Source organism: Embiotoca jacksoni, unplaced genomic scaffold (genome assembly GCF_022577435.1).
Source record: "Embiotoca jacksoni isolate LCO1_2020_lvr unplaced genomic scaffold, fEmbJac1.0.p SCAF_14, whole genome shotgun sequence".
Classification (NCBI taxonomy): domain Eukaryota; kingdom Metazoa; phylum Chordata; class Actinopteri; family Embiotocidae; genus Embiotoca; species Embiotoca jacksoni.
In genome coordinates this window covers 15,881,901-15,998,719 of record NW_027185274.1, presented here as the reverse complement: position 1 = coordinate 15,998,719, position 116,819 = coordinate 15,881,901, and the positions used below count along the sequence as shown (strand labels likewise).

Genomic DNA, 116,819 nt, shown 5'->3' with positions numbered 1-116,819 from the left:
GAGCTCATCTTGATGTTTTGTTTCTGAGACACAAAGAGTTATGTGGAATGGAATAAAGGATGAATCGTGTTTTTACCTCGATACCACTTCAAGAGGAAAACCTTTGATGATGAAAGCCACCAAGAGAAAAACATCACAAAAAAGATGAGAACATATGTCAACACAGGGAACACATTTTGTAAAGGTCAATTCCTCAATTGGTACAATAATGTTACTTTTACACATTTGTTTTAACCATCGAAATCTACACCAACTAAAAAAAAAAAAAAAGAAGTGTGGGGCTCCATCTACCCTTGGTGGTGAAGCAATTACTTGGCAAACACCTCTGCGATCCACCCTCAGCTTGGCTTCAGGTCAAATGACATTTCACTGCACCCATTTCCTACGGTTGTTGTTGTAAATTATGACTATGTTTCCTGGATACAATGTGCAAAACTGATTTGTGTATCAAGAGATATTAACTTTGACTGTTCTGTTACAGATGAGTTGGTGCATTAGAAGTCTTGTGGGTGTTTTTCTAAAGGAGTTCTGTAGTTTGTCACACGAAGTCAGTTAGAAGAAGTCAGTAACAGGAAGTCATTAACAGGAAGTCAGTAACAGGAAATCAGTAACAGGAAGTCAGTAACAGAAAATCAGTAACAGGAAGTCAGCAACACAAAATTAGTAACAGGTAATCAGTAATGAGGAAGTGGGGAAGCATGTCACTGAGTGGTCATATTTTTGGCATCTGAGTTAAACCAGCGCCATCTGTATGCATCATACACCTTATGGTGGCGTCGTAGGTGTGTATTGTGTTGTTTGTCCCTATCTACAGTTTAAGAGCATTATTTTGGACTGTATTGCGTTTGTGGTGGAGGTTTGGTGAATTGCAGTTGCTGATGATCGCACTGGTTTAAATACATATTAAAGTTTGATGTAATAAATTATGTTTAAAGTTAAAATCACAATGAATACTTGAACCTGTAAAATTTTAATTTATGTCAGAGATTGAGTTGATGTGTTTACATTGTGTGGATCTGTATGTGTGAAAGAAATCAGAGAATTGATTATATTTTTTGTATGTTTCACCCTTTAATTTCAATAAACCTGTGGACGAGAAGCCGACGATCTTCAGATTATTGATGTTTGGAAGGAGTTTATCTGTCTGTCAAGTCATATTCAGGACATAACGAGGACAGCACATTGAAGAAACTCAAATACTGATAGTTAAACCCGCTGAGGCGGGCCTGTTAATAGTGCACACAGCTTCCCATGTCGTAACTGCGAACTCAGGAGTTCCATTTGAACTCATGATTTCCCAGCTTTAGCTGCACAAAGTGTGTTGCTCCCCCTTGTGGTAATAACACAAGAATACTAGTCTCTACTATTCTACTAATCTACTGAATTACTTGTACTCGTAAACTACTCGTTGACGAGTGGGGTTTTAGTAGCCCCATATCCTAGACTTTTTCATGTGGGTTTAAACAGAATATTGTAGTGGAACAATAAATCTCGTGATTTACTAGTCATATTAACAACCAATTAAAGGTGAATTTGTAAGACTTAAGTATAAAATGTGATAAATCAAGCAAAGGTGGAAGCGTATGGAAATATTTATTGTTTATAGTGGTAAATTCACAAGAGGAGAAAGGAGACAGGGACATATAGTTCTAATTGCATTGTACAAACATGTCATCAAAGACCTGGCTGGGTATGGGCATCAACTCTCTGATGTATATAGTATGCTGACGTGCAGTAGACAGTTTTGTGTTGACCTTTATAAACCAGGTAAAACACACATACGCCCACATACAGGCGGTTGAGGGATGGAGATCTCAGCTCTCCTGTTTGGCCTGAGATTGGCTCTGTGTTTGTTTGAGCTGAACTCAGCTGTTGAATTGGGTGGGTCTCTGGATGGTCTGAAACAAGAGACTGCTGGGGTCAGTACTGAAGCTTCATCTGTGAAATGCAAATTGCAGAGTTCCACTCGACGACCTGCGTTTTCAATGGATGGTGACTACATTATTGGTGGTGTTTTCTCTATACACTACTACATGCACACAGTGAAGCATAACTATACCACCATGCCTGAGCCACTAAGGTGCACAGGGAGGTCAGTAAGAGAGAGATCTGGGGGGATAAAAGGATGTAAGATTGTTGGAATACAAATGTTTTGATTTGTGCAGTTTACCATGTTGGAAAACATTTGTGTAGTATATTATATTATATTATATTATGTTATGTTATGTTAGGTTATGTTATGTTATGTAGGCTGTATATGAAAAAAAAAAGGAACTTTTGTGTATTTTAACTTGAAATATAACTTATTCAGAAATTTATTTATAAACATTAAACAGGACAACAAATGCAGACATTAGATTGAACATACTACTGCTAATCTATTTATCACATTTGTGTAAATTTGGACTGACATTTAAATTAATTGGTGAAGCAGCCCTTTATTTTCTGGAGTGCATTGTCCACTTTCTATAATTGTGGATTTCCCTTACAGTGTGTTTTTTGTTATTGTATGTAAATGTCAACGGTGATACGAGTGTCTGTGCGCAGCATTGACTCCCGTGAACTGCGCTTCTCACGCGCAATGGTCTTTGCCATCGACGAGATTAACAGCAGTACGGAGCTACTGCCGGGTATCAGACTCGGGTATCAGATCCACGACTCGTGCGCCGCAGTGCCCGTGGCGGTGCACGTGGCGTTTCAGCTTTCAAACGGCCTGGACCCCGTGTTCCACCCCGGCGACGAGTGCTCCCAATCCGGTACGGTGATGGCTATCGTCGGGGAGTCCGGGTCCTCGCCATCCATCAGCATGTCACGCGTCATCGGGTCCTTTAACATTCCTCAAGTAAATACTTTTAATTTCTGGCATTCTGCGTGTTAAAAATGTGACTGTGGTAATATTTTTTTAATTCTTGCTCTCAAAGACTTATACAGTCATGTTTTGCTTTAGGTGAGCCACTTTGCCACTTGTGCATGCTTGTCCGATAAGCAGCAGTACCCGAGTTTCTTCAGAACAATCCCCAGCGACCAGTTCCAAGCGGACGCGCTCGCCAGGCTGCTGAAACACTTCGGCTGGTCGTGGATAGGTGCTGTCCGCTCAGATTCGGACTATGGGAACAATGGCATGAAGTCTTTTCTGGACGCAGCGCACCAAGAGGGGATCTGTGTGGAGTACTCTGAATCTTTCTACCGGACCCACCCTCGGAGCAGGATCCAGAGAGTAGCTGATGTCATCCGCAGGTTCCTACATCACTCAGTTTGTTTGTGTGGAAATGATTTTATTCGTTATTTTGACACACACATACATCTCATAGTTGTTTTGATATTGCAGAAAGTTTGATGTGTATGTCAGCATCCTAAAATGCAATATAATGTCTCTCCAGGTCAACAGCTGTGGTTGTTGTTGCATTTGTTGCTTCAGGAGACATGAGGATCCTGCTGGAGGAGCTGTCACGAGAGCCTTTTCCACCTCGCCAGTGGATAGGCAGCGAGTCCTGGGTGACCGACCCGGACATGCTGAGGTTCGGTTTCTGTGCCGGGGCAGTCGGATTTGGCATTCAGCAATCTGTCATCCCAGGTCTGAGGGACTTCCTGCTGGATCTGTCCCCCTCTGAAGTGGCTGCTTCGCCAGTGCTCACTGAGTTTTGGGAGGATGCATTCAACTGCAGACTGGGAGAAAGTGAGAGTTGTCTTGAGTTTGTGATGAAAAGTAACCACTCACAATAGGCTCCTGTTTATTTCGTTGTTGTTTGAAAGGAGAGGTGGATGTAAGGTGCATCTCTGCAAATATTCTCATTCAATAGGAGGATATTTCAGGTAGAATTAATAAGATTTAGTTTGAACTTAACTGCAGCAGTCTCACAATGTCAACACTGTGTATAGGCAGTCACCTATTCACCAAATGAATTCTTAAAACTGTACTTACGAGCATGTATCAGTTACAGGAAATGTACATCTGATCAGGCTATGAACATATGGTATGAATATAAATCAATACAGTACAATCAGTGATTTCTTTTAGTTATTTTTAAAACAAGGAAAGTCAGTTGGTGATTGAAGTTGTGGAAATGTTTTTTTGCACCCACTTATAAATATGAGTAATTGTTTTATAAGTGATTTGTGTTATCCTGAGATAATGGTAGAAAAAAGGACAGTGTAATCAACTTTCATGGATTAAAACATCTCCGTCTCTGTGTGTTTTTTTAGGTAATGCTGCAGACAAGCGTGTGTGTGACGGAAGTGAAGACATGCAGAAGCTTCAGAGCCCGTACACGGACACATCTCAGCTCAGAATTACTAACATGGTGTACAAGGCTGTTTACGCAATAGCACATGCCATTCATAATGCCGTGTGTCAGGAAACCAATTTCACAACTCACTGTGACAAACTCAGCGGGTTAGAGTCCAAGCAGGTCAGTCGAAGTAAATAAGTATGTCCCAGTGTCTTTAATGTACTGTCAATGAAACAAAACATTCATTTGATTTTACATTACATCCTTTGTCTCCCTTCCCTTTCTGTCTACTTTACTTCATCCTCACAGGTTTTCACTCAGCTAAAGAAAGTCAATTTCTCTCAGAATAGTTATGATGTCTCATTTGATGCTAACGGGGATCCTGTGGCTGTTTACGAGCTCGTTAACTGGCAGAAAAGTGAGACGGGCATCATTGAGTTGGTAACCGTGGGGTACTACGATGCATCTCTGCCGGTGGGTCAGGAGTTCCGTATCAACAGGAACCTAACCTGGCTGGAGGGTGGCACGCAAGTAATGAGCCAAATGACAACAGGTGAACTTAATCATAACAACCGGGTTGCAAGAATATACGATGATCTTTCCTGTATCTCTTTGACAGGTGCCGGTGTCAATGTGCACGAACAGTTGTCCCCCAGGATCTCGTAAAGTGCTGCAGAAAGGAAAACCTATCTGCTGCTATGACTGTGTGCCATGTCCTGAGGGAGAGATTAGTAATGATACAGGTAAAATAAAATGCTTTTCCACGCAAATGAAATCTTTTCCTGTACATATCTGCAACATTGAACATATGACAACCTTAAAATGTATTGAAAAGGCCGCAGCCAGACCTATAGATAGAAAGATAGATAGATAGATAGATAGATAGATAGATAGATAGATAGATAGATAGATAGATAGATAGATAGATAGATAGATAGATAGATAGACAGACATACTATCTATACAGATGTAGAATGACCTACCAAAGGACATTAGGGAAGCTAACACGCTGTCTTCTATTAAGTCACTCAAAAACTCACCATTTTAGACATGCTTTTTATTGAAAGCGCTTTATCAGCACTATATGAATAAAGATATTAGTATCAAAGATATTATTATGACTGCTGAAAGCCCTTTCTGATTCCTTTTTCCAGACTCCCCTGATTGTTTCCCTTGCCGTGAGGAATTCTGGCCTAATGCCAAGAGAGATGCTTGTTTCCCCAAGCCTGTAGAGTTTCTTTCCTTTGACGACGTCCTAGGAATAATTCTTAGTGCATTCTCCGTTGGCGGTGCCCTTCTGGCCATCACAACAGCGTCTGTCTTCTTTCATCACAGGACATCTCCGATCGTCAGGGCCAACAACTCCGAGCTGAGCTTCCTCCTGCTCCTCTCCCTCACTCTCTGTTTCTTATGTTCATTAACCTTCATCGGTCGGCCCTCTGAGTGGTCCTGCATGCTGCGACACACAGCGTTCGGCATCACCTTTGTTCTCTGTATCTCTTGTGTTCTGGGGAAAACGATGGTGGTTTTAATGGCCTTCAAAGCTACGCTTCCGGGTAGTAACGTCATGAAATGGTTTGGTCCCCCACAGCAAAGAATGACCGTAGTGTCTTTCACGTTTATTCAAGTATTAATATGTACTATTTGGTTGGTACTCAGCCCCCCTTTCCCAATGAAAAATCTAACCGTGTACAAGGATAAAATCATCCTGGAGTGTGCATTAGGCTCTGCTGTCGGTTTCTGGGCTGTGCTCGGGTACATAGGCCTCTTGGCTGTCTTTTGTTTTGTGTTAGCTGTCCTAGCTAGGAAACTACCTGACAGTTTTAACGAAGCCAAGCTCATCACCTTCAGCATGCTGATATTCTGTGCAGTCTGGATCACCTTTATCCCAGCGTATGTCAGCTCTCCCGGGAAGTTCACTGTAGCTGTGGAGATATTTGCTATTCTGGCCTCCAGTTTTGGACTAATTCTGTGTATATTTGCACCAAAGTGTTTTATCATATTGTTTAAGCCAGAGAAGAACACCAAGAAATATATGATGAGCAAAAATCAATACTAGTACATTAAAGATTTTGAACTAGTTGAGAAGGAAGCAGCAACTATGCAAATTTAATGCAGTCAGCAACGTTATTCATTTATAACTCTTAATTTAATGTTGAATATTTTCTTATTTACATGTCAATTTATGAACAGATTTGAATGTTTTTGCCTTATTTTATTTTATTTGCTGAACAGATAGAATGAATTAAAAAAACTCAAAATTGATAACAACAATGTTTATCTGTTCTTTTTCAACATTTGAATACCACTGTTGAAGATACTGTTTATTTATATACTCTTTTATAATTTTTTTTTACCAGCTATCAATGGATTGATTTGTAATGGTATGAAATCAATAAAAATACTTCCTTCATCCTCTTGTTCACATTTCAAATGGGTCAAGCACATTGACTTTACAAGTTTAGTTAAGATGAAATTGATGACTATTTCATATTTGCAGAACAACCAAAACATCAACAATGCACAACTGTCAATCAGTAGATGTAAAGTATGCAACTTTATATAATGTATTACACTACATGATATCCAGAAGGTGGCAGCAACCAATTTTTTTCTTTGTTTTTTAGAAACCGTATTCACTGTAAGAATAATTTTTCAGCACCACTTCATGCAAATTGTTCATTAGATTATTGTATTTGTATAATCCAACAATCTCAAACTTAGAACCAACCAAATGAAACCCTGCGCATTATATTTCTTGTTATTTCTTAAAATATCGTTTTTTTAAAAAAAATCTTTAATTTCTGTCATGTCTAGTAAGACAAAAAAGTCCATCAAACTTTTTTCAGTTTTATTACTCCTAGTTCATGTGTAATGTCGTGTCCTCTCTCCTGTGCTTCTCACTGATTGGTTGATCTGATGATGACGCGTATGACCGATGAAATGAGCATCACAGTTTTTAACCGTCCACCTCATTAATCTGGAGAACCCCATCTTCAGCCCACACACAGTCTTTATGGGGTCAGTATCGACAATGCAGCCAACCCTTGTTGGGACTGGTCTTTGTGTCTTCTTCAGCTTTTTTTCTCTAGTTTTCTCTGGTTTTCTCTATGCTGTAGATGAAAGAAAAGCCCTCAGTGTGGAGGGAGGTGTTGTGGAAAAAGAAGAGACTCCAGACAGAGTGAACGATGGGGGGACAGAGGGAGTGAGTGGTTTTGATTCTAGTTTGTCTCAGTGTGGGCAACTGGGAGACAGTGAGCCTTTAGCCCTGCAGGCGGAAGGAGATGTTGTGATCGGAGGGTTTTTTCCTCTGCATTATGTGGCCTCCGAACCACAGCACATCTACCACAGCAAACCCCAAATCACACCTTGCAGCGGGTGAGTGTGAGGATACTGTTAATATCTGCGATGTATTCATTTTAGTTTGTTTTTCTTCACCCCACATTCAAAAATCTCCTCTTTTTTTTGAGATAATATGAAGTAGCTCTTACTCAACATGTCCTGATTTATATTTCTGTGATACTGTGATGTTTGTCTCTTTAAGACTTACAAAAACTGCACTCAACCTAATTTTCTGCAGCTTTGACCACAGAGCCTTCCGCTGGATGATGACAATGGTGTTTGCAGTGGAAGAAATTAACCGTAATTCAAGCCTGTTACCAGGTGTTAAACTAGGCTACCGGATCATGGACAGCTGTGACCACGTCCACACCAGCCTGCAAGCTCTGTTTCCTTTAGTCAGTCAATCCAAAGTTGTGACGAGTGAGGTCGAACAAACAGAAATGATGATGAAGGTAGATATGACAAAGGATGTCGGTGTTGGAATCAAGACTGTAGAAATAAAAAGAAAGCAAAGGATACTAAATGATACCAATGTCGAAAATACTGGAAATTACATAAAGGAAAATGCAACAAAGGAGATGAGGTCAACACAGTCTGATGCATCCACTTGTCTGTCTGGTTCCCCTGTGCCTGCTGTGATTGGTCTGGCATCCTCTTCCCCTACAAGAGCTGTCGCTCAAACTCTCGGCTCTCTCAACATCCCACTGGTAAGAAAGGAAGAAAAAGGCACGATCATGTACAATACTTCATGTTCACACAGTGTTTAAAAATGTTCAATGATGTTTTATTTACAGCTTTTGTTTTATCCCAGTAGAGGTAAAAATGAAGTTTATCTCTTTCTAGGTGAGTTATTTTGCCACTTGTACCTGTCTTAGTGACAAGAAAATGTACCCATCATTCTTACGAACGGTGCCGAGTGATCTCTTTCAAGTCAGAGGTCTCGTGCAGCTGGTCACTTTCTCAGGTTGGCTCTGGGTGGGAACAATAGGTACCATGGTAAGATAATGACCCTTTTTTTTTATTCCGTAATTAGTCAGTAAAACATAACGACATGATTAACACGACTTTTCTGTGTATATTTCAGGATGACTACAGTCACTATGGCATCCAAGCATTCTCTAATCGGTTTAGACAACAAGGTGGATGTGTAGCATTTCATCTCACTATCACCAAATCACCCACAGTGGCTGAGATACAAGGAATGGCAGACAGGCTGCAGAGTTCAACTGCACAGGTCGTGGTGGTCTTTGCCACAGAGGGACAACTGCTGGATCTGCTCTTCGAAGTAAACCCCTTAGTTGATGTACAGGCCTATTATATTACATGATGTCTATATTTATAATAACAATATGTGAAGTAGTAAATTGGTGTTCATGGTTATTATCTAATTTCTTCATGTCTGCTCTTCAGCTTGCTCAGAGAAATGTGACGGGGATACAGTGGGTAGCCAGTGAGGCCTGGGTGACCGCTACCCTGCTGACCACGCCCCACTTCCACCCTCTCCTGGAGGGAACACTGGGCTTCTCCTTTCCCGGAGTCAGGATCCCTGGCTTGAAAGAGTTCCTTTTCAATGTCCGTCCCTCTCCCGAACCAGGGATGGAGTTTATCAACATGTTCTGGGAAGAGCAGTTTGGTTGCAAGTTTGGAGGAGACAAATCCAAAGAAAATGAAGCATATACTGTGAATAACTTTACAGGCTTGGATGCTTTTGGTTACAAAGCAGACGCTCAAAACAATTCTGGGTCGTTCGCCGGGCCTATTGTAGGACAAAAAAGCTTATCTAAGGTGTCAGTTGATGGAAATGATAAAGGTGCTTTTGAAAAGCCTGTATGCACAGGTTCAGAGGATCTGAGGTACACTGACAGCAGCTATGCTGATGTTTCTCAGGTCAGAATATCCTATAATGTGTATAAAGCTGTGCACGCCATCGCCCATGCTCTGCACACTTTACTGAACTGTGATCTTTCAGGACCTAACAAGGGAATATGTGAGAAACACAAATCATTTACTTCTCAGCAGGTGGTTTAAACAATTACAAAATATCTAAATCAATCTGAATGTGATTTCTTCCATTTTCCTTTTTTTCCCCTCATTCTGTTCTGTTTTTTGTCTTCTTTTAATATAGTTGCTGCATCATCTAAAGACTGTGAATTTCACCAACCAGTTTGATGAGAAAGTATATTTTGACTCCAGCGGAGAGCCGGTCCCTCTCTATGACATCATCAACTGGCAGAAGGACAGCAAGGGTGAAATCAGGTGGAAAATTGTCCTTCAAGATGCAGCAGTTCAACTATCTGTTAAAATAATCATCATCAAGAATTGTTCTTTATATTTGTTGTGGCAATCTGAGCATCCAGTTGAGCCATGGTGCAACACTGTCCCATGTATTGAGGATTTTTATGCTGTGTTTAGATTTATTAAAGTGGGAAGTTATGATGGATCAGCTCCACTGGGACAACAGCTGCAGATAAAGCAGAGCACCATTGTATGGACAAAAGGACAGTCACAGGTGGGTCATTTCACATCCCCTTAAAAATGATTTATTTAGGGAATATATAATATTTTAACCGATTTACCTATTTAACCTGTAAAAACTCTTTGTTGTACTCTGTCAAGTCTGCAGAAAGAAAATCTTGTTCCTAAATAATTGCCAGCTCCTCTCTGATCATTGTTCAGGTGCCTGTGTCTCAGTGCAGCGCTGCATGTCCTCCTGGCAGTAGGCAGGCCAGACGTCCAGGAGAGCCCCGCTGCTGCTTTGATTGTTTGCCCTGTGCAGATGGAGAGATCAGCAATCAGACTGGTAGGCTATACGTGTTTAATTTAGTCATATCCTTTCTACCTTCAAGTAGAAGTAGGTCATTAAAGGCCAATAAAGCCACAGAAATGTTGCACAACTTGAGTCATCAATGTGGATGTGCGTAGAGAAAAGTTTCAGTGTTTTCACAACGCTGATCTACTTTGTTTTTCTCCCAAAGGCTCCACTGAGTGCACGAAATGTCCTGACTACTACTGGTCAGACAAAGAAAAGGTGAAATGTGTCGCAGGGGTGGAAGAATTCCTGTCTTTCTACGACACCATGGGCATCATCCTGGTAGCACTCACCCTGCTGGGCGTCATTCTGACAACCATCATCACCATCGTCTTTCACCATTTTCGCTCTACACCCATTGTCAAGGCCAACAACTCAGAAATAAGCTTCTTGCTTCTCTTCTCACTCAAGCTCTGCTTCTTGTGTTCCCTGGTGTTCGTTGGCCAGCCGTCTGTGTGGACATGTAGGCTCCGCCAGCCAGCTTTTGGGATCAGCTTTGTCCTTTGTCTGTCTTGCCTCCTCGTTAAGACCATTGTGGTCCTCTTGGCATTTCGTGCCAATGTACCTAGCTCCAGGGGTCTGAAGCTGTTTGGTCCATCCCAACAGAGGATGCTGATCCTCTGTACCACAGCTCCTCAGGTGGGGGACCATAGAACTGTTTATAATTTTAATATGAATATGTCACTGTATTTGTTTAGTTTTTTTTTAAAGAACTTTCTATCTTCCTTTCTTGCCCTCAGATTTTTCTCTGTGCTGGCTGTATATTGGGTGCACATCCCTTCCCATTCAGGAACCCAACCTACCAAGCCTCAACTGGAAAAGTAAGAACCATGTTTTGATATGTTGTTTTTTTAACATTGAAATCAGCAGCCGCCAAAGTCAGAAATGCTTCCATTCAACACACAGGGGCTTTAATGTTGGTCTTTGAGATCAGAATGACTCGATATATAATCATACTAAATTGATTTTCTCTGTGTATTATGCTAATTGATCTGCATTATTGTGTTTTTGGACATAACTAGATTGTTGTGGAGTGTAAGGAGCCGTGGCCTCCAGGATTCTACCTGATCCTCGGTTACATTGGCCTGCTGGCCTTCGTCTGCCTCCTGCTGGCGTTCCTCGGACGGAAGCTCCCCGACACATTCAATGAAGCCAAGCTCATCACCTTCAGCATGCTGATTTTCTGGGCCGTCTGGATCTCTTTCATCCCAGCTCATGTCAGCTCTCCTGGGAAATTCACTGTGGCTGTAGAAATATTTGCTATATTAGCATCTAGTTTTGGGCTGTTACTGTGTGTTTTTGTGCCCAAATGTTACATAATATTACTGCAGCCTGAAAAAAATATTAAGAAAGGCATTACTGGAGTATATCCCAGATGAGCTTAATATTTGTAGTTTATGTGTCCAAACACAAAAATGAGCTGTTTGATTTGAAATCATCAATCAATTATTTTTTTATAGGTAAAAGTTGTAAAAGGTTTGTATATTTGAATATTAGAAAAAATTAAATGCAATATGAAACATGCCGTCATGTTTTTGATTCTTAAAGAGAGGACCTGACTGAAAGTTTGCCCAATTACTGATATGACTGGAACGTGTGGACACCATTTCTATTACTTCTTTTATCTTATGAATGTAATTATAATATATATATAATATATATCTATATATTGCAGCCTAATGGCTGTCTGCCTCGGTCAACCAGTGAAGTTGTAGTTTACATTCACATCTGTCCAGCCTAATGTAATTTTTATAGTGAAGACTTTGAAGGAATCTTTACTGTATATGCGTTCACATGCTTAGTCAATAAAAACTTATTCTGATGACCTTTGACCTTTTCGATAAAAAGTGTCATAATTTTATCCTGTTTAGTCCTTTGTGTGAAATTTTGTTATAGTTAGCATATAAATTATTTAATTATTGTCACCAATGCGTGACCATCGTGACCTTTGACCTTGAACACCAAAATCTTACCAGTTCATGGTCTAAAAGCCTTGTTTTTATATTCATGTCAATCCATATTTTTTAAGAAACAATAACTGAAAATCATTACGCAAGAGTGTAACTGTATAACAGTGTACTTCACAATACAAACATACAGTATTATGGGACCAGTTAATCAATAATTGGTTAATGATGATTATCTTGTCCTGCGTGCGCAGTTCTAAACCCTCTGACCTTGGATCAGTCCTCAACTAAAGTTTATCGTGAAGCAAACTGAGCATCAGAAACTTCAAACAACAGTCACAGATTAATTAAATTTATTTCTTAAAGATATACATTAAATAATAAGCTTGCTGCATACATATTTAACATAATATACATAACATCTAACAGTTGCAGTGCTATGATTTTGGTTCCAAGCATATCTACCAAGGCAATACAAATGTGAAATAAGTTATAATATGTGAAGAAATAACATTAAACATTGAATAGAAAGCTGAGATATTTTCTCAAAAAGTTAAACTTATGCCATGTTACTTCTTTTCTTTTCCCATTAGGTGCTGTTTTGTATTTTTTTCTGGCTTCAGTAAAATAATGTAACACTTTGGAGCAAACAGGCAGAACAACAAGCCAAAGCTGGAGGCCAGAATGGCAAATGACTCCACTGCATCCGCATAGTTTCCAGGGGAGCTGATGTAAGCAGGGATGAATGCCAGCCACACAGCGCAGAAGATCAGCATGCTAAAAGTGATGAACTTGGCCTCGTTGAAGTTTCCCGGCAACTTACGTGCCAGGAAGGCCAGTACAAAGCAGAGACAAGCTTGAAGACCTATATATCCTAAGACGCACCAGAATGCGAAGCTAGATCCCACACTACACTCCAGTATGATCTTTGAGCGTTCATATTGAGTATTTCGGGATGGATAAGGAGGAGCATCAATCAGCCAAGCTGCACAGATAACTACCTGAACCAGAGTGCAGCTGAAAATAATGGCCCTCTGCTGCTTGGGCCCCAACCACTTCATCAGGTTGTTCCCGGGCCTGGTGGCAGTGAAAGCAGCCAACACCACCAGAGTCTTTCCCAGGATGCAGGAGATGCAAAGTGAAAACGTGATGCTAAAGGCAGTGTGGCGGAGCATGCAGGACCAAAATGTTGGCTCCCCAATGAAAACCAGAGAACAAAGAAAACACAACGTCAGTGCGAACAGGATGAAGAAGCTGAGCTCTGAGTTGTTTACACGGACGATGGCTGAGTTTCTGTGGTAAAAGAACACTGAAAACACAGCTGTCGTGAGGAAGGCACCCACCACAGAGATTACTGTCAAGACTATGCCCACAGAATCGTAGGCCAAGAACTCCACCTTCTTGGGGATGCAGTCTGTTCTGTCCTTGTTTGACCAGAAGTCCTCGGGACAAAATGTGCACTCTATTGAGTCTACAGAGAAGAGGGTCCAAAACAGAGCAGCTCATTTTAGTATTCAAATATTACCTGATTGTGAAATAAGTTTAAATTGGAGTGATTTTTACTCCTTAGTTTTAAGCTTACTTGTCTGATTGCTAATTTTGCCACTGTCACATGGTACACAGTCAAAGCAGCAGACAGGCTGCCCACGACGGACAGCCTTCCGGGACCCTGGAAGGCAGCTGGCACTGCATACAGACACCGGCACCTAATGTGACAGAAACAATAATGGTCTCAAGCTCCACTGTGTCAAAAGAAAGTCCTGAAATTATTAAGCAATTATTGGAGTAGTCCACTGACAAAAAATACCATTTACATAAGTGGTTATGCAGTTTATTAAGAAAATAATACACTGTGCTGTTTCAGCTCCTCAAATGTGAGGATTTTCAGAATATTTCTGTTTAACATAATTGAAAATCATTTCATTACATTTTGTGATGCTGGTGAGACGTAATAAGCAATTTGCAGGCATCACTTTACACTCCAGAGGACTTTAAATACTTTTCTGCTTGCAAACATATTACGGTATCTAATCCTTTTTTAAAATTTTTTTATCGTTAAGTACAAAACGGGATGCATTAAATCACCAAATATGTCACAATGTATGTTTAGCTTTGAATTGACTGTTTACTGTATGAATGCAAAGGGACTCACATCAGATCCAACCTGTCCTGCCCACCTGACTTACCTCCACCTCAACCTACAGAGCTTCAACAGTTGGCATCTGATGAAGCTAAAAACACAGTGGGAGCAGCTTGCCTCACTCTGATGCCCTGCCCACATTATCCTGTCCTCCCGGATCACCAGCTCCTCTCCAGCACGCTTGGTTCCATCAAACAACCCCACGTTGACAAATTCAATGTTCCCACTTGTGCCTCTCTGCCAGTTGATGATATCATAATAGGGAATGGAGTCACCCTTCAGGTCAAAGTTCACCTCCTCCCCGGCTATGTTGAATGTCACTTCCTGGAGGTAGTACTGGAGCTTCAGAAAAAGTGTATAACATGAAATACTCTGAAAAAACAGATTCTAACTGCAGCACCGTAACAGTAAGAATGCTGGATTTTACCTGCCAGGGGAATATGTTGTTGCTTTGAGCACATGAGTTGCTTGGAAAAGGCCCACTGCCTGGTTGACAGAGAAGAAGGTTGTGCAGGGAATGAGCGATTGCATATACAGCCTTATAGACATTATAGGCCACTCTGGGGCTGGATGTGTTCATGTAGGCTGAATGCTGCTCCAACAGTGACTCCTTCCCTGAGCAGAGCGGCAGCTGGGAGGCAGAGGATAGAGAGGACCTGCAGCCATACAGAGCCTCCCACAGCTCCTGCACCAGGAGATCATTGGGATACCTCTGAGGGTTTACTGTCTGCAGGTAGTCGCTGAGTCTGGAGATGTGACCTTTTCTGATGCCAAACCCAATGGTGCCCCCTAGGTAGGGGTAATACTCGCTCCCTGTAAAGACAGATGCTGTGACCCAGGCTTCACTAGCCACCCACTGGATTCCAGTGACGTTCTGCATCATGTAGTCTCTCAAGAATGGTGTCATTTCCCCCTCAGCTGAAAATACCACCACCACTTTTGCCCCAGATCTACGCATCACCTTCACAGAGAAGCACATGATAGACAAGGGGAAAGTTTACAGGACAAAGTGAAATAAAAAACAGCAGATTAAAAGAAAGAGCTCACAGAAACAGCACATAATGTGAAACAGCCCTTAAATTTAGGATATGGTCATTTCCTTATCTGGTGACCACTTGTGTTAACATCAAAAAGGAGGCTGCAGGTGCATATCAATACACCCCTCCTTCCCTTTGTGGATCCAACCAAGCAACCACCAGCATAAATGGGCTAGAAGTCTCTTATACCAGGGAAACAATTTTCACCAGGATTGTCAAATTTTATGACAAAACAAGATAGAAATTTCACACATACATTAAACGCTTTAGTATCACTGATATGTAATCAGCACCTTCTATAAAAGGGAAATGAGGTGAAAGAAAACTCAATGAAATCATCTGTGCTTATTTGTATTACCTGCATGATCTCCAGTGCCCTCTGACGATTATAGAGCAGAGGGATCATTTCTTGGTATGCCACACACACTTTAGTACCCTGTAATTCCCTCAGTAAACCTTGCACAGCAAAGCGGCCATATTCGTGGTCCCCTCGCACCAGCCCCACCCAAGTCCAGTTGAAGCGTACCAGCAGCTGAGCAATGGCCTTCACCTGGGTTCAACAGAAAAAAGAGCCAACTTGCTTGGTCTCAAAACACTGACATAAAAAACAGTTCACTGACATCATTTGAACGTTGTGTGGTAATAACTTCTTTGCTCTTGATTTTGTATAGCACTGCAAAGTAATATGAAAAGATAATATAAGTTTTAGTAAGAAGATTGTACAAATAAGATATGCTGATTACTTGTGTTCAACTCAAAATTACCATATAAACTAGATGAACCGTCTTGGTAAATTGTTTGGTCTCAGAAGGTTTTTACATAAATATGTGACATATTTAAACTTGTGATTTTTGTTCTACAGCACTGAAAAATCCTCAATCATCAAACCCATTCAATTCTGATTTCAAACTCTTACCTGATAATCATCATTAGGGATCACTCTGAAGAAGGTAGGATATTTTCTTCTGTCAGTCAAACATGCACACGAAGAAAAGTAGCTGATCTGTGCAAAGAAGGAAAATAAGAGTACAGTTCAGTGAATTACGTTAATTTTTGAGGGTACAGAGACAAAAAGAACCTCTATTACCATTGAGATCCTGAATGGCTGCAGGATTCTTGACACTACGATGGACTGAGCAGAACCAGATTCCCCAACCACAGCGAGAAGTGGAGACGCACCGCCACACGTTGGAGAGTCGTCCTCACTCATCCCATTCAACACAGACAGAGCAGCCCTCTGGCCAGTCAGTGGATATGCACATGAATCGAAGATTTTGTACCCCAGGGTGTGATTAGGCAGCAGTTCCGGACTCTGGTTTATCTCCTCCACTGCCAGCCTCATGGTCTGAGCCCAGCGGAAAGCCCTGGGATCAAATCTGTAGCTCAGCATACACAAATGCACAGACCACACACACAGTGAGCTCAGTGGAGAGGAGAACATTTTTGATTAGAGACAGAGGTGTTCTTCTGATCTGAAGTACGAAATGCATTTGTATCTATCTTGTGTGATTAAAAAACGGAATAATTCCTTTTGTCCATGTTTTCTCATTCTCTTTTTCTTATACGTAGCAAGTTATACTGTACTATATGTCTGTGGCAGTACTTTTTTCAAATAATATTTGAGATGTTACCTCGAAAGATTCATGTAAGTTGTTTTAGAGAAAATAGACCCATTGTTCAAGCGCTAACTTGCAAGTTATTACTAGTAATTTCAATTGTGTAACAAGGAGAAAATTTCCATTTTTTAAATCAGTACTACCAAATTAAATAGTTCTTTTCTGATAACTTCGTCAGAAATATTTTTAAATTACTGGAGAATTGCAAACATCTAAGATACCAGTCCAGTCTTTTTGTGTCTCTTATTGGAACCTTTTTTTCAAACCTAAATATAAAAGTCACTGTCTAGACATATTCTGAACAAGTGCAGGAAATTATACTGAATTTTAAAAACTACCTGCTATAAATATATGCAGCATAATCGAGTCAATAATTAAACTCACCCATTGCACCTCACTGGTGGTGGCCTGTAGGTGCAGTTTAGGTCCGGCATTTCCTGGTTATAATGAAGGGGAAAGATCCCTCCGATAACATAGTCACCCTCGGCCACAAAACTGGGCTGAAAGTTGTTTTGAAGAGTGCACACTTCAGCAGCAGAGGTAGAACTGGAGATTGGGATGTAAATTAAAGTGAGGACAATGTAAAGCAACGTATTTAAAGTCATATTGTTCCACATCCCCATAAACAGTGAGAGAGTGAAGAATTAGGAAAGTTATATACAGAGTATGATCTTCTCATTATTAATGACAGAGTGCCTCTGGATTGGACATCCATAGCCCCGCCTAATTCACGAAAGCAGGTTAATGCAGACAGAATGACAAAAAATAGATTATGTAAAAGAACAATTCTATTGGAGGTAGAATTTCCTAATAAAATACATCAATTATAACCAAATCTGCACAAATTTCCTCAAGGTGTTCCTGAGATGTCACATTTACGAGAATGGGATGGCCGGATGGGATGAACATGAGGTCACAGTGACCTTGACTTATCAGTTCATCCCTGAGTCCAAGTAAACATATTTGACAAATATGAAGAAGTTCGCTCAAGGTGTTCCTGAGATATCATGTACAAAAGACAGACCTTGGGATGCAGTGACCTTGACCTTTGACCTGCAACATCTAAGCACGTCATCCTTGACTCCAAGAGAACGGTTCCAAATTTGAAGAAATCCTCTTATCTCTTATCTGGAGATAACGTGTTCCCCAGAATAGGACAGATGGATAGGAGGGATGTGAGATCGTAATGACCTTTAATCTTGGACCATCAAAATCTGATAAATTCATTGTTGAGTCCAACTTTACTGTAACCTCGCAATGTTCTGCCAAAACAATCTTCTGTTCATTATTCGACATCATAACTAAGGAACAGAAGTGGAGATCATATTTCACATTTGGTCGGATATTGACTTGGTGACACTGATCTTAGATGTCCACCTTGAAACTGTGATGATTGAAGCATCCACGTTTTTAGAGTTTGTTGCTTCTTTGCAGCAACATTAATATTTGAAGCATTGTTCATCGTCATTGCTTTACGTTTTAGTAACAATGAAGGATAATGATTTAATAATAAACATGTGGAGACAGTGACAGATGTTATTGTAATATTTTTATTTTGGTTATGATGATAAAAAAAATCTAATAGCAAGTACAGTGAATGTACTTAAAACAAGATAATGCCATATTTGTACTATAATAATGTTCAATGGTGGATTATTAATATTTTGCATGTATGTTAAATCCATATGTACATTTATTTATAAAGTGTGTCCCCAAATTCAGTTTAAATGAAATATTTATTTTTTCTGAGTTATTTAATTTTACAGCACTCATACAAAGTCAAAATTTGTACAAATGTCCCTTTACTATTACAGTGCACTACTACAGCATATAAATAAGTATTTTCAAAAGTAGATCAAACAAAGAAATTATATTTTTTTGTTAACATTAATTCCCATTACATGTTTCTTGGTATTTTTCTCTGGCTTCAAAAATATGATATAACATTTAGGTGCAAAAATGCAAATTAACAAGCCAAACGCTGAGGACAATATTGCAAATATTTCCACAGCTACCGTGAACTTTCCAGGAGAGCTGACGTATGCTGGGATGAAGGTGATCCAGACAGCACAGAATATCAGCATGCTGAATGTGATGAATTTGGCTTCATTAAAGTTATCAGGCAACTTTCTTGTTAGAAATGCCAGGACCAAGCACATGATTGCAAGGATCCCTATGTACCCCAGCACCGTGTAGAAGGCAGCCTCAGATCCAGTGTTACATTCTAAAACAATCTTCTTATTGCTGTATCTAAACACCATATCTGGGAAAGGTGGGTTTAACTTCAGCCACAATAAACATATCACTATTTGAATCAAAGTGCAGGAACAAACGATGATCCTTTGCTGTGCAGGACCAAACTTTCCTGCAAATTTGTTGCCAGGAAATGTGGCTCTAAAAGCTGTAACAACAACAATAGTTTTTCCTAAGATACAGGAAATACAAAGTGCAAATGTCACACCAAAAGCTGTGTGGCGCAGCATGCATGTCCAAACTGTTGGTCTGCCAATGAAAGTGAGAGGACAGAGAAAACACAGTAAAAGAGAAAACAACAGACAACAGCTCAGCTCCGAGTTGCTGGCCTTTATTACAGGAGTTTCTCTGTAGTGGATGAAAACCATCATCGTGGCCAGCGACAGGGAGGCCCCTACCAGGGATACAACTGTGATCGCTATTCCCATCGGCTCATGATATGTCAGGAACTCAACTGTTTTAGGAATGCACTCATCTTTCCCTTCATTGGACCAGTATTCCTGTGCACAGGATGTGCAGTCTGCTGCACCTGTTGAGGATAAACAGAAAGTGTGAGTTGGACGTCCTGTTTGCAGAAATTTGATTCAGAGGAAAAAAGTGAAATTAATTTTAACACAATTAAAATCAATGCGGTGCAGTAATATTCTCTAAATATGAAATACTGTATATGCAAACGCTGAATAAATGTCTCTGGATCGTGTATGTTTAGTTCAATGTGGCATCTATGCTTTCAATACATGTCTGTTTACCTGTTGAGTTGGCAATAGTTCCATCAGCACACGGGATACAGTCAAAACAACATGTGGGTTTTCCCTTAATTTGTGCTTTCCTGGTTCCCACTGGACAAACATTTGAGCACACTGATGTGGGGACCTGAGGGGGAAAAAGTACGTAACAATAGTGAAGCCATATTCAGTTGATATTAACAATTTTATTCAGCAAGCCACAGAGCTGAGAAACTACTGTATATGACATTATAATTACCCTTTTTCCTGTCCTCCACACTATCTTTTCCCCCTGGATGCTGATCTTATAATCACCGTTTGCATCAGATGCAAAATAACCCAGTGTCACATGTTGCACCTGCCCGTTTTTCAGCTGCCAGTTAATAATATCATAAGAAGCAGGAGGGTCACCATTCTCATCAAAAAACACATTATCCCCAAACTGATTCCTGAAATGGACTCTTTGCAGGTGATAAGTGACCTGAGAAAAGGATCAGATTACATGCTCATGTAAACAAGGAAAGTTCAGTTTAAATGAATTGTTTATTTACTGATAGTCAGACTATGTGGACTATATTTGCACTGTTTCTCACCTCTTTGGGCTGAATTTTTGATACATTCAAACACGGCTTCACAGGTTTTTCTCCAGCTGGTTGGCAGAATATCAGCTGATGAAGAGCGTGTGCAATAGCATAAACTGCTTTATACACATTATAGGACACTCTGAGCTGTGTGACATTAAAAAACACATCCTGGGAATCCATTAGAGTCTCATTGCCAGTGCATATTTCATTTGGTGCCTCAGTACCTGCCAGTACCCCAGGTAGAAACGGCCTACAGCCTACCATAATCTCCCAGAAATCCCTCACAAATGCTGCACCTGGATCTGTGTAAGGACTAATACCTGTAAGAAATGGGTTTAGATTTGGGATAGGCATCTTCTGCACCACAAATCCCAGGGCTCCACCAAAGGCTTGGTAGATTTCAGGTGTGGAGGGACGAGGTGCTGTTATCCAGGCCTCACTGGCAATCCACTGAATTCCTGTGATGTTCTGTTTCACTACTTCTTTCATCAAAGGATAAAAGTCACCCTCAGGAACAAAAGCCAGAATGACCTTGACAGATGACTGCTTGATAATTTCCACAACATCCAGAATTTTATGCATCGAGTATGTACGCAGAATAGTTCCAACAAAAGCGATACAAATCCCGAGTTTTTTAACCTCTTCAGTAAAAGCCAAGATTCCATTCCGTCCGTAATCGTTGTCGGACTGTATGGCCCCAATCCACTGCCATCCAAAATGTTTGACCAGGGCTGCCAAAGCTTTAGCCTGGAAGTAGTCGCTGGGGATTGTCCGAAAAAAGGTAGGATATTTCGCTCTGTCGCTCAGGCAGGCACATGTTGAGAAGTAGCTTACCTAGAAAAGAGGAAAGGACACTAAAGAAGTTTGAAAAAAAAAAAGAAAAAGAAGCACCTAAACAGTCACTACACAAAGCATCAAATATTTTTTTCTCTTACTATTGGCACTTGAAATGGTCCAAGAGTTCCAGCCACAGCTAAGGACTGAGATGATCCTGACTCTGCTATGAGAGCAGATATAGCTGGAGTACAAGGAGAAGTCATCTCTGTCTCCGCTGGTCCACTGGCCAGTGTTAGTGCAGCACGTAAAGTATTTGTAGGAGATGCACAGGAGTTAAGGATCCTATAGCCAAGAGATATGTTTGGCAGGAGAGTAGGATCTTTGTTGATCTCTTCTATTGCAAATATCATCACTTGAGTCCATCGAAAAGCTCGCAGGTCAAATCTAAAAAAGGTTTGGTGATTGAAATAAATTATATAATGACACAGTTGCAGTTGTGCATGTACATACAATGGCAGGTTTACAAGATAAGAATGAACAGGCATGTATGAAGTGTGGAAATCATACCCGGCACACTTTACTCTGGGCGGCTCCCTCTCAAACGTAGAAGTGCTGCTCATCTCTTTGTTAAAAACCGGGAAAATGCCCCCGATCATTATGCTCCCCTCCTTAAATAAGCTTGGCATGTCAAACCTGCCATACAGTTCACAGCCAGAAACTGTGTACGTGTACAAAACACACAGGAAAACGAGAATGGCTCTCTGCATGTTTGTGCTGCAACATCAAATGCAGATGAGATTACAACTCTTATATCTGTGTTGGATGGAGGCAGACTTGATTTCATCATGAAGGGCTGATTCATTTCCCACAGGGCACAGCTATTTTAGATAAGTAAATTTAGCACAACAGGGATTCCCATATTCAAAGTGCACTTGTCCAAAACATTGATGTGCACATACATACACACAATCCCTTACATAATGCATAATTTAGTCAACAAACTGACTCATTAACAAAGTGTCAATCTATTGATTACAGTAAAGCATCCAAAGCTACGTAGGTGATTCACCATCAATCTGCCTAAATGTAAAACTTGAACATTAGATTATATCATTCATTTGGCAGAAATTTGTTTTAGGCCATTGAACTTTAAAAAAATAAATAAAAATGATGTAGCCCATAGCCATATAATCTGACCTCATAGCCTTATTTTCATATTAGTTATGCTCAGAATAAAGGTATTCAGTTCAATATAAGCATTTTCACTTTAAATGGATTGTTTGCAGTGTACGTCGTGAGCTTCTGGCGTAAACAGAGTACAACCTACCCTGTTTAGTTTTGTCGTATATAATTGGCTGTTCATGAGTTATGTCCCTCTTTCTGAATTGTGATTGGCTGTGGGGAGGGGCGCGAGGAGGGCGCTTGTTTCGGTCAAGCGAAGAAGAGTAAGGGAGCGGCTAGCAGGAAAGCAAATGATAGGCAAAAGCTGAGAAACATATTTCAAATAAATACATATTTCCTCTCTGTATACATTGCAAATTAATACACTGTATAAACTAGGCTGTGTTGAGACTGAGGACCAGTGAACGCCGGGTGTGTGCGGACTGTGAAGAGTTGAACTGCCCAGAAAGCGCTCCGGGTGACCAGAAGAAAGCCTGGCAGCGCCTCTGGCAACGAGGCACACCTGGGATTAACCAGAAAGCGCTCCAGGTGAGCAGGATTAAACCTGGTAGCTCCTCTGGCAACGAGGGAGATAGACTCGCTCCAGCTCGGCCTGTTTATTCCGCCCCGCTCAAAGGCAGCACCCTCCTGACGTCCATCTCTATTACTGAGTATTCAACTTTTATTCGTGTGTATTGTGGATTTGATAATGTGTTTTTAACCAAACATTTTTCTGAATTGGATGTACTGGACCTTTGCTGACCTAGCCAGATTGTTTCTTGTCAGACTTTTATGTATTGTTGCTGGACTATGAGACTTTATTGGTGAGTTATGTTCATACTGTGGTCTTTTGCTTGTTTGGCGGTGGTCTGACATGACTGTTTACTGTGCCCGCTGTGGTGATTGTGTTTTGAATTGTTTTATAACCGTGCATTACTTTAGGAGAAGGCTGCCATGCATATGGTTTTGTGTGTATTGGCAACAAACAAATGTTCAATTATTATTTTGTGGGACTTTATTTTTCATTCATTTTTATTTTCTCTTTTGGACTTTGGAGTGTGTGACTGGATCCATTAAAAAAAAAAAAATAATAATAATAATGAGTGAGGAAATAATCCTTGGCTCACATTCTTAACCAAATCAGGGAATTTAGTTCACAAACTCAGGGTTACCTAAAGGAAAGGATATAAAAGCACCAAATTTATTTTATAACATTTTTCTTTTTTACGACACACAAAACCTCCACAAACAAATAAACATGACAAAATGTGAACTCCGAGAACTTGGGACAGTATCACGCATGTCTGTCCATACAATGACAGATATGTCCACAAGTGGATTGAGTGTCAATGCAATCAAGACCAAGTGAGGTTGAGAAAGGCCTGAAAACCTGAAGTCATGGTGGATCAATACTGTACAATACTGAACAGTGCAATACAGTGTGAAATCATTAGCTCCCAGGTGTGACACCTTCCTTAATATAGTCAATGAAGGGGCTCCAAAGCTTAACAAACTTACAGCTGGCATTGGTCAAAGTATGTCAAACTTTTATTGGCAAGACCATACAAAAAAAAACAGCAATGTAAAAATCATGTTGTGGACAATTGTGGAAGTATGCAGTTACCAAAAGTTACTATTGTAAATCATTATTTCGATTTTGAGTGCAGTGCCTTGTAGACCAAGTTACATCTTTTTGCAGTCATTTTTACATTTGTTGTTCTTGTACATTTTCATGAGCTGATTGGTTAAATTAAAAAGAACAATAGTTACTACTTTCCTAATGGACACTGATGGCAAGCGAGAATGTTTTGTGTTTATCTTTAATCACTTTTATAGTATTTCAATTTGGTTGAATGACTGTTTTCAGTTTATTCAACATTTTACAAGTTAAAGGTTACAAATTACAGCAATGGCTTGTACAGCTACAATAACTGTCAGACTAATAATTTGTTCTCACACCAGGACTGTTTTTTAGAGGTCCTATTTGAACTACAGATTAAAGAGTCCTTGGTGGTATTTTTCCCATCAAATGCTTTTTTGAGTTTTGTTCTGGCCTGAATATAATGATATAGCACTTTGGAACAAAAATACATATCAACAAACCAAAACTGGAGGCCAGAATAGCAAATATCTCCACAGCTACAGTGAACTTCCCAGGAGAGCTGACATACGCTGGGATAAAGGTGATCCAGACTGCACAGAATATCAGCATGCTGAAGGTGATCAGTTTGGCCTCATTAAAACTGTCTGGCAGCTTTCTAGCAAGAAAAGCAAGTATAAAACACAAGAGAGCAAGAATTCCAATGTAACCCAGGACAGCCCAGAAACCAACAGCTGAACCCAGGGCACACTCTAGGATGATCTTTTCTTTATAGTACTTCATGTTCATCTTTGGGAATGGGGGGTTTATTGTAAGCCACAGTATACAAATCACAACCTGAATGAGGGTGAAAGAGAGAATGCTGAGTCTCTGCTGCGTAGGCCCGAACCATTTCATGACATTACTACCTGGAAGTGAAGCCCTGAAGGCCATTAAAACCACCATGGTTTTCCCCAGAACACAAGAGATACAGAGGACAAAGGTGATGCCGAACGCTGTGTGTCGCAGCATGCAGGACCACTCAGAGGGCCGACCGATGAAGGTCAGAGAACACAGGAAGCACAGAGTCAAGGAGAAGAGCAGCAGGAAGCTCAGCTCACAGTTGTTAGCTCTGACAATAGGAGTATCCTTATGAGTCAAAAATAGTATTGATATCAGAAGAGATAAAAATACACCCATTAAAACAAATCCAGTTAAAAGTGCCCCCATGATCTCTTCGTAGGAGAGATACTCAGTAGGTTTCGGAAGACACTGGTCTCTCTTTTCATTTGGCCAAAATTCAGGTGGACAGATAAAACAGTCTGGAGCATCTGTGAAAGATATGACACGAATTTATTATACAAAATAACACCCCAATTTTATCATTCTGTCATGCTTTTCATATATTTTTTTGAAATCCCTACTCACTTGTCTGATTACTAATTGTTCCCTCTGGACACTCGAAGCAGTCAAAGCAGCACACGGGCTTATTCTTGTTTATGGCCTTTCGAGTCCCCGGTGGACACGGTTCTCTGCAGACAGACCTTGGCGCCTGATTAGACAAACGACGGCACGTAAAAACTCAGAAATGAAACAAAAAACACGGCATGTCACGGACATTGAAAAGTTGCTGTAAGTGGCATTAAGTTATGAAAGTTAAACAAAATTACCTCATTGCTCTTTCCTCCCCAAACTATTTTGGTTTCTTTTTTTAGTTTGAATTTTTCACCCTCTGGAAAAGAGGTATCGTATTGACCAATATTTACAATTTCAACAGAGCCGTCCTCTTTCATCTGCCAGTTAACTAAGTCATATTGGGCAAACGAGTCACCATTTTCATCAAAGAAAACCTTGGCCCCGTTTTTTGTCGTAAAGTTCACATGCTTAATGTGTTCCAACACCTAGAGAAGGATAATCAGCACATTTTAGCATATATACAAACGTGAAAGTATAAAAAACACATCAAAACAGTTATGAAAGAAGTGGTACTGTCAAATGAATACCTACAGAGAATAGAATCACCACTTGTAAACCGGTATAAATATATCAGAACTTACTAATTTAGGCTGAACTTCACTCTTGTTCACACAGGCCTTTCCTGTGGTAGGATTGGAGCCATTTTGACATTGCAGTAGTGCATTTAGGGCATATGCTAAAGAGTACACAGATTTGTATACATTCATCTCTGGCCTGAAATATGCCACATCTGTGTAGTCATTGGAAACTGTCCGTAGATCCTCTTCCCCAGTACACATAGTAGAAGTATTTGATGGAGAAAAGCTGCAGTCAAAGAACTTCTCCCAGAATTCTTTAATTATTGAACTCTGTGGTTCATCAGAAGGTTTCAAGCTGAGTAAGAAATCACCAAGACCTGGTATCGATGCCTGAGGGAGGGCGAAGCCCAATGCTCCCTGTAAAATGGCCTTTTTGTCAACAGAAGCCAGGTCTCCCTGTGTGATCCAAGCTTCACTGCCAACCCACTGCTTTCCAGTTATGTTATATGCCTCCACTTCGGACAGGAACGATTTGGTTGAAAAAAAGGCCATAAAGAGCAGAACCACCTTTGACGAGGATTCTCTCAGAGCTTTTACAATAGCTTTCAATTGTTTGTCAGATGTATTTGAGTAACTCAGCCTGTATTCAACACATATGCCTTCTTTCTGTCCTTCCTTCACAAAGTCAGCTGTACCCGCATCTGAGTACAGGCCTGCAGTATAAATAATCCCCACCCAGCGCCAGTCAAAGTATTTCATGAGATGCACCAGACCAGTGATTTGGAAGCGGTCACTTGGCACAGTTCTGAAGAACGTGGGGTAAATTCTTTTGTCACTTAAACAAGCACAGGTGGAGAGGTGGCTCACCTTCAAAGACAAGAACAAAAAAACATATTAAACACAACAAGGCCATGAATGTTTTAAAAATGTAAATGTAAGTAAACGACGTAGGACTGTCTGCAGTTAGCTTCCAGTCATTTTCTTCTCACCTGTGGGATTAACAGCGGGCTAAGCATGAGGTTTATGTCTTCACTAACCCCAGAGGATGAATGGCCTAAGAGAGCCTGGATCTGCCCACTGCAGCCATCTGAGTCCTCTCCATTCACAGCTTCTACAGCTGCTCGTATCAGGTTTTCACTCCCACAGCCGTTGTACAGCCTGTAGCCCAGACTCACTCCGGGAAGGAGCACAGCATCCCTGTTGATCTCCTCCACCGTGAAAATCATTGTCCTGGCAAACTTTAGTTCCCTGTCATTCAAGCTGCAAACATGGTGTTAGTATTGACGCATTCCTAATAAACGCATTATTACAGACCCATCATTTTGCAACACATCCCACTGGGACATTAAGCATTTCCCTTATATAACATACATATATTATTATTTTAAATTTTTTTTTTTTTTTTTAACCTTTACCTTTTGCAGTATGTAGATGGCAATGCCTGGTAGCCTTTATCTATCAGTTTCCGTCGACTACTCATAGAGAAAACTCCTCCGATAATAAGATCACCGTCTTTAGAAGACTCCATGAACCCAGTCTGCCCGATCACTTTGCATGTTTGGTTCTCTGACTTTGTCCTTGCCAGCAAGGTGAAGAAGATAACAGTGATCCAACCCATCATGAGCCACCCTCCCCTTCCCTGAAGCAGCTGTGACCTGACCTTTATAGTATCGTCTACCGCGAGAGAAATATCACCTGCCAATATGAGCACATTCTCAATTCTCCAAAGATGATTGTGTTGTTTACGCATCACTGAAACCGACCCTGCAGATTGACATGTAGAGGACAGACATCTGATTTACATTTTTTTTTGGAGAATTTACACAAGTCCTTTTAGGATAATGAAGTATTAAACATGTGGAGATATGCTGTATTAGACAGTAATAGTTAGATTTCACAGTCAAGGATTTAATGAACGTTCCCTGTCTGTATTTTACTCAAGCAGTCATGAGAGCAGAGCTTCAGAGTAGTAATTCACAGTTACTGTGTAAATAACCAGTATAATTTTGCTATAAGATGATAAGCTGTGCCATAAAATCATGCATTACATTTTTAAACAACCATTATTGAACATCATAAAAAGAACCCGTTGTTACCAGGCTCTGGAGCTCTTTAGGTAAAACTGTGTGACGCTATGAGATTAGATGTCACGGTGCAAACAGGAGAAACATGTGAAGACAACTACATCCCTCAGAAAGTTCTGCGAGTGTAATGTCGGATGTGCTGCGCAAACAACGTCCCTCATCTCAGAGATGAAGCTGAAGACAAATTTCTTGAACAAGGTGAAGATTTTAGAAGTTGGATGCCATTTGTTAACAAATTAACAAGTTAACAGTGCAAGTGAGTCTCTTTCTCTTGTGTGTGTGTGTGTGTGTGTGTGTGTGTGTGTGTGTGTTGCCTTTAGCACAGAGATAAGACAATAATATTTTTGGGGTCAAGGTTATTGCCTTGTACCTCAAAAAATGTGGTTGTGGCTCAAGACTAGGCTAATTATGACAACATTTCGAAATGATGAAGTAGTGACATTTTATATCCAAAAGGTCAACTTCCCAGTGACATCAATATATTCTGCATAAACACTTTTCTGGCCATTATTCAACACTATAATTCAAGAACAGATGAGAATATTGTGACTGTATTTCACATAATTGTTAAATATTGGATTGGTGACACTAATCTTGGGTGGTCCACCTTGAACCTGTGGCGACTGTATGGATCTGTGTTGTCGGGTTGAAGATGTGCGAGGCATCGACAGTTTAGAAAATGTAGCATCTTCCCAACAACATCCATATTTAAAGTGTTGTCTGCTGTCATGGCTGCAACTTTGTGTCGTCAGAATCAGATTAATTGGCCAAACTGAAGCACATGAATAATACGAGGTGACTGAACTATTAACCTTGTGTACAGTGCTTTTATAGTCTTGTTTTATGCTGAACCAAACATCACAGCTCAACGTGTTCATTCACTTAATGCATGTGAAGGAGTGCATCTAAACATGGATGTGACTGTTTAGTGAATAAAAGCCAACAAAAAAAAGTCAATGCAATGTTTTAATATCAGAAAAAAATCTAAATGAGGGGGAAATTGATGCTTACGGGTTAAATTTTATATTTTTAATCAACATTTTTTAGAATTCTCGTACTTTGTTTTCATTTGCATATAATATGGCAGCTTTAATGGTACAGAAGGATGCTCGAAAAGGAACTTTAAATCAAGCTGCTGATCTTTATAACCAGTACATACTTTGCTGGCATCCTTGAACTCTGTAGGCAGGTAACCAGTTGCACATGAAAGAGGACAGTCAAAAAATTCAGTTTAGTCAGGATAGATTGTAGCAAGCAGGGAAGTGAGACAAACACACTGTACAAAGTAGCCAGTAGCTCCATCTGCCCTAACACAGCCCAGGGTCTTAATGCTGATCCCACACTACCCTCAACAAGTACGTCTTGAGACCAGTGTTTCATGCTCTTATCTGGGAAAGGAGCACTTAACGTCAGCCAGAGGAAAAACACGGTAAATGGTAGAGCCCTAAATTGCCGTTTCATGACGGTATGAGCAGCCCTGAAGCCAATTAACACGTGTAGAGTTCTTCCCAGAGCAAAGGAGAGGTACATGGCTGTCACGGACCACTCGGACGGCCGGCGGATGGTGACCGATGGTGAACAGCAGCGCAGTGCTACGGTAAACAGCGTCACCATTGTGGAGTTGTGGTCATGAGCGCGACTGACTCGGTTGAATGTTTTTTTTCTTGTTGTGTAGGTTGTAAGCAGTAACACAGCTGCCAGAAAAATTCTTCCAACCCATCTGCTGGAGTCTGTAGGTCGCACACTCTCCACCCGGCCTGTACAAACAGGGACTTTGATGCCATCTGAGGGGGGTAGGGGGGAACACGATTAAATAAATGGTTAAAACAAATAACAAATAAGCGGGCTCTCCTTGTAATAAATGACACACTTCACTCTTTGCTTTTTTATAACATTACCTGCTGCTGTTAGAAATGCCTTTTTTGGACAATTGAACGTGGATTGCATCTGTTGATGGAGGATATTAAAATTAGTTCATGCACACATCATTAAATTAATGCGCTTAAAGGTGGTTAATATGAGAATGTATGACAACCATTTTTACTCATGGTCATACTGAATTTAAAGAATAATGCTTATAGATTGATATATCAATAGGGTGCATAAATACCACACACACGCATATCACCACTGAAGTAACACGTGAAATGTATTACCTTCTTTTCTAAACTTAATTACAACTAATACAAAGTGTGCGTGGTTGATATATATTTGCTTGGACAGTTCACTGTCCGGCCTTGGCAGGGGGGAGCACTGATGACACAGAGAAACTGCTGCTCTTCATAGAACAAGGCTGCACACACACCTTAACACAGCAAATCCAAATATAAGCTCTCTTTGATCCTTCAGAGGATTTATGGCTCACTTGGGTGTCAGACAGTATGAAGATGAAGTGTTCTGAAAATTCAAGGCTAAAAACTTGCAGGATTTTGTCGTCAAGGTTGCACACCTTCCAGATGCAGATACAATCCATTCTTTTCCCGTTGTACATTAGAACAAGGGTGGGGATGTGGTGGGCCACACATGTCAGGAGGATATTTCTGTAAGTCACGTGTGTGCTGTGGTAATCGGATGTTTTCTGTGTCAAGGAAAATTACAGACATGAGATCAGGAATAAATGTCACAATAACCGTCATGATGGAATATTATAAATTCAGTAGTCATTTCACATGCAGGGAGATTAATTTGGGGCGCTTACCTCTATCATAAGTAGGTGACAACTGGTCTTGGACAGGGAATGTACAAAAATGTGCATAATTTTACACCTGCAGACACGCCTGTTTTCCTTCTCACCATCCTTGGCTCTTTTCAACAGGTTCACACAACCATTACAGAGCATGCCGTCATAACATACACCAGGAAAGACAGTAAAGTCTTTTGTGACCATATCTTGTGTGAAAGTCCTCCCAAAGGCAACAGTAGAGCTAAACAGGCATGGGGAAAAAAATACAAACATAAGTTTGTTACTTTGCATTATATAGTAGATTATCACATATTCATAACACTTACCTAATGCCATACATTGCATTAACTACTGCTCATCATTTCTGGCACAAACTAACACTTAAAAAAGCAGAAAATGCAGAATCCTGGTAAAACACCTTCTCATGTGAGTGGATAAAGAGAAAACCATGGTGACACATATAATTAGAGTGAAATGATTTCAGATTGTAATTGACTCAAAAACTTCTCCTGAGATTATCTAATTGCCTTTTGAGGGGTCTCTCAATATGGTGTTTAGGCCCTGATAATTCAAGCTGGTTCCCTTCTGAGAAAAATCATTAAATTACAAGCTAATTGTTGATGAATCTGTGGGAAACCACTCTGGGGTATCCAGGTCCTTGACAAGAAAAAAGCATGTTAATGAGCAAGATACAAGTGAAAAAAAATGGAGAAAACAGACATCAATACTTAGGAGTGCTTTACTCACCTCTCGTATATCGGTGTTAGTTTAGTTTTGTCATTGAGTTGAATGACAACATTTTTACGTGGTGCACTTAAGGCCTTTGTTTCTTCATAATGCCCATGCTGACTCAGCTCACACTGGTCCAGGCTGAGCCAAGTGCCAGATGACACCATCCAAAGGAGTAGTGTTAAGACAACAAATGGGACTGGTGTCATCTCAAAGCCTTGCCTGTGGCACACGTGTTTCTTGGAAGGATGTGTTTTATAGCTTCCTCTCTGCTACTCAAGTGTAGGAGGCAACGTAATGGGCCATTCGGAGTGGTACATGCAAATTATCATTGCGAAAGACTTGAAGAATCTCGGGCATGAAGACTAAATCTGACAGGAATACACATGAGCCCTGTTTCTCAACAACAATCGATCTTAGAGTGTTTACTGAGACCTTAAAGTTAAACAGTTAAGTTAAGCGCAAACAGTTAGTACATTTGAAAGAAATAATGTATTTAATTGTCATTTAAGCCACAACGTGAATTACATAAATTACAGAATATATGTGCATGTTACAACTCAAGAGAGTACTTTAACCAAGGACGTTGGTTACCTGGTTGTGATTACATGTATGAAAAGGACAAAGTGAAAAAGGACTTTGCACTCTTGGTTTGTGTTTGTTGATTAGATATTATTTTTCTATGAGAAATAACAGTGCAGATTCTACTTGTGCTCTTTTTCCACTGCAGGTACCAGCTCTGCTCTTCTCGACTGGCTTTTGGTACCAGGTACTTTTCTGGAATATATTTTCCACTGGAGACAGCACCCCCACTATGTGCTGCGGAAAGTCTGCACCTCCTAGATTGATAAAGGCATGATTTTATGGGTTGCCATTATTGCCACTTAGTAATGGTGGGTTGGTGCAGGATGTTACGTAACATATTACACAAGTTTACTGCAGCTACCGATTGTGACGATTTTCTTACAAATGGTTTGCAATATTTTCATGTCAACTTTTAGTATTGGTAGTACCAGATGCGATACACAGCTTTTTCCCAATGGCAACTAAAAAAAAAGCGTGTAGAGTCGAGCTGGTGCAGCCAGTGGAAAAAGGGCTTTAGCCCAGTTTATAGCCAAGTACCTCGCTAGCTGTTTGGAGAGGTTCCAGATTTTTCAATTTCTGCTCATTCTGTGTGAAATGTGAATAATACAAAAAGAAACTGCTTGTGTCACCATCTACACTCCATGTCTGCAGGGCAGCCCTCCACAGTGCAAAGGGCTTTTTTCATTTTGGCTGTCACAGTAGGAAAAGGATGGGTGTAAATGTTAAGAATAATCAATATTGTTGTTAGCTACACTTGTGGTTTGACCATTTGCATATGATTTGAAGGGCCAGATATACAGTGAAGCATGAAGGCAGAGACGTGCAGTAACGCCACATGGTCCATGCAATAAAAGATGCATCCATGGCAACACGTTGGTCTGTCTGAAAGCCTTGAGTGCACAGGTGGACGACGGGGCGTTGCGCAGGCTTCTTTAAGTGAGAACTCCATAACCTTTAAAAAATGTACATTTATAGAATACCTAATCTAATATAAATATGCACTAACAAGTGAAGATAAGCCAGCAATCTCCACATTTCTGCAACAAACTGGTCTAGGAAGGATGGCAAACAAAATTACCCAATGTAAGTCAGTCAAAAGATACAGAATGAATGGTCAGATTTGAGTAAATGTCAAAAATGCAATCAAAGATTTCATTAATAACCAACAATTATGTTAAAATTTGATTAATTTAGGAATTTATTATATATAGAAATGAGAAAGGTATTTTGGAAAGCAGATACTGATTAAATGATTTCACATACAAACTTTTTTTTAGTGTTTGTATAGTATGTCAGTAACAACAGTGGGTTTGTTTACACAATGGAAAAATGCAGGATTTTAAACATTAATAGACACTGGGAAATTCATTAACCATTAAAAATAATTTTTAAAACTCAAAAGACAGGCGTTACAATGATGTCAAATTATCATGGATAATGTTTAGTTTTTCCCATTATGTGTTTCTTAGTATTCTGTTGTGGCTTAAACAAAATGATGTAACATTTTGGCAGAAAAATGCAGAAAAGAAGTCCATAACTGGAGGCCAGAATAGCAAATATCTCCACAGCTACAGTGAACTTCCCAGGAGAGCTGACATACGCTGGGATAAAGGTGATCCAGACTGCACAGAATATCAGCATGCTGAAGGTGATGAATTTAGCTTCGTTGAAATTATCAGGCAGCTTTCGGGCCAGAAAAGCGAGTACAAAACACAACATAGCTAAGAGCCCTATGTATCCTAACACAGCCCAGAAGCCTACAGTTGAGCCCAGAGCACACTCAAGTATAATCTTCTCATTGTAATGGTTCATATTTTTATAGGGGAATGGAGGGTTGATTGTTAACCATAGTATGCAAATTACAACTTGTATGAGAGTGAAAGCCAGAACGCTGAGTCTCTGCTGCGTAGGCCCGAACCATTTCATGACATTACTACCTGGAAGTGAAGCCCTGAAGGCCATTAAAACCACTATAGTTTTCCCCAGAACACAAGAGATACAGAGGACAAAGGTGATGCCGAACGCTGTGTATCGCAGCATGCAGGACCACTCAGAGGGCCGACCGATGAAGGTCAGAGAACACAGGAAGCACAGAGTCAAGGAGAAGAGCAGCAGGAAGCTCAGCTCACAGTTGTTGGCTCTGACTATAGGAGTTTCATGGAAGTGAAAGAACACTAATGCTATAATAGTGCTCAAAATCCCCCCCATCAAACAAAAGAATGTTAAAATGATCCCCATGACCTCCGTATAGGACAAAAAATCAATTCCCTTCAAGATGCATGTGTCTCCTCTGGTGTTTGGCCAGAAATCAATGGGACATTTGAAGCACTCTGTAGAGTCTGTTTCAGAAAGAGACACAATGGTGTTTAGGCTAATGAGGAAGAAGGAAAAGCACACTACATGCAGCATATTCCATTTGTGAAATTTATTTTTGTGTAAGTCTGACCTGTGACGTTGCTTATTTCTCCTTCTGCACACAGAATACAGTCATAACAGCAAACAGGTTTTCTTTTGTGCAGGACTTTGCGTTTTCCAGGCGGGCAGCTCTCACTGCACACCGACACAGGCACCTGGTGGAGTTGTAGGTGACCCACAGTATATTCAATTTGATTCATCAACATTCATCAAAGCTATGAACATTTTTATTTGCTCCATGCTATTCTACTGGGTTATAACATATTATGCAGTATGACGTTGTGACTGACAAGCCAGAAATGTAAAAACAAAGCAATATGAATGTGTACCGTATCACTTCCTCCTCCCCAAACAATATCCATGCCATTCATAATAAACTGATGCTCACTGGGCAGAGTGGCATCAAAAATACCAACTGTGGCAACATGCATGGTCCCTGAGGTTACGTGTTGCAAATTTACGAGTTCATATCTCGCATATGAATCTCCATTTTGGTCAAACGTCACTCTCTCCCCCTCACTTGTTGTGAAGTTGACATTCTGTAAATAATGTAGCACCTGTAAAGAAGAGGAAGGACCTTTATGCGTTTTATTGGAAATCTAAACGTTTCAGAATTTCTAAAGATCACTAACCTTGGTCTCCTTCCTCACCTGCCATGGTGGAACGTTTTTAATATCAGCACAGCTCCCATTGTAGAAGGGGCCATTCCCCTCTTTACATGTGACCAGGTTGTGGAGAGCGTTGGCCATGGCGTAAGCTGACTTGTAAACATTATTAGTGAATCTCAGCTCAGAAACATCTGTAAAGTATGATTGAACACCCTTTAAGCTCTCAGAGCCGCTGCATGGCTTCCTTTGACTGTTTACGCTGTTGTTCAGAGAGCAGTCAAACATGTCTTCCCAGAAATCTCGGACAAACTGACTGCCAGGAAACTGGGAAGGTTGGAGCCGCCTCAGGTGCTCCTCCAACCCGGGGATCTGAGCTCGGCCGGTAACAAAGCCCAGCGAGCCCACCAGCACGCCGTGTCCCTCGCTGTCAGTCAGGGAGTGATCTGTGATCCAGGCGTCACTGCCGATCCACTGCAGTCCCGTAATGTTCTGTTTGTACAACTCACCCGCCAGCACTTTAATCTCTCTGTGAGACATGAAAGCCACAATGACTTTAGAGGTGGAGTACTTCACAGTTTCTAGTATTTGATCTAACTCACAAGGAGGACCTGTTTGCTCAAACGTCCGGTAGTACTCTATGTACACCCCTTCTTCCTGTGCCACTTGTATGAATGAGGCGATCCCGTTGATGCCGTACTCATTTTTGTTACTTATCGCCCCGACCCATGTCCAGCCGAAGTGCTTGACCAGCTTTGCCAGGGCTCTGCTCTGATGGAGGTCACTGGGAATTGTTCGGAAGAACGATGGAAACTCCTCTCTGTCGCTCAGACATGTGCAGGTTGCAAAGTGACTGAGCTGTGCAAAGGAAATTTGGAAGAGTGGGAAATTTGTTACTAACAAATCAGTCATCTAGGAAACTCTCATATACAACTAAATATCTAAACTATTAGAGAAAGTGATCATGAAAGGTTTTGAAATTCACAACTCAAATGGCAGGCAACTGAGATAAATGCGTTTGTATAGGATTTTTCGTCGTTATTTATGCATACACACAGAATAGAAGTAAGATATTTACCACTGGTACGTAGAATCTTCCAATAATCCGAGCAAATCCGACTGTTGGTGCTGAACCGGAGTGGCCTAGTACAGCCTGAGCTGCGTCAGCCTTTGTACAGTTCCTCTCATCTATGATCTCTCTCTGCCCGTTGGCTAAATCTAGAGCAGACTTCATAATGTTTGTCATTCCACATGAATTGTATATCCTGTAGCCCAGTGTGTGGTTCGGCAGAATAGCAGGGTTTTTATTGATTTCCTCTATTGCAAAGATCATGGTCTGGGCAAATTTGAATTCTCTTACGTTGATGCTAGAAAAAAAAACAAAAAACATACATGTTTTAAAAACAATTTTTGATGTGCACAAAATGTATTGAAAGCACATTATAGAACTAAATCTAAATTGCATTTTGTATGACTTATACATAAAAGCGTGAAATTAAATGATACAATTTTTTTTTTTTTAAACACACTTACTTGAGGCATGTTGGAGGACTGGGCCGGGTTTGAAACGTCGGCACGCTGCCCGTGTACTCAGTACGAAAGGTGAAGATGCCCCCTAAGATGAAGTCTCCGGCCTTGGTCAGCTCTGGTGGTTGCGTCCTCCCCTGCAACCGGCACACAGGTGTCCCTCCCCTGATCAGATGAACTAAGAGGACCAGCTTCAGCAGTGGCATTGCTCCGCTTTGCAGACTGGCCTCTTTACCTCTGCTTGCCCATGACGCCCTTTATGCCCTCAGTATGAATGTTCAGCCTAGTTTCTGCCCATGCTCATGTCCGTGGAGCTACTGCTTTGATTTAGGTGCCCGAGGGAAAAGGGGAAAAAAAAAAAGGGGGTGTGGTGTATAACAATCGGAGAGTTCGCAGTAAATACACTCAGAATATATCTTGTTTATGTTTTAGTTCTTCTTTTTTAGCGCGTGAAGCTGAATACTCTCGGGGGGTGTTAGAGGTAGAGTGCAAAAAAAGAGGTTTCACATACACAGTTACACATTAAAGCTGTATCGTAAATTTCAGTGAGCAACTTCTGTGTAAAATTCTTCAGTTCTTAAGTCATTCAGTGAATCTCAACCATACGTTGATGTCACCATGATGCCAATGTCTTTATTAACCAGCTGAAGTCATTTTTTTAATCAAATTTTTATAAATCTGATGTCTCTGTTCGCAGAAAATATGAGTAGTTTTCTCATGTATTGTGTACATTTTTTTGAAAATTTAGCTAGCTACCAACACCAACCTTGACAGTTATTTGAAAAATATTTATTTAGTCGTTTTTAAAAAAACAGCTTTTTTTGTTAATTTTGATAAGAGGCTTATGTTTTCAGCCTTTCACGTTGTCCACATGTTTCTTTGCAGGACATCTCACTTTTGGCATTTAGGCCATGAGTAAACAGCTGAAACCAGGAAAATATCTGGGGATTTTTAATGGATGTCTAAATATTGCATGAAGAGATTTCTGAAAGTTTTGGCCTGCTGTACTGCACAATGAATGCAAACAGGACACGCAATGGAAAGCGTTGGTTGAACTATGAAATTTCAAATGTAATGTTTGAAGCTAAGCTCTTACAGACGGTAGCTGGACGTTGACATATCGAGACATGGGCAAAATTTAGGCCTTCTGTTTATCAGGACTCTCTAACTAAAGAGGGAGTAGCAGACAATAGCTACCAGGATCTTAATGTTTTTTTTCTTTTCTGTTTTAAAAAAATATATTATATATTGTATATTATATTTTTTTTTATATTATATCGTGTCAAACAAATGACACTTTATTTAGATTGCTTACAGGGTAAACAAGACCTGAAATCTCAACAAATACAAAGACATTTTTTTTTTCTGAAAGTAAGCCAGGGGGAGAGTGATCAAAACAAGTCTTAATTAAATTACGTGTAGTCGTTACTTGTTGTGACAAAGGTGTTGGTTAATTGTAGAGCCTCTTTTGTTCTGCTTGAAGAGACTTGCCACCTGTTGTTCCTGTTGTTGTGTAAAAGGATGAAGCAATCTGTTGCAATGTTGAATCTCTTGTGTGTGTTATTTGGTGCCCTGCTGCAGCTGTGCCACTGGAGTCAGGCCACTGGGTAATTAAAGTCATGCATGCAACAGATGGTGACTTATTTACCTGACATTGTTTTTCTTCTGTGTTGTTTTCGTGCATATACACGTCACCTTTTTTGGTTTTCTGTTGCATCATTGTATGTTTGAACTTGAGAGTGTCAGGTGATTTTTTTTATTTTTTTTTATTTTAAGTTTTTTCTCATTAAATGTCAGGGGAATTTATGGGCTTAGTTGCAGGCGACAGGCGCTACTGAGTCCTTCATGCTATCATAAAGTTTCACAGTTACACAGTTTTTCATAAACATTTGTTGGTCAGTTTATGCTTTGTAGCAGTTTTAGATTCAGATAAGGGCTGTATTATACTTTTACAAACCTAATATTGTCTGCATACTCCATACCTGACTTCATCTTAACCCGAGCTTGGCCCCAGATGTTTGTGTAAGAAAGTTGAGGACTCCAGTTATAGTTTATGCGTAAACACTTACTATGTGGAAGGAGCCTAACAAGTGGAAGAACCCACAAAATGATTTAGACAGAAATATCAGTGGTATTTTGGTTAATTCTGTAATATTCACTGTAATATTAAGCTGTAGTGTTATATCTACATTTCTCTCATTGAAAATACTTGAACTAAAAGATTATATTAAACATGCAAACTCTTGGGAATATACAACTATGCTATTTTTTGCTCATTGAAGTCCTACTAACTGCTGTTATATAGTGTTTTCAAAATTGTGGCAGCTAATCTAATATTGAGGACTTATTTCTTATTGCTGTATTCTACTTATGGACAATACTCTCTTCTGCTCTTTTTTTGGACTTCTTGTAGTTGAATATTTGCATGAGGGTGAATAAATACACGTGTGGAACAACATGACAACAATCGAGATTTATTCACTGCAACAAAATCAGGCACTAAAAATACAAATAAGTAGGAGCACAGATTACAGCTTCATCACAGTAGAAGCACTGCACCAAATAACAAAAATACTTGAAAGTTAAGTGTTTGAAAACTGATAAAAGAAAATTAATAATGTATATCAGTATGAGATGTCTTTCCCATTATGTGTTTCTTAGTATTCTGTTGTGGCTTAAACAAAATGATGTAACATTTTGGCAGAAAAATGCAGAAAAGAAGTCCATAACTGGAGGCCAGAATAGCAAATATCTCCACAGCTACAGTGAACTTCCCAGGAGAGCTGACATACGCTGGGATAAAGGTGATCCAAACTGCACAGAATATCAGCATGCTGAAGGTGATGAATTTAGCTTCATTGAAATTATCAGGCAGCTTTCGGGCCAGAAAAGCGAGTACAAAACACAACATAGCTAAGAGCCCTATGTATCCTAACACAGCCCAGAAGCCTACAGTTGAGCCCAGAGCACACTCAAGTATAATCTTCTCATTGTAATGGTTCATATTTTTATAGGGGAATGGAGGATTGATTGTTAACCATAGTATGCAAATTACAACTTGTATGAGAGTGAAAGCCAGAACGCTGAGTCTCTGCTGCGTAGGCCCGAACCATTTCATGACATTGCTACCTGGAAGTGAAGCCCTGAAAGCCATTAAAACCACTACAGTTTTCCCCAGAACACAAGCGATACAGAGGACAAAGGTGATGCCGAACGCTGTGTATCGCAGCATGCAGGACCACTCAGAGGGCCGACCGATGAAGGTCAGAGAACACAGGAAGCACAGAGTCAAGGAGAAGAGCAGCAGGAAGCTCAGCTCACAGTTGTTAGCTCTGACCAGTGGAGTTTCTTTGTGGCAGTAGAAGACTAGTGTTGCGATCAGAGTTAGAAAGACTCCCAGCAGTGAAGATAATGCTATCAGGGTTCCCAGAATTTCATCACAGGCCAGGAATTCAATTGATTTGGGGACGCAGGCATCTCTTTGTTGATTGGACCAGTACTCCGATGGGCATTTCATGCAGTGTATTGAATCTGCGAAATGAAAAACAAGACAAGGAGTTATGGAGTGAAAGTAGATGGTAAAGTTTCAGAGGTCCACTCTGAGTCATTAGAACTGCTTTTCTTTCAGGTCATTAGTAAACAGTTACGTTGTTTATTTACCGGTTAAGTTACTGATCTCCCCTGCTGGACAGGGGATGCAGTCATAACAGCAGACTGGCTTTCCTTTCTGGAGGACCTTATGAGTTCCCGGGACACATGTCTCACTGCAGACTGACACAGGCACCTCCTGCGCACAGAAGGATTTATTCTATATAGCTTGTACAGCACAGTTAAATACACATAAAATCAAGATGTTTAGAACAGTTTTCATTAAATTTGAGTCCAATTCTTGCTTTACCTCAGTCAAACCTTTACCCCAGATTAGTGAGATGTTGTTCATAATGAGCTGGTGACGGTCTGGAAGAGAAGCATCATAAATGCCAACGGTTGCTCCTTCCGTTGTTCCTTTGTTAGTAATTTGTAAATTGACAAGTTCATATCTTGCCGGTGAGTCGCCATTACTGTTAAAATAAACTCTTTCCCCTTCCTCAGTGGTGAAGTTTACTGTGTCGAGATATTGCAAGACCTAGATAGAAAATACACGGTGGTTAAAGGACAGATTCCTGCTGTTCTCACTGTGTTACCATTACCTGGCAGATTCTCACCTGCCATGGTTGAATCTGTTTGGGGTCAATACAGCTCTGATTAGAAAAGGGCCGTGTACCGTCATGGCATTTGATCAGGTTGTCGAGAGCATGAGCCACGGCATAAACCGACTTGTAGACGTTATTGGTGAATCTGAGCTCAGACACGTCAGTGAACTGTGATTGAACATTTTGCAAGCTCTCAAAGCCAGAACATGGCTGTCTGTGCGTGTTTGTAGTTTCACCCAGAGAGCAGTGGAACACGTCTTCCCAGAAATCTCGGACAAACTGGCTGTCGGGGAGCTGTGAGGGGTGGAGCTGCCTCAGATACGCCTCCAGCCCCGGGATCTTAGCTTTGGTGACTGAGAAGCCCAGCGAGCCCACCAGCACGCCGTGTCCCTCGCTGTCAGTCAGGGAGTGATCTGTGATCCAGGCGTCACTGCCGATCCACTGCAGTCCCGTAATGTTCTGTTTGTACAACTCACCCGCCAGCAACTTCATTTCTCTGTGAGACATAAACGCTGTAATCACTTTGGAAGTGGATTGCTTAATGATCCCAATTATTCTCTGTAGTCTATCAGGTGGATCTGATGATGAAAAAGCTTCAGAATACTCGATGCACACGCCATATTCTTGAGCAGCTTGGATAAATTCTGCAATGCCATTGAAGCCATATTCATTGTCCACAGCGATAGCCCCAACCCAGGTCCAACCAAAGTGCTTGACCAGCTTTGCCAGGGCTCTGCTTTGGTAGTAGTCACTAGGAATAGTTCTGAAAAAAGTGGGATACTCTCTCCTGTTGCTCAGACAGGCACAGGTGGCGAAATGGCTGATCTGCAATCAAACATACAAAACCTGACTGGCAGTGACAGCTGTTCTTCATTCTTGCATCATAATAATTTAAGCTCATGCACTACTGTAGTTACAATTTTGCACAGCAGAGTACTAAACTGTAGGAATATAACAGCATACTTCACACAAAGTTAAATGACACTTCTTGACCTTTGTTCTTTGACTCACCACAGAAACTCGAAACCTTCCAACAACCCGTGCAAATGAGATAGTTGGACTTGATCCTGAATGTCCCAAGATAGCTTGCACTGTTTCAGTTTTTGTGCAGTTGTCATCACTTACTTCTCCCTGTAGTCCGCTCATCAGAGCCAGTGCAGCTCTCAGTATGTCCATGGTTCCACAGTTATCATAAATCCTGTAGCCCAGTTTAACATTAGACAGCATTGCAGGGTTTTCGTTGATTTCATTTATAGCAAAGATCATTGCTTGAGCAAATTTGAATTCTCTAAAATTCAAGCTGTGATAGTGAAAGACAGAATTAAATATGTTAATGGTTACAGAGCAAAATACAAACAGCCGCATAAACATTTGAAAATATAATCATATGATGAACATACAATAAATAAATGCAAAATTTGATGCCCAACAATACATACTTTTTGCATTTTCTGAATTCTGGAACTGTCTGAAACGTGTTAATTACATAATCCTGCCCTGTGTGAAATGAAAAAATGCCTCCAATAACAAGGTCACCATCCTGGGCTAGTTCAGGAGGTTGTACTGAGCCTTGCAGTCGGCACACAGAATGGCCATTCCTCGTTAGTAGAACCACGACGAGGAGGCGAAATAACGGCATATCTCTACTCTGCTCTGACGGCCGGGCCAGTCAGCTGTGCACCTCGTGATAGAGCTTTATAGACATTCACAGCAGGTTGTTGTCATGGGTGAACTCAGCCTCAGGAGACCAAACCAAATGAGTTCAGCCAGATGTTTTTAAAAGGAAAAATGTTTTTTGTTTTTTTATTGTTTGTAATACAATTTTATTAACTGCATTATACAATGTAACATTCATAAAAATTTGGTAGTAGGCTTTTATAATATAATTATAAGAAATGCTGCATTTTCCATCTGCTATGTCACAAATGAGAAGATGTCCAGCCAGAATACAATATTGTTGGAGAACACAGATGTTCAAAGTAACTGAAGATATGTGTCTGGTTAACAAAATATTATGTACATTTTGTTGCCCCCTTTTCCATCATATTTTTTTTTGTGTTCTTCTCTGGTTTCATTAAGATGATATAGCATTTAGGGATGAAAATGCAAATCAGTAGTCCAAAAGTGGAGGCAAGAATAGCAAATATTTCCACAGCCACACTGAACTTTCCAGGAGAGCTGACATATGCTGGGATAAAAGTGATCCACACTGCACAGAATATCAGCATGCTGAAGGTGATGAATTTAGCTTCGTTGAAATTATCAGGCAGCTTTCGGGCCAGAAAAGCTAAAATAAAACATAACAATGCCAGAAGTCCGATGTACCCAAGCACAGCCCAAAAGCCCGCCGCTGAGCCCAGAGCACACTCGAAGATGATTTTGTCCTTGAATTCCTTGAAGTTCTTAAATGGAAATGGAGGAGAAATTGTTAACCAGAGGATACAGATGACGACTTGAATAAGAGTGAAAGCCAGAACGCTGAGTCTCTGCTGCGTAGGCCCGAACCATTTCATGACATTACTACCTGGAAGTGAAGCCCTGAAGGCCATTAAAACCACCATCGTTTTCCCCAGAACACAAGAGAGACAGAGGACAAAGGTGATGCCGAACGCTGTGTGTCGCAGCATGCAGGACCACTCAGAGGGCCGACCGATGAAGGTCAGAGAACACAGGAAGCACAGAGTCAAGGAGAAGAGCAGCAGGAAGCTCAGCTCACAGTTGTTGGCTCTGACTATAGGAGTCTTCCTGTATCTGAAGAAAATGAATGCCACAACCACAGTCATGCATGTTCCAAATAGAGATGCTGCAGTGAGCAGGGCTCCCATAATTTCTTCGTATGACAGAAACACGGCCTCCTTCTTTATACAGGCATCTCTCCTCTTATTGGACCAGAATTCAGGAAGGCATCTCACACAGGTGATAGAATCTGCAAAATGGAAGGAGATGTTAGACTTGCTGAGGACATTTCTCACATGATTGTTTCTTCTTTGCATCAGTACTATTTATATGATGATAGATGGATAATAGAATTACACGTATCTACAATGATTGGAAATGATTCCGTTATGAAACGGAGCTGAAACGTGGAAAAACAGAAATGACACCAACATTCCCAAGGATATTTTCGTATTTGTACAGACACCTAGAAGCAAATACAATTTTCAAGTGATAACCTTGTTTTGTAGTTTACTGAGTGTGAATCATTGATTAAGGTGATTTCTGGAACTTGATTAATATTACAAATCATTATCCTCTGAGAGATTCCCTCAACGCTTTGAAAATTGCAAGACAAAAAGAAGTTACTTTGACCAAAATTTGTCAAATCATCATTGCAATTGTATTTTATTACACGTAGCCCAACATCTTAAATGAAACATTACTGGACCTGTAGTGTTGCTTATTTCTCCCTCAGCACATGGTATACAGTCATAGCAGCAGACAGGCTTTCCTTTCTGGAGAACCTTGCGCGTTCCTGGGGGACACTTCTCGCTGCAAACTGACACAGGCACCTACATCAACAACAACAACAACAACACAACGTGAAAAGTCCATAGAAGTACATATCTTTACTAGCATCTATTATTAACTTTTTTATACAAATTGAAAGCAAACAATAGGATAGAGAATAACATTTCTGTAATAACTTTTCAATGTACAGTTATTAAGAATCACGTTGGTGTTACCTGCTGTGATTTCTGGGCCCAAATTAAAGACTTATTTTGCAGATTCAGCTGTTTGTCTGCAGGTAACGATGCATCATGGAGACCAACTGTGACAAAGTCCACAAGTTCGTTTGTTCCTGGCTGCCAGTTTATAATTTCATACTTTGCTGCTGGATCTCCGTTCTCATTAAAGTAGACCTCATCTCCTTCCTTTGTTTGGAAGTGAATACTTTTGATGTGCTGCAAAATCTGTGGCAGTGTGTGTAATTTGAGTTAGTTACCTGACAAACATATTGAAGCCCTGTTGACTGAAAAACAGACAATTCTAACAATTTTCCTTAAGTAGGACTTAGTGTAAATGCTGTAATTTAAGTCTGTGATGTTAAGCTCACCGTGAATGGATCAAGTTGCACCCTGTTGTTACATGTTTTATTACAGCTGAGAATGCTGTGAAGTGCGTGGGCCACTGCATACACTCCTTTATAGACATTGTTAAAGATAGGCATGAGGGACATATCAGTGAAGCTGTTTTGCACTCCAGTCAGATCTTCATGTCCAGTACAGTCTGTCTGCTTGTCTGCTGGCGACTTTGACTGCTTGAACTTACAGTTGAATAAAGTCTCCCAGAACTCTGTAAACATTTCATTATTAGATGAATTGAGCGGCTTTACGTTCATCATGAACGCTCTCAGGCCGCTGACATGTGCTTTGGGAATAGAGAGGCCTATGGCTCCGTCCAGGATGTGATGCCTGTCCATTGCTGCAGTTTGGGAATCAAATATCCACCCCTCGCTGCCTACCCACTGGTAACCAGTCAGGTTGTGGTGGGAAAACTCATGTATTAGGACATCCATGTCCATATGGGAAAGAAAGGCGACAATGACCTTAGATGTTGAAGCCTTGATAATATCAATTATCTTTTTGATTTTGTCAGATGGATCTGTTCTGAAGAAAGATACAGAATACTCCAGACAGATGCCCAGCTGCTCTGCAGTTTCTGTGAATGTAACCATGCCATTATTGCCATAATCATCATTGGTTCTAATAGCTCCAACCCAAGTCCAGCCAAAGTGCTTGACCAACTGGGCAAGGGCTCTGCTCTGGTAATAATCACTGGGTATCGTTCTGAGGAAGGACGGGTACTTGGTTTTGTCACTGAGACAAGCACAAGTGGCAAAGTGGCTGATCTAAAAGAAAAAAAGAAACAACGAGCCGAGATTAAAGGATGAAATAAAACATTTGCTGTGAGATCCTTGAATAGATCCTGTTTTTAAAGAATACAGTTACATTTTTACTAATCCTTACCCACCAGTGGCATCTGAAACGGTCCGATAACCGTAGCTATGGCCATGCAAGGAGAGGAAGAGGTCTCTCCTATTATGGTCTGCACTTGTGCAGGTCTGGTACACGTTGCCTCAGAGGGTGCAGACACAATTTCATTCCCATTAGCCAAAACTAGTGCCACTCGTACGCTTCTGGCAATAGAGCCACAAGAGTCATAGATCTTGTAGCCCAGAGAGATGCCTGGCAGTAGGTCTGTGCTGTTATTTATTTCCTCAATGGTAAAAAGCATAGCCTGGGCATACTGGAAGCCTCTGAAATTCAAACTTGATACAGACCGTATTAAATGTTACATTACAATCAATTTACCATGAAACAGAAATATGGCATTTTAACTCATTTGTGCCTGAAAAGAAACAATAGCAACACATCAGTTAATATTTCTTATTTCTACTCAGTTTGATCTTCTTTTCCCACCTAATGGGGTAGTTTACCTGGTGCACTGCAGTGCCAGTGGTTTGTGCATGTAGGTATCCTGTCGGTCTTTCCAGCTGCTGTGGAAAGAAAAGATCCCCCCCAATACAATGTCCCCATCCTTAGATAGCTGGGGATTCTCAGGATCGCCCCTCTGCCTGCACACCAGCTCCTCAGCCTGAGACAGAGACACCAACAACAGCTGTAAAAGAGCCCAACCCTGTTCTGGCCACCTGTGTGTGGACGTCATGCTGTCTGAAAGAGCTCCAATACCTTAATGCGTAATGACGGATTAGCACTAGTATTTATACATTTTAGAGCAGCATAAGAAATAATAGAACGGTGATGTTTTATCTCTGTGGACCTGGAGAATGAGGAGGGACATACCCAAATAGAAAAGGAGTTTTGGATGTAGCTTGTTCAAAATCCCTGGAGAATGTGTTGTCTGACTGAAATATTCACTTCTTTCAAATATTTGTCCTTTTGAGAACCTTTTACATGTCAAAAGGAGAAATGTATACAAATGAAAAGTGCTAATCAATGAAAAACAACGCAGGATGAAGGTAGTGTATGTTAAGTGAAGAAAATTACACTTGAGGCTGGCTCACCGAAATATGTGGAAACCTTACAATTGATTCAGTGTAAAAATGAGGGATGGGCATTTTAAGAATAAATACTTCCTGGTAACTACAGCTCTGTTACTAAAAATTGTCGGGGCAGTTTAAAATGTAAATATAATGATTTTCAAATAATCTAAACCCATATTTAATTGAAAATAGATCAAGGACAACTTATCAAATGCTCTTGAACACAATATCTCAGGAACATGCAGAGGGAATGGACTCAAGGATGAACTGATATGTTTTTGTTGGTCAAAGGTCAAGGTCGCTGTGACCTCCCATTCTTGTGGCAACAGACGGACAGAAACGGAGACTGTGACCATGTTTTACATTTGGTTGGATACTGAATTAGTGACGCTAATCCTGGGTATCCAACTTGAAAAAGTTATTTCTTTTTCACATGAAAGTTACTGAAACCTTTGCTAACACGAGGTAGCTCGCATTTGTTTAAGGGTAGATCATAAACTAGAAAAATAAATAAATAAATGGCAACCTCAGATACTATAATTAATTCACTTAAACAATCATTATATCAAGATTTAGGTAACCCTGCAGAGATACAACAGAAATAACTATTTTTAATCAAGTCAAATTATATATTTTTACGACCTCTTTTTCTCATGAGGCACTTAAAACATTGGATCAGAAATCCTTGTGAACACTTAAAAAATGTACGTGCGCAAAATATTTTTGAGATCATCTAGTAATTTTATGTACTTCACAATAATCTAAAATTGTAATTTGTACTTAAAACCAACTTTAAAGAAATTCATGGTGCCAAAGACGCTATTAGTGTCGAAGGGCAGTGTGTACATGCCTAACGTATAATATATTTAATTAGATTATGAATCGCTGAAGAGTAAAAACAATATAAACCACAGTATTGGCTGCTTAGTGGTGTTCATGCTATGTGTAAGGTGGGCTAGCTAAACCTATAGTTTACTGCCAACTTTACCATGACTGAAGGCAACTGAACCTGATTTACTATCTGTATTTGAGAATATTTTCAGCATATACTGGTGTTTACTGTAGATACAGATAGAATGAAAACGGTATAGTATTTTCTTTAATGGTCCAAATCCAGACCAACCTGAATATCGACATACGGACCTTTAAAAATGTATAGGCCTAACAATTTGCTGGTTGCATTTTTATTTTATTTTTGCCAATGGAATTGTTTGAAATGTGTGAGTTTCATAATCCTTCTCTGGGTGGATTTACAAAAAACAAAAAGGTGGTGGTAGAGGTGAGGTGTTCAGGTGGTGAGGTGATGAGGTGGTGAGGTGATCAGGTGGAGAGGTGTTCAGGTGATGAGGTGATGAGGTGTTCAGGTGATGAGGTGGTGAAGTGTTCAGTTGGTGAGGTGATGAGGTGTTCAGGTGATGAGGTGTTCAGGTGGTTGTGCTGAGGCTTGCACTTGGCACAGAACCAAAAAAACCAAGTAGAGCCACCTTGATAAGGGCTTAGCTCTGCTCTGCTCTGATGGCTGGCCCAAACAACTCTATGACTCATATTAGGGCTTTATACACCTTCATCAATGGGAAGGAAGTTGTCATGATTGATCTCATACCCATCAAATCAAACACATAATGATGTTTTTGTCTGTGAAAATGCATAGTTTATTCTTTGATTGCAATTGTACGAACTCTATTAACTGTAAAATCAGTACAGAATTGAGTTTTAGGCTCATGCATTTATTTGTAGTCATAGTAAAAATATATATTAAATCATATGATTGCAAATTGCAGACTATTGTATTAAATGCTGTCAAAATGGAACACAACACAGGTCTTGAATAAAATAAACATAGGTGTGTACTTGAATGTCTGGTTTGTAATTTTTTATATAAAAATAAAAATAGCATTTGAAATACCCTAACGCTAACAGTACTTAGAATGATTTTAGTGCCCCTTCCCCATCATGTTCTTTTTTGTATTCTTCTCTGGTTTCATTAAGATGATATAGCATTTAGGGATGAAAATGCAAATCAGTAGTCCAAAAGTGGAGGCAAGAATAGCAAATATTTCCACAGCCACACTCAACTTTCCAGGAGAGCTGACATACGCTGGGATAAAAGTGATCCACACTGCACAGAATATCAGCATGCTGAAGGTGATGAATTTAGCTTCGTTGAAATTATCAGGCAGCTTTCGGGCCAGAAAAGCTAAAATAAAACATAACAATGCCAGAAGTCCGATGTACCCAAGCACAGCCCAAAAGCCCGCCGCTGAGCCCAGAGCACACTCTAAGATGATTTTGTCCTTGAATTCCTTGAAGTTCTTAAATGGAAACGGAGGAGAAATTGATAACCAGAGGATACAGATGACGACTTGAGTAAGAGTGAAAGCCAGAACGCTGAGTCTCTGCTGCGTAGGCCCGAACCATTTCATGACATCACTACCTGGAAGTGAAGCCCTGAAGGCCATTAAAACCACTATAGTTTTCCCCAGAACACAAGAGAGACAGAGGACAAAGGTGATGCCGAACGCTGTGTGTCGCAGCATGCAGGACCACTCAGAGGGCCGACCGATGAAGGTCAGAGAACACAGGAAGCACAGAGTCAAGGAGAAGAGCAGCAGGAAGCTCAGCTCACAGTTGTTGGCTCTGACTATAGGAGTCTTCCTGTATCTGAAGAAAATGAATGCCACAACCACAGTCATGCATGTTCCAAATAGAGATGCTGCAGTGAGCAGGGCTCCCATAATTTCTTCGTATGACAGAAACACGGCCTCCTTCTTTATACAGGCATCTCTCCTCTTATTGGACCAGAATTCAGGAAGGCATCTCACACAGGTGATAGAATCTGCAAAATGGAAGGAGATCTTAGACTTGCTGAGGACATTTCTCTCATTTCAAAATAGCCCAGTCTATTTATGAATGGAACACAAACTGGTTCCTCAATACCAGTGGCCTCAGGTGTGATTTTATCTGAAGGGCTCCAAACCCCGCAGAGAAAATCCTGCTCTTCACTAAACTTGTGACCTGACTGCAGCGCCATTATGTTACTGTGACGGGAGGCCAAATACTACCAGCTCTGTGTCGTTTTGTGTGTTTCCAGGTTTTTTGACAGCGGGGCAGCAATACTACGAAGAGGTCAAACTACAATCCTATGTTTTTGACATACCTCAGGTTGCTATAGCAACCTTATACACTAGAGATTAATGCTTTGAGGACTACAAATTAAATTTTGTTCACCCTCAATTCATCTGAAGCTTAAAACAACACAAACTGCACTGATCGGCCCTGGCACGTTTACATTTTTCAACAAAAACAATTATCATTTAGAAAGCTCAGATTCAATCATTTTAAAGATGGAGATTTTCAATTAGTTTAGTGTGCTTAGTTTAATTAGGTTGTGAGACTTTGATATAATTCTAGAAAAAATAATACACATTCATATTACATGATACTCAAAGGGGGTTAATGCATACTTTGGAAACTAAAATACAAAAATATGCCATTTCTTACAATTGGCCTGACTACCCGTGTTTTGTGATACATTTTAGCTCAACATCTTAAATGAAACATTACTGGACCTGTAGTGTTGCTTATTTCTCCCTCAGCACATGGTATACAGTCATAGCAGCAGACAGGCTTTCCTTTCTGGAGAACCTTGCGTGTTCCTGGGGGACATTTCTCGCTGCAAACTGACACAGGCACCTACATCAACAACAACAACAACACAACGTGAAAAGTCCATAGAAGTACATATCTTTACTAGCATCTATTATTAACTTTCTTATACAAATTGAAAGCAAACAATAGGATAGAGAACAACATTTCTGTAATAACTTTTCAATGTACAGTTATTAAGAATCACGTTGGTGTTACCTGCTGTGATTTCTGGGCCCAAATTAAAGACTTATTTTGCAGATTCAGCTGTTTGTCTGCAGGTAACGATGCATCATAGAGACCAACTGTGACAAAGTCCACAAGGTCGTTTGTTCTTGGCTGCCAGTTTATAATTTCATACTTTGCTGCTGGATCTCCGTTCTCATTAAAGTAGACCTCATCTCCTTCCTTTGTTTGGAAGTGAACACTTTTGATGTGCTGCAAAATCTGTGGCAGTGTGTGTAATTTGAGTTAGTTACCTGACAAACATATTGAAGCCCTGTTGACTGAAAAACAGACAATTCTAACAATTTTCCTTAAATAGGACTTAGTGTAAATGCTGTAATTTAAGTCTGTGATGTTAAGCTCACCATGAATGGATCAATCTGCACCCTGTTGTTACATGTTTTATTACAGCTGAGAATGCTGTGAAGTGCGTGGGCCACTGCATACACTCCTTTATAGACATTGTTAAAGATAGGCATGAGGGACATATCAGTGAAGCTGTTTTGCACTCCAGTCAGATCTTCATGTCCAGTACAGTCTGTCTGCTTGTCTGCTGGCGACATTGACTGCTTGAACTTACAGTTGAATAAAGTCTCCCAGAACACTGTAAACATTTCATTATTAGATGAATTGAGCGGCTTTACGTTCATCATGAACGCTCTCAGGCCGCTGACATGTGCTTTGGGAATAGAGAGGCCTATGGCTCCGTCCAGGATGTGATGCCTGTCCATTGCTGCAGTTTGGGAATCAAATATCCACCCCTCGCTGCCTACCCACTGGTAACCAGTCAGGTTGTGGTGGGAAAACTCATGTATTAGGACATCCATGTCCATATGGGAAAGAAAGGCTACAATGACCTTAGATGTTGAAGCCTTGATAATATCAATTATCTTTTTGATTTTGTCAGATGGATCTGTTCTGAAGAAAGATACAGAATACTCCAGACAGATGCCCAGCTGCTCTGCAGTTTCTGTGAATGTAACCATGCCATTATTGCCATAATCATCATTGGTTCTAATAGCTCCAACCCAAGTCCAGCCAAAGTGCTTGACCAACTGGGCCAGGGCTCTGCTCTGGTAATAATCACTGGGTATCGTTCTGAGGAAGGACGGGTACTTGGTTTTGTCACTGAGACAAGCACAAGTGGCAAAGTGGCTGATCTAAAAGAAAAAAAGAAACAACAAGCCGAGATTAAAGGATGAAATAAAACATTTGCTGTGAGATCATTGAATAGATTCTGTTTTTAAAGAATACAGTTACATTTTTACTAATCCTTACCCACCAGTGGCATCTGAAACGGTCCGATAACCGTAGCTATGGCCATGCAAGGAGAGGAAGAGGTCAATCCTATTATGGCCTGCACGTGTGCAGGTCTGGTACACGTTGCCTCAGAGGGTGCAGACACAATTTCATTCCCATTAGCCAAAACTAGTGCCACTCGTACGCTTCTGGCAATAGAGCCACAAGAGTCATAGATCTTGTAGCCCAGAGAGATGCCTGGCAGTAGGTCTGTGCTGTTATTTATTTCCTCAATGGCAAAAAGCATAGCCTGGGCATACTGGAAGCCTCTGAAATTCAAACTTGATACAGACCGTATTAAATGTGACATTACAATCAATTTACCATGAAACAGAAATATGGCATTTTAACTCATTTGTGCCTGAAAAGAAACAATAGCAACACATCACTTAATATTTCTTATTTCTACTCAGTTTGATCTTCTTTTCCCACCTAATGGGGTAGTTTACCTGGTGCACTGCAGTGCCAGTGGTTTGTGCATGTAGGTATCCTGTCGGTCTTTCCAGCTGCTGTGGAAAGAAAAGATCCCCCCCAATACAATGTCCCCATCCTTAGATAGCTGGGGATTCTCAGGATCGCCCCTCTGCCTGCACACCGGCTCCTCAGCCTGAGACAGAGACACCAACAACAGCTGTAAAAGAGCCCAACCCTGTTCTGGCCACCTGTGTGTGGACGTCATGCTGTCTGAAAGAGCTCCAATACCTTAATGCGTAATGACGGATTAGCACTGGTATTTATACATTTTAGAGCAGCATAAGAAATAATAGAACGGTGATGTTTTATCTCTGTGGACCTGGAGAATGAGGAGGGACATACCCAAATAGAAAAGGAGTTTTGGATGTAGCTTGTTTGAAATCCCTGGAGAATGTGTTGTCTGACTGAAATATTCACTTCTTTCAAATATTTGTCCTTTTGAGAACCTTTTACATGTCAAAGGAGAAATTTACACAAATGAAAAGTGCTAATTAATGAAAAACAATGCAGGATGAAGGTAGTGTATGTTAAGTGAAGAAAATTACACTTGAGGCTGGCTCACCGAAATATGTGGAAACCTTACAATTGATTCAGTGTAAAAATGAGGGATGGGCATTTTAAGAATAAATACTTCCTGGAAACTACAGCCCTGTTACCAAAAAATGTCGGGGCAGTTTAAAATGTAAATATAATGATTTTCAAATAATCGAAACCCATATTTAATTGAAAATAGATCAAGGACAACATATCAAATGCTCTTGAACACAATATCTCAGGAACATGCAGAGGGAATGGACTCAAGGATGAACTGATATGTTTTTGTTGGTCAAAGGTCAAGGTCGCTGTGACCTCCCATTCTTGTGAACGCAACAGACGGACAGAAACGGAGACTGTGACCATGTTTTACATTTGGTTGGATACTGAATTAGTGACTCTAATCCTGGGTATCCAACTTGAAAAAGTTATTTCTTTTTCACATGAAAGTTACTGAAACCTTTGCTAACACGAGGTAGCTAGCATTTATTTAAGGGTAGATCATAAACTAGAAAAATAAATAAATAAATGGCAACCTCAGATACTATAATTAATTCACTTAAACAATCATTATATCAAGATTTAGGTAACCCTGCAGAGATACAACAGAAATAACTATTTTTAATCAAGTCAAATTATATATTTTTACGACCTCTTTTTCTCATGAGGCACTTAAAACATTGGATCAGAAATCCTTGTGAACACTTAAAAATGTACGTGCGCAAAATATTTTTGAGATCATCTAGTAATTTTATGTATTTCACAATAATCTAAAATTGTAATTTGTACTTAAAACCAACTTTAAAGAAATTCATGGTGCCAAAGACGCTATTAGTGTCGAAGGGCAGTGTGTACATGCCTAACGTATAATATATTTAATTAGATTATGAATCGCTGAAGAGTAAAAACAATATAAACCACAGTATTGGCTGCTTAGTGGTGTTCATGCTATGTGTAAGGTGGGCTAGCTAAACCTATAGTTTACTGCCAAATTTATCATGACTGAAGGCAACTGAACCTGATTTACTATCTGTATTTGAGAATATTTGCAGCATATACTGGTGTTTACTGTAGATACAGATAGAATGAAAACGGTATAGTATTTTCTTTAATGGTCCAAATCCAGACCAACCTGAATAACGACATACGGACTTTTAAAAATGTATAGGCCTAACAATTTGCTGGTTGCATTTTTATTTTGTTTTTGCCAATGGAATTGATTGAAATGTGTGAGTTTCATAATCCTTCTCTGGGTGGATTTACAAAAAACAAAAAGGTGGTGGTAGAGGTGAGGTGTTCAGGTGTTCAGGTGGTGAGGTGTTCAGGTGGTGAGGTGTTCAGGTGATGAGGTGTTCAGGTGGTTGTGCTGAGGCCTGCACTTGGCACAGAACCAAAAAACCAAGTCGAGCCACCTTGATAAGGGCTTAGCTCTGCTCTGCTCTGATGGCTGGCCCAAACAACTCTATAACGTATATTAGGGCTTTATACACCTTCATCAATGGGAAGGAAGTTGTCATGATTGATCTCATACCCATCAAATCAAATCAAACATGTAACGATGTTTTTGTCTATGATAATGCATAGTTTATTCTTTGATTGCAATTGTACGAACTCTATTAACTGTAAAATCAGTACAGAATTGAGTTTTAGGCTCATGCATTTATTTGTAGTCATAGTAAAAATATATATTAAATCATATGATTGCAAATTGCAGACTATTGTATTAAATGCTGTCAAAATGGAACACAACACAGGTCTGGAATAAAATAAACATAGGTGTTTACTTGAATGTCTGGTTTGTAATTGTTGATATAAAAATAAAAATAGCATTTGAAATACCCTAACGCTAACAGTACTTAGAATGATTTTAGTGCCCCTTCCCCATCATGTTCTTTTTTGTATTCTTCTCTGGTTTCATTAAGATGATATAGCATTTAGGGATGAAAATGCAAATCAGTAGTCCAAAAGTGGAGGCAAGAATAGCAAATATTTCCACAGCCACACTGAACTTTCCAGGAGAGCTGACATACGCTGGGATAAAAGTGATCCACACTGCACAGAATATCAGCATGCTGAAGGTGATGAATTTAGCTTCGTTGAAATTATCAGGCAGCTTTCGGGCCAGAAAAGCTAAAATAAAACATAACAATGCCAGAAGTCCGATGTACCCAAGCACAGCCCAAAAGCCCGCCGCTGAGCCCAGAGCACACTCGAAGATGATTTTGTCCTTGAATTCCTTGAAGTTCTTAAATGGAAACGGAGGAGAAATTGATAACCAGAGGATACAGATGACGACTTGAGTAAGAGTGAAAGCCAGAACGCTGAGTCTCTGCTGCGTAGGCCCGAACCATTTCATGACATTACTACCTGGAAGTGAAGCCCTGAAGGCCATTAAAACCACTATAGTTTTCCCCAGAACACAAGAGAGACAGAGGACAAAGGTGATGCCGAACGCTGTGTGTCGCAGCATGCAGGACCACTCAGAGGGCCGACCGATGAAGGTCAGAGAACACAGGAAGCACAGAGTCAAGGAGAAGAGCAGCAGGAAGCTCAGCTCACAGTTGTTGGCTCTGACTATAGGAGTCTTCCTGTATCTGAAGAAAATGAATGCCACAACCACAGTCATGCATGTTCCAAATAGAGATGCTGCAGTGAGCAGGGCTCCCATAATTTCTTCGTATGACAGAAACACGGCCTCCTTCTTTATACAGGCATCTCTCCTCTTATTGGACCAGAATTCAGGAAGGCATCTCACACAGGTGATAGAATCTGCAAAATGGAAGGAGATCTTAGACTTGCTGAGGACATTTCTCTCATTTCAAAATAGCCCAGTCTATTTATGAATGGAACACAAACTGGTTCCTCAATACCAGTGGCCTCAGGTGTGATTTTATCTGAAGGGCTCCAAACCCCGCAGAGAAAATCTTGCTCTTCACTAAACTTGTGACCTGACTGCAGCGCCATTATGTTACTGTGACGGGAGGCCAAATACTACCAGCTCTGTGTCGTTTTGTGTGTTTCCAGGTTTTGTGACAGTGGGGCAGTAATACCACCAAGAGGTCAAACTACAATCCTATGTTTTTGACATACCTCAGGTTGCTATAGCAACCTTATAAGCTAGAGATTAATGCTTTGAGGACCACAAATTCAATCTTGTTCACCCTCAATTCATCTGAAGCTTAAAACAACACAAACTGCACTGATTGGCCCTGGCACGTTTACATTTTTCAACAAAAACAATTATCATTTAGACAGCTCAGATTCAATCATTTTTAAAGATGGAGATTTTCAATTAGTTTAGTGTGCTTAGTTTAATTAGGTTGTGAGACTTTGATATAATTCTAGAAAAAATAATACACATTCATATTACATGATGCTCAAAGGGGGTTAATGCATACTTTGGAAACTAAAATACAAAAATATGCCATTTCTTACAATTGGCCTGACTACCCGTGTTTTGTGATACATTTTAGCTCAACATCTTAAATGAAACATTACTGGACCTGTAGTGTTGCTTATTTCTCCCTCAGCACATGGTATACAGTCATAGCAGCAGACAGGCTTTCCTTTCTGGAGAACCTTGCGTGTTCCTGGGGGACACTTCTCGCTGCAAACTGACACAGGCACCTACATCATCAACAACAACAACAACAACAACACAATGTGAAAAGTCCATAGAAGTCCATATCTTTACTAGCATCTATTATTAACTTTCTTATACAAATTGAAAACAAACAATAGGATAGAGAACAACATTTCTGTAATAACTTTTCAATGTACAGTTATTAAGAATCACGTTGGTGTTACCTGCTGTGATTTCTGGGCCCAAATTAAAGACTTATTTTGCAGATTCAGCTGTTTGTCTGCAGGTAACGATGCATCATGGAGACCAACTGTGACAAAGTCCACAAGTTCGTTTGTTCTTGGCTGCCAGTTTATAATTTCATACTTTGCTGCTGGATCTCCGTTCTCATTAAAGTAGACCTCATCTCCTTCCTTTGTTTGGAAGTGAACACTTTTGATGTGCTGCAAAATCTGTGGCAGTGTGTGTAATTTGAGTTAGTTACCTGACAAACATATTGAAGCCCTGTTGACTGAAAAACAGACAATTCTAACAAATTTCCTAAAGTAGGACTTATTGTAAATGCTGTAATTTAAGTCTGTGATGTTAAGCTCACCGTGAATGGATCAAGCTGCACCCTGTTGTTACATGTTTTATTACAGCTGAGAATGCTGTGAAGTGCGTGGGCCACTGCATACACTCCTTTATAGACATTGTTAAAGATAGGCATGAGGGACATATCAGTGAAGCTGTTTTGCACTCCAGTCAGATCTTCATGTCCAGTACAGTCTGTCTGCTTTTCTGCTGGCGACATTGACTGCTTGAACTTACAGTTGAATAAAGTCTCCCAGAACACTGTAAACATTTCATTATTAGATGAATTGAGCGGCTTTACGTTCATCATGAACGCTCTCAGGCCGCTGACATGTGCTTTGGGAATAGAGAGGCCTATGGCTCCGTCCAGGATGTGATGCCTGTCCATTGCTGCAGTATGAGAGTCAAAGATCCAGGACTCACTGCCTACCCACTGGTAACCAGTCAGGTTGTGGTGGGAAAACTCGTGTATTAGGACATCCATGTCCATATGGGAAAGAAAGGCTACAATGACCTTAGATGTTGAAGCCTTGATAATATCAATTATCTTTTTGATTTTGTCAGATGGATCTGTTCTGAAGAAAGATACAGAATACTCCAGACAGATGCCCAGCTGCTCTGCAGTTTCTGTGAATGTAACCATGCCATTATTGCCATAATCATCATTGGTTCTAATAGCGCCAACCCAAGTCCAGCCAAAGTGCTTGACCAACTGGGCCAGGGCTCTGCTCTGGTAATAATCACTGGGTATCGTTCTGAGGAAGGACGGGTACTTGGTTTTGTCACTGAGACAAGCACAAGTAGCAAAGTGGCTGATCTAAAAGAAAAAAAGAAACGATGAGCCGAGATTAAGGGATGAAATAAAACATTTGCTGTGAGATCCTTGAATAGATTCTGTTTTTAAAGAACACAGTTACATTTTTACTAATCCTTACCCACCAGTGGCATCTGAAACGGTCCGATAACCGTAGCTATGGCCATGCAAGGAGAGGAAGAGGTCACTCCTATTATGGCATGCACTTGTCTGGTACACGTTGCCTCAGAGGGTGCAGACACAATTTCATTCCCATTAGCCAAGGCCAGTGCCACTCGTACGCTTCTGGCAATAGAGCCACAAGAGTCATAGATCTTGTAGCCCAGAGAGATGCCCGGCAGTAGGTCTGTGCTGTTATTTATTTCCTCAATGGCAAAAAGCATAGCCTGGGCATACTGGAAGCCTCTGAAATTCAAACTTGATACAGATCGTATTAAATGTTACATTACAATCAATTTACCATGAAACAGAAATATGGCATTTTAACTTATTTGTTCCTGAAAAGAATCAATAGCAACACAACAGGTGACATTTCTTATTTCTACTCAGTTTGATCTTCTTTTCCCACCTAATGGGGTAGTTTACCTGGTGCACTGCAGTGCCAATGGTTTGTGCGTGTAGGTATCCTGTCGGTCTTTCCAGCTGCTGTGGAAAGAAAAGATCCCCCCCAATACAATGTCCCCATCCTTAGATAGCTGGGGATTCTCAGGATCGCCCCTCTGCCTGCACACCGGCTCCTCAGCCTGAGACAGAGACACCAACAACAGCTGTAAAAGAGCCCAACCCTGTTCTGGCCACCTGTGTGTGGACGTCATGCTGTCTGAAAGAGCTCCAATACCTTAATGTGTAATGACGGATTAGCACTGGTATTTATACATTTTAGAGCAGCATAAGAAATAATAGAACGGTGATGTTTTATCTCTGTGGACCTGGAGAATGAGGAGGGACATACCCAAATAGAAAAGGAGTTTTGGATGTAACTTGTTCGAAATCCCTGGAGAATGTGTTGTCTGACTGAAATATTCACTTCTTTCAAATATTTGTCCTTTTGAGAACCTTTTACATGTCAAAGGAGAAATGTATACAAATGAAAAGTGCTAATCAATGAAAAACAACGCAGGATGAAGGTAGTGTATGTTAAGTGAAGAAAATTACACTTGAGGCTGGCTCACCGAAATATGTGGAAACCGTACAATTGATTCAGTGTAAAAATGAGGGATGGGCATTTTAAGAATAAATACTTCCTGGTAACTACAGCCCTGTTACCAAAAAATGTCGGGGCAGTTTAAAATGTAAATATAATGATTTTCAAATAATCTAAACCCATATTTAATTGAAAATAGATCAAGGACAACATATCAAATGCTCTTGAACACAATATCTCAGGAACATGCAGAGGGAATGGACTCAAGGATGAACTGATATGTTTTTGTTGGTCAAAGTTCAAGGTCGCTGTGACCTCCCATTCTTGTGAACGCAACAGACGGACAGAAACGGAGACTGTGACCATGTTTTACATTTGGTTGGATACTGAATTAGTGACGCTAATCCTGGGTATCCACCTTGAAAAAGTTATTTCTTTTTCACATGAAAGTTACTGAAACCTTTGCTAACACGAGGTAGCTAGCATTTATTTAAGGGTAGATCATAAACTAGAAAAATAAATAAATAAATGGCAACCTCAGATACTATAATTAATTCACTTAAACAATCATTATATCAAGATTTAGGTAACCCTGCAGAGATACAACAGAAATAACTATTTTTAATCAAGTCAAATTATATATTTTTACGACCTCTTTTTCTCATGAGGCACTTAAAACATTGGATCAGAAATCCTTGTGAACACTTAAAAATGTACGTGCGCAAAATATTTTTGAGATCATCTAGTAATTTTATGTATTTCACAATAATCTAAAATTGTAATTTGTACTTAAAACCAACTTTAAAGAAATTCATGGTGCCAAAGACGCTATTAGTGTCGAAGGGCAGTGTGTACATGCCTAACGTATAATATATTTAATTAGATTATGAATCGCTGAAGAGTAAAAACAATATAAACCACAGTATTGGCTGCTTAGTGGTGTTCATGCTATGTGTAAGGTGGGCTAGCTAAACCTATAGTTTACTGCCAAATTTATCATGACTGAAGGCAACTGAACCTGATTTACTATCTGTATTTGAGAATATTTGCAGCATATACTGGTGTTTACTGTAGATACAGATAGAATGAAAACGGTATAGTATTTTCTTTAATGGTCCAAATCCAGACCAACCTGAATAACGACATACGGACTTTTAAAAATGTATAGGCCTAACAATTTGCTGGTTGCATTTTTATTTTGTTTTTGCCAATGGAATTGATTGAAATGTGTGAGTTTCATAATCCTTCTCTGGGTGGATTTACAAAAAACAAAAAGGTGGTGGTAGAGGTGAGGTGTTCAGGTGTTCAGGTGGTGAGGTGTTCAGGTGGTGAGGTGTTCAGGTGATGAGGTGTTCAGGTGGTTGTGCTGAGGCCTGCACTTGGCACAGAACCAAAAAACCAAGTCGAGCCACCTTGATAAGGGCTTAGCTCTGCTCTGCTCTGATGGCTGGCCCAAACAACTCTATAACGTATATTAGGGCTTTATACACCTTCATCAATGGGAAGGAAGTTGTCATGATTGATCTCATACCCATCAAATCAAATCAAACATGTAACGATGTTTTTGTCTATGATAATGCATAGTTTATTCTTTGATTGCAATTGTACGAACTCTATTAACTGTAAAATCAGTACAGAATTGAGTTTTAGGCTCATGCATTTATTTGTAGTCATAGTAAAAATATATATTAAATCATATGATTGCAAATTGCAGACTATTGTATTAAATGCTGTCAAAATGGAACACAACACAGGTCTGGAATAAAATAAACATAGGTGTTTACTTGAATGTCTGGTTTGTAATTGTTGATATAAAAATAAAAATAGCATTTGAAATACCCTAACGCTAACAGTACTTAGAATGATTTTAGTGCCCCTTCCCCATCATGTTCTTTTTTGTATTCTTCTCTGGTTTCATTAAGATGATATAGCATTTAGGGATGAAAATGCAAATCAGTAGTCCAAAAGTGGAGGCAAGAATAGCAAATATTTCCACAGCCACACTGAACTTTCCAGGAGAGCTGACATACGCTGGGATAAAAGTGATCCACACTGCACAGAATATCAGCATGCTGAAGGTGATGAATTTAGCTTCGTTGAAATTATCAGGCAGCTTTCGGGCCAGAAAAGCTAAAATAAAACATAACAATGCCAGAAGTCCGATGTACCCAAGCACAGCCCAAAAGCCCGCCGCTGAGCCCAGAGCACACTCGAAGATGATTTTGTCCTTGAATTCCTTGAAGTTCTTAAATGGAAACGGAGGAGAAATTGATAACCAGAGGATACAGATGACGACTTGAGTAAGAGTGAAAGCCAGAACGCTGAGTCTCTGCTGCGTAGGCCCGAACCATTTCATGACATTACTACCTGGAAGTGAAGCCCTGAAGGCCATTAAAACCACTATAGTTTTCCCCAGAACACAAGAGAGACAGAGGACAAAGGTGATGCCGAACGCTGTGTGTCGCAGCATGCAGGACCACTCAGAGGGCCGACCGATGAAGGTCAGAGAACACAGGAAGCACAGAGTCAAGGAGAAGAGCAGCAGGAAGCTCAGCTCACAGTTGTTGGCTCTGACTATAGGAGTCTTCCTGTATCTGAAGAAAATGAATGCCACAACCACAGTCATGCATGTTCCAAATAGAGATGCTGCAGTGAGCAGGGCTCCCATAATTTCTTCGTATGACAGAAACACGGCCTCCTTCTTTATACAGGCATCTCTCCTCTTATTGGACCAGAATTCAGGAAGGCATCTCACACAGGTGATAGAATCTGCAAAATGGAAGGAGATCTTAGACTTGCTGAGGACATTTCTCTCATTTCAAAATAGCCCAGTCTATTTATGAATGGAACACAAACTGGTTCCTCAATACCAGTGGCCTCAGGTGTGATTTTATCTGAAGGGCTCCAAACCCCGCAGAGAAAATCTTGCTCTTCACTAAACTTGTGACCTGACTGCAGCGCCATTATGTTACTGTGACGGGAGGCCAAATACTACCAGCTCTGTGTCGTTTTGTGTGTTTCCAGGTTTTGTGACAGTGGGGCAGTAATACCACCAAGAGGTCAAACTACAATCCTATGTTTTTGACATACCTCAGGTTGCTATAGCAACCTTATAAGCTAGAGATTAATGCTTTGAGGACCACAAATTCAATCTTGTTCACCCTCAATTCATCTGAAGCTTAAAACAACACAAACTGCACTGATTGGCCCTGGCACGTTTACATTTTTCAACAAAAACAATTATCATTTAGACAGCTCAGATTCAATCATTTTTAAAGATGGAGATTTTCAATTAGTTTAGTGTGCTTAGTTTAATTAGGTTGTGAGACTTTGATATAATTCTAGAAAAAATAATACACATTCATATTACATGATGCTCAAAGGGGGTTAATGCATACTTTGGAAACTAAAATACAAAAATATGCCATTTCTTACAATTGGCCTGACTACCCGTGTTTTGTGATACATTTTAGCTCAACATCTTAAATGAAACATTACTGGACCTGTAGTGTTGCTTATTTCTCCCTCAGCACATGGTATACAGTCATAGCAGCAGACAGGCTTTCCTTTCTGGAGAACCTTGCGTGTTCCTGGGGGACACTTCTCGCTGCAAACTGACACAGGCACCTACATCATCAACAACAACAACAACAACAACACAATGTGAAAAGTCCATAGAAGTCCATATCTTTACTAGCATCTATTATTAACTTTCTTATACAAATTGAAAACAAACAATAGGATAGAGAACAACATTTCTGTAATAACTTTTCAATGTACAGTTATTAAGAATCACGTTGGTGTTACCTGCTGTGATTTCTGGGCCCAAATTAAAGACTTATTTTGCAGATTCAGCTGTTTGTCTGCAGGTAACGATGCATCATGGAGACCAACTGTGACAAAGTCCACAAGTTCGTTTGTTCTTGGCTGCCAGTTTATAATTTCATACTTTGCTGCTGGATCTCCGTTCTCATTAAAGTAGACCTCATCTCCTTCCTTTGTTTGGAAGTGAACACTTTTGATGTGCTGCAAAATCTGTGGCAGTGTGTGTAATTTGAGTTAGTTACCTGACAAACATATTGAAGCCCTGTTGACTGAAAAACAGACAATTCTAACAAATTTCCTAAAGTAGGACTTATTGTAAATGCTGTAATTTAAGTCTGTGATGTTAAGCTCACCGTGAATGGATCAAGCTGCACCCTGTTGTTACATGTTTTATTACAGCTGAGAATGCTGTGAAGTGCGTGGGCCACTGCATACACTCCTTTATAGACATTGTTAAAGATAGGCATGAGGGACATATCAGTGAAGCTGTTTTGCACTCCAGTCAGATCTTCATGTCCAGTACAGTCTGTCTGCTTTTCTGCTGGCGACATTGACTGCTTGAACTTACAGTTGAATAAAGTCTCCCAGAACACTGTAAACATTTCATTATTAGATGAATTGAGCGGCTTTACGTTCATCATGAACGCTCTCAGGCCGCTGACATGTGCTTTGGGAATAGAGAGGCCTATGGCTCCGTCCAGGATGTGATGCCTGTCCATTGCTGCAGTATGAGAGTCAAAGATCCAGGACTCACTGCCTACCCACTGGTAACCAGTCAGGTTGTGGTGGGAAAACTCGTGTATTAGGACATCCATGTCCATATGGGAAAGAAAGGCTACAATGACCTTAGATGTTGAAGCCTTGATAATATCAATTATCTTTTTGATTTTGTCAGATGGATCTGTTCTGAAGAAAGATACAGAATACTCCAGACAGATGCCCAGCTGCTCTGCAGTTTCTGTGAATGTAACCATGCCATTATTGCCATAATCATCATTGGTTCTAATAGCGCCAACCCAAGTCCAGCCAAAGTGCTTGACCAACTGGGCCAGGGCTCTGCTCTGGTAATAATCACTGGGTATCGTTCTGAGGAAGGACGGGTACTTGGTTTTGTCACTGAGACAAGCACAAGTAGCAAAGTGGCTGATCTAAAAGAAAAAAAGAAACGATGAGCCGAGATTAAGGGATGAAATAAAACATTTGCTGTGAGATCCTTGAATAGATTCTGTTTTTAAAGAACACAGTTACATTTTTACTAATCCTTACCCACCAGTGGCATCTGAAACGGTCCGATAACCGTAGCTATGGCCATGCAAGGAGAGGAAGAGGTCACTCCTATTATGGCATGCACTTGTCTGGTACACGTTGCCTCAGAGGGTGCAGACACAATTTCATTCCCATTAGCCAAGGCCAGTGCCACTCGTACGCTTCTGGCAATAGAGCCACAAGAGTCATAGATCTTGTAGCCCAGAGAGATGCCCGGCAGTAGGTCTGTGCTGTTATTTATTTCCTCAATGGCAAAAAGCATAGCCTGGGCATACTGGAAGCCTCTGAAATTCAAACTTGATACAGATCGTATTAAATGTTACATTACAATCAATTTACCATGAAACAGAAATATGGCATTTTAACTTATTTGTTCCTGAAAAGAATCAATAGCAACACAACAGGTGACATTTCTTATTTCTACTCAGTTTGATCTTCTTTTCCCACCTAATGGGGTAGTTTACCTGGTGCACTGCAGTGCCAATGGTTTGTGCGTGTAGGTATCCTGTCGGTCTTTCCAGCTGCTGTGGAAAGAAAAGATCCCCCCCAATACAATGTCCCCATCCTTAGATAGCTGGGGATTCTCAGGATCGCCCCTCTGCCTGCACACCGGCTCCTCAGCCTGAGACAGAGACACCAACAACAGCTGTAAAAGAGCCCAACCCTGTTCTGGCCACCTGTGTGTGGACGTCATGCTGTCTGAAAGAGCTCCAATACCTTAATGTGTAATGACGGATTAGCACTGGTATTTATACATTTTAGAGCAGCATAAGAAATAATAGAACGGTGATGTTTTATCTCTGTGGACCTGGAGAATGAGGAGGGACATACCCAAATAGAAAAGGAGTTTTGGATGTAACTTGTTCGAAATCCCTGGAGAATGTGTTGTCTGACTGAAATATTCACTTCTTTCAAATATTTGTCCTTTTGAGAACCTTTTACATGTCAAAGGAGAAATGTATACAAATGAAAAGTGCTAATCAATGAAAAACAACGCAGGATGAAGGTAGTGTATGTTAAGTGAAGAAAATTACACTTGAGGCTGGCTCACCGAAATATGTGGAAACCGTACAATTGATTCAGTGTAAAAATGAGGGATGGGCATTTTAAGAATAAATACTTCCTGGAAACTACAGCCCTGTTACCAAAAAATGTCGGGGCAGTTTAAAATGTAAATATAATGATTTTCAAATAATCTAAACCCATATTTAATTGAAAATAGATCAAGGACAACATATCAAATGCTCTTGAACACAATATCTCAGGAACATGCAGAGGGAATGGACTCAAGGATGAACTGATATGTTTTTGTTGGTCAAAGTTCAAGGTCGCTGTGACCTCCCATTCTTGTGAACGCAACAGACGGACAGAAACGGAGACTGTGACCATGTTTTACATTTGGTTGGATACTGAATTAGTGACGCTAATCCTGGGTATCCACCTTGAAAAAGTTATTTCTTTTTCACATGAAAGTTACTGAAACCTTTGCTAACACGAGGTAGCTCGCATTTGTTTAAGGGTAGATCATAAACTAGAAAAATAAATAAATAAATGGCAACCTCAGATACTATAATTAATTCACTTAAACAATCATTATATCAAGATTTAGGTAACCCTGCAGAGATACAACAGAAATAACTATTTTTAATCAAGTCAAATTATATATTTTTACGACCTCTTTTTCTCATGAGGCACTTAAAACATTGGATCAGAAATCCTTGTGAACACTTAAAAATGTACGTGCGCAAAAAATTTTTGTGATCATCTCGTAATTTTATATATTTCACAATAATCTAAAATTGTAATTTGTACTTAAAACCAACTTTAAAGAAATTCATGGTGCCAAACATGCTATTAGTGTCTAAGGGCAGTGTGTATATGCGGAACATATAATATATTTAATTAGATTATGAATCGCTGAAGAGTAAAAACAATATAAACCACAGTATTGGCTGCTTAGTGGTGTTCATGCTATGTGTAAGGTGGGCTAGCTAAACCTATAGTTTACTGCCAAATTTATCATGACTGAAGGCAACTGAACCTGATTTACTATCTGTATTTGAGAATATTTGCAGCATATACTGGTGTTTACTGTAGATACAGATAGAATGAAAACGGTATAGTATTTTCTTTAATGGTCCAAATCCAGACCAACCTGAATAACGACATACGGACTTTTAAAAATGTATAGGCCTAACAATTTGCTGGTTGCATTTTTATTTTGTTTTTGCCAATGGAATTGATTGAAATGTGTGAGTTTCATAATCCTTCTCTGGGTGGATTTACAAAAAACAAAAAGGTGGTGGTAGAGGTGAGGTGTTCAGGTGTTCAGGTGGTGAGGTGTTCAGGTGGTGAGGTGTTCAGGTGATGAGGTGTTCAGGTGGTTGTGCTGAGGCTTGCACTTGGCACAGAACCAAAAAACCAAGTCGAGCCACCTTGATAAGGGCTTAGCTCTGCTCTGCTCTGATGGCTGGCCCAAACAACTCTATAACGTATATTAGGGCTTTATACACCTTCATCAATGGGAAGGAAGTTGTCATGATTGATCTCATACCCATCAAATCAAATCAAACATGTAACGATGTTTTTGTCTATGATAATGCATAGTTTATTCTTTGATTGCAATTGTACGAACTCTATTAACTGTAAAATCAGTACAGAATTGAGTTTTAGGCTCATGCATTTATTTGTAGTCATAGTAAAAATATATATTAAATCATATGATTGCAAATTGCAGACTATTGTATTAAATGCTGTCAAAATGGAACACAACACAGGTCTGGAATAAAATAAACATAGGTGTTTACTTGAATGTCTGGTTTGTAATTGTTGATATAAAAATAAAAATAGCATTTGAAATACCCTAACGCTAACAGTACTTAGAATGATTTTAGTGCCCCTTCCCCATCATGTTCTTTTTTGTATTCTTCTCTGGTTTCATTAAGATGATATAGCATTTAGGGATGAAAATGCAAATCAGTAGTCCAAAAGTGGAGGCAAGAATAGCAAATATTTCCACAGCCACACTGAACTTTCCAGGAGAGCTGACATACGCTGGGATAAAAGTGATCCACACTGCACAGAATATCAGCATGCTGAAGGTGATGAATTTAGCTTCATTGAAATTATCAGGCAGCTTTCGGGCCAGAAAAGCTAAAATAAAACATAACAATGCCAGAAGTCCGATGTACCCAAGCACAGCCCAAAAGCCCGCCGCTGAGCCCAGAGCACACTCGAAGATGATTTTGTCCTTGAATTCCTTGAAGTTCTTAAATGGAAACGGAGGAGAAATTGATAACCAGAGGATACAGATGACGACTTGAGTAAGAGTGAAAGCCAGAACGCTGAGTCTCTGCTGCGTAGGCCCGAACCATTTCATGACATTACCACCTGGAAGTGAAGCCCTGAAGGCCATTAAAACCACTATAGTTTTCCCCAGAACACAAGAGAGACAGAGGACAAAGGTGATGCCGAACGCTGTGTGTCGCAGCATGCAGGACCACTCAGAGGGCCGACCGATGAAGGTCAGAGAACACAGGAAGCACAGAGTCAAGGAGAAGAGCAGCAGGAAGCTCAGCTCACAGTTGTTGGCTCTGACTATAGGAGTCTTCCTGTATCTGAAGAAAATGAATGCCACAACCACAGTCATGCATGTTCCAAATAGAGATGCTGCAGTGAGCAGGGCTCCCATAATTTCTTCATATGACAGAAACACGGCCTCCTTCTTTATACAGGCATCTCTCCTCTTATTGGACCAGAATTCAGGAAGGCATCTCACACAGGTGATAGAATCTGCAAAATGGAAGGAGATGTTAGACTTGCTGAGGACATTTCTCTCATTTCAAAATAGCCCAGTCTATTTATGAATGGAACACAAACTGGTTCCTCAATACCAGTGGCCTCAGGTGTGATTTTATCTGAAGGGCTCCAAACCCTGCAAAGAAAATCCTGCTCTTCACTAAACTTGTGACCTGACTGCAGCGCCATTATGTTACTGTGACGGGAGGCCAAATACTACCAGCTCTGTGTCGTTTTGTGTGTTTCCAGGTTTTTTGACAGCGGGGCAGCAATACTACCAAGAGGTCAAACTACAATCCTATGTTTTTGACATACCTCAGGTTGCTATAGCAACCTTATAAGCTAGAGATTAATGCTTTGAGGACCACAAATTCAATCTTGTTCACCCTCAATTCATCTGAAGCTTAAAACAACACAAACTGCACTGATTGGCCCTGGCACGTTTACATTTTTCAACAAAAACAATTATCATTTAGACAGCTCAGATTCAATCATTTTTAAAGATGGAGATTTTCAATTAGTTTAGTGTGCTTAGTTTAATTAGGTTGTGAGACTTTGATATAATTCTAGAAAAAATAATACACGTTCATATTACATGATACTCAAAGGGGGTTAATGCATACTTTGGAAACTAAAATACAAAAATATGCCATTTCTTACAATTGGCCTGACTACCTGTGTTTTGTGATACATTTAAGCTCAACATCTTAAATGAAACATTACTGGACCTGTAGTGTTGCTTATTTCTCCCTCAGCACATGGTATACAGTCATAGCAGCAGACAGGCTTTCCTTTCTGGAGAACCTTGCGTGTTCCTGGGGGACACTTCTCGCTGCAAACTGACACAGGCACCTACATCAACAACAACAACAACAACAACAACAAAAACACAATGTGAAAAGTCCATAGAAGTCCATATCTTTATAAGCATGTATTATTAACTTTCTTATACAAATTGAAAGCAAACAATAGGATAGAGAATAACATTTCTGTAATAACTTTTCAATGTACAGTTATTAAGAATCACGTTGGTGTTACCTGCTGTGATTTCTGGGCCCAAATTAAAGACTTATTTTGCAGATTCAGCTGTTTGTCTGCAGGTAACGATGCATCATAGAGACCAACTGTGACAAAGTCCACAAGTTCGTTTGTTCTTGGCTGCCAGTTTATAATTTCATACTTTGCTGCTGGATCTCCGTTCTCATTAAAGTAGACCTCATCTCCTTCCTTTGTTTGGAAGTGAACACTTTTGATGTGCTGCAAAATCTGTGGCAGTGTGTGTAATTTGAGTTAGTTACCTGACAAACATATTGAAGCCCTGTTGACTGAAAAACAGACAATTCTAACAAATTTCCTAAAGTAGGACTTATTGTAAATGCTGTAATTTAAGTCTGTGATGTTAAGCTCACCGTGAATGGATCAAGCTGCACCCTGTTGTTACATGTTTTATTACAGCTGAGAATGCTGTGAAGTGCGTGGGCCACTGCATACACTCCTTTATAGACATTGTTAAAGATAGGCATGAGGGACATATCAGTGAAGCTGTTTTGCACTCCAGTCAGATCTTCATGTCCAGTACAGTCTGTCTGCTTTTCTGCTGGCGACATTGACTGCTTGAACTTACAGTTGAATAAAGTCTCCCAGAACACTGTAAACATTTCATTATTAGATGAATTGAGCGGCTTTACGTTCATCATGAACGCTCTCAGGCCGCTGACATGTGCTTTGGGAATAGAGAGGCCTATGGCTCCGTCCAGGATGTGATGCCTGTCCATTGCTGCAGTATGAGAGTCAAAGATCCAGGACTCACTGCCTACCCACTGGTAACCAGTCAGGTTGTGGTGGGAAAACTCGTGTATTAGGACATCCATGTCCATATGGGAAAGAAAGGCTACAATGACCTTAGATGTTGAAGCCTTGATAATATCAATTATCTTTTTGATTTTGTCAGATGGATCTGTTCTGAAGAAAGATACAGAATACTCCAGACAGATGCCCAGCTGCTCTGCAGTTTCTGTGAATGTAACCATGCCATTATTGCCATAATCATCATTGGTTCTAATAGCGCCAACCCAAGTCCAGCCAAAGTGCTTGACCAACTGGGCCAGGGCTCTGCTCTGGTAATAATCACTGGGTATCGTTCTGAGGAAGGACGGGTACTTGGTTTTGTCACTGAGACAAGCACAAGTAGCAAAGTGGCTGATCTAAAAGAAAAAAAGAAACGATGAGCCGAGATTAAGGGATGAAATAAAACATTTGCTGTGAGATCCTTGAATAGATTCTGTTTTTAAAGAACACAGTTACATTTTTACTAATCCTTACCCACCAGTGGCATCTGAAACGGTCCGATAACCGTAGCTATGGCCATGCAAGGAGAGGAAGAGGTCACTCCTATTATGGCATGCACTTGTCTGGTACACGTTGCCTCAGAGGGTGCAGACACAATTTCATTCCCATTAGCCAAGGCCAGTGCCACTCGTACGCTTCTGGCAATAGAGCCACAAGAGTCATAGATCTTGTAGCCCAGAGAGATGCCCGGCAGTAGGTCTGTGCTGTTATTTATTTCCTCAATGGCAAAAAGCATAGCCTGGGCATACTGGAAGCCTCTGAAATTCAAACTTGATACAGATCGTATTAAATGTGACATTACAATCAATTTACCATGAAACAGAAATATGGCATTTTAACTTATTTGTGCCTGAAAAGAATCAATAGCAACACAACAGGTGACATTTCTTATTTCTACTCAGTTTGATCTTCTTTTCCCACCTAATGGGGTAGTTTACCTGGTGCACTGCAGTGCCAATGGTTTGTGCGCGTAGGTATCCTGTCGGTATTTCCAGCTGCTGTGGAAAGAAAAGATCCCCCCCAATACAATGTCCCCATCCTTAGATAGCTGGGGATTCTCAGGATCGCCCCTCTGCCTGCACACCGGCTCCTCAGCCTGAGACAGAGACACCAACAACAGCTGTAAAAGAGCCCAACCCTGTTCTGGCCACCTGTGTGTGGACGTCATGCTGTCTGAAAGAGCTCCAATACCTTAATGCGTAATGACGGATTAGCACTGGTATTTATACATTTTAGAGCAGCATAAGAAATAATAGAACGGTGATGTTTTATCTCTGTGGACCTGGAGAATGAGGAGGGACATACCCAAATAGAAAAGGAGTTTTGGATGTAACTTGTTCGAAATCCCTGGAGAATGTGTTGTCTGACTGAAATATTCACTTCTTTCAAATATTTGTCCTTTTGAGAACCTTTTACATGTCAAAGGAGAAATGTATACAAATGAAAAGTGCTAATCAATGAAAAACAACGCAGGATGAAGGTAGTGTATGTTAAGTGAAGAAAATTACACTTGAGGCTGGCTCACCGAAATATGTGGAAACCGTACAATTGATTCAGTGTAAAAATGAGGGATGGGCATTTTAAGAATAAATACTTCCTGGAAACTACAGCCCTGTTACCAAAAAATGTCGGGGCAGTTTAAAATGTAAATATAATGATTTTCAAATAATCTAAACCCATATTTAATTGAAAATAGATCAAGGACAACATATCAAATGCTCTTGAACACAATATCTCAGGAACATGCAGAGGGAATGGACTCAAGGATGAACTGATATGTTTTTGTTGGTCAAAGTTCAAGGTCGCTGTGACCTCCCATTCTTGTGAACGCAACAGACGGACAGAAACGGAGACTGTGACCATGTTTTACATTTGGTTGGATACTGAATTAGTGACGCTAATCCTGGGTATCCACCTTGAAAAAGTTATTTCTTTTTCACATGAAAGTTACTGAAACCTTTGCTAACACGAGGTAGCTCGCATTTGTTTAAGGGTAGATCATAAACTAGAAAAATAAATAAATAAATGGCAACCTCAGATACTATAATTAATTCACTTAAACAATCATTATATCAAGATTTAGGTAACCCTGCAGAGATACAACAGAAATAACTATTTTTAATCAAGTCAAATTATATATTTTTACGACCTCTTTTTCTCATGAGGCACTTAAAACATTGGATCAGAAATCCTTGTGAACACTTAAAAATGTACGTGCGCAAAAAATTTTTGTGATCATCTCGTAATTTTATATATTTCACAATAATCTAAAATTGTAATTTGTACTTAAAACCAACTTTAAAGAAATTCATGGTGCCAAACATGCTATTAGTGTCTAAGGGCAGTGTGTATATGCGGAACATATAATATATTTAATTAGATTATGAATCGCTGAAGAGTAAAAACAATATAAACCACAGTATTGGCTGCTTAGTGGTGTTCATGCTATGTGTAAGGTGGGCTAGCTAAACCTATAGTTTACTGCCAAATTTATCATGACTGAAGGCAACTGAACCTGATTTACTATCTGTATTTGAGAATATTTGCAGCATATACTGGTGTTTACTGTAGATACAGATAGAATGAAAACGGTATAGTATTTTCTTTAATGGTCCAAATCCAGACCAACCTGAATAACGACATACGGACTTTTAAAAATGTATAGGCCTAACAATTTGCTGGTTGCATTTTTATTTTGTTTTTGCCAATGGAATTGATTGAAATGTGTGAGTTTCATAATCCTTCTCTGGGTGGATTTACAAAAAACAAAAAGGTGGTGGTAGAGGTGAGGTGTTCAGGTGTTCAGGTGGTGAGGTGTTCAGGTGGTGAGGTGTTCAGGTGGTGAGGTGTTCAGGTGATGAGGTGTTCAGGTGGTTGTGCTGAGGCTTGCACTTGGCACAGAACCAAAAAACCAAGTCGAGCCACCTTGATAAGGGCTTAGCTCTGCTCTGCTCTGATGGCTGGCCCAAACAACTCTATAACGTATATTAGGGCTTTATACACCTTCATCAATGGGAAGGAAGTTGTCATGATTGATCTCATACCCATCAAATCAAATCAAACATGTAACGATGTTTTTGTCTATGATAATGCATAGTTTATTCTTTGATTGCAATTGTACGAACTCTATTAACTGTAAAATCAGTACAGAATTGAGTTTTAGGCTCATGCATTTATTTGTAGTCATAGTAAAAATATATATTAAATCATATGATTGCAAATTGCAGACTATTGTATTAAATGCTGTCAAAATGGAACACAACACAGGTCTGGAATAAAATAAACATAGGTGTTTACTTGAATGTCTGGTTTGTAATTGTTGATATAAAAATAAAAATAGCATTTGAAATACCCTAACGCTAACAGTACTTAGAATGATTTTAGTGCCCCTTCCCCATCATGTTCTTTTTTGTATTCTTCTCTGGTTTCATTAAGATGATATAGCATTTAGGGATGAAAATGCAAATCAGTAGTCCAAAAGTGGAGGCAAGAATAGCAAATATTTCCACAGCCACACTGAACTTTCCAGGAGAGCTGACATACGCTGGGATAAAAGTGATCCACACTGCACAGAATATCAGCATGCTGAAGGTGATGAATTTAGCTTCGTTGAAATTATCAGGCAGCTTTCGGGCCAGAAAAGCTAAAATAAAACATAACAATGCCAGAAGTCCGATGTACCCAAGCACAGCCCAAAAGCCCGCCGCTGAGCCCAGAGCACACTCGAAGATGATTTTGTCCTTGAATTCCTTGAAGTTCTTAAATGGAAACGGAGGAGAAATTGATAACCAGAGGATACAGATGACGACTTGAGTAAGAGTGAAAGCCAGAACGCTGAGTCTCTGCTGCGTAGGCCCGAACCATTTCATGACATTACCAACTGGAAGTGAAGCCCTGAAGGCCATTAAAACCACTATAGTTTTCCCCAGAACACAAGAGAGACAGAGGACAAAGGTGATGCCGAACGCTGTGTGTCGCAGCATGCAGGACCACTCAGAGGGCCGACCGATGAAGGTCAGAGAACACAGGAAGCACAGAGTCAAGGAGAAGAGCAGCAGGAAGCTCAGCTCACAGTTGTTGGCTCTGACTATAGGAGTCTTCCTGTATCTGAAGAAAATGAATGCCACAACCACAGTCATGCATGTTCCAAATAGAGATGCTGCAGTGAGCAGGGCTCCCATAATTTCTTCATATGACAGAAACACGGCCTCCTTCTTTATACAGGCATCTCTCCTCTTATTGGACCAGAATTCAGGAAGGCATCTCACACAGGTGATAGAATCTGCAAAATGGAAGGAGATGTTAGACTTGCTGAGGACAATTCTCTCATTTCAAAATAGCCCAGTCTATTTATGAATGGAACACAAACTGGTTCCTCAATACCAGTGGCCTCAGGTGTGATTTTATCTGAAGGGCTCCAAATCCCGCAGAGAAAATCTTGCTCTTCACTAAACTTGTGACCTGACTGCAGCGCCATTATGTTACTGTGACGGGAGGCCAAATACTACCAGCTCTGTGTCGTTTTGTGTGTTTCCAGGTTTTTTGACAGCGGGGCAGCAATACTACGAAGAGGTCAAACTACAATCCTATGTTTTTGACATACCTCAGGTTGCTAGAGCAACCTTATACACTAGAGATTAATGCTTTGAGGACTACAAATTAAATTTTGTTCACCCTCAATTCATCTGAAGCTTAAAACAACACAAACTGCACTGATCGGCCCTGGCACGTTTACATTTTTCAACAAAAACAATTATCATTTAGACAGCTCAGATTCAATCATTTTTAAAGATGGAGATTTTCAATTAGTTTAGTGTGCTTAGTTTAATTAGGTTGTGAGACTTTGATATAATTCTAGAAAAAATAATACACGTTCATATTACATGATGCTCAAAGGGGGTTAATGCATACTTTGGAAACTAAAATACAAAAATATGCCATTTCTTACAATTGGCCTGACTACCTGTGTTTTGTGATACATTTTAGCTCAACATCTTAAATGAAACATTACTGGACCTGTAGTGTTGCTTATTTCTCCCTCAGCACATAGTATACAGTCATAGCAGCAGACAGGCTTTCCTTTCTGGAGAACCTTGCGTGTTCCTGGGGGACACTTCTCGCTGCAAACTGACACGGGCACCTACATCAACAACAACAACAACAACAACAAAAACACAATGTGAAAAGTCCATAGAAGTCCATATCTTTATAAGCATGTATTATTAACTTTCTTATACAAATTGAAAGCAAACAATAGGATAGAGAATAACATTTCTGTAATAACTTTTCAATGTACAGTTATTAAGAATCACGTTGGTGTTACCTGCTGTGATTTCTGGGCCCAAATTAAAGACTTATTTTGCAGATTCAGCTGTATGTCTGCAGGTAACGATGCATCATAGAGACCAACTGTGACAAAGTCCACAAGGTCGTTTGTTCCTGGCTGCCAGTTTATAATTTCATACTTTGCTGCTGGATCTCCGTTCTCATTAAAGTAGACCTCATCTCCTTCCTTTGTTTGGAAGTGAACACTTTTGATGTGCTGCAAAATCTGTGGCAGTGTGTGTAATTTGAGTTAGTTACCTGACAAACATATTGAAGCCCTGTTGCCTGAAAAACAGACAATTCTAACAATTTTCCTTAAATAGGATTTAGTGTAAATGCTGTAATTTAAGTCTGTGATGTTAAGCTCACCGTGAATGGATCAAGTTGCACCCTGTTGTTACATGTTTTATTACAGCTGAGAATGCTGTGAAGTGCGTGGGCCACTGCATACACTCCTTTATAGACATTGTTAAAGATAGGCATGAGGGACATATCAGTGAACCTGTTTTGCACTCCAGTCAGATCTTCATGTCCAGTACAGTCTGTCTGCTTTTCTGCTGGTGACTTTGATTGCTTGAACTTACAGTTGAATAAAGTCTCCCAGAACTCTGTAAACATTTCATTATTAGATGAATTGAGCGGCTTTACGTTTATCATGAACGCTCTCAGGCCGCTGACATGTGCTTTGGGAATAGAGAGGCCTATGGCTCCGTCCAGGATATGATGCCTGTCCATTGCTGCAGTATGAGAGTCAAAGATCCAGGACTCACTGCCTACCCACTGGTAACCAGTCAGGTTGTGGTGGGAAAACTTGTGTATTAGGACATCCATGTCCATATTGGAAAGAAAGGCTACGATGACCTTAGATGTTGAAGCCTTGATAATATCAATTATCTTTTTGATTTTGTCAGATGGATCTGTTCTGAAGAAAGATACAGAGTACTCCAGACAGATGCCCAGCTGCTGTGCAGTTTCTGTGAATGTAACCATGCCATTATTGCCATAATCATCATTGGTTCTAATAGCTCCAACCCAAGTCCAGCCAAAGTGCTTGACCAACTGGGCAAGGGCTCTGCTCTGGTAATAATCACTGGGTATCGTTCTGAGGAAGGACGGGTACTTGGTTTTGTCACTGAGACAAGCACAAGTAGCAAAGTGGCTGATCTAAAAGAAAAAAAGAAACGATGAGCCGAGATTAAGGGATGAAATAAAACATTTGCTGTGAGATACTGGAAAATATCCTGTTTTTACAGAACACAGTTACATTTTTACTAATCCTTACCCACCAGTGGCATCTGAAACGGTCCGATAACCGTAGCTATGGCCATGCAAGGAGAGGAAGAGGTCTCTCCCATTATGGCATGCACTTGTCTGGTACACGTTGCCTCAGAGGGTGCAGACACAATTTCATTCCCATTAGCCAAGGCTAGTGCCACTCGTACGCTTCTGGCAATTGAGCCACAAGAGTCATAGATCTTGTAGCCCAGAGAGATGCCCGGCAGTAGGTCTGTGCTGTTATTTATTTCCTCAATGGTAAAAAGCATAGCCTGGGCATACTGGAAGCCCCTGAAATTCAAACTTGATACAGACCGTATTAAATATTACATTACAATCAATTTACCATGAAACAGAAATATGTCATTTTAACTCATTTGTGCCTGAAAAGAAACAATAGCAACACATCAGTTAATATTTCTTATTTCTACTCAGTTTTATCTTCTTTTCCCACCTAATGGGGTAGTTTACCTGGTGCACTGCAGTGCCAGTGGTTTGTGCGTGTAGGTATCCTGTCTGTCTTTCCAGCTGCTGTGGAAAGAAAAGATCCCCCCCAATACAATGTCCCCATCCTTAAATAGCTGGGGATTCTCAGGATCGCCCCTCTGCCTGCACACCGGCTCCTCAGCCTGAGACAGAGACGCCACCAACAACAGCTGTAAAAGAGCCCAACCCTGTTCTGGCCACCTGTGTGTGGACGTCATGCTGTCTGAAAGAGCTAAACCACCAGGTGACATCATATCTGCCTTCATCTAAATGAAAGAATTACATGGGTATTTATACACTATGGAGCAGCATAATAAATAATTGTGGCTCAGTGATGTTTTATCTCTGTGGACCTACAAGGTGGAGTAAGAGAAGTGTTGTGGTGACGGGCTCATTGCTTCATGTTCTCAGCCCTCCTTGAGCATTGTGAGGGTCTCCGTTGATGAGTTTGTTTGATACTAAATCTGACGTGCGCCCCCTGGTCATGTCCAGGAAATCAAAATCGCCGGCACACCCAAAACACTCACAAAAACATGTGTAACTCAGGAACTGATGATGATCAAGCAACGACATCTGCACCAGTTACTTATTAGGGTTACATTTTTCTCTTGCGCCGTGCACATCACATTGTGCGTGCATGGGCAGTAGTATCAAAACTTATTGATTTACCCTCGTAGGTACTATGTGTAAAATCAAGAAAAGTACACATAAGGCAGGCCCACAAAAAAAAAACCACACATTACAATAATTAGTACAATGTAGTCTCTCTAAATCTGAGGACTTTGCAATGAGCTGTGAATGTATCACATATGAAGTTGATATTTTGATTAAGTTAACATAGAGAGGCGGATTTGCAGATCCAGTCGAGGAAAGAGCAACGTTAGCATTTAGAGACATGTTTGTTTTACCCTGATGAATGTAAAGCATCTGTTTTCCTTTTTGATGGGACTGGCTCCTTATGTGACGTGTGAAACCCTGGTTGTCTGAATCTGCGTTTTTGGGACTGTCAGACTGTCACTGCAGTTCCAAAGTGGAAATGCTCAGCCATGGCAATGACATGTTTGTGCCTCACGATGTCTTCTGCCTTATAATTGACCACATCGACAGGTTAACAAGGTTAAAAACTTGATTTTCACTAGACGGCATCTTTAAAGATGCAAATGATGGAGAGCTATAGAGTTGAAGGAAACTGCAGATTAGGGTGAACATTTTTTTTAATGGGTTTATCACGAGCCGTCAAACATTGTTAATGTGTAATATTGATTAGAACATATTTAATCCACTGGCTCAAATTAGAATTCTGCCGCTGTACATTGAACAGAATCTGCTCCAATTATAGTGTTTGAAATCATAAAGCCGTCTTTGCTGTCATTGGTAAAATGTTGGCCTTTGACATGAAATAACTTTTAATAAACAGTCACAAGACTTGGTTGGAACTAATTTATTTTTAATTTTTATTGTGGCACGTTGAACAAATCAGTGAATAATAAAAGAAGTATTCATCAACTGAAATAAGAAATGTTACTATTCCAGTCCGTAGTCAAAGTGCTTGAGTGAGTCTTCATGATTCTGCACTCACTGCATGACTCGCCTGCGTATATATATGATAAATGTGTAGAGAAAGACTGCTGTCCTTCCTCACTTGTTTTTTGTGTGATGATTGGACATTTTATGTAATCCTTTTATTTAAATGCTAGGAATAAACATCGTATATATACCAAAATGTATTCATTTAATCCTATTTATAAAAAAAGAAAAACATGTGAGCTTATGACGTGAGAAAACTCAGGTGCACATTGCTGTTTCTTTGTGATCACATATTGAATTTATGACAATATTTTTCAAGTCATCTTAGTTGTTAATATACAGACATTTTAAGAAGGGTTTTAAATATAGGTGTATATTGCTTTTTTGTACAGGCCAGAGAACCAGCCTTTACCATCAATAATTTACTGTAGTTAAAGTGTTGCCTGAAAGTTCCTATTTCATCAGAAATTATGATATTTTAAGTATCTAAACTACATTAAAGAAACAGAAAAATTCTGTCGTGTTCTAACAAATATCCTAAAGGGCTTTCAGGGTCCCTTTACCCATCAAATGTTTCTTTGTGTTGTTCTCTGGTTTTAATAAAATGATGTAGCACTTGGGCAAAAAAATACAAAATAGCATTCCATAACTAGAAGCCAGAATAGCAAATATCTCCACAGCTACAGTGAACTTCCCAGGAGAGCTGACATACGCTGGGATAAAGGTGATCCAGACTGCACAGAATATCAGCATGCTGAAGGTGATGAATTTAGCTTCGTTGAAATTATCAGGCAGCTTTCGGGCCAGAAAAGCGAGTACAAAACACAACATAGCTAAGAGCCCTATGTATCCTAACACAGCCCAGAAGCCTACAGTTGAGCCCAGAGCACACTCAAGTATAATCTTCTCATTGTAATGGTTCATATTTTTATAGGGGAATGGAGGGTTGATTGTTAACCATAGTATGCAAATTACGACTTGTATGAGAGTGAAAGCCAGAACGCTGAGTCTCTGCTGCGTAGGCCCGAACCATTTCATGACATTGCTACCTGGAAGTGAAGCCCTGAAGGCCATTAAAACCACTATAGTTTTCCCCAGAACACAAGAGATACAGAGGACAAAGGTGATGCCGAACGCTGTGTGTCGCAGCATGCAGGACCACTCAGAGGGCCGACCGATGAAGGTCAGAGAACACAGGAAGCACAGAGTCAAGGAGAAGAGCAGCAGGAAGCTCAGCTCACAGTTGTTAGCTCTGACTATAGGGGTCTGCCTGTAGTGGAAAAATATCAGTGCTATGGTCATTGCCATACATGCACCAAAGACAGAAAAGGTGACCAACAGCATCCCCATTAATTCCGAGAAGGTGAGAAATTCAATAGCTTTCAAGTCACAGTTATTCCTCTCTTCATTGGACTTGTACTCAGGAGGGCATTTGTCACATTTCACTGCATCTGAAAGCATAAATATGTTTAGGCTGTACAGCACACACATCTTTAGGTAGACCAGTAAAGTGCTGGCAGTGATTTTGCCCAAAAGAAACACAATTAGCACGAGAGTAAAGGCAAGTAATCCAGCTGTCTCACTTGTTCTGTTGCTGAACTCCCCGCCCGCACAGGTGATGCAATCAAAACAGCAGATAGGCTTTCCTTTAACAAAAGCCCGACGGGTCCCCGGCAAACAGCTCTCACTGCAAACTGACCTCGGCACCTGCATCACAGTCACAATATTAAAAAAAAAAAAAAAAAAAAAAAAAAAAAAAAAATCAGGTTAATACGGGAAAGAGCTTTATGTTTATGAAAATATTTTTTGTAGTGATCAAAAGTGTTAGAGAACTGTAGATTGTTCAGAATGGAAAAGAAGTACATGAAATCCCAAATAAAATGTAATTAGCTTAAAAAAAAACAACTACTTTCGACAGGCAGTCTGCAGTAACCCACCTCCAGATTGTCTCCTGCCCAGATGGCCCTGATACCCGCTTTCATCTCAAACTGCTGACCCTCAGGCTGGGAAGCATCATAGTAACCGATGGTTTTAAAGAGGATGTAACCTGTATCATCCATCTGCCAGTTAACCAGTGCATAACGTGCCACAGGATCACCGTACTCATCAAAGAACACATTTTCACCAATCTTGGTGGTGAAATTGACCTGGGTTAGGTAATGCAGGACCTGCAGGGAAACAGTGATGTTGTTATTGCGTTACATAATTATTAGCATATAGCACTGGATTTAAAAAAAAAAAAAAAAAAATTTATTATGTTCACCTGCCACGGTTGGACATGTTCCGTATCTGCACAAGTGTTGTTCTCAAAAGGCCCGCGTCCATCTTTGCAATGAAATAAGATGTGCAGAGCATGAGCGACAGCGTACGTGGCCTTGTAAACATTATTCAGCAGACTGGCATCTGAAACGTCTGTGAAGCGCGTCTTTTTGCCCCAGAGAGACTCTTTCTCATCGCAGGCTGCAACAGGATCCTGGTTGTGCGTCTCTGACTGGAGAGTCAGAGTGCAGCTGAACACCGTCTCCCACAACTCCACAAGTCCCTGATTCCCCGGTGTGGTGGACGGCCTGCTGCTAGACAAGAACTCCTGCAGTCCAGGGATGTGAGCATTCAGTGCTGCGAAGCCCACCGCCCCCTGGACCACAGCGTAGTTTACTGCAGAGGCAATATAACGATATGTGATCCAGCCCTCGCTTCCGACCCACTGCAGGCCTGTCACATTCTGAGCATGAAGCTCCTTAATAAGTATGTCGAGGTCTGTGCCATCAGCAAAGGCCACTATCACCTTGGAGGTGGATTTCTTTATAATGTCCACCACCTCCAAGAACCACTTCCTGGGATCAGTTCGGTAAATGGCCACGGAGTACTCGACACACACACCTTCCCTTTCTGCTGCTTCCAAGAAAGTGGCCATGCCACCATTCCCATAGTCACTATTAGTTCTGATAGCCCCCACCCAGGTCCAGCCAAAGTGTTTCACAAGCTTTGCTAGCGCCCTGCTCTGGTAAATGTCGCTGGGTATGGTTCTGAAGAAAGAGGGATAGTCTCTTCTGTTGCTAAGACATGCACATGTGGCTGAATGACTGATCTGGAAGACAAGAAAAATAACATTTCTGAATAACACATTTGGTATTGAGAACATTGACATTTTCACATATTGTAATACTTGTCATTCAACAGCACAGTTTTTCTTGACAGTTAATTTGTGCAGAGCGCACGCATGCCCCCAACACTCACCACAGGTATATGGAAAGGTCCCATGGTGCGCGCAATTCCTATTGTAGAGGTGGATGTTGTTTCCCCTATAACAGCGTGCACATTGGAGAGTTTGTTACAGCTGCCTTCCCCAGTCTCGTACCGATTCATCAGGTTTAGTGATGCCCTGATGGACAGAGGGATGCTGGGACAGGAGTCGAAGATCCTATAACCCAGTGTCACTCCTGGAAGCAGCTCGGAGCTGTTATTAATCTCCTCTAAGGCAAACATCATCGTGTACGCATACTGGAGCTCTCCTGGGTCCATTCTGAACAAAGGAGAGGGACCAACTTGTACAATTTGTTACACTTCAAATGTGATTAAACAATACAGACTTGCAATACATTTTACATTTACGTTAGGTTTTGTTCATCCCTCTCTTACCCTTCACACTGGATTGCTCCTGGGTTGACCTCCGGAGCTGGATTGACAGTGACTGGGTTCTGATGGAAGGAGAAAATGCCTCCAATGTTGATATCTCCCTCCTTAGAAAACTGAGACAGTTCTTTTGTCCCGTATGTTTGACACACAGGCTTTCCTCCTCTCACACAGAGAAGTGACAGAAGTAGCAGGTCGGCTATCAGCAGCATAGTTGCTCTAGTGAATATTTGCCAGCCGAGTCCCAAAGATGCACATTTTATACAAGTTTTCTATCACAAAGCCACAGGGGCTTAGGGGCAATGTTTGTGAATACTCTGTTTGTCTCCACCAATGATATGGCTTGTGGTGTGATTGACAGATGGATGGACCTATTAGAGTGCCTGCTACATTTGTGTTTACCATAAACATTTCCAGGCAATAATGATTCCAACAATCTGGACATGTGTTTGTGGATTTCCAAGTATAAAACATATTTCAAAGAGAGAGATGTTTGATTGCATGCATTTAATCAAATGTAATGAATTATAAAACTACAGCAATATAATTCGTATTTGTTCAGTTATTTATTTTAGTCTTTACTAAAATAAAATAAAATAAAATAATAATAATAAATAAAATGAAATCACAAAAGATTATATTGCTCATAACCTTTGCAAAACTGCTTTAGGAAAGAAAAGCTTATATGGCCAATCCCTGAGTGCAATTAGGAGGAGCTTTGTTTCCTTTAGCAAATAAATACATGTGAACAACAATTCAATTTTACTTAATGTAAAGAGGCCAAAACATATTTGATTTATTGGTGTTGCTTACAAGAAAAACATTCTGTAAGTTTAACTTAAATATATGTACTCAGCTTTTTGGTCTTTTTTCCCTTTTAAACGGTGATCATTAATCATCAATAACAATTTGTTTGTCAGGTTGCTTGTCTCAGTTATGTTAAAAAAAAAAAAAGGAAAAGCTGCTGTTTTCACTCACTATTTTTTTTAAACTTTCTCCAGCAGCATCTTCAACTGCACCACACAAACCTTTTTCTGCTCACGGCCTACAAAGTCATTTTCAATAGCCTTAGTATTTATTAAATTAATATTGAAATAGCGATGCAGACATTTTAGTGTTACTACTGTGCTCATTTATAGCGTTTTTGACTAGTTTCTCCCCATCATGTGTTTTTTAGTATTTCTCTCGGGTGTCAGTAGTAAAATATAACATTTTGGAGCAAATATACAGAAAAACAACCCAAAGCTCGAGGCCAGAATCGCAAATATCTCCACAGCTACAGTGAACTTCCCGGGAGAACTGACATACGCTGGGATAAAGGTGATCCAGACTGCACAGAATATCAGCATGCTGAAGGTGATGAATTTGGCTTCGTTGAAATTATCAGGCAGCTTTCGGGCCAGAAAAGCGAGGACGAAGCACAGCACAGCCAGAAGTCCTACATACCCCAGCACAGCCCAGAACCCTACAGGTGAACCTAAATTACACTCTAGAATAATCCTCTCAGTGGCATGAGCTGTATTTTTGTGGGGGAATGGCGGGGCAAAGGTTAACCATAGCACGCAAACCAACACCTGCAGTAAAGTACAGCTAAGAACACTTGTCCTCTGAAGTAGAGCAGAACACTGAGGAACCGTGTTTGCCGGCCTTCTGGCTTTGAAGGCTCTCACCACCACTATGGTTTTAGCCAAGATACATGACATGCACAAGGCAAAGGTGATGCCAAAAGCCGTGTGACGCAGCATGCAGGACCATTCGGACGGCCGACCGATGAAGGTCAGAGAACACAGGAAGCACAGAGTCAAGGAGAAGAGCAGCAGGAAGCTCAGCTCAGAGTTACTGGCTTTAACAAGAGGAGTGTGGCGAAACCGAAAGAAGACACATGACACTGCCAATGTTAAACCTACTCCAAACAAGGAGAAAGCACTGAGGAGGACCCCCATGGTTTCTCCATAAGATAGGAACTCGATCACCTTTGGAACACACTGGCTGCGGTCTTGGTTGGACCAGTCCTCCAGTGGACACCGCGAGCACTCTGCAGAATCTGAATGGAGAACATGAACCACTGAAGTGTGTTTGTGCTGCAAGCGGCACGTTTTGATTACATATTAGTATTTAGTGACTCAGAGGTGAACTGTTACAAAATAAATAGCAGGAATTAATAGGAAATGTTGTACTTACTGCTGGAGTTGCTGATTTCTCCAGCAGCGCAGGCGATGCAGGAGAAGCAGCAGATGGGTTTGCCTTTAATCGCAGCTTGCCGGAAGCCTGGCAGACAACTGTCACTGCAGACAGACAGAGGCCTCTGCAACAACACCACAACTCAGCTGTCACAGTGTTTTGTTCATGTAATCCACATTCTGAATGTCAAATGGACAGCCAGTAAGTAGTTCGAATGCTGTTTCGTCAACCATATTGTCATTGAAAATGCAAATTAATACATTACTAACTTATTATTTTTTGTACATGTGACTCCACACCTGTTCAAATATCATAAAAACAGTCCTAAGCTACCTTTAATTGTCCTATTATGTATTGAAAATAATGTGACATTGTCATTAATAGTTGTCGATTGTGATCATGTCAGCTGAAATGCATTCCATATATCAACCAGATGTTTCTGCATCCACAACAATGAAAATTCCACACACAAGTCGTTTGATACCTTGAGGGATTCAGCAGCCCATGTTATGTTTATTCCGTTCATGGTGAACTGCTTTCCGTTTGGCAGTGAAGCATCGTAGCTCCCGACAGCTACAAACACGGTGTCTCCTGCTTGGCTTCTCTGCCAGTTCACCAGCTCATAAGTCGCTGCAGGGTCTCCATTTCCATCGAAATACACTCTCTCTCCTGACTGAAGAGTAAAGTTCACGTCTTGGAGGTGTTTCACAACCTACAAAAGCAGAACCGTGGTGAATAACATAATGTAGCATATATGGGATTTTATGAACCAGATTTTCGTACCTGTTTCGGCTCTAAATGATCTTTCCAGCTACATGACTGATTTACCGCGTCACCACTTTGTCCACATTTTAACATGTTATGCAAGGCATGTGCTACAGCATACACAGCCTTATACACATTGTTTGATATTCTTAGCTCTGACACATCTGTGAAAGGATTGTTGATGTCCTGTAGTCTCTCAGAGCCAGAGCACTGACTCTGAGCATGCAGACTGGATTGGAAACTGCAGCCAAAGGTTGCTTCCCAGAACTCTCTGAGCAGGTTACTCTGAGGGTCTTGACTTGGATTAACCTGTAAAAGAAATTCTCGCAGACCTGTGATTTTTGTCTTTGTAATAGTGAAGCCCAGAGACCCTGACAGTATGCCAGAGTACCTTTTGGTAGCCAAATGACCTGCTGTAATCCAGGATTCACTGCCTACCCACTGCAACGCGGTCAAATTCTGCTTCAGAGCCTCCTCAAGCAGAATATCCATCTCGCCCTGAGCAAGGAAGGCGACTAAAACTCTTGCACTGCCACCCCGGATCACTCTGACCACCCTCGCAACTTGCTCAGGAGAGTCAGTCCTTGAAATGGCCTCTGAAAACTCAACACAAATGCCCTCCTGACTCGCAGCTTCAATAAATGTTGCCATGCCATTGTCACCATAGTCATTGTCACTTCTGACTGCCCCAACCCACGTCCATCCAAAATGCTTGACCAGTTTTGCCAGGGCTCTGCTCTGGTAGTAGTCGCTGGGGATGGTTCTGAAGAAGGAGGGATACTCCTTCCTGTTACTCAGACAAGCACATGTGGCGAAGTGGCTGATCTAATAACAAAACAACAACAACAACAACAACAAAAACACACATTTGTGACATTTAAACGTTTGAATAATAAAAAAAAAGACAATATGTTTCTCAGTTTGAAATAATTCTGCTGCATCTAAATAAACTCTAGCAACCTTAATTCCAACTCTAGCATAACCTTTAAATTAACCCTAATACTACCAGAATTCAGTCTCCGTAATAAAAACGTACATTATAGCAAGCTGGTTATTATCTCTAGAGTCCCAGAGCACGGATGAAAACATTAAAAAATTAACAAGTCCCAAAAATATATACATATTTACCACTGGTATTTGAAAAATCCCTGAAATTTGTAGCATCACAATGGTTGAGGAGGACTCAGAGGCTCCAATGATGACATGAACAGATGACTGACCAGAGCAGGTTTTTCCCAAAGTCCTCTCCTGCCCATTAATTAGACTCATCACTGCACGCGTTGAAGGCAGTGTTGAACCACAGCTGTCAAATAGCTTATAACCAACTGAGATATTGGGGAGTAGAGAGCTACTGTTGTTGATCTCCTCGATGGCAAAAATCATTGTTTGGGCAAAACGAAATTCTCTCAAATTTATCCTGGAAAAAAAAAAAGAGTAAGAAATCAGACTTTATGTGGCTTCTCTTTAGTTGAGAAACCGACAAGGGTAAAAAGAGACAACCAACAATACCTGGAGCATTTGAGAGGTTGTGGAGTATCTGTCAGGGAGAGCGAAGGCTTGGAGATTTGGCTATGGATGGAAAAAGCTCCTCCAATAGTAATGTCCCCTTTCTCAGACAATAGAGGAAACTCTGTGCTCCCCAACATCTCACAGAGAGCAGTGTCTTCCTCTGCTGTGAAGGCTCCCATAACAAGCACCAACAGTAACATTACCCAGATGCAGCCCCCCATCTTTTACAAAGAAGCACACGCATGCACTCACAAACCTGAGCCTGCGTCACTGACCAAAAGCAGTGTCTCCTTTATGGGCAGAGCTTTATGCTTCTGCAGATGATGATGATTGAGGTCCTCGTATGAAAACGCAATGTGGTGATGATGTCAGGCTGCTTTTTTATTTTTTTTATTTGTGTTGAACTGATATTTGTTTAAGACCATTATAGAATCATTTCTTGATACACACTTTACAGTAGTCTGTATAAATGAAGAACGTACATATTTTTTCAGCAGCAAAAACATTGTACTGCATCTACAGCAGTAAAAAGGGAACCTACTAATGTCATAGTTAAATCATTTCTTTGAATTTGAATCCTATTTATATGTATTAACATTCAGAGTAATGTTTGTCTGGGGCTCTAATCCGGATACTAAAAACACAGTAAAAAATATTTGATGGTAGAAATTACAGACTAAAGACAATGTTGAGTTATAAATACGATGTAATTTTCTTATTTAATATCTGACCAAATGGGAAATATGGTCGCATATGCAGAATAATGGCCAGAAAAGTGTTTTGCAGAACATTTTGATATCACAGCAAAGTTGGCCTTTGACCTTTTGGATATAAAATGTCAACACTTCGCCATTTTAGCCTATTAGACTTTTGTGTGAAATGTTGCCATAACAACCACATACATTTTTGAGTTATGTCCACTAACCTGTTTTCTTGGGTCACAATGACTTTTGACAAATTTGAAGGAATTTCCTCGAGGTGTTACTGAGATATTGCATTCATGAAAACTGGACAGATGTGGGGTTTCAGTGGCCTTGACCTTTGACCACCGAAATCCAACCTGGTCATCCTTGAGTCCAATGAGGGCAGCAGGGGATAGTGGTGACGATGCTGTGGGTTCAGATGGACATGACATGAGTCGGACCTCATGCAAGAGACAGGAGTTTGGGCACCTGTTACAAACCTGCAATTAGCATTTGCATTTATAGTAATGACAATCTTTCCTGAACTGTGACCCTGTCGAAGCCCTAAATCCTAAATGTAATCTGGAGTTCACATCACAGTAATGTTCCGCACCTGAGAACGCTAACGTCATTATCCAAGTGGCACTTACACAGTAAATATGTGCACCAAAGATGTGTCAGACGAGCCAAGTGGTGTCAGCTTGATTTGAGATATAAACACTGACGAGGATCACTTCTCTGATTCCGATAAAAAAAAAAAAACATGGCCGATATTCTATTACCCCACAATACAAATTTAGTATTTTTGCCCTGTTAGATTTTCCTTCAACATCTTAAATTACATGTTTGTGTGTTTTCTGGTATCTAGTGATCATTACAGCCTCACTTCTAGCTTAGCTTTTGTAGGAAAGAAACATGGATATTTTTTGTATATCTGATGCTTTTATTCCCAGTCTGCTTCAGCGGAGCGATGCAGTGGCCATCCGATTATGGTTGAGGTGTGAATATTTGTAACTGGTTCAGTGGGAACAGGGCATGTTCATGGGATTTTGGAATATATTCAAATTACAATAATTTGGAGTACTTAACACAGAGCAGTCTGTGGGACAGTTTAGTATCACATGTATCTTTCAAGGTTCTTTTTTTGTAATGACAAACCCTTTTGACCCATGTGAACATGATGAAGGTTCCCAAAGTAGACACTGAGTCATGACAGCAGGGGCCCTAATGGATGCGAATTAGAATAAAGAGACGGATTACCATTGATTGTTTTTCAATATTTTATTACAGTGCATTCCCATTTTAATAACTTATCACGTGTTTTAACCGGTATACCAGATTGGTTGGATGTGGAACCACAAAATCTAAAATAAAGAAGTTTAAATGTCAACATGTATTTTTATAATGTAATGGAAACTGTGCAGTGAAATAAAGTAAAAGCTACACTGTGTTTAATCTAATATCATTATGTATATTCATTCAGGTTTTTCCCATTAAATGTTTCCTTGTGTTCAGTTCAGGTTTAAATACAATAATAAAGCATTTTGGTGCAAATATACAAAAAAGAAGTCCATAACTGGAGGCCAGAATAGCAAATATCTCCACAGCTACAGTGAACTTCCCAGGAGAGCTGACATACGCTGGGATAAAGGTGATCCAGACTGCACAGAATATCAGCATGCTGAAGGTGATGAATTTAGCTTCGTTGAAATTATCAGGCAGCTTTCGGGCCAGAAAAGCGAGTACAAAACACAACATAGCTAAGAGCCCTATGTATCCTAACACAGCCCAGAAGCCTACAGTTGAGCCCAGAGCACACTCAAGTATAATTCTGTCCTTATAGTGAATCATGTTTTTAAAAGAAAAAGGGGGGTTGATCGTCAGCCAAAGTATGCAAATTATGACTTGTATGAGAGTGAAAGCCAGAACGCTGAGTCTCTGCTGCGTAGGCCCGAACCATTTCATGACATTACTACCTGGAAGTGAAGCCCTGAAGGCCATTAAAACCACTATAGTTTTCCCCAGAACACAAGAGAGACAGAGGACAAAGGTGATGCCGAACGCTGTGTGTCGCAGCATGCAGGACCACTCAGAGGGCCGACCGATGAAGGTCAGAGAACACAGGAAGCACAGAGTCAAGGAGAAGAGCAGTAGGAAGCTCAGCTCACAGTTGTTGGCTCTGACCAGTGGAGTTTCCTTATAGATTAAGAATATAGTGGCTATTATCAAGGTGAGGAGCACACCAAACAACGTGAAAAACACAAATATTTTCCCCATAACTTCAGTGAAGGAGAGGAACTCTACATTTTTCAGTATACATGCATCTCTGTTTTGATTGGACCAATACTCTTCAGGACACTTTGTGCAGTCATTAGAATCTGTAATAAAAATATTGGTTACTATTGTAATTGAATCAGTCACATCCTAAAAGTGTAAATAAGAAACTGTACCATAGCAGACTTTAATGTGAGGCACAGACTGTAGCAAGCAAACAGTGTATGCAGACTGCCGTGATTCAGGTGTGTGGTACCTGTGGTGTTGCTGACTTCTCCCTCTGCACATGGCACACAGTCGTAGCAGCAGACAGGCTTTCCTTTTTGGAGGACTTTATAAGTTCCTGGACGGCAGCCGTCACTGCACACTGACACGGGCACCTGGGAATCAAATAAAAAGAAACACAGTCATTTAAAAAAAAAAAAAAAAAAATCCTCTAAAATGTATTATTATCAAACCGAAGAAACTATAGTTTACTGTCAGTTAAGATAGTTACATCTGTACTTCCTCCAGGCCACATTATAGATTCAGTCTCAAGAACAAACTTCTGTCCGGGAGGCAGGGAGGCGTCATAGTGGCCAACCGGTTTAAACTGAACCGATCCATCTGCCCCGCGCTGCCAGTTCACCACCTCATACCTGGCCACAGCTGCACCAGTGCTGTCAAACCACACCTGGTCCCCATTTTTCATGGTGAAGTTCACCTGCTTTAGAGACTCCAGTACCTGAAGTACAGTAAACAACATTGTATGTCAGTACACTGATTTACAAAACAAAAGATATAATCAGTTTAGTTTATTATTTTACCTGCTGGTGAGTAACCCTCACAGCCTTGTCACAGCCCTGACTGTTTGAGCACTTCAAGATGCTGTGCAGTGATTGGGCTACTGCATAGATTGCTTTGTAGATGTTACTGGAGTATCTCAGCTCTGCCACATCATCATCATTATCTCTTAGCTCAATCAAATCCTGGTTTTCTTTGCAAGGTGTAGCTTTTCTCCCACTGCCCCTGTCTGTCTCTTTGCACTGAAATTCTGTCTCCCAGAAATGTTTGGTTAGAAAATCCTCCAGGCCCCTGATTTTGGTCTTTGGCACAGCAAATCCCAGTGAACCTCCCAGCACACTGAAGCTAGTCTGAGTCACGAGGCTATCAGCTGTGATCCAGGCCTCCACACCTATGAACTGTCTGCCTGTGATGTTGTGCAGACTCAGCTGCTCTAGGAGGTTGTTCATCTCTACATGGGCCAGGAAACCAACAATGACCCGGGCAGTGCTTTTACGAATCACGTCCACCACTTTCAGAAGTTTTTCTGGTTCTGCCCGGTGAAACTTCTCTGTATAGTCCACACACACTCCTTCCTCCCGGGCTGCAGCTAGAAAGATAGCCATGCCGTTGTTGCCGTAGTCACTGTCGCTGTTGACCGTCCCAACCCACGTCCAGCCGAAGTGCTTGACCAGCTGGGCGAGGGCTCGGCTTTGGTAAAGGTCGCTGGCAATGGTTCGAAAGAAAGAGGGATACTCCTTCCTGCTGCTCAAACACTCACAAGTAGCTGAGTGGCTTATCTGAGGATACAAGGCAGAGAAATACAAGTTACACAATAAGGAGAGATTGCACGTAATATACACACTGATACCCATCGACTTCCCTCTTACCACTGGTATTTGAAATGGTCCAGTAGTGCGTGACAGCACAATGGTGGAAGAGGATTCAGACTCCCCAATTATAGCACGAACAGCTGATTGCCCAGAGCAACTCTTCTCCAAAGTCCGCTCATCTCCATTCATCAGGGCCATCACTGCACGCATTGAGGATAACGTTGAGCCACAGTTGTCATAAATACGATATCCGATGGAAACATCAGGAAGAAGAAATGTGCTTTTGTTTATTTCCTCAATAGCAAATATCATAGTCTGGGCAAACCGAAACTCCCGAAGGTTGACACTGAGACAAGAAGAGCAAAGCTTGATGTAACTGTTACACAACTCACAAGAGGTTTTTTTGTTTTTTTGTAGAGCTTAAAATTACCTGGAACACCTGAGACGTGTTGGTTTCTCTGTAAAGAAAAGTGGAGGCTGTGTGATTTTGCTGTGGATGGAAAAGGCTCCACCAATCATGACATCTCCCTCTTTAGACAGCAGAGGAACCTCTGGACTCTCCAGTATCTGACAGAGAGGAGCTTCCTCCTCCGCTGTTTCAAGAGCCAACAGGAGCCCCATGTAAACCAGCCCTGTTATTACTGGAGACATGTTCTGCTGAGGGATCCTGAAGGGGAAGAGCCACCCCAGTCCGGGTCACTTAGTTGTGTCCTTGTATTATCTTAGGTGATGACAGGTGCCCACTGGCCTCTAACTAACCAATCACAGAACAGAGAGATAAGACAGCCTTGATACAGCCCTGCTGTGATATTATTGATTGAAATGAATGGGATTTAGGAGATGTAATTGAAGATTAAGTTATATCGTTATCATATATACATATGATAAGCTATTAAATATGTGCATTGTTATAAAATACATATGAATAGGTATTGAAATATAATGCAAATGGGCCATTCTGTAAAATGGGTACTTTTGCCTTGAAAACTTTTATTTTAATATTCCTGCACTTTGAATTTTTCAAAATTTGAATACTTACACTCAAGATTTATTCTCTTCAATGAGAAAACGATATGCCCCAACTTGTGTGGACGGACCAGGCTCTCGGATCAGTCTTGTAAAAAATAGTTAATCCCAAACTTTGGAGTCATGATTATTATGCTTGAAATGTGGAGACGATAACGTTCCCCATACGTTCACTGGAAACTTGTATTCAACTTCTCCTTTTTTTTCTTCATTTATTTTAATTTTGAAGTTCTTGATAGGTTTTGTTTGACAATACTTCTTTAAGACACAATTCCCCAGTATGTTAAAAAAAAAAAAAAAAAAAAGTTTTTTTAATTTCCAATTTTGTACAGTATAAATGTTTTTGGATTTATTGGCCTATTGGACTCAATATTATTTATTAAAATGCAGCCTGTTTCACCAGTAGATCTCCGTTTCTGTTTACTGTTCAACACACGAGGAAGATGGTTTAAATGTTGCTGATTGCCTACAATGAGCAATACACTATACATAAAGTCACAAATGTCAACTAAGGGATTAGACGTCTTAAATATACTAATGAGGGCTGACATTTCTGTGTAAAATCAGAAGCTGCAAATATGAAACATTTCATCATTTTAGAGGATTCTGCCTTTGGATAAGGAAATTAAAGTTACACTTTTGACAACTGATCATAATAAAGATTTTAACATACCTGATTTAGCAAAGCATTGAGCCATGTGATGTTTAATTTGCTGTTATTGTTACTGTTGGAACCGAAGGGATGTTTAGCAGTCGGCTGATATGCCCTTTAGGCCCTTTTTAATTAAAAAAAGATATTGTTGTTTGTGTGTTTGCAGAGATGGCTGTTAGTTTATGAAACACTTTAGACTCTCTCTCTCTCTCTCTTGGTTTTGCCTTTTGGGACCTGATCTTGTAGGAACACAAGCGGTGAAGTGCAGATGCCTGAGGCCTGACCATGACTCCCACCTCAGGTGCTTCCTAATCACAAGCACACTAACGAACTAACAAATTCCCTCCAGAGTTCACAGTGACTCCAGCTGGCCTTCACACCTCTCCTCTTAGTTTATACTGGAAACTTTCCTTCAGGGCTGTTGCATCATCATCCCCATGAGACCTCCACTGGAGACCTTGTGGCCTTTGTCAAGACTTTGCCCCAGAGTCAGAATGACTCTTCTACTAAACCATGATGTTGCCTTTTGAACTTGACAAACTTGATGACACAAAGAAAGTTGATATGTTTGTGTTTTATGAGAAATGTGGGAGCGGAAATCAAATCTTACTATGATGTGCTTATTGCTTGATATGAGACTTTAAGTTAGATGTCAAATTCTAAAACAGATTATATAGTGTAGTTGTCACAATAACCTCACAATAGACTACAAATAAAAACTGTATGTCATGGAACATTGACAGAGTTTCTATTGCATTTTGATTAGGAACAGCTGGTGTTAATGAATACTTTCCTCATGTCAGAAGATCAAACCCGGTTAAAAACGGAGGAAAGAACCCAAGTTCTTCTATTGTGAACCACCATCTTAATGGATCTGGTTTTACACAGGACAACATTGTTGAACTTGTTGAAAGAGCAAAGGGCCTTCATCAAACAGATTCCACAACGTTGGATACACGTGATTGTCTAAACAGTGATTCCCAACCAGGGACACCACAGTACCTCGTGAGGTATTAAAGCAAATGTCACGAGGTACATGGAAATATTATGGGGAAGCATCTAATTTGAAGATATAGAGAAGGAAAACTCCACACAATGATGAAAAAAAATTATGTTTTAGTACATTCATTATTACAATAGCAATAACCCCTCCACTTACAACAAGACAATTTCGCAGGACACACTCGACAACACTGTAACACACAGGCAGTCAAGTCAAAACAGTACTAAGAGCAGTAGAAAGTTTGGCTTCTGCCAACCCAAGGGATAGTCATATAAAAAGCAAACCTGACCAAACCTACTGGAATAATAACTACTAAATACAAAGGTTAACCCAGGAAAAAATATTTTTGTCCCCAAACATGATTAATATATCAAAGTAGACAAATACAATCACATAGCAGCCTTTGATTAGTAAAAGATGAAGCATAACCATACCATGGACAGTGTTGCCATCTCCTGGCATCATTGTGCTATTGCTGAAAGCAGTAATAATGATAGAAATGATGCAGATGTTGCTGCTGATGCCTAAATGAAAAGGAAGTACAACAATACCTATGGTTATTATTATAATTAAGAAAAAAATAGAGATAGAAAAAGTTTAGACACAATGAAAACAATATCCAAAGGCTTTAAGGAGGTAATTCAACAAACAAACATAAAGACACAAAAATACATGTGATGAGATCTAAGAACTATAGAAAAAAGAACCTGACTCATAATATTTATTATATTTATCGAATATTTTGGAAAATCTTAAAATCAATTCCCAACCTGAAGTAGTAAAGAAAAAGTAAATGTGACATGTTAATGGAATGTCCCCAATTAAGACTATTTGCTGCTCAAATATGTATGGTGGCCCTGAGGGTGAAAACACAACATTTCACAAAATGCAAAAACATTTCACAAAGCACAGCAACATTTCATGGTAGTAGGTGAATAGGTGAGCAGATGTAGTACAAACTAGAAATCTGATTTATTTTGTATTTATTATCTGATTTGTTGTTTCACCTAAAAGTAGTTTAGCTTAAATCAGCAAATTTATATGTGGGGATCCTCTGCAGAATCAGAGAAAACTCTGCAGAGCCCCACAGGTCTGAAGGCCACTGGTCAAACAGGACATTTTGGCAAAAGATTGCTGATGATTTCGGATGTATGAAGATAACAACATATAAAGAGGCCTGTAAAAACTAAATATGTTCAGAACATACGTCCCAATTGTGATGACCAGAAGTTACAGAAGGAATTATGTATTTAATACAGCCAGATTGTGGGTTTTGGTAGACCCAGACTTTGTCGGGTCAGCCCAGCCTCCAGTCAAATATAATATAATCTAGCAGAAAATAGAGTAAAAACTCAGTGACTACAGACACGTTTTTAAAAACCTTGAGTCATATGTAGAGGAAAACCAGCCAGGAGGACTGTGAGGGACGGTTGGACAGCAGGCCAAGATGCATTCAAGTTGGAACAAAGAATCAAGTTTATTTAATCCAAACCTGGCCAACCTAATTGAATGTTGTTTATTGTATATTTCTTGGACACCTACTGTGTCATTATTTCCCACATTCCATGCTACAGAAAATGTTTGTTTGGCTTACACTGAAAATAGATGGTAACTAAATGGTAAGATTACTGTCTGAAGAACCTTTTGAAACAGGAGATTTATTTTCCTCAGAGGAAAACCTGTTATGTTTTTGATAAGCATTAACACAACCAAAACATTGAAATCAGAGTTCCTGATATATTTATTTACAGCTCGCAGTATGTGTCAAAAAGGTTTGCCAAATTTGTTCCTCTTGGACTAAAAATGATATTGTCTTCTCTCTAATATCAAACTAATTATTGTAGGGGGTACTTAATCAGGATTCTGCTGTGCTGTAGTCGCGCTGATTACCGTGCGTGATTTGTTTTGAAAGAGGTGAGATCACCTTCAATTAAAACTGAAATTTAATTAATTTCCAACATGACACCTGGTGAGCTGCTGTTTCAGAGCCTTGGGCCCAGATGTCATCAGTGTTGCTGGAAACATTTGCTTGTCTTTGCTTGCCTTTTGGCCCCCCGAGTAAAAGGTAAATTGGCAGGTTTAAGATGATGTCATCACGTCATCTCCCTTTCATCATGCACAAAAACAAGTTTAAGTGCTTCCCAGGTGTGTCATGCTTCGGTGCATGTTGTTTTTCATGACTGATTCTGATTGAAACAACAATTAAAGCTCATTGGTTATTTTCCTAAGTTCACAAACAAGTCACACACACATACCTCCTCCCCATATGGTGAGTGTGTGTGTGTGTGTGTGTGTGTGTGTGTGTGTGTGTGTGTGTGTGTGTGTGCGTGCGTGTGTGCGTGCGTGCGTGCGTGCGTGCGTGCGTGTGCAAAAGCAATACATTTAATACCATGTATTATATTATTATTAAATTATGATGTGGCCAGTAGTCGCAGATTTGTATTCAAAATCAAATTAGCTATGGAAGTCAACTGTTCTCATTGGGTTTTATGACGTAATATATATGACAGATTTCTCCAAATTCTACTCGATCTCTCATGGAAATGAATAGCCTATTAATAACCTTAAGCTGCAGTTCTTGTAATAACAGTAAGGAGCAAAAGATTAGACAGTGACCGCTTAATTCAACATTTTCTAAAAGTCCCAAAGATAAACCATGTCTGGAAGCTAAAAGTGAAACACACTAATTTCAAAAACTACATTTGCCGATGGTAATGTTTTGATTTTTGTGCCATTTAGTCAAAGCCCACCGGCGTCTCGTAGATACTCACAAGGTGCCTCAAGTTTAGGCACCAAAAAATATGCGATGAAGTTTCAGGAGAGATCCTGGTTTGGGTTAAATGTGTCACAGTCACAGTTTTGTTTGCTTTAGGCACCAAAACGACTCGATTAGAAAAAGACAATGCTTTGGTTTAAAATGAAATATTGCAGCCTCCGGGGTAAAAGTCCTGAAATTTTACATGCGTAACGTTATGGACATCAAGAAAGTTACTTTACATATGTTAAATATGTTGCGTGCAACTTTGCTTACATTACTTAATAAATCCATGTTGACTTTTGCTTTCTCATTGACTTGAACATCGGTCTCCTGGGTGAGTCTAGTCCTGCATTCAGTCCATCCAGCTAACTACAAACTACAAACTTCCATATATTTAAAGAAGCAAAGGCACAATCGATAGGTGGCCATTCATGCTTTATGTGACAGTTTCAGATGTGTGTTCCTCTTTCCAGCAATGCATAGAGATTACTGCATGTCAGCAAGTGACATCCAGCAAATGGAGTAAAATAAAATAAATCAAAGCTTAATCCTTTAATTATTTTAGACATGTTTCTGTGAAATCCTTTCCTAGAGCCACTTTTTATGCAATTTTCAATTTCCATTTGTGTTGAGGGCAATAAGGGGAGATGAGACTGACACCACCAGGAAATACTTTAACAGACTTTAAGTATAGTTTTGAAAATTGCTCATAAGGCAGACAGACTCATTACTAAAGCAAGACCTGGAAGTTTTCAACGTAAACAAAATGTTTTATTGAAATAAAGAAATAGGCAAGGACTGGAGCTGCTGGTGGAGGGGATAATATTAGCAACTGATTAATCACCAGGATTAAAAAGAGAAATAGTTAAATGTAAATTAAACAAAATGAAGAAAAATGAGCTACTTGTAGAGGGACAGACTACACTGAGAAGCGCCCAGAGGAGCTACTGCTTACTCATCTTCAAAGTGCAACACAGCAGAAAATGGTATGATTGTCATTGGGGTCCCATTGCTTTTACTCACATGCAAAAGTGCAGGGACCTGACCATGGGTGCCAAGCCTGCCAACAATATGGCCCTCGGCTCCACTGAAAAAAAAAGAACTAATACCAAAATTAATCACAAACAAATACATACATGTGTTGGTTTAACAGCATTTTGGAAAAACAGCCGATAACTCAAAAGAAACCACAAGTTCAAACTAAACAGTCACGAAACAAACCTACGGGAAGGAAAGATAGGATTAAGTAGGCTCACCATGCTGCAAACTAAAATACATGTTAGTCTTATGGCCCTACTCAACACCTCTGGCATGAGACCTCAACACACTGGACCACTCAGAATGGGCCGGACAATGGTGGGGGTTTCAACTCGCAATGCTCAGCCAACAAAGTGTAAAGTTGGTCATGAAGACAGATCATTTGTTAACCGCTTACCTCAAAAAATAACTAAGCACTACCAGCTCCAGCAAACACAGGACGGGAGTCAAGAGGTGCCTAAATATGGCATCAGATAAGAAATCGCTGGGAGGCCTGGAACTGTGTCCATGAACACCACATCTGATTCTGTTTTTAGCTGCACCGTGGGAGCATTCTCCACCACACATAAACTTGGCACTCCTTCTGTTTGATAAAGAAAGTACAATAGGAATGAATAACCAATTTCATTTGAAAATGAAGGACAGAAAATATGGTGGAGAGGATCAGAAATAATGTTCAACAAAGGTCTCTGGCCAGAGTGTACTTTGGATGTCACGGTTACATTGTGCAGTACGAGTTCACCGCTAGGACCCCACAATGCTCCTTTTGAGGCAACTTTGTGGCCCCTCCAAACCCCTTAGCTGAGCACTGATTCCTCTCTATGCTTCTCCCTGTTTGTGACCTCTTCACCTTCCAGAAATCCTGCTAGAAAACTCCTTGTTTAGACTCCTCATTCCTGAAGCTCATAACCAAAGGAAAGAATCTAAATGCTCTCAGCTTCACCAGCACAGTCTGCTTACAGCATTCACATGACTGCTGACAAAGCCCCAATCTGTGGGTCACATTCATGCTCCATCTTACCTCATATTGACCCTCATTCCTCACTCCTTCACATTTCACTGCAATCTATTTCATTGAATACTGGAGGTCGGGGTCCAACAGAACCTCATCATCTGCAACAATAAGTAATGTGATCCTGAGGCTGGGGCCATATGGGTGAGTCTCCAAACTTCGTTTGGGTCAACAGATTCTGTCCATGAGAGTCAGAAATATAATCAGTGACAAGGCACAACCCCAGTAGAGCTTAACACCCTTTGAGAATGTGCTTGACTTCCTGTTCAGGTTGCAGACACAGCACTCATTCCAGTAACCATGGAGATCGGACGGTCAAACTCCCGTGACCCGTGCAGTATCATTGCAAGGGTGAACAACTGGTCCAGTGCGCTACGACCGGGACGGACTTTGCATTGCTCCTCGTAAAAGTTTAGCTGGAGTTGCAGTCTCCTTTTACAACATCATGACATGGTTTTTCCTCAGGAGGCTGAGTAATGCGATATCTAGTTGTCGGTACCACCAGTCTGGTCTGCCACTCCACAGGGACCGTCCATAGTCTTTGTTTCTGCAGCCCTCTGGGCTCCCAGTACCTGTCTGCTGTTTCAAGAGTCTCCTAGGTCCACCAAGTCCTAACGGACTCCTTTGGTTTGACAGCCTCCTTAACCACAGGGGTACAGTCATCAGTTCCCTGAGATTGATTTCCTTTCACCACAACAGACACAGATGACCTTTAGGCGGTGACGCAACCTCCTTTAAACTCAGCTCGCATGTGGCCAGCCTCAGCATTAAGGTGACCTATCTGCTGGTTCATTGTTAAATCGGGTCATGTTTCAACTTCTGCCTGCGCATCAAAGCAGAATATGTATTTATGTAGAGAAAGTGTTCCGATGTTGCATTGCAGCTGAAAGATCATCTTAAATGTCAGCCTGACTGTATGTATCACACATTCTCCAAAGACCGAGGAAGGGAACTGACTCGACAATAACTTCTTTCAAATATAAAGCATTAAATTACACAATGTATAACATTTGAATCTCTCATGTTTACCCTGAATGTCTCAGGATGTGTCTATGCGTATACCCTTCTCCCTTTTCTCATCTGTTTGTCTCACTGACTGTCAGTACGTCCTGTTGGTCTGTCTGCAGAAGAAGATTTAGCATATTAACCACTGCTTTAACTCCACTGAATAATCACAGTTTTGTTTCTGTTTTGCCCGTTTGTTCATCTATACATTCTTGGGATCCATAATCCAATACTTGGGGGCTTCAGTTATCTTTGCGTACATATCCATGAGAAAAACAATGAAGACAATTGCAATTTCATTATTTTTCAATTCTAATCAGCTTGTTTTCAGAACCGAAAAGGTTGACCCTTTCCCCTGACAGCACGTGGTCCTTTGGGTCTTTTATCTTATTGACCGCTACCTACGCGGGAAGGAAACTATTGTATGCTAACACTGAGCGTTCTGTCAGGGCACCTCTGTTCTTCTTCTCATGAATGTCACACAGGGACATATTAAATTAATTATGAACCCTCTATCACCTGAGGCAGCACAACATACACCGTATAATATCCTCTTTACTTCAATCTCTATGGTGCTCTGTTTTGTAGCCTGAAGGGTTTGTCCTGATAACTACAGGCACATATTACCCCACAGAAAGATTTTGTGTGTATAAGTTTTATGTATGATGTAAACATAGTTTAGAAAAGTCTTTTGTTCATCAAAGTAGACATGAGGAAAGGTACATTTCTGGATTCTACTGACTCTACTATGATTTCCTTACATGTTAGGGTGGAGCCTTGTTTTAAGGTCACATTTATGTTCAGGTTAAAGTCCGGTGAGGCAAGCACGGCTCATGGGTCCAGTTAGTTTCCAGGAAATGAATGCAAGTCAATGCGTCCTCTGAAGTGATGGAAAGACATCTGTGTTTGTTTGAAAGATAATGTAACTACATGTCGTGGAGGTGAGCAGCCCCAGGGGACAGTGGTCTTGTGTCTGCCACTTCACATCACTGAAGGATGAATGAGGCCTAGTCAGCCATGACACTGTGACGTGACACAGCTCGTGGCTTTCTCTTGTTATTGTTGTTACCTGCTGGAAACTGGAGTTTCCTTTCCATTGATCAGAAGCCCAGAAGAAATGTTGTCAACCTGACAGTTGTAATATGAGGCGGGCTGTAAATATATATATATATGGGTTACAGGGCAGCAACTCTTACCTGACACCACAGACTAGACAGTTTATTGGTGCAGTGTTAATGCAATAGAGATGCGGCAGGGCTTTTTATTAATTTAACAATGTATACATATGTAAGCTAAGCTATCGGCTAATGAGATGCTTTTTTAAAAAGTACGAGTTTAAGTGATATTGTACCTCTAAATTTCTGTCCATATTGTGTCTGTGTTTGAATGGGGTGACAGTGCATTATTTTCTATGCACAAGTTAATTGTTACTTTGCACACTGTTTTTATGGATTATCCAAAGATGTATTGCTTGAACTGTTATAGACATACGTGTGCTATCAAGGTTATGCGGTGACTTATTTCCGTGAAAGGATGACTCATTTTTGGATGACATCAGTCGAGCCCAGTCTTTCGTGGAGAAGGGATAAGCTCGTGCTTTTGACTCTCCTGTGGGCTGGGATTTTTCCTCACAACTCCCACCAGGAGCAGAGCCTACAATGTGAAGTCATTCCTGGCACTATGTCCCTGCCTGTGCTGGAGAAAAAGGGGGACATGGTTTTGGGGGGACTGTTTTCCCTCCACGACACGGTGGCGGAGCCCAGTTTGACCTTCACCTCTACACCTCCTCCCATACAGTGCACCAGGTAAGCTGTTTTTAACCCGTCCTAAAATTGCAGTACCTGCTGAAGAATTTGTCATTACGCAACTGTAATATCTGGTCACTACTCAGGCCTTATTTGTGCGGAAAATTAATATCACCTTAAACTTTGTCTCAAGAGTAATTGTTTCTTAACTCAGATTTAATTTCCGGACATTCCGTTGGATGCAAACGATGATCTTCGCCATCGAGGAAATCAATAGCGATGGCAGACTCCTTCCCAACATCACACTTGGCTATAAGATCTATGATTCGTGCAGTACGCCCCATCAGGCTCTGAAGGCTGCCATGGAGTTAATGGGAAGCGAGACGGGCTCAGTGGTCGGAGGACAGACACAGAGTGAAGGCACCTGTCATGGGACTGTACCAGCAGTGATCGGAGACGGAGGCTCCACTCAATCTCTTGTAGTTGCTCGTTTCCTGGGAGTCTTCCACGTGCCCCAGGTAAATTCATCGCAGCAGCTCACCAAGTCTGTAGCGGTCTTTAACTGTGGATGAAAGGTAGAGATAGTAGTGTGCAGTGCTTTTTGCCAGATTAGTACATATATATTTCATTGTAAAATTGCTTTTTCAGGTCAGCTATTTCTCCAGCTGTGCCTGTCTCAGTGACAAAAAGGAGTTTCCTGCCTTCTTACGGACTATGCCTAGTGACTTCTTCCAGGTTAGACGCAGAACACACTCACATTACAAACCTGTGTCCACAAACAAAAACATGTCCACATTTACATTCCTAAAGCAGCATCTCTGTTGTCTTCCTCTTCTACCTGCAGGTAAAGGCACTAGTGCAACTTGTCAAACATTTTGGCTGGACTTGGGTGGGTGTGATTGCAGGGGATGATGCCTATGGCCGTTGGGGGTCAAACATTTTTGCTGACGAGGTGGGTCGCACACCGATAAATGAAGAATTGAATCATAATGATTTTGTATTGTGTAGTTTTCTGTAACAAGTAAATTGTCATGTGCTGTATCTTTTCTGTTGCCCTCTCAGGTTAGAAAGTTAGGAGCTTGTGTTGCCCTTCATGAGATCATCCCTAAGAATCGAGCACAAACTGCCATGTCATCTATTGTTTCCAACATCCGCTCGTCCGGGGCTCGGGTGATTCTAGTGTTTGCTGTGGAACAAGATGCAGCAGCATTGTTTGATGAAGCACTCAGGCACGACACTTTTGTTTGAATTCTACCACAAACCATTAGTATTCATAAAAGGATGCAAATTCAATAGCAGGCTTTGGTTTTGTTATGTTATTTTACTGGTACAAGTTTTCTAAGTGTGAATCCATTATGTGTTTGTCACTGCAAAAAATTCCATCTACATATTTCTTCAAATTAGAGCGGGGCTCACTGGGATACACTGGCTAGCCAGTGAGGCTTGGAGCACTGCTGCCGTCCTCTCCACCCCCAGAAAGTATCATCACATCCTCCTGGGCTTAATGGGATTTGCCATTCGGCGAGCACACATCCCCCGATTGCAAGACTTTCTGCTTCGCTTGGATCCCTCAAGCCCAGATACCCGAGAAGATCCCTTCCTGGTGCGCTTCTGGGAAGAGGTGTTTCAGTGCAGCCTGGGTGTGCAGGCTTTAAGTCAGGAGCCTAATGTTGAGGGTAAACCTTTGTGTTCTGGAACAGAAGAGCTGAGGAGCATAACAAACATCTATTCAGATGTGTCACAGCTAAGGATTTCCTACAATGTCTACAAGGCAGTGTATGCCATTGCCCACGCAATTAAAGCTGTGAGAAGCTGTGTGAAAGGAAAAGGACCGTTTCCTCAGCAGTCCTGTCCAGATGTAGAAAATATACAGCCATGGCAGGTACCGTTATATGTTTACTAATGTAGTCTAGAGTCATAAAAATTGTTTCTACAGGTTGATGATACAATTTCTTCCCCCAGCTACTCCATTACATAAAACAGGTGGGATACATTAACTCATTCGGTGATGAAATCCAGTTTGATGAGAACGGCGACCCTGCAGCCATGTATGACCTGATTAACTGGCAGCTGAGACCAAATGGAGAAATTGATTTTGTCACTATTGGCAAATTTGATGAGACAACCACAGCTGCAAACCAAAAACTTCAGATCCAGGAACAGAACATTTTGTGGAATGGCAACCAAACCAAAGTAAGGATTTCCGCAAATGTAACAGTGTTTCGTGAAATAAAATGTGTGCATTTCTATTTTCTTTAAGTGACCATAGTAGTTTGGGTTTCCCCTTTTGCTCAGGTTCCCTTGTCAGTATGCAGCAACATTTGTCCCCCAGGTACCCGGAAGGCAATCAGACCTAACTTCCCTATCTGCTGCCATGATTGTGTGGTTTGTACAGCTGGGGAGATTAGCAATCAGACTGGTGAGAAAAGGCTGCTTGCTTACATAGTGTTTGTGAATCTGACCTACATTGCACAGTGGCAGTGTAAAAGCCACCGTGTAGCAGCTGAAGCCTTCTGTTCTCTCCTTTAGATGCCATAGAGTGTGTGCGATGTCTGCCAGAGTTCTGGTCCAATGCTGAGAGGACTGCCTGTATCCCCAAACAGGTGGAGTTTCTGTCCTTTAGCGACACCATGGGCATCATCCTGATGGCTATTTCCCTAATTGGCGCCTTCAGCACCTGCATTGTGGTTATTATATTCTCCTACCATAGAAACAGCCCCATCGTCAGGGCTAACAACTCCACCCTGAGCTTCCTGCTGCTCTTCTCCTTGACTCTGTGCTTCCTGTGTTCTCTGACCTTCATCGGTCGGCCCTCTGAGTGGTCCTGCATGCTGCGACACACAGCGCTCGGCATCACCTTTGTCCTCTGTATCTCTTGCATTCTGGGGAAAACTATAGTGGTACTAATTGCCTTTAAGGCTACACTTCCAGGCACTACTATCATAAAATGGTTTGGACCTGCACCGCAAAAGGCAATCATTGCCTCATGTACACTTATTCAGGTAAAGATGTCTGTCTTTTTACATGCTTTGAATAATTTGGGAGCATTTATTGAAAGGTTTGAACAAGGCATGTTTTTTTTTTTTTTATGCAGGTCATCATCTGTACAGTGTGGCTGGTTCTTGCTCCTCCCACTCCATGCCAACTGATGCCACGTGAGAACGCCATTGTCATTCTGTTGTGCAACGAAGGTTCCCGCGTAGCATTTGCTCTGGTCCTGGGTTACATCGGCCTGCTGGCCTGCCTCTGTCTTCTTTTGGCCTTTCTCGCAAGAAAACTTCCGGACAACTTCAACGAGGCCAGACTCATCACCTTCAGTATGCTCATTTTCTGTGCTGTGTGGGTAGCATTTATTCCCGCCTACATCAGCTCTCCGGGGAAGTACGCCACCGTCACAGAGGTGTTTGCTATCTTGGCTTCCAGTTATGGACTGTTGGGCTGCATCTTTGCCCCAAAGTGTTACATAATCCTATTAAATCCAGAAAAGAACACGAGGAAACACCTGATGTCCAAAGCTACCAGTGACAGATTCTAGGAGATCGTGTTCATGCCGTGCAGAATTTATGCACTTTTTTTTTTCTGTTCTAGATGGTAAAAAAAACGAATTTTATGTCAAAGTGTGTACTTTTGTGGTGAAAAATGTATGCAGTGGTGTCAGAGACATTTTACCACCAGATGGTAGTAGTGTGCTGTCAGAACTATCTTCTGTCAGTTATCATGTCCCATCAGCAAATGTTGTCACGCACCTTTATTGTCCCCACTCTCTTTGTAAACACGCACACACACACACACACACACACACACACACACACACACACACCACCGCCACCCCAAATTCTTCCAACCCAAGACTTCAGCACAAGAACGTGGCTATATCCTCAACAGTACCCCGAACATGAAGCACCAGACTTTTATTTGGAGCAACCGGTTTTTATTTTTCCAACCACATTCATGACACTCCTTTGACATCCTCATTGGAAATGTGAGGGACATCTCAGCGCTCAATCCAAATGGGATTTGGCAGCAGTGTCCATGATGATTTGACCTAAAATAGGATGATGAGGCCCAGGGTTCCTGAGGTATGCTCTGTAGGAAACTCAGCTGTCATTGGTTAATTAAATCCTCGTACTCCAGAGGCTTTTACATATAAACATCACGCCTGGCTGTTCCCTGCAATAACAAACTAAAACATCCGACATTTTGGCTCCCCTAGTTGCTCTCAGGCGAACATTGATTATCCAGCACTGCTTGATCTGCTGTTCCTTCCAAGGCAGAGAAATACATTGGAAGATGGAGAGATTGTGGCTCTTTGACGTCCATCAGGGACAGAAAAGAGGAGAAGGCGATGGAAGTGGCAGGTGGAAAAGAGTTTTATTGACACTGTATTACTTGATTTACACTTATTTCCAGACTTGCCCTTTGCATTGGTGTCTCATGTCTTTCCTCTCTGCTGCTTTGCAAATTTCAATGATTGTAAGGCAGCAGATTTATTTCTTCTCAAAGTGCTCTGTCCATCTGATTAAATTTAAACAGTAATCTTTTAGATAATACCACAATTTGCTTAATTTAATTAAGAAAACAGAACAGATCTTCTCCAATTGAGGATTAAATATTCATTTGGTTTGAATGAGAAAAACACTGTGGAAATGTTTTCAGTAAGATGAACGGACCATGAAATTACAGGCACACAGACTTTAAAGCAAGTTTGTTATAGCAGTAGAAATATTCATTAAAGGAGTAAGTGGGGAAACCGGACATATTGGAACATAACAACATTTTGTTGACAGAGATAAAACACAGGAGGTAGACTAAGATGTGAAATATGACCATAGCTTCCTTTGCAGAGGGCTTGTCAATGTTGTCATGAGTAGGTTTGTCTTTATTATGAGGCAAATGGAGACCAGATGTTTACCTGAAGATGGGAGAGTTTACTTGACCAAAGACACAGTTTAACTAATTCTAAAGACTTTAAATTAATTTGAAATGGTGACATATTATCCTAAAGGAATGCAGATAAAAGGAGGCCTTGGTCAAGTTGATGTAGTGGGCAGGTTCAAACCACTATAAAAACATGGGCTAAGAGCGGACTAGATACAATTTTTATCAATTTCTTTTGTGGCCTACCCACTGTGAATATTTATTGCCTATTGTAATATTTTTCTTTTGTTGTTTTCTGTCATTGTGTTGACTATAGTGTCTTTGTGTTGTGAGTCAACATTTCCACTTCTCCCTTTTATCAAGAACCACAATGGAAACAAGCAGTCGCTTTTTTGTATTATCCACAATTTCTGACAAATTTCTTGTCATTGTTGAATTAGATTAATCAATCACTTAACAGCTCATAATAGATTACAACATCCCTGCTGTAAATATCAATATATTAAAGCTTGTAACATTTGTTTTGGTTTTACAGGGTCCAAAGTGTTGCTTCTTCTTAATAGACTGTTTGGAGGAAGTTATTCGTAGATTTGTTACGCAAATATTCTGTTAAGTTTCTTCAAGTCAACTTGGTTGACAGTCCGCTTGTGATTTCTATTTGCCGATTATACATAATGAGATTTTTTTTTCAACTGTTTTCAACTAAGAACAGCCATTCATGAGGCAAATAAGTCACAATTACAAAAGCAGACATTACCGTCACGTCTCAGTTTTTTTGTCTGACAAGCACAATTTTCAATATAATTGGCAGAGGGAAAATGAGGTCAAATATCTCTTGCCTGCACTGCTGATACATTGGTTAGAAACACTGAAGACTTGTATGGCAAGGAGTAATGTCACAAAAATACAGACAATACATGAAAAATAAAGAATCATTAGTCGCATCAAAACCCCTAATAGTATTTGGGGAAAATACAAATAATCGGATGTTTGAGTACAACCTATACACACTACTTTGATAGTAGCCTGGAAAAAAGGGCAATTTAGTGCAGCTGGGCTGATCCCTTTTATGGTGAGTTACAGTTCAGTATTTCTGGTATCTTCACCTTTTGGCAGCAGAATAGGATGCTCTAACAGAGAATTATTTTAAATACATTAAGTGCACTATCAGTGACTTAGTATACTCATTATATAGAGTGACAGATTTATACCGTGACCTAAATTCTCTTTTCATGATGATGGCATTAATCCTGGCATCCTCCCATTCTTCCCTCTCTCTACCAACTCTTTTCAGGTAGCTCTCTCTTTCTCTCATCTAGTATGTGATAAGAGCAGGAGTCACAGAGGACATGGGCACCATAGAAACTGAAGCAAAAACTAATGGTCTCTACCATAATAGCACCGTTCGCCGTTATGTAGGGCACCATATGATTACAAGGTTTCAAAAACCCTTTGAAATTGAAGTTGCAAGAATGATAATGTCATTTTTGATGTGGTATGAGTCACAGTTTGAAACTAATTTGATGTCAGATTCATTTTTGGGGGTGTTATAAAAATCGGAGGACAGATAAGAAATGTGTTAACAGAATGCGATCGAGAGTTTCTCACTTTGAATTATATGTGTGAGAGCTAACTACTCTCACAGTGCAGCGCACTCACACCTCCGCTGGCTGATGAGCGAATGTTTATGATGGGCTACCATCAGGGTAGCACCGCACTAACTCATGAGCTGATAGTCTGATGAAACCTTTGATCCATTTTTGCTGATATACACATGCAGATATTTTTGCTGCAGTAAATTCATACTGCAAAAGCAAAAATCAAGTTATGTTTAGATGACTTTGAGCAGAGAAGAAATTTGACAGTGTTTCATGTGATTATTTTTTTGTTGTTGTTGCATGTGTCATGACAGACACGGTGCAGTTCCCAAGGGTCAGTACTTAGATTCTGTTTTTGGAGCATTTTATGTCGTCCCCTATTGTTTCAAATCCTCCTTCCTGCAAAAGCCAAGGGGGGGCGGAGCTTTGCCTCTACCTATGTGGCCACACCTGCACTGGTAACAGGCCTGGATCCAGCCCTGCTCAGGCTCTCCCTTTGTTTGCTGCAGCATGCTGATCTCCATGTGGTGTTGTTCTCCAGTTAATTGGTCACTGGATGCATTATTTGAGTAAGTTATGTATGATGGTTATTGCTGTTTCTTTGTTCCTTAGTGAATGTATAAGGCTTTGTATTAAGTTTATTGGAGTGCTTTTGTTTATTGATTATTGTTTCACCTGCCTTTAAGCTACAAAATAGAAGTGGACATTTGAAGGACAGCAAACAGCTCTCATCTCTGGTCCTCATACTTTATCTGGTGTGCCAGCGCTGAAGCTCTTTTAATAACCCAGCCACCAAAAAGTCAACTTTTCATATCTATTGATCATTTTATTTCCCCACCATATGGCCATCATGTTTTTTTTTCCAGCCTCAGAAGCATTATAAAACACTTTAGTGTAAAGATACAACACAGAAGGCTAGAAGTTGAGGCCAGGATGGCAAAAATCTTCTGATGTACTTCCCAGGAGACCTAATGTCATCTGGCATAAAGGCAACACAGACAGCACAGAGAAAAAGCATAGTGAAGGCGAGTAGTTTGGCTTCATTAAAGTCGTCAGCCAGTTTCCTTGTTGGGAAGGTAACGGGGATCCCAGCAGGCCAATGTAGCCCAAGCGAGTGTGAAGCCCACCACAGACCCCACAGCACATACAAGAATGGACCTGGGTCCCCAGTTGTCAATTATATCTCTTTCTGCAGACTGAGGAGGAGCTGGGGTCAACCGCAGTCCTCAAATAGACACATGGGAAAATAGTGTTGAGTCAGGAAATAGACAGGGAGATCTGTTTTGGATCCAAACATAATCACTGAAGCACACATCCTATCAGGACATTTAAATAAGTAACAGAAAGCAGTTTGCAACCATATTGCACGTGAATCTCCACGGGAATGAATAACATTGGGAGTGCCACCTGTTGAACACAGAATCACCTGTCAGGGTGAAAACTCAACTTGCATCGGGTTGTCGTTTAGCCGCGCAGAATGAAAAGTCATCAGGACCACCACAGCGCGGCTCAGCAGGCAGGAGATACACAAGAGAAAGCTGATTCGAAGAAACATGTGTCTCGGCACACATCACCAAACTACCATCTGTCAGATGAAAGCCAGCGCACAGAAGAAGCACAGAGTGACTGACGGCAGGAAAATGCGGCCCTGAGTTGTTGGCTCGCACCTTAAAGCAAAGGAGGAATTTTAAAGTAAGGGTGACTCAGTAGGTCTTATTTTTGTGAAAACGATGTTAAGGGATCAATAAACTGCAATTATGCCATGTCAGTAAGCCATTATTCTCTTAGGATGATGAAGCTACTATGAAAATCTTCTTGCACTTTACCAAAGCTGCGTGTCGGAAAGGAACGTAGATGTAATTCCACGCACACTTGTGACTCGTAGATGACAAATACTGACACGATTGGATATTTTGACAATTTGAAAGTCATTTATGTTTGAACCAAATTATTATTAGTCAATTCTAATCTGTGAGGTTAGAGGTCAAAAATCTTACATAACCCAACAGCAACCCTACATTTATTTTTAAAAGGTTTACTGATTAATTATGGTATTAACGGAGGAGCATGGCTTCAACATCAAACTCCACACAAAGGTTTGACTCCAGAACAGTGCTAACCTCTCCACCACTGTACCACCCTACACACTATTTATGCATGCCAATACTCTTTTATGCAGGTGAAGAAGAGCTATTCTCCAGTTAATATGTATTTATTCCAACCATAATTCAATATAATGAACCCTCCAAAGTATCTGATCCGTTACTAATTTCTTTCTCAGCACAAGGTGGGAAGTCGAGGCATCATACGGTTCTCCCTTTCTGCACGGCTTCGCTTGTACAAGGACTCTGGCATACAAACAGGCACCTATAGGATCATCTAAACAATGTTTCCCAGAGTTCCTTCATAAAGTCTGGATTACTATGAGCCAGAAAGGCTCCAGGTCTGGATATATCAGCCTCCCACAGAGCAAATCCTATGTTTCCAGGAGAATTTTAGGCGGGACTGAGGAAGTACCATATTTAACCCAGTTTATCGGATACATTCTGGTAGCCAATTCCTCAACAAAAGCCTGACAAAGAGATAAGAAGCAGAGGTGTGTTCTGTACTGCAGTGGGTGCAACAAGTCTTTATAATGGCTGTATGTCTAAATATAATAAAAGATTAGGTGATTCATAATCTATAAGAAATGTCACAACAACACTAGATTTCTGGGTGGTTTCAACAATCCTTTCCATTATCTTCGTAAAGTTCCTGTCGTCAAAGAAAGTAAACTGCAAGTGGTAAAAAGGCAGATTATTTGTAGCGACTCATTCAAAATGAGGCAGTGCAGAACCTTTCCTTTTTTTTTTTAATGGTAGGTAGCGCACGTCAGATCTCATGAATGCATCATTCAACATCTGAATCCCAAATCTGCCAAAATGATCGTCTTCAGATACCCGCGTGCCCAAATCAGCGCGTATAGCGCGTACCTCCTTTTATTGCTCAAACACAGGAGGCTAAGTGGCTCCCCTGGAAAGACTAGAAGAGGTTATTAGACAGACAGACAAGGAGACAGAAGGACAGAATATAAGCAAGTGACAGCAGGTATATAAATAGATGTAGACACATAAGATGAGTTATACATATGAAATACTGTGAGTAGTCCCAAAGAGGCCAGTGGGTATGTCAAAGGCAGTTGTGGGAGTGTGTCAAAATATCTTAGATTCATGTCTTTGATTGGGAAGAAAACAAGCAAAACCCCTCATGAACACAGGAAAATCTTGCAAAATGAACACAAATAGTCAAACCCACAAGCGTTTTCCTGTGGGGCATGAGGAGGGAAGACTCGTGCGGTATTGTAATACAGTATTATAAATACGAGAAAAACAAGACTGCATGTGAATCGTCATTTTGTTTGGACACATCAGTAATCCACACCATGGGCTTATCAAACACCCCACGGGTGATGGCCACAACACAGCAGGCTGAAGAGCGTGAATCACTCACAGTAACTGGCATTGTATGCAAAGAGTTGCCAAAAGAACATCCTCTCCAGTTACCGAAGTCATGGTGCCAACGGAGTGGTGCTCTCTCTTAGAAAAGCATCAGTTCCCAGTTGGTCAAGGGTCAATTTGACCAGAGGGTCTGGGCTATTGCTAATTTCCTCCACTGAAAAGATTATGTCCTGAAGCCAGCCATAAGCTCACTGGTTAAAACTGCAGCAGGTGAGACAATAACAGGAAAATAATAGCAGAAAAAAATTAACATCAGAAATGTAGACGTATGATGACAGAAGCTGAGCTCAGATAATGTGCAATAATGTTCAAGATAAGAAAATACTGAATTCTTTACAATTCTTACATTTCAGAGGAAGCCTTAATCGGCTCACTCCGAAATTCCAGCACAGGATGTGGTGCCGTCACATCTGCTGGCGGATAAACGCTGGACTTTACCCTCTGCTGGTAGGGCTCCCCACTATAAAGCCCCTGGATCATGCCAGAAAAGCACCTCCGGAGCAAAGCAAAAGATGTGCATCACGCAGCATGAGAAAACCAGATGAACAAACACATGAGCCATGAGCATGTGTCCTTACGGTAAACCCAAGAAAAAGATGTTGAGTGGAGCTGAAATAATGCAAATGAAGTTTTATATTCTGTTTGTGTTCAAAACACAAACTCATGCCTGAGCTCGGTAACAGGGAGGGATGCACTTTCTGAATAACAGTGTTTGCAGGACATTTCTTACCACACCAAAGGGAGGAAGAGGAAGACAATGCAGGTGATGTAAAGGAATCACCGCCACAGGGGAGGAACATCAGATCAGAGGCTTAGCAGGAGCAGAAAAATTATAATTGAAGGGAGAGAACACAGGGTACAGTAATTTGAAGTGGAACCCAGTAATGGAGCAAAGCCCAGGAGTCTTCACTAAGATCGCCAAGGATAACAATTTCAGAATAGACGATGCTATTGTACGTTACCTCAATATGAGATACTGAAGCTGTAGACCATGAAAGGTCATACAAAACCGTTCCACAGTGATGGCAGGGGTTAGGTAATTCCATGGACTCACTAAATCAGTTTGACCGCAGGTCTCACCATACAGACGCTGACCTATATGTTGAGAGTGCTTGAGTAGATGTGTAATTAGCAGGGGGGGGGGATAGATTAGAGAGGTCTATTAACAACGAAAGGGGCCAGAGGGAGAGAAAAGGGAGCTGTCATTTTCAGCAGCAGATCTTGTCAGTTGCAAGTGTTCATTCAATTACACCATAAGTGTCCTCTCCACTCCGTTCTCTGTTTCTTCCCTTCCTCTCATTCTTCCCGCGCTCTCCACTCTCTACACCACCTGATATCTCTCTTCCCCTGCTCTGTTCATTCCCTGGTTCTTAAAAGGTTTCCAGTAATTACTGCTCCTCTCCTCTCCCCTCTCTCAATAACAAGCCTATCTCCATCTGGCACGATATCAGGCAAAATCCTGTAATACAGCCCTCAGTCCATAAGACGAAACTGTGTCAGTGTTACGTTTTTCCTCGCCTGGATGTGAACAGTAAGATGTCTTGTGTTTGGGCACCAAACACCACGTGGTTAGGTTTAGGAAAAGATAATGGTTAGTGTTTAAATACATCATTTTACACGAGTAATGTTCCATATGTTACACAAGTTACTGTATGTACGTTAAACACATTTTGTTATGAACATAACTTACTCACTTATTTAAAAGAAATCCATGTTGACATTAACTTCCTCAAATACTCAAACATAGGTCACCTGTGTAAAAGTCCGGTGTTTATTCCATCCAACTATTCTTCAACTGCATGCTCCTTGAAATGTATCACTCTTTGTTCGTCATCACATGACCTTCATCACATGACTTCCTTCCTTGACCCATGCAAGTACCATAGTCTGTAAAAGTGGACGTAGCATCTGGGTAGGAAAAGAGGCCAATGTGGAAGCGCCATAAACTGCAATACCACTGAGTGCCACTAGAGGTTGGCTTCAAAAAGGCTCTGGCTCCATAGACTCCCATTAAACTTCTCACTGCTTGTCTGTTTGATTGACAGGCCTAAGGTGCATTCAGGTTTCTGCTATATGTGGATGGGACGTAATGTTGTCCGGTGTCCAATCGGATCGAGTCAGATCCACTGCTTGCTCCTCCCATGATGGCCACGGCTGAAAAGTCAAACTACAAGCTTCATAACTGCAGTTCACAAACCAATGGGTGTTGTCACTGTTGGTTGCAACATGGCGTTTACTTTACAAACCTAGGTGTGGCGAAACTGAACATGAACACGGCAGCCTCAAGTGGACGGATGGGTGTATTACACAGTTTGGCGTGATACTTGGTTGCTGTGTCTGAATAAAGCCAAATCAACATCTCAGCACCAGCAAGCTCAACTATTAACATGTACCTCCATATGTGCAGGATGCTTGAGTGGATGTGCAATTAGCAGGGGGGGGGATAGATTAGAGAGGTCTATTAACAACGAGAGGGGCCAGAGGAGAGAAAAGGGAGCTGTCATTTTCAGGATAATAATTCATATGTATCTCGTGTTAAATGTGCAAAAAAACAAAAAGTGTAGTTTTATGTCTTTTTGCTATTTGCGGAGACTTCAGGAAGTCATAGCTTCTGGCCAAGAACTAGCCCTGACAATTTCCCTCTTAGACTAGGTTTTGGATAGAATGAATAAACTTGATATAGCATGCTAATTTAACAGGCAGATTTTGTTACAGAGCCAAGGTAGTTTTTTTTCTCCATGGCCTCCCATCTAAGCTTACCGTCTGCTCGCTGGCTTGCTTCATATTTATCTTATACACATAAAAGGGGTTGTCGTTCTGGTCAATGTCTTGTTAAGAGTAAATAGGAAATTAAAAACTGCACCTTTTTCCTTGTTCAGTGTTTGTTCTTGGTTTCTAGCCACTGTAGACAAGTATATAAAGCATTTTTTTAAATGGGCCAAAATCCATTTAAGACTTTACAGGTACCGGAATCTATCACAATATCAGATACTGTTCACTAAAATCTAAGTTTCTTCAGTTGGAATGTTAATGCAAAGTATTGACCTGGCTGAAAACCTAGAATCCTCTAGAGATGAAGTTGGCAGCCTCAGATGCAGCAGTTCATCCTGGGGGATTCTGGAAGAGAAGCCCAGGGTGCTGCACAGCTGGGACTTGGTCCATGGAGAAAAGGATGTGACAGGAATGGTCTCACCTCCAAAAATAAGGGACAAATTCAAATTTCTGTCAGTGATATAATGCGTTTTGTGAACGTAGAGGAGAGGAGAACAGGCTAAAGTTAGATGGGACTGAAAAAGAGCTGAAGGATGTATTTAATTCCAAGTCCACCAGATTTGTTCCACCCTGCCCTGCCGGATTCCACCGTCAACTCTTCACAGCAGGGAGCTTGGCGCTGCACCCATCACAACAAAAAGATTAGAGCAGAGAGAGGTGCCGTGCCCAAGAGAGGTAAGATACCCAACTGCACCCGCAAGACTGAGACATGAGATGATGCAGAGAATTCAATCATTCTTTCCACACACACACCCCCCCCCCCCTCAACGCATTGTTATTGTTTTCTATATTTGTCTCTCCAACAGTCTCATCCCACAAAATATTCCCCATTCTTCTGATGGTAGGATGGATTCTCGGCTGCTTGGCAGTTGTCTACTTTGTCTTCATTTTTGATTAGGTACAAGATTCCATCTTAAAAATTCATGATATGCCTCAGTGTGAATACAGTAATGATAGAGTGGGTTTGCTCTTCTATGTAACGATGTGTCTGTGTAAGTCTAAATGAAAATGTAGCTAAACTTTGCATGTATTTTTAGTCCTGCCAGTGGGATGGTAATGTTGGTCAGTCTGACAGTCAGCCCACCACTTTGATCCAGACTGAAAGATCTTTACCATGATAGGTTGCCATGGAATTTCGTAAATGTTCATATGTCCCTCAGACTATGAATTATTCTGATTTTGTAGATCACCTGATTTTTTTTCTGAACCACCACCACAAGTTTGTGGCTTTGAGTAAAATTGTACTACTGTTGGATGGATGGAAATTTAAAACGGACATTAATGCTTCAATGAGGATGAATTATTTTACCTTCTGCAATCACTTAATTTTTCACCAAACCTTTTCATTGCATCAAAATAACATTGAACAGTACTGTGTAAAAAATACTTTAAAGAAAATACTCCTTATCTTTGATAATGTACCAACCAGACTGCAGCCTCAGCCTCTGTGTTTGTCCTACTAATGTATTTTGATTTTTTTTTTTTTCCTCTTTGGCAGAGCAGAGGTGTGTGAGGAAGAAATTGAATTCATCACAGAAATGAAGTTTCTGGCAACGGAGGAAAGAAAAGATCATCTCTATGTTTTGATATAAATTTTATTTTAGATGCATACTGTCAGCTATTTGGCAGGCGTGGACATGTGGAAATGAAAATGATCAATGAACTGCAGTTGATCTTTGCCATGGTCCAGTAGGAATGATGTCTAGCTCTGAAAAAAGTTTCCTTTAACATGAATGATTGTCTGTCCTTTTAATTATTCAATTAAACATATTTCCGCATCTTTCTCCCTACTCTCCTTAATACATCCTAATATCCTCTCTGCACTGTGAATTATAACACTTTAGAGAGTTATGGACTGGGACTCATTAACTCAACCATCAAGTAGACGTGCTAATGAGGACACCCAGCTGTTTCTATTAACAATGTCACATCTGATGCATTTCAGGCTGCTGTACTTCACTTAGCAGAGCTCTTCAGAGCCCAAGTAGAAAAAAAAAAGTTTTCAATGACTAAAGGATAGAAAAATGAGGAGTGTACGTTTGTGTGAGTGTGTACTTGTACAATTCATGTTGTGTGGACCTGCAAAGCAAGTCACAGTAACATAAATCATAAATTCTAGGATGAAGACTTGTTCTTAGATTAGGAGTAAGATTAAGTTCAATGTGATGTTATGGTAAGGATTGAGGTTAGACAAGTAGTAATTGTGGTTCAGGTAAGTCTCCATCAAATGTATGTAAGTGGATGTTTTGTCCGCCTAAGTGATGGAAACACACCAGTGTGTGTGTGTGTGTGTGTGTGTGTGTGTGTGTGTGTATGCGCGTCCATGTGCCTGTGTGTTTTTGTAGTGTGTGCGTGTGTGTATGTGTTTGCTTTGTGCATTCATGTCACACGACTGGGCATCAAAAATATTGGGTCTTAGGACTAGCAATGATGTTGCCATGGCGACCACAAGTCAATCTTTTCCATCTTGAGTTGTACCTCACTCATAGGATGTGAAGAGAAAAACAATGGAGAGAAAATTGTGTGGAGAGCTATATTTTCTTGTACACTTTCATTACTCAGAGTTTCCATGGGGA

The 116,819-nt window shown here is 40.6% G+C and overlaps 17 protein-coding genes across 17 annotated transcripts; 3 read left to right on the top strand and 14 right to left on the bottom strand.

Moving 5' to 3' along the window:
• Positions 1-2,554: 2,554 nt before the first annotated feature.
• On the top strand, positions 2,555-6,537 carry LOC138197434 (extracellular calcium-sensing receptor-like). The gene is made up of 7 exons (XM_069148273.1): positions 2,555-2,842; positions 2,948-3,237; positions 3,381-3,676; positions 4,204-4,409; positions 4,539-4,760; positions 4,849-4,972; positions 5,384-6,537. Exons 1-7 carry the CDS (start codon positions 2,582-2,584, stop codon positions 6,286-6,288), a joined length of 2,304 nt encoding a protein of 767 aa, XP_069004374.1. The 5' UTR covers positions 2,555-2,581; the 3' UTR covers positions 6,289-6,537.
• A 1,297-nt stretch (positions 6,538-7,834) lies between these two features.
• olfcu1 (olfactory receptor C family, u1) lies at positions 7,835-11,778 on the top strand. Its single transcript, XM_069147335.1, has 12 exons — positions 7,835-7,996; positions 8,150-8,278; positions 8,415-8,567; positions 8,656-8,856; positions 9,081-9,251; positions 9,396-9,590; positions 9,697-9,827; positions 9,984-10,080; positions 10,248-10,371; positions 10,547-11,019; positions 11,121-11,201; positions 11,403-11,778. The coding sequence occupies exons 1-12, from the start codon at positions 7,835-7,837 to the stop codon at positions 11,757-11,759; spliced, it is 2,274 nt and encodes a 757-aa protein (XP_069003436.1). The 3' UTR covers positions 11,760-11,778.
• Positions 11,779-12,856: 1,078 nt separating this feature from the next.
• LOC138196946 (extracellular calcium-sensing receptor-like) lies at positions 12,857-17,529 on the bottom strand. The gene is made up of 9 exons (XM_069147337.1): positions 17,465-17,529; positions 16,552-16,840; positions 16,381-16,467; positions 15,823-16,014; positions 15,119-15,388; positions 14,855-15,058; positions 14,563-14,769; positions 13,870-13,993; positions 12,857-13,758 (listed from the first exon to the last, which is right to left on the bottom strand). The coding sequence occupies exons 1-9, from the start codon at positions 17,512-17,514 to the stop codon at positions 12,857-12,859; spliced, it is 2,325 nt and encodes a 774-aa protein (XP_069003438.1). The 5' UTR covers positions 17,515-17,529.
• A 1,419-nt stretch (positions 17,530-18,948) lies between these two features.
• LOC138196944 (extracellular calcium-sensing receptor-like) lies at positions 18,949-22,123 on the bottom strand. Its single transcript, XM_069147334.1, has 6 exons — positions 21,987-22,123; positions 21,578-21,863; positions 20,652-21,476; positions 20,318-20,539; positions 20,083-20,206; positions 18,949-19,862 (listed from the first exon to the last, which is right to left on the bottom strand). The coding sequence occupies exons 1-6, from the start codon at positions 22,103-22,105 to the stop codon at positions 18,949-18,951; spliced, it is 2,490 nt and encodes an 829-aa protein (XP_069003435.1). The 5' UTR covers positions 22,106-22,123.
• A 2,453-nt stretch (positions 22,124-24,576) lies between these two features.
• Positions 24,577-27,406, bottom strand: LOC138196943 (extracellular calcium-sensing receptor-like). The gene is made up of 5 exons (XM_069147333.1): positions 27,143-27,406; positions 26,217-27,020; positions 25,830-26,060; positions 25,588-25,711; positions 24,577-25,490 (listed from the first exon to the last, which is right to left on the bottom strand). The coding sequence occupies exons 1-5, from the start codon at positions 27,377-27,379 to the stop codon at positions 24,577-24,579; spliced, it is 2,310 nt and encodes a 769-aa protein (XP_069003434.1). The 5' UTR covers positions 27,380-27,406.
• Positions 27,407-33,662: 6,256 nt separating this feature from the next.
• LOC138197520 (extracellular calcium-sensing receptor-like) lies at positions 33,663-36,614 on the bottom strand. The gene is made up of 5 exons (XM_069148396.1): positions 36,333-36,614; positions 35,300-36,112; positions 34,979-35,206; positions 34,681-34,804; positions 33,663-34,573 (listed from the first exon to the last, which is right to left on the bottom strand). The coding sequence occupies exons 1-5, from the start codon at positions 36,585-36,587 to the stop codon at positions 33,663-33,665; spliced, it is 2,331 nt and encodes a 776-aa protein (XP_069004497.1). The 5' UTR covers positions 36,588-36,614.
• A 2,778-nt stretch (positions 36,615-39,392) lies between these two features.
• Positions 39,393-42,571, bottom strand: LOC138197432 (extracellular calcium-sensing receptor-like). The gene is made up of 6 exons (XM_069148270.1): positions 42,414-42,571; positions 41,986-42,274; positions 40,987-41,799; positions 40,680-40,907; positions 40,442-40,565; positions 39,393-40,312 (listed from the first exon to the last, which is right to left on the bottom strand). The coding sequence occupies exons 2-6, from the start codon at positions 42,238-42,240 to the stop codon at positions 39,393-39,395; spliced, it is 2,340 nt and encodes a 779-aa protein (XP_069004371.1). The 5' UTR covers positions 42,241-42,274; positions 42,414-42,571.
• Positions 42,572-42,986: 415 nt separating this feature from the next.
• On the bottom strand, positions 42,987-46,458 carry LOC138197519 (extracellular calcium-sensing receptor-like). Its single transcript, XM_069148395.1, has 6 exons — positions 46,412-46,458; positions 45,946-46,243; positions 45,029-45,823; positions 44,658-44,885; positions 44,360-44,483; positions 42,987-43,900 (listed from the first exon to the last, which is right to left on the bottom strand). The coding sequence occupies exons 1-6, from the start codon at positions 46,441-46,443 to the stop codon at positions 42,987-42,989; spliced, it is 2,391 nt and encodes a 796-aa protein (XP_069004496.1). The 5' UTR covers positions 46,444-46,458.
• A 2,454-nt stretch (positions 46,459-48,912) lies between these two features.
• Positions 48,913-52,643, bottom strand: LOC138196942 (extracellular calcium-sensing receptor-like). Its single transcript, XM_069147332.1, has 6 exons — positions 52,597-52,643; positions 52,131-52,428; positions 51,214-52,008; positions 50,843-51,070; positions 50,548-50,671; positions 48,913-49,814 (listed from the first exon to the last, which is right to left on the bottom strand). Exons 1-6 carry the CDS (start codon positions 52,626-52,628, stop codon positions 48,913-48,915), a joined length of 2,379 nt encoding a protein of 792 aa, XP_069003433.1. The 5' UTR covers positions 52,629-52,643.
• Positions 52,644-54,977: 2,334 nt separating this feature from the next.
• LOC138197426 (extracellular calcium-sensing receptor-like) lies at positions 54,978-58,780 on the bottom strand. Its single transcript, XM_069148262.1, has 6 exons — positions 58,711-58,780; positions 58,251-58,542; positions 57,334-58,128; positions 56,963-57,190; positions 56,659-56,782; positions 54,978-55,924 (listed from the first exon to the last, which is right to left on the bottom strand). The coding sequence occupies exons 2-6, from the start codon at positions 58,506-58,508 to the stop codon at positions 55,023-55,025; spliced, it is 2,307 nt and encodes a 768-aa protein (XP_069004363.1). The 5' UTR covers positions 58,509-58,542; positions 58,711-58,780; the 3' UTR covers positions 54,978-55,022.
• A 2,311-nt stretch (positions 58,781-61,091) lies between these two features.
• Positions 61,092-64,894, bottom strand: LOC138197427 (extracellular calcium-sensing receptor-like). Its single transcript, XM_069148265.1, has 6 exons — positions 64,825-64,894; positions 64,365-64,656; positions 63,448-64,242; positions 63,077-63,304; positions 62,773-62,896; positions 61,092-62,038 (listed from the first exon to the last, which is right to left on the bottom strand). Exons 2-6 carry the CDS (start codon positions 64,620-64,622, stop codon positions 61,137-61,139), a joined length of 2,307 nt encoding a protein of 768 aa, XP_069004366.1. The 5' UTR covers positions 64,623-64,656; positions 64,825-64,894; the 3' UTR covers positions 61,092-61,136.
• Positions 64,895-67,205: 2,311 nt separating this feature from the next.
• LOC138197428 (extracellular calcium-sensing receptor-like) lies at positions 67,206-70,757 on the bottom strand. Its single transcript, XM_069148266.1, has 5 exons — positions 70,485-70,757; positions 69,568-70,362; positions 69,197-69,424; positions 68,887-69,010; positions 67,206-68,152 (listed from the first exon to the last, which is right to left on the bottom strand). The coding sequence occupies exons 1-5, from the start codon at positions 70,740-70,742 to the stop codon at positions 67,251-67,253; spliced, it is 2,307 nt and encodes a 768-aa protein (XP_069004367.1). The 5' UTR covers positions 70,743-70,757; the 3' UTR covers positions 67,206-67,250.
• Positions 70,758-73,341: 2,584 nt separating this feature from the next.
• LOC138197429 (extracellular calcium-sensing receptor-like) lies at positions 73,342-76,890 on the bottom strand. The gene is made up of 5 exons (XM_069148267.1): positions 76,618-76,890; positions 75,701-76,495; positions 75,330-75,557; positions 75,023-75,146; positions 73,342-74,288 (listed from the first exon to the last, which is right to left on the bottom strand). The coding sequence occupies exons 1-5, from the start codon at positions 76,873-76,875 to the stop codon at positions 73,387-73,389; spliced, it is 2,307 nt and encodes a 768-aa protein (XP_069004368.1). The 5' UTR covers positions 76,876-76,890; the 3' UTR covers positions 73,342-73,386.
• A 2,266-nt stretch (positions 76,891-79,156) lies between these two features.
• LOC138197424 (extracellular calcium-sensing receptor-like) lies at positions 79,157-82,464 on the bottom strand. Its single transcript, XM_069148260.1, has 6 exons — positions 82,259-82,464; positions 81,857-82,142; positions 80,883-81,707; positions 80,557-80,787; positions 80,203-80,326; positions 79,157-80,070 (listed from the first exon to the last, which is right to left on the bottom strand). The coding sequence occupies exons 1-6, from the start codon at positions 82,462-82,464 to the stop codon at positions 79,157-79,159; spliced, it is 2,586 nt and encodes an 861-aa protein (XP_069004361.1).
• Positions 82,465-83,400: 936 nt separating this feature from the next.
• Positions 83,401-86,928, bottom strand: LOC138197425 (extracellular calcium-sensing receptor-like). The gene is made up of 6 exons (XM_069148261.1): positions 86,708-86,928; positions 86,327-86,615; positions 85,217-86,023; positions 84,918-85,145; positions 84,434-84,557; positions 83,401-84,296 (listed from the first exon to the last, which is right to left on the bottom strand). Exons 1-6 carry the CDS (start codon positions 86,926-86,928, stop codon positions 83,401-83,403), a joined length of 2,565 nt encoding a protein of 854 aa, XP_069004362.1.
• Positions 86,929-88,869: 1,941 nt separating this feature from the next.
• On the bottom strand, positions 88,870-91,793 carry LOC138197430 (extracellular calcium-sensing receptor-like). The gene is made up of 6 exons (XM_069148268.1): positions 91,690-91,793; positions 91,317-91,605; positions 90,471-91,226; positions 90,161-90,388; positions 89,921-90,044; positions 88,870-89,768 (listed from the first exon to the last, which is right to left on the bottom strand). Exons 1-6 carry the CDS (start codon positions 91,776-91,778, stop codon positions 88,870-88,872), a joined length of 2,385 nt encoding a protein of 794 aa, XP_069004369.1. The 5' UTR covers positions 91,779-91,793.
• Positions 91,794-101,409: 9,616 nt separating this feature from the next.
• Positions 101,410-105,033, top strand: LOC138197431 (extracellular calcium-sensing receptor-like). The gene is made up of 10 exons (XM_069148269.1): positions 101,410-101,558; positions 101,713-102,016; positions 102,147-102,233; positions 102,343-102,450; positions 102,561-102,727; positions 102,903-103,380; positions 103,461-103,691; positions 103,794-103,917; positions 104,028-104,500; positions 104,593-105,033. The coding sequence occupies exons 1-10, from the start codon at positions 101,434-101,436 to the stop codon at positions 105,031-105,033; spliced, it is 2,538 nt and encodes an 845-aa protein (XP_069004370.1). The 5' UTR covers positions 101,410-101,433.
• Positions 105,034-116,819: the final 11,786 nt, after the last annotated feature.

Bases quoted from the DNA above. Each gene is read 5' to 3' on its own strand.
- LOC138196946 (XM_069147337.1), bottom strand. From the start codon at position 17,514: ATGCCGGACCTAAACTGCACCTACAGGCCACCACCAGTGAGGTGCAAT. The intron at 15,389-15,822 runs GTAATACAAATA...TTCTCTGTGAAG, and splicing joins GGGCACTGGAGATCATGCAG to GTGATGCGTAGATCTGGGGC. The intron at 13,994-14,562 runs GCAGGGCATCAG...CTGTCACATTAG, and splicing joins GGGAGGACAGGATAATGTGG to GTGCCGGTGTCTGTATGCAG.
- LOC138197428 (XM_069148266.1), bottom strand. From the start codon at position 70,742: ATGCTTTTTGCCATTGAGGAAATAAATAACAGCACAGACCTACTGCCG. The intron at 69,425-69,567 runs GTGAGCTTAACA...ACACTGCCACAG, and splicing joins TGCAGCTTGATCCATTCACG to ATTTTGCAGCACATCAAAAG. The intron at 68,153-68,886 runs GTCCAGTAATGT...TCCATTTTGCAG, and splicing joins AGAAATAAGCAACACTACAG to ATTCTATCACCTGTGTGAGA.
- LOC138197432 (XM_069148270.1), bottom strand. From the start codon at position 42,240: ATGATCTTTGCTATAAATGAAATCAACGAAAACCCTGCAATGCTGTCT. The intron at 41,800-41,985 runs GTGAGTCAAAGA...GTTTGATTGCAG, and splicing joins GAAGGTTTCGAGTTTCTGTG to ATCAGCCATTTCGCCACCTG. The intron at 40,313-40,441 runs GTAAATAAACAA...TTCATTTCGCAG, and splicing joins GGAGATCAGTAACTTAACCG to ATTCAATACACTGCATGAAA.
- LOC138197430 (XM_069148268.1), bottom strand. From the start codon at position 91,778: ATGATTGGTGGAGCCTTTTCCATCCACAGCAAAATCACACAGCCTCCA. The intron at 91,606-91,689 runs GTAATTTTAAGC...TTCTTGTCTCAG, and splicing joins ACACGTCTCAGGTGTTCCAG to TGTCAACCTTCGGGAGTTTC. The intron at 91,227-91,316 runs GTAAGAGGGAAG...TTGTATCCTCAG, and splicing joins GACCATTTCAAATACCAGTG to ATAAGCCACTCAGCTACTTG.
- LOC138197434 (XM_069148273.1), top strand. From the start codon at position 2,582: ATGGTCTTTGCCATCGACGAGATTAACAGCAGTACGGAGCTACTGCCG. The intron at 2,843-2,947 runs GTAAATACTTTT...GTTTTGCTTTAG, and splicing joins GGTCCTTTAACATTCCTCAA to GTGAGCCACTTTGCCACTTG. The intron at 3,238-3,380 runs GTTCCTACATCA...ATGTCTCTCCAG, and splicing joins GTAGCTGATGTCATCCGCAG to GTCAACAGCTGTGGTTGTTG.
- olfcu1 (XM_069147335.1), top strand. From the start codon at position 7,835: ATGATGACAATGGTGTTTGCAGTGGAAGAAATTAACCGTAATTCAAGC. The intron at 9,252-9,395 runs GTGAATAACTTT...GCTTTTGAAAAG, and splicing joins AAGAAAATGAAGCATATACT to CCTGTATGCACAGGTTCAGA. The intron at 11,202-11,402 runs GTAAGAACCATG...GGACATAACTAG, and splicing joins ACCAAGCCTCAACTGGAAAA to ATTGTTGTGGAGTGTAAGGA.
- LOC138196944 (XM_069147334.1), bottom strand. From the start codon at position 22,105: ATGCCAAGCTTATTTAAGGAGGGGAGCATAATGATCGGGGGCATTTTC. The intron at 20,540-20,651 runs GTGAGAAACAGT...TCCTTTTCTCAG, and splicing joins CAAAAATTCAGCCCAAAGAG to GTCACTTATCACCTGCAAAG. The intron at 19,863-20,082 runs GTAAACAGACAT...TATCCTCAACAG, and splicing joins AACTATTGCCAACTCAACAG to GTGCAGCAGACTGCACATCC.
- LOC138196942 (XM_069147332.1), bottom strand. From the start codon at position 52,628: ATGCACAAACCACTGGCACTGCAGTGCACCAG. The intron at 50,672-50,842 runs GTAACACCAACG...TTGTTGATGTAG, and splicing joins GGGCCCAGAAATCACAGCAG to GTGCCTGTGTCAGTTTGCAG. The intron at 49,815-50,547 runs GTCCAGTAATGT...TCCATTTTGCAG, and splicing joins AGAAATAAGCAACACTACAG to ATTCTATCACCTGTGTGAGA.
- LOC138196943 (XM_069147333.1), bottom strand. From the start codon at position 27,379: ATGATTTTCACGGTGGAGGAGATCAACAGGGATGCTGTGCTCCTTCCC. The intron at 25,712-25,829 runs GTAATTTTGTTT...TTGTCTAATCAG, and splicing joins GGGGAGGAAAGAGCAATGAG to GCGCCAAGGTCTGTCTGCAG. The intron at 25,491-25,587 runs GTGAGTAGGGAT...TATCTTTCACAG, and splicing joins AACAATTAGTAATCAGACAA to ATGCTCCAGACTGTTTTATC.
- LOC138197426 (XM_069148262.1), bottom strand. From the start codon at position 58,508: ATGCTTTTTGCCATTGAGGAAATAAATAACAGCACAGACCTACTGCCG. The intron at 57,191-57,333 runs GTGAGCTTAACA...ACACTGCCACAG, and splicing joins TGCAGCTTGATCCATTCACG to ATTTTGCAGCACATCAAAAG. The intron at 56,783-56,962 runs GTAACACCAACG...TTGATGATGTAG, and splicing joins GGGCCCAGAAATCACAGCAG to GTGCCTGTGTCAGTTTGCAG.
- LOC138197424 (XM_069148260.1), bottom strand. From the start codon at position 82,464: ATGCTGCTGATAGCCGACCTGCTACTTCTGTCACTTCTCTGTGTGAGA. The intron at 81,708-81,856 runs GTGAGTGTTGGG...CTTGTCTTCCAG, and splicing joins GACCTTTCCATATACCTGTG to ATCAGTCATTCAGCCACATG. The intron at 80,327-80,556 runs GTGGGTTACTGC...ACTGTGATGCAG, and splicing joins GGGCAGGAGACAATCTGGAG to GTGCCGAGGTCAGTTTGCAG.
- LOC138197431 (XM_069148269.1), top strand. From the start codon at position 101,434: ATGTCCCTGCCTGTGCTGGAGAAAAAGGGGGACATGGTTTTGGGGGGA. The intron at 101,559-101,712 runs GTAAGCTGTTTT...TTCTTAACTCAG, and splicing joins CCTCCCATACAGTGCACCAG to ATTTAATTTCCGGACATTCC. The intron at 103,918-104,027 runs GTGAGAAAAGGC...TCTCTCCTTTAG, and splicing joins GGAGATTAGCAATCAGACTG to ATGCCATAGAGTGTGTGCGA.
- LOC138197427 (XM_069148265.1), bottom strand. From the start codon at position 64,622: ATGCTTTTTGCCATTGAGGAAATAAATAACAGCACAGACCTACTGCCG. The intron at 64,243-64,364 runs GTGGGTAAGGAT...TTTTTCTTTTAG, and splicing joins GACCGTTTCAGATGCCACTG to ATCAGCCACTTTGCTACTTG. The intron at 62,039-62,772 runs GTCCAGTAATGT...TCCATTTTGCAG, and splicing joins AGAAATAAGCAACACTACAG to ATTCTATCACCTGTGTGAGA.
- LOC138197425 (XM_069148261.1), bottom strand. From the start codon at position 86,928: ATGGGGGGCTGCATCTGGGTAATGTTACTGTTGGTGCTTGTTATGGGA. The intron at 86,616-86,707 runs GTATTGTTGGTT...TTTTTTTTCCAG, and splicing joins CAACCTCTCAAATGCTCCAG to GATAAATTTGAGAGAATTTC. The intron at 84,297-84,433 runs GTAAGTACAACA...TTCTCCATTCAG, and splicing joins AGAAATCAGCAACTCCAGCA to ATTCTGCAGAGTGCTCGCGG.
- LOC138197429 (XM_069148267.1), bottom strand. From the start codon at position 76,875: ATGCTTTTTACCATTGAGGAAATAAATAACAGCACAGACCTACTGCCG. The intron at 76,496-76,617 runs GTGGGTAAGGAT...TTTTTCTTTTAG, and splicing joins GACCGTTTCAGATGCCACTG to ATCAGCCACTTTGCTACTTG. The intron at 74,289-75,022 runs GTCCAGTAATGT...TCCATTTTGCAG, and splicing joins AGAAATAAGCAACACTACAG to ATTCTATCACCTGTGTGAGA.
- LOC138197519 (XM_069148395.1), bottom strand. From the start codon at position 46,443: ATGCACAAACCACTGGCACTGCAGTGCACCAG. The intron at 45,824-45,945 runs GTGGGTAAGGAT...TTTTTCTTTTAG, and splicing joins GACCGTTTCAGATGCCACTG to ATCAGCCACTTTGCCACTTG. The intron at 44,886-45,028 runs GTGAGCTTAACA...ACACTGCCACAG, and splicing joins TGCAACTTGATCCATTCACG to ATTTTGCAGCACATCAAAAG.
- LOC138197520 (XM_069148396.1), bottom strand. From the start codon at position 36,587: ATGATCTTTGCAATAGAGGAAATCAATAAAAACCCTGCTATTCTGCCG. The intron at 34,805-34,978 runs GTACACATTCAT...CAACTCCACCAG, and splicing joins GGGGAGGAGGAAGTGATACG to GTGCCTGTGTCGGTGTGCAG. The intron at 34,574-34,680 runs GTCAGACTTACA...TTTCTGAAACAG, and splicing joins AGAAATAAGCAACGTCACAG to ACTCTACAGAGTGCTTCAAA.